The following is a 144179-nucleotide window of genomic DNA, read 5'->3' as shown; positions in this document are numbered from 1 at the left end:
CAGAAACGAAGCTTCGTCATTAGAATTGATTTCTAAACAAAGAGATGTGGATTTTGTGAGAATTGGCATCCAAAATGGCAGCACAATGCGGTCCCTCTGATTTTCTTTCACAATAGAGCTGTTACTCAAGAATTTTATGGATGTAATCTATAACTTATCGATTCTTTCAATGCATGGCTTGAATCTCGTTAGATAAGGTTCCAGTGCTTAAGTTGAGGAGCTCATTCAAGGTTAGAAAAGTCAATGTTGCGATTTCATCCCATATGCAGCAAACAAAATTACTGTGGAGATGCTGTTAACCCTTGTCTTGAATGTGGAATCCAAGAACAGCCTCACCTGGTGCTGAGTCGTCACCTGTAGCTCTACGCATATGGCGGTCAAAATATTGAGCCTTTGGTAAGCAATGAGACAGCAAAGGCTGACGTTGGTCATCTGCTGTTTGGAAATACAACCTCCTGATTTCTTAAGTCATGACATAAAAGAACCATAGAAATAAAACATGACATTAACATAAAAGGAGGCAGGGGCTGTTAGCACTGCTGCCTCAAGGCGCCGAGGACCCGGCCCGGCCCCGGGTCACTCAACGTGTAGAGTTTGCACATTCTCCACGTGTCTGCATGGGTTTCACCGCCACAACCTAAAGATGTGCAGGGTAAGTGGATTTACACGCTAAATTGTCCCTTAATTGGAAAAGTTAAAAAATAGTAATAATTTCAAAAAACTTAAAATGGGGCAGTGGTTATACACCAGCAATCAAAGCATCTCCTGCTGAGTTCCCTCTATTTCTTACCAAATCTGTTCCTAGCTAGTCAAACAATTCAAAATCTATGTTAAAAAAATATGAACTAGATACCAATCTTATTTTCATTATATTGGCAGCGGATAATGGGATATATTCAGATCAGACTCAAGGCCTTAAAGCTATTGATCAATAGTTGAGCACTTGGTAGAAGAATCACCATTTAAATGTGATTTTTTTTGCTGTGCTTCCTGTCTATTTGGTTTCATCTTGATAAACTGCTATCATATCAGATTTGTGTACAAATTGCTTAGTTCGAATGAGAAGGAGCCAGCTACAACCCAGCTGCTACAGAACAACACAGGCCTTTTCCATGAGTGAGTAACAATGCATAAAGCAATTAACTATTCAACAAAAAGGGTTCACTCAAATATTTGAATACCATGTTCTGCTGTTCATGAAAACTCTCAGTCAGATTTGGCTTGCGTACTACTTTTTTTTTCTCAAGCTGCTAAACGCTTTTTTCTTGTCAGACTTTTAGCTGTTTAGCTTCCATTATAATGCGTTGCCATAGTTACGACAAGTCGAAACCTAAAAGCAGCTCCAATCTTTCGGTATGGCCGCAATGATTAACGAACCCTGCCTCCACCTTACCGTCGTGGCATTAAGCCCTTTTCTCCTTTTGCACGTTTAACTGTGAAGTCCCTTATTCTTGAACCTGCTGTAGCATTCAGTGAAATCCAACAACAATAACCTGCATTTGTACAGCACATTTTAATGTAATAAGGTGCTGCGCAGGAGCCTTATGAAACAAAACTCAATGCCGAGCATCTCAAGGACATTTTACGGAAGATGGCCAACAGTTTCTCAAAGAGGTAGGTTGTAAAGAGGGTCTCAAGGGATGTGGGAGGTACATCCCTCCAAACCTAAGGTGGAACGTTACCACCCCTTCCACCGGCGGGATATTCCAGATCTGCTGAAGTTAATGACGTTTTGAACGGCTCGTTGTATTTTTCGGCTCAGCTCCCGGCGTGACTGGGTTGTAAAATCCTTTTGCCATACTAACCGGTTGATTCCTGAATGAAGTCGGCCATTCCTCCAAATCCAAATTAAATACGTCCCAAATGCTTCACGGCCAACAATTTAATTTTGAAGCGTGGTCACTGTTACTTGGAACTTAAGTTGCGGCTGCCGATGCCTCCACAGGAAAAAAAAATTAGAGAATTTTGATGGAAATATTAATTTAACGCAGGCATTATATTAATGTGTGGGTTGAAGATGGATCAAAGTGGCATAGCTGAATCATTTCTTTTATCAGCCTACAATTAGAACTGCCAGGAAATAGAAAATTTGTTATGACTATGACATTGTGACAGGCAATATTATTAAACCTGTTGAACCGAAATTTGGAGCTGGAGATTCAAAAGCATGTTTAGAGTGCAGACGAAACAATTGACAGCATCCATACACATTACATTGTGCCCTTCATGTTTAATTTGACTTAACCTAGTATGTTAGAATTCAAACTATTTGTGGTGTCGACCTCTCCCTTTTGGCTTTTTATAGTGGGCATATGATTGGCTTGATCCAGAATCGAATGGACAATGTCAACAACATAAATATACAAACCACATCCCAGAATTTGACCTTTGTTGGGAGCACTTCATTATTTTCAGAGTAGATGGCCGTAAGAAGGTACTTTTTTTGTTAAAAAAAAAAGACAGTTTTTAAAAAAAGTTCCCAACTATATAGTTGGGAAAATATTCGTACAAATACTGTGAGCTCGGCAGATTTGCAATAAACAACAAGCCAGTTTTGATTTTATTAATCTTCCCTTACAGCTTGTAAATGACCTCCGCACAGTGAATATCAAAAGACACAGGTGGAGATAAGGTGCTCTGCATACATACAAACTCTCCAAAATTATAAAATAAATCACTGTATACTCCCTTTAAAAAATATCAACAACCTGTAAGCATTCACCACTCACAAATAATCATTTTATCAGTTCAAAGAAATGTGTAAAGTTACTGCTTGATGTTTTCTCAAATTGTAAATGGTGTGTCTTTGGATCAACATTGCTAGTGGAGGGGCTGCTGACTGCCATTGCTGACGCCACCAGACTATCTGGATGCCAGGTATGGTCAGTTGATGTAGAGTACGTGTTTCACTGGATAACTAAAAAATATGTACATGGACTGACTACAATACGATCTCCTCTTGGGGGTGAAGTATGGCACTGCAGGGCATCTGAAAGTGAAGCTGCTGCTTTCAAAGTGCTGGCAACAAGAGGACCGGCCTCATTTCTAGGTGGAGACCAGACAAATGTTAAATGCTCTGAGTTGTACCAGACCATGACTTCAGAAGGTTCCACTTCTGTATTTTGCCTGACTCATTTACTGTACGAAAGAAATAAATGTATGCTAAACTTTTATAAAACACTGGTTAGCTGGAATAATGCATGTGTGGATGTACGTGTGTTGGATTAGGCACTGAGTTAAATTGTTTTATAAATGTAGTCATTTCTTTGTAGCCACTTGCTTAACATCTTTATATTGCACCATGATTGAGTATCGCGAGAGAATCAGCATTGGGCCTCCAATTTCATTATTGCTAGTTACTCTGCCTATTGCATGCAGGTGCAATGAAGGACAAAACCTACATTTATACGGCACTTTTCATGATGTGCAAATTACTTTACAGCCAATTAAATACTTCTGAGTTGTAGTCATTGGCATAATGGAGGCAACTCTATTAAATGGCCGAGCAGGCTTGAGAGGCTCAATGGCCTACGCCTGGTCATAATACTTATGTTTGCATGTCATTGTGAGGATGGATGAGATGAACAGGGATGGATTGCTTTTTCCATCTATAATTATTTTGCAAACAGAAAGTGAAATCATGGCTGGAGTTCTGTTGATTTTGTTGCAAATTAAAGATTACAGTTAGTGGGATTTGTGGGGTGGAATTATGGGTAATGAGTTAGAACAAAGAACAAAGAAAAGTACAGCACAGGAACAGGCCCTTTGACCCTCCAAGCCTGTGCAGATCATGCTGCCCGTCTAAACTAAAATCTTCTACACTTCCTGGGTCCGTATCCCTCTATTCTCATTATACTTATGTATTTCTCATAGTGAATCAGTAACCTGTTTGACACTGATTCTCAAGAGCCCCTTCCATTGACTTCAATCTTGTCCTTTTCTCCAGTTAGCTATTATCCCATTGTATCTAAGTTCTTTTTATGATTTTTGAAAATAATTTAAAGTACTGAATTCTTTTTTCCAATTAAGGGGCAATTTAGTATGGCTAATCCACCTAACCTGCGCATCTTTGGGTTGTAGGTGTGAGACCCACATGGACACGGGGCTGGGATTGAACCTGGGCCCTCGCCTCCATGAGGTAGCAGCTTTTATGAGTTGTTTAAGGTATTAAAATGCTGTGATGATGTTGGGTTGCATAGCAGATATTGAAAATATATTAGAGAGAGAAGCAGAAATCAACAGAATCTTCAGACCTACTGATCAAGAAAAGACAGATACAATTCAGTTTTTAGCCTCTAACCACTTAAAAATTGTGTTGCATAGAGACATCTGAGGGTTCCAACACTTCTCATTGACAGCGAAAACATTCAACTTTGTTGTTCAAGAGTCATTTGACCTTTCTACCCTGTGAGATTTATGATAAAATAGGATCCAATGAGCAGCACGATGGAGCAGTGTTTAGCATTGCTGCCTCATGGCGCCAAGGCCCCAGGTTCGATCCCAGCTCTGGGTCACTGTCTGTGTGGAGTTTGCACATTCTCCCTGCGTTTGCGTGGGTTTCACCCCTACAACCCAAAGATATGCAGGGTAGGTGGATTGGCCACACTAAATTTCCCCTTAATTGGAAAAAAAAAATGAATTGGGTACTCAAAATTTATTTTTAAAAATAGGATCCCATGATACCCAATAGTGTGAAATAATTATACTGAATAAAATCATGCATGCAGGCAGAAGAAAGTTTTCTTCTACTTTTACAGAATGAAGATCGTGTACAGTTTAGCTGGGTTGCAAGTATTGAATCGTTCCCCCTAATATGAGTTTACTGTCATCGTGCCCATCTAGTGCAATGTGCAGAACATAATTGCCAGTAACTTCCGAATATCGGTGGAAAGTCATGGCCCACCGATAGTGGAAAAGAAAACTGTGCTCTTAGCTATGCTCAGAAATCCCAGGGAACCTTCATGTTCCAACAGCAGCCTTGGGCCTCCAGCAGGACAGTTTGTGCAGACTCCAGCGTGGGCAATTCAGATGTGGCCACATTCCCTTGTGACGCAGCAGCCACGGGAACACCTAATGAGGGCAGGCATTTAAACTGCAGACTTAAATTAAAGACAGCAAGCAACAGGTCTTGCTGGGGTTTTAAAGGTATGTGGAAGGTTTTTTTTGCTCTTTCTTTGATATTTTATACTGGCATTGCTGTTGTTGGTTCTTTCAAAGTAATTTTTTATTTTATATTTTATGATTAAAGGTGATTATCATTCAGAATTGAATGTAGGTTTTGTTACTTGCTTTAAATCTATTAAACCATTTGCACGATATTATTATATAACTTTACATGTGGCATGCTTAAAAGCATTTGAATGTTTTAATTTAGATTGTGGTCATCATAAGATTTTAAAAGCGCCCCAGGGCTTTTTGCTGGAACTGTCCTTGTTACATATGATATTTTTTGATTTGTGTTTTTGCGTTTATAGAATCGTAGAATCACTGCAGTGCAGTGGAAAGCCATTCAGCCCATCAAGTCTGCACCCTACCCAGGTTCACACCCCACCCAGGTCCACACTCCCACCCTATCCCTGTAACCCCACCTAAACTTTGGACACGAAGGGGCAATTTAGCAAGGCCAATCTACCAAAACTGCACATCTTTGGACTGTGGGAGGAAACCAAAGCACCCATAGGAAACCCACGCAGATATGGGGAGAATGTGCAAACACCACACAGTTACTCAAGGTCCGAATTGAACACGAATCCCTGGTGTTGTGAGGCAGCAGGGCTAACCAGTGTGCCACCATGTTTCCCATGTTAATATGTTTCTGCCTTGTTTACTTCAATTATCTTATTCATTTATAATTATCTCATAATTAAATGTGTTTTGATGTTTCAGTAAGACATTTTAGAAGCTGTAAAGTTTAATGAAAAACATTTGTGAACAGAAATAATTTTCTAAATACCAAACTTTGAAACCAGTTAACATTTAACTTTGTCAGCTGAACAATGAGATAAAACTACCTCAACTTTTACAAATTTCTGACAAGAAAATATATTTTCTCACTTAACCATAGCAGTTAATAAAATGTATTTTTCCACAGAAGTACATTCTGTTACTTTATAAAGGAGAGGTGAGGGAAAGGGGGGCATGGGGTGGGGGGGGGTGGAGGATGAGGGGGCAAGGGGGGAGGGAGGGGGAGAGGGCAAAGGGGGGAGGGAGCGGGGAGGGGGCAAGGGGAGAATAAAGAAAAAAGTCAAGTCCAGCACAGGAACAGGCCCATCGGCCCTCCAAGCCTGCGCCGACCATGCTGCCCATCTAAACTAAAATCTCCTACACTTCCGGCGTCCGAATCCCTCTATTCCCATCCTATTCATGTATTTGTCAAGATGCCCCTTAAACTATCGTCCCTGCTTCCACCACCTCGTCCGGCAGTGGGTTCCAGGCACCCAGTACCCTTTGTGTAAAAAAACTTGCCTCATGCATCTCCTCTAAACCTTGCCCCTCGCACCTTAAACCTATGCCCCCTAGTAATTGACCTCTCGACCCTGAGAAAAAGTCTCTGACTGTCCATCCTGTCTCTGACCTTTATAATTTTGTAGACCTCTATCAGGTCGCCCCTTAACCTCCGTCGTTCCAGTGAGAACAAACCAAATTTATTCAACCGCTCCTCATAGCTAATGCCCTCCATACCAGGCAACATCCTGGTAAATCTCTTCTGCACAAAATGCATTACTTCACATTTGTCCAGTTTAAACCCCATCTGCCATCTCTCCGCCCAAGTCTCCAAACGATCTAAATCCTGCTGTATCCTCTGACAGTCCTCATCGCTATCCGCAATTCCACCAACCTTTGTGTCATCTGCAAATTTACTAATCAGACCAGTTACATTTTCCTCCAAATCATTTATATATACTATGAACAGCAAAAGTCCCAGCACTGATCCCTGTGGAACACCACTAGTCACAGCCCTCCAATCAGAAAAGCACTCTTCCATTGCGATTTTCTACTTGCCTTCTATGACCTATGATCCATCTTGCCAGCTCACCTGTGATCCCGTGTGACTTCACCTTTTGTACCAGTCTGCCGTGAGGGACCTTGTCAAAGGCCTTACTGAATATAGACAACATCCACTGCCCTACCTGCATCAATCATTTTTGTGAGCTCCTCGAAAAACTCTTATCAGGTTAGTGAGACACGACCTCCCCTTCACAAAACCATGCTGCCTCTCGCTAATACGTCCATTTGCTTGAAAATGGGAGAAGATCCTGTCTCAAAAGAATTTGCTTCAGTAATTTCCCGACCCACGGACGTAAAGCTCACTGCCCTGTAGTTCCCTGGATTATCCTTACTACCCTTCTTAAACAAAGTAACAACATTGGCTTGATGCTCGATCAATTACTCCAGAAGCGATATTGGATGACAATTGAAGGTTTTATTGAACTAGATGTTTCCCCCAGCAGCGCAGGTACAGAATGCAGCTGCTAGGGAGACACAGGCTCTTATACTCCGTCTTACTGGGCGGAACTAGCAGGCAGGCTTCACCAATGATATTGCTGTCTCAGGTACCTCCCACACCAGTAGTTTTACAGCATCAACCTGGGTACCGTAATACCCCAAATACCGACTACCACATTCACCCCCTGTTTAAAAAAAGAGTCCGGCGGGGGTGGTGGTCTCACGTCATACAGTGGTATAGGTTGAGGTTATGGTGGTACTTGGTATACATTAGTACAGTATTTTGCCTTGTTACATGTCACAATTATTTACAGTATTTATTTACATTCAAAATGAAGCAATTAGTCGATCGGGAGCCCTGGTCGTCCTCTGCGATCATCGCAGTTTCGGCGGTGATGCAGGTGCAGGCTCGGGTATCCGTGGCTCCGGGAGCATGGCTTTGACTTCTTCGGCAGCTTCATCACCCCTGGATGGGGCCGGTGGGAGGACCGATCCGCCTGTGAAGGGGGTGGTATGGGGTGCGCCAGTGGGAGGGAGGATAGGGGTGGTGGTGAGGGTGTGGGTGGGGATCCAGCGGGTGCCACGTCCCGAAGGGAGACCGTATCATGTCGGCTGTCAGGGTACGCCACATAGGCGTATTGAGGGTTAGCGTGAAGGAGGTGGACCATCTCGACTAATGGGTCCGGCTTGTGCGCCTGCACGTGTTTGCGGAGCAGGATGGGTCCAGGACCTGCCAGCCAAGTTGGGAGCGAGGTCCCGGAGGAGGACTTCCTAGGGAAGACAAGGAGACGTTCGTGAGGTGTCTGGTTGGTCGTGGTGCACAGCAGTGATCGGATGGAATGGAGAGCATCCGGAAGGACCTCCTGCCAGCGGGAGACTGGGAGCTTCCTGGACCGTAGGGCCAGTAGGACGGTCTTGCAGACCGTTTCATTCTCCCTCTCTACCTGACCGTTTCCCCGGGGGTTATAACTGGTCGTCCTGCTCGGGGCAATGTCCTTGCTGAGCAGGAATTGACGCAGCTCATCGCTCATAAAGGAGGACTCCCTATCGCTGTGTATGTAGGCGGGGTAACCGAACAGTGTAAAGATACTGTGGAGGGCTTTTATGACGGTGGCTGCGGTCATGTCGGGGCAGGGGATGGCGAATCGGAACCGGGAGTACTCGTCAATCACGTTCAGGAAGTACGTGCTGCGGTAGGTAGAGGGGAGTGGCCCTTTTAAGTCAATACTGAGGCATTCAAAGGGACGGGAAGCCTTTATCAGGTGCGCTTTCTCTGGCCTGTAGAAGTGAGGCTTACACTCCGCGCAGATTTGGCAGTTCCTGGTGGCGTTCCTGACCTCATCGGTGGAGTAGGGCAGGTTGCGGGTCTTGATGAAATGGAAGAATCAAGTGACCCCCGGGTGGTAGAGGTCCTCGTGGAGGGCCCGGAGTTGGTGCGTTGGCGCGTTGGCACATGTGCCACGGGATAGGGCATCAGGAGGCTCGTTTAGCTTCCCGGGATGATACAAGATCTCATAGTTGTAGGTGAAGAGCGCGATCCTCCACTGTAAGATCTTATCGTTCTTTATCTTGTCCCACTGTGCATTATCGAACATGAAAGCAACCGACCATTGGTCAGTGAGGAGAGTGAATCTCCTGCCAGCCAGGTAATGCCTCCAGTGCTGCACAGCTTCTACTATGGTCTGGGCCTCCTTTTCAACTGAGGAATGGCGGATTTCTGAAGCGTGGAGGGTGCGTGAGAAGAAGACCACGTGTTTGCCCATTTGATTGAGGGTGGCCGCCGGAGCTACGTCAGACACGTCGTTTTTGACTTATGAAGACAGTGAGGATCCAAAAATTTCTGTCAAGACCTTTGCAATTTCCTTTCTTGTCTCCTTTAGTATTCTGGGATAGATCCCATCAGGCCCTGGGGACTTACCTACCTTAATATTTTCAAGACGCCCAACACCTCGTCTTTTTTGATTTCAATGTGACCCAGGCTATCTACACACCCTGCTACAGACTCAACATCCACCAATTCCTTCTCTTTGGTGAATACTGATGTAAAGTATTCATTTAGTACCTCGTCCATTTCCTCTGGTTCCACACACAGATTCCCTCCCCTGTCCTTCAGTGCGCCAACCCTTTCCCTAGCTACCCTCTTGCTTTTTCTGTACTTGTAAGAAGTCTTGGGATTTTCCTTAACCCTGTTTGCCAATGACTTTTTGTGACCCCTTTTAGCCCTCCTGACTCCTTGCTTAAGTTCCTTCCTACTTTCCTTATATTCCACACAGGCTTCGTCTGTTCCAGCCTTCTGGTCCTATCAAATGCCCTCTTTTTCTTTTTGACGAAGCCTACAATATCTCTCATTTTCCAAAGTTCCCGAAATTTTCAGTATTTATCCTTCTTCCTCACCGGAACATGCTGGTCCTGAATTCCTTTCAACTGACATTTGAAAGCCTCACATATGTCAGATGTTGATTTACCCGCAAACATCCACCCCCAATCTAAGTTCTTCAGTTCCCGCATAATATTGTTATAATTAGCCTTCCCCCAATTTAGCACATTTACCCTTGGACCACCCTTATCCTTGTCCACGAGCACTTTAATACTTACTAAATTATGGTCACTATTCCCGAAATGCTCCCCTACTGAAACTGGCCGGGCTAATTCCCCAATTCCAGGTCCAGTACAGCCCCTTCCCTAGCTGGACTATCTACATATTGTTTTAAGAAGCCCTCCTGGATGCCCCTTACAAACTCTGCCCCGTCCAAGCCCCTAGCACTAAGTGAGTTCCAGTCAATATTGGGGATGTTAAAGTCTCCCCTCACAACAACCCTGTTGCTTTTACTCCTGTCCAAAATCTGTCTACCTATCTGCTCCTCTATCTCCCGCTGGTTGTTAGGTGGCCTGTCGTAAACCCCCAACATTGTGACTGCACCCTTCTTATTCCTGATCTCTAACCATATAACCTCGCTGCCCTCTGAGATGTCCTCCCGCAGTACATTTGTGATATTCTCCCAAACCAGTAGCGCAACTTTCCACCCCTTTTACATCCCCCTGTATCCTGCCTGAGGCATCTAAATCCTGGAACGTTTAGCTGCCAATCCTGTCCTTCCCTCAACCAGGTCTCTGTAATAGCAACAACTTCATAGTTCCAAGTACTAATCCAAGCTCGAAGTTCATCTGCCTTACCTGTTATACTTCTTGCATTAAAAAATATGCACTTCAGGCCACCAGTCCTCAGCAACATCTCCCTGTCTGCTCTTTCTCAGAGGCATACTGGCTCTATTCCCTAGTTCTCCCTCAATTTTTTCACCTTCTGACCTATTGCTCCGGTACCCACCCCCCGCCATACTAGTTGAAACCCTCCCGTATGACACTAGCAAACCTCGCAGCTAGGATATTTGTGTCTCTCCAGTTTAGATGCAACCTGTCCTTCTTATACAGGTCACACCTGCCCCGGAAGTGCTCCGAGTGGTCCAGATAACTGAAACCCTCCCTCTTATTCCAGCTGTTTAGCCACATGTTTTGCTGCTTTATCTTCCTATTTCTAGCCTCACTGGCATGTGGCACAGGGAGTAATCCCGAGATTACACCCTAGAAGTCCTGTCTTTTAACTTTCTGCCTACCTCCCTGAACTCCTGCTGCAGGACCTCATACCCCTTCCTGCCTATGTCATTGGTATAAATATGTACCATATGTACCGGAGGGCCAAGGGAGGGTGATTTTACAAGCTCAATGTTCGAAAGCAGCAGCTACCAGGTGATCTCGAACGCCCTTGCGTCACTTGAATCCTGGACTTGTGCACCTGAACCAGGGGTTATGCCTGTATCAGGCTCCATGTTCCTCCGGCTCATCCATTTCTGTTGGCAAGACATCTTCTGGGTGAATGGCAAAGCTGTGCAATGCACAACGCATGACAACAATCTTTCTGACTATCTCTTCTACATACTGTAACATGCCCCCTGACCGGTCGAGACATCGAAAACGTGATTACAAAGCACTAATTGTCCTCTCCACTACCTGACGTATTGCTACATGTGCACGGTTGTCTCGTTCCTGTGCTTCAGTGTTGGCCCTCCAGAATGGTGTCATAAGTCATGTTCTCAATGAATATCCCTGATCGACCAGCAACCATCCTTCAATTCCTGGTGGTATTGCCATGGACCGGTGTAACATTGAGCTTTCAAGAACAAATGAGTCATGGGTACTTCCCTGGTTGTTTGCATTTACAGGGAGGATCCTCATTTGTGCATCACACATTATCATCACATTTTAAAAATGGAACCCCTTCCTGTTGATGAATAAAACAGTGTCATTTCTTGGTGCGTTCAAAGCAATATGTGTTCCATCGACAGTTCCGTTTGCTTTGGGAAACCAGCAATTCTGTAGAATGCGATTGACTCCTCCTTCATCTTCACAGGGAATGTGTCAAAAATAATAAGCTCTGAAGCCTTACAATAAACTGCATTAATTGCCTGGAGAATACGGGTCCTTGCAGCATTCTGTGAAATGTTATATATGTCACTAATGCCACGTTGAAAGGACCCAGATGCAAAAGAAATTCAGTGCTGCCATGAGTTTCATTTCCACTGTTAAGGCAATGTTGCAGTTAGAGTTTGGCTTCAGGTCTTCCTTCAACATTTCACAAAGGGGCCCCATTGTTTCCTTGCTGAAATGCAATCTCCTTGTCCACCTCTTCTCTGACATAATTTCAAATGATAAGAGCGGCATGGTGGATCAGTGGTTAGCACTACTGCATCACAGTGCTGAGGACCCAGGTTCAATCCCGACCCCGGGTCACTGTCCGTGTGGAGTGCACATTCTCCCCGTGTCTTGGGCTCCCACACTGGTAGTCGCCGCAGAAATACATCTCCACAGGAACAGAGACAGTGACTGCCAAGGTCTCTGACATTCGGAGGGCTGCTGGAGAAGAGGCGCCTGCTAAGTTAGAGTCAGGTGGTGAGCCCGTGGAAGCAGCGAAATTCGGGCAGTCACCAGAATGCACCCTCTGCTAGAAATTTGGCACTGGGGCCCAAGATTATTCAGGAGCAAAATGTTCTGCTTAAAGATAATAAGGGAGAAAATATTACCATTAACATCTCCATATTTCAAAGAGCAGCCCAACGATAAATGCAATTATTTGGAACATTAATTACATGGTAAAAGCTGACTCTTCATTTACAAGACTGAAATAAAATGTATGGGTAGTAAAGTGTAAGTAGCGGAAGGTTGTCAAACAGTTAGCCTTTTACCTTTGGATTATTACATCTGATAAATTTAGATTAGAGCAGTGGGAGGATGTTAATGCAATCAAGAGTCATTAGTTAGGGTCGGACTCCCAGAATGATTTGTCAAGCATTTCCACCCATCCTTTTTGCAGGATATTTATTAATAGATTGTAACAGAAAAGAAATAGCTACATATTTCCTTCACAAATTGCAATGCATTTTTCATGTTAAATTCTTTGGGATTGTATCATTATTCAATATTCCGTGATAATTTCATGTGCTCCCCCCAAAAAAAGCAATGGCACCCTTGTTATTTCCTCGACATGAAACAAAAATTGAATTATGAGGGCAAACGTTTAGGTGTCAGTTTAATGGAGGTGGACATTGTGTTGGATTTAAGATTGTGTCTGCAGGCCTTGGAGGAGAGCTTTATTTAAGATGTTACCATTACAGGCTACGCTGTTTGTCTGCCCGTTTCCCCGCACAAACAGCCGACGGTGGTAATCGTTCTTTTAAAGTTCCCCTGTTCAACTACAAGGCTGCTTTGAGGAAACACTAAAAACACTAATGACACGATTCAACTAATTGGGAACAAAGACCCATAGGGAGCACATTTAGCCACGTGTCTCCCGGTGAATCGCGTGGTATAAGGGGCCTGAGCAGTGAACATGCGGCCGAGGCCACACATAGCCCCAGGTTGTTTTGTACACTGAGGAGCTCTGCTCGCCAGAACATCCAAGGCCCCCGAAGCGACCCCTGATCACCCCCGCAGACCAAAGCAATATGCGAGGGTCCCCGACCCCCCTGCATCCCCCAACACCCACGCAGGGCACCGCTAGCCTGAACGCATGTGCCCACAAAATGCCAGCATGGCACTGTGGCAGTGCCCTTGTCAGCTAACAGTACCACCTGGGCATCTTAGCAGTGCCAGGCTGGCACTTAGGTGGGACTGTCAGGGTGCCCAGTTGGCAGCAGAAGTGCCAAGGCACCACCCTGCCCAAAGGGCACGCAGCTGAGGGCCTCCAATCCTCTGGGAGACTCCCACGAGTGCCATTCTGTCTGGTCCCCGTTTGTGGAGACCAGTACAGAACGGCGTTCACCCAAAATCTTTGAGACGAAAGGGGATGAATAGCAAAGACTTGGATAGCTCGGGAATCTGAACATTAGAGTGAAATTAGCTGTCTCGCTTTACCGACAGATTTGTCAAAATGTGTTCCCACCCACAATGGAAGGGATTCACATCACAATGACTTGCGAGACTGTGTTAGATCTGGCAAGGAGTTGCGAGCCGGGTAGATCCTGTTCTGGCATGACCTTTTCTGGTCGTCTGAGCTGCTCGTTCTCAGGGACACATACTGTAACAGACATGCACACGCAGTTATTCATGCATTTACGTCTTATTTTTTTAAAATTTAGAGTACCCAATTCATTTTTTCCAATTAAGGGGCAATTTAGCGTGGCCAATCCACCTACACTGCACATCTTTGGGTTGTGGGGGCGAAACCCACACAAACACGGGGAGAATATGCAAACTCCCCACGGACAGTGACCAGAGCCTGGATCGAACCTGGGACCTCGGTGGCGTGAGGCAGCAGTGCGAACCACTGCGCCACCGTGCTGCCCTCATATACGTCTTATGCATGCACACTTGGGGATGCGCTGCCTTGGCAGTTGGTGGTGTTGTCCCTTTGTTTTTTGCTTTGTTTTTGTCCTTGGTGCACGGCGGGTGACTATGTTGTCTTCCTGCCTGTTTTGTGTTCTCCTTCAGTGGTTGCTTTGTACTTGGTTTGGTTTATAATATGCTGGACCTGATCTGGGCTGATGTGTGCCTCTCTTGAGAGGGGTGGAATATTTTCCTCTCTCTCCTCCACTGGGCTCCATGTTGGAGTGGCTTTTTCTGGTGGGCGGGGTTGGTGAGCCTTTCCGCTGATGTAGGTCGGGGGAGGGGGTGGGGGAGGGGGGAGAGCGGAGGTGAATATGTTCTGGGTGTCAAGTGATTGGTGTCCTCATTGCATTGTCTTCTGCATTTTGATACTGTGAATAAACTAAAATATTTACAGGTTGTGTTTGCTGCTTACTCCTGCTGGTGGTTGCAGGTGACTGGAGAACATAAGAACATAAAAACCAGGAGCAGGATGAGGCATCTGGCCCCTCAACCCTGCTCTGCCAGTCATATAAGATCAAGGCTGATTTTAGTGTCGTCTGCGAACTTTGACACATTACTATTGGTCCCCAACTCCAAATCATCTATATAAATTGTAAACAATTGCTGTCCTAACAATGATCACTGAGGCACAACACTACCCACTGATCGCCAACCAGAAAAAAGCCCATTTATTTCCACTCTTTGCTTTCTGTTAGGTAACTAATCCTCTAGCCATGCTAATACATTACGCGTAACGCCATGCACCTTTATCTCATGCAGCAGCCTTTTGTGTGGCACCTTGTCAAATGCCTTCTGGAAATCAGATACACCACATCCACCGGTTCCCCATTGTCCACCACATTCATAGGGCGAAATTCTCCGCCCCCCACGACGGGTGGGAGAATAGCGGGAGGGCCTTCCCGACATTTTTCCCGCCCTCCCGCTATTCTCCCCCTCCCCCCCGCCGAAGTCCCGACCCGAATCGCTGCCGCCGTTTTTTTACGGCCGGCAGCGATTCTCAGCTGTTAGATGGGCCGAAGTCCCAGCCCTTTCCGCCGTTTTTACGAACGGCAAACACACCTGGTCTTGCCGTTCGTAAAAACGGCATCACAAACTCGCTATTAATAACCATGGCACCGAAAGGATGCCATGGGCCCGCGATCGGTGGGCACCGATCGCGGGCAGCGGGCCCGATGCCCGCGCACTACTTGTCCTTCCGCCGTCCCGCAGTATCCATTCGCGGGGCGGTTGAGGGGCAACCCGGCCCGCGCATGCGCGGGTTTCGCGCAAAAACGCGATGACGCCACCAGCGCATGCGCGGGTTGGAGTCTTCCAAACTGCGCATGCGCGGCTGACGTCATATGACACGTCAGCCGGCGCTAACTCCGGCAAGCGGGCTTAACGATTTTCGTTAAGCCCGTCTTGCCGGAGCCTACGGCGTCGGGCTGCTAGCCCCGACCGGGGACCAGAATCGGTCCCCGGTCGGGAAGGGGCGCGCTGCCGTAAAACCCGGGCGGGTTTTACGGCAGCTTTACGATTTCTCCCGTTTTGGGAGAATCGCGCCCATAATGTCCTCAAAGAATTCCAGCAAATTAGTCAAACATGGCCTGCCTTTCATGAACCCGTGCTGCACCTGCCCAATGGGACAATATCTATTCAGATGTCTCGCTACTTCTTCCTTGATGATAGATTCAAGCATTTTCCCCACTACAGAAGTTAAGCTAAGAGGCCTATAGGAACCCACCTTTTATCTACCTCCTTTTTAAAAAAGTGGCATCACATTTGCTGTTTTCCAATCTGCCGGAACCGGCAAGTGTCCAGCGAATTTTGGTAAATTACCACGAGCGCATTTTCTATTTCCCCCGCCACCTCTTTTAGTACCCTGGGATGCATTACATCAGGGCCATCAATTATTGCCATGTTATTTATGTCTTCCACTGTGAAGACCGACACAAAATACCTGTTCAATGCCTCGGCCATTTCCTCATTTCTCATTATTAAAGTCCCCTTCTCATCTCGAAAGGACCAATGTTTACCTTTGCTACTCTTTTTCGTTTTATATATTTGTAGAGCTTTTACCATCTGTTTTTACATTCTGAGCTAGTTTACCCTCATAATCTATCTTACTTTTCTTTATAGCTTTTTTTTGTGGCTCTCTGTTGACCTTTAAAGATTTCCTAATCTTCTAGTTTCCCACTAATCTTTGCCACTTCGTGTGCATTTTTTTCAATTAGATACCCTCCTTTATTACTGATTATCCCTTTTCCTACAGTCCTTCCATTTCACTGGTATATACTTTTACTGAGCACTGTGAAAAATCGCCTTGAAAGTCCTCCACTGTTCCTCAATTGCCCCACCATAAAGTCTTTGCTCCCAGTCTACCTTGGGCAGTTCCTCCTTCATCACATTGGAGTCCTCTTTGTTTAAGCACAAGACACTTGGTATTGAATTTCACCTTCTCACCCTCCATCTGTATTTTACATTCAACCATACTGTGATCGTTCCTTCCGAGAGGCTGCTGTTGCTGTTTACTTCCTTTAATGTAGTCAGAAAGAAGGACAGTTATTTCTGCGATACCTGGATCCTGAAATACCAGGATCAGGGGGATATATAAGTCCAGAAGGCAATCCAGTTTGAAGCCAGAAGACGCTGAGGGACCTGGTGCGCAACATTGATCCAAATGGGCCACCTGTTGATGCCATTGAAGAAATGCTTCCACAGATTACTGATGCTTTTGTTGCTGGTGTTGCGAGTGCTGCATGTAACTGGCTCACTGCTGGCTAAACACGCTGGAAGTCAAGGATGTTCAACTTCACGCTGAGTGTCAGTGGAATATCTGGATACCAGGATTTGGTTTGGGTGAGATTGGGCCATTTGGGAGGGGCCTGCACAGCTGCAGCTCCTGGACAGAGAATGGCACTGATACGTGGAACAAGTATCGAAGCCCACCCCAGGATGGTGGGTTGGTTTGTGTGAAGTAACGGTTACCCAATGGAGGTCCTTGCTGATGACGTCAGTGTGGAGGTCGGAGACCGAGCAGAGACCCGATATAACAAGGTCCATGTTGCTACCCGTGGTGTCGTTGAGTGGTTTGGCGGACTGCTCAAAATGTGGTTCCAATGCTGGGTTGTGCACTGCAGTACATCCCAGAGGGTTTCCCTCTTTGTGGTACTCTGCTGTGTCCTCTACAACCTGGCACAGCAGTGGGGCGACATGCTGGAGGAGGAGGAGGCAGACCAGAAAGCGATGGAGGATGAGCCGGGCAGGTGCCGGAGGAGGGTCGGTGGCGGCAAAGTTCTGCTACATACCCGGAAGACAAAGGAGGCCCTCACACTCAGCAGATTCTCATAGGACAAGGCTATGTCCGTCAACTCAACCCACTCCCTCCACATTTCCCTCCTTCCTACCAATCCCCCCCAATCACTCCAATCTAGTGCTATGTCTAGGTGTGTGCCTAGGATGCACATCCGAGGTGGAGGCAGCCTGCTGCTTTCCTGGCCGTTTGGCCTTCACAGCCCTTGGTGGCCATCCTCTGGAGGCGGAGGGTCCTGGACGACTTACTAATATCACTGGCGTCGCCATGTCTCCCTGTTCTGCCTGATGACCTTGAGATGTGCGGATGTCAGGGGGCAGGATTCGGAAGAACTGCATAGTCTCTTTGGTGTACGTCCCAGGTTGGGCTCCAGAGCTTCCTTCTCCCTGATGATGGCCATTAGGCCCTGCGGAACTCCATATGATGAGAGGCAGCTGGAGTGAGCTCCAGAAACCTCTGAGTCATCTAGCTCTGCCAGTCCTGGGAGCTCCCCATTTGTCTGCACCATGGTGTTTACGACCTCAGCGATGCACCTCAATGACTAGGCCATGCTCTGGAATGCCTTGGCATTGTCCACCTGCATCTGGGACATATCCCTCAGTGACTGGGACTTTATGTTGAGGCTCACAGCCATGATTGTCACAGACTGAGCCGTGCTTTGGGCACACGGATGTCATGTTCCAGGATTTGTCCGCACTATCTCCTGCACCCAAAGTCTTTGAGACGCCTCCAATCAGCTATGCACTTGCTGGAATGTACCTGACATCCCCTCCTGGATGTCACATCTCTGACCTATCATCTGCATCAGCTCTAGGAGGACTTTGCGCAGAGGCTTGGCATCTGACTGGGACCCAGTTGAGTCCAGGGGTCCAGCAGACCTTCGACTGCTGATTCCCCTGAATATTCCTGCTTCATCCTGATGTGCATTAGCAACTGTGCGGTGATCGCCATATTGTGCCCCAGAAGCATGTCCACTAATGTGGCCCACCGAGATGTGTGTCTACGCTGGTGGAAGGTGGGGGGGGGGACAGCTGTGATGCCTCGATGGTGGTCTCCTCCAAGGTGGTCTTTTGGGTGGAGGGTGCTGGTATATAACACCACCAGTTGTTGAGTAAGTGCATGCCTCCCCTCACCAACCAGCCCCCCCCCCCCCCCCTCTCCTGCAGCCTGAGCAGACCCACATCGGTGGAAAGGTCCCCAATGCTTGTCCAGGAAAATATGTGTGTGAATATCAGTGCGTGCATATCAGTGAGAGTGTGACTGCATAAAGAATATATGTGTGAATGACAGCACGTGCATGCCTGTTTGAATATGTGTGTGTGGGAACAAGCAGCACAGACCACTAGAAAAGTTCACCCCAACACGGGGCACAGCAGAGGAAGGAGAAAGAGAAAACACCTCACCTCCTTCTCCAGCACTGGTAATTTGCTAAGGGACCAGGTCATACAAGTGAGAGGGGTCGCACCAGACAAGTACACTATGATGAGAATAAAGAAAAAGCAACACACTGGAAAACCCCCCTCTCCTGCAGTATCAGCATCTGATCTTCCATCACCACCCTTTCCGATGACCAGGCCACAGGTATTAACAGGTGACCTGCAGGTCCAGAACAGAACACACAGTCAACACACGAAACAGACCTTTAAAAATCTCCACAGGCTGCTCGAGCAAGTCCTCCTGCGTCCTCAGCCTGGTAGTGGGCCCACCGAAATCCTCACCTCGCCTCATACCATCTAAAAGGGAGCGAAAGGCAACCATCTTCTTCTTTCTTGCTTCATTTCTTACTTCCTCCCTCTCAGCTACAGCAGTCTCCAGGCATTTGAAAGTCACCAACAGGAGCAAGCAGCAAACACAGTCTGCAGCTGGGAAGTGCTCTCACAACTAACAAGGCCAATTCCTCATCAGCAATATTGCTGTGAAGCTAGAGAAACACCCACTAAACCCACCCAGAACAGTCAGGTATTTTTCAGTTGAATCGCGCCCAATGTTTCGCCTTGTTCTCCCGCCATGTGATCTGATCCTGCTGTTTTTTCTTGACAAAATCTTTTGTCTTGGGAGGCTTCAGTTAAATCGAATGCTGTGAACAGTTGATGTTTAACTATTCGCAATGCCAGAGAAACTTGAGTTCTTGAGTGTGCAGTATTCCTGTACGTGAGCAGGAATCGACTCAAATGTTGAGACAATGCACCTTGTTCTCTGGTTACCTATTGTCACTTGAATGTCACTTTAAGAAATGTTTGTCTTCTCAAGGGGCTGCAGTGATGTCATTTTGTGGGTGGAGCTGAGCTCTGTCTCTGCTTTTTATTTTCGTTTTGAGCTGGAAGCTCTTTTTGGCTCTGTGTTTTTAGTTTCTCTTTCAGTTGGAGAGCTGCATTCAAACAAAGCAGATGCATGTTTGGTCTCTCTCTCTCTCTGCATGATAAAGAATGTCTCCAGGTCACTTGATGATTTCCAAGTAATACCTGTTTCTGTAAGGAATGCAAACCTACTGTCTTTGTTAAAAAGTGTTTTGGCTTATGGATGTTGTTAGGGAAGTTACTATGGGTTACCTCTAGAGTACTGAATCTTTTTGGGGGGTTCTCAGGGTTGGTAGTCGATAGGATGTTTTCTGTGTGTTTATGAAATTTTAACAGGATTCATAGAATAAACATTGTTTTTGTTTAAAAATACTTTTAGTTCTCTGTTGCATCACACCTGTAAAGTGGGCCCTTGTGCTCCCCATAACCAAAATCTATTAAAAGTTATGGGCCAGGTGAACTCCATGCTATACTTTGGTGTTCTCTAAACCCTGGCCCATAATACATTAATGAATGTTTCATCATCTGAACAAAATGTTCTGCCAGACTGTTTGTGGTAGGATGATAAGGGACGGACCGGATGTGTTAAATTTTGTTCTCTTTCAAATAGTTTATGAAGTCTTGAGATATGAGCTGCGGTCCATTGTCATTCACCAGTTGTTCAGGGTAACCGCATTTTCTGAAATTGCCACCCAATCTCTCAATTGTTTTCTCCGATGATGTTGAGTTCATGAATGCAACTTCAGGCCATTTCGAGTAAGCATCAACTAGAATGAGAAAGGGTCTGGCATAATCAACATGTACCCATTGCCAGGCTTCTTCTGACCATTTCCAAAGGTGGAACGGGGCTAATGGCAGGAGGCTCTGTACTTTTGCACAAGACAAACACATTCCCGCCTTCTCCTCGATTTCAGCACCTAGCCCCAGCCACTAAACATTTCCCCTACTGATCACCTTCATCCTTACAATACCACAGCGGCCTTTGTATAATTGGTTAATTACACATTTTCCTAATAATGGTGGGATGATGACTCTCGTTCCCCAGAGGAGACAATCTGCCTGTAAGGATAACTCAAGCCTACAGGTGGAACTTGGCTTTAACTCAGTGTTTGTTCCGGAAGTCTTGTCTTGAAGCACCATGTCCATAATCTCTAACAGTACTGGATCACTTCTAGTATGGTTCTTCACCTGTCCTGCGCTTACAGGAGCCTTATCTACTTGTTTGAAGTAGAAAATGTCTCCACATGAAGTGCTTATTGGTGAACTATTTGGTAAAGATAGTCGGGACAATCCATCTACATTCCCATGAAAGTTTGAATGAAGATACTGGATCATGTATGTGTTTACTGACAATAGAAATGCCCACCTTTGCATTCTGCTCGCCGGTTTGATGGAATCACGGTATGAGGTCCAGAAAAGATTGGTAGTGGACGATGGTCCGTCAGTAATGTAAATGTCCTCCAACACTGGAATTGGTAGAAATGTTTCATTCCAAAAATGATTCTTTGGACTTCTTTCCCTATCTGTGCATAATTGCTTTCGTCTTTATTCAAGGTCCTCGATGCCAAGGCTATTGGCTTCTCTTTTCCTGTGGGTATTATGTGGGAATCACTTCAACAACCCCATACGGTGATGCATCAACATGCCTGTTGTAGGGGTAAATTTGTGTCAAGACTTCTGACTTGAGTAGCATCTCTTTGGTTTGCACAAATGCTCTCTCTCACACTGATCCCCCCCCCCAATTCCACTTTTTATTTTGACAGCAGATTGTGTAAAGGTTTTAGAATTGTTGGCAGATTAGGGACAAACCTTCTGTTGTAATTTAGTGAGCCTAAAAACGATGAAAGATGAAAGTTTGAGGTACCAGTGCCTCGGTAATGGTTTTAACTTTCAAAGGCGACTTATGCAGTCCCTTGATGCCAATGACATGACCCAGATACTCAACTGAAGATTGGAAAAATTTACTTTTGTCAATTTGAACTCTTAAACTACAATCACATTTCTGGAGTGTGGCATCTAAGTTGCGGAGATGTTCTTCCTCATTCTTCCCAGGAACCAAAATGTCATCCAGGTAACACTGGACTGCGTCTAATCTCCTTACGATTTGATCCATAGCCTGCTGGAACAACACTGGTGCGTATGTGATGCCAAATGGTAATATTTTGTATCAAAATAACCCTTTTTGTGTCTCAATCATCAAGAACTGCTGTTGATCCTGATCCACATTCATTTGAAGATATGCTTGACTGAGGTCGATTTTACTGAAGTGTTGGCCTCCAGTGAACAGGTCATCAATCAGGGGTAGGAATACTGCTCTGCACACTGTACAAGATTAATAATGACTTTAAAATCACTACAAATGTGTGCAAATTAATCTTTATTTCATCAGGGGTACAATAGATGTAGCCCAATTACTCACGTTAATGGGTTCAAGGTCTCCCGTTCCGACCAGCCGCTCTAATTCTGCCTCTACCGTATGTCTGTTTGTGTACAGCACTGACACTAGCCTTTAAGAATCTTGCCTGACTTTCTTCCTTATCTTCAGATTTACTGAGATACCCTTCATGCTTCCCAGCTCACCATTGAAGACAATGGCATGTTTCTTTAGGATTTTGGCTCGGCCTGATTTGGAATCTGTCATGAGATTTACCTCAGCTCAATTTAATTTGACCTTTTCCAGCCAAGATCTTCCCATTAATGCTGGATAATTTCTTTTGCAAGGACAAATCTTCCGTCTGTCCATTTAATTGGACTGTTTCATCAATACCGTCCCTGAATGGAATCGCTTCTCCAGTGTAGAATTTTGATACTATTTTCGAGTGTTGCAGAGCAATTTGTCGGAACTTTTCTTGATAAACAGTCTCTGGCACCAGTGAGATGGCTGACCCAGTGTCCAGACCCACCTTCACCAGTTGACTGTCCAGTGTAGGAGAGACCCAATATCAGTTTGTTTCACCACCAGCAGTAGATAATACATTTAATGACAGTTTATCTTTGGGTTGTGGATCAGGTTCCTTCGCACATCCTTTTTGGACCACGTGGACACTTTTTCCTTGTTTCAGTTTTTCATTTGATTTATTTGGTTCTTGCTTCCTGCAACTTTTGCCTGAAGCTGATTTCTTTTTCCAACAAGTGCATCCCTTTCCGCCACAATTTCTGCACATGATGCCTTTGCACCAACAATCTGCTGCTGAGTGCCTAGTTTTTGTACACCTATAACAAGTGCAAGTCAGTGTTTGTGTTAGAGATTCAGTCAACATCTTGTGAATTCATGTGCTTGAACTGAACTATTGAGCTTCTTTGGCTGCTAATTCCATGGATACAGCCACTTCCAAAGCTTTCTTTAAAGGTCTTGCTTTCAGTTACCAACTGCTTTTGAAAAGCTTTGCTCCTTAAACCACAGACCAGTCTCTCTCTGATGGTATCATTTAACACATCCCCAAATTCGCATTGTTCACCCAGTCTTTTCGGGGCAGCAACAAACTGTGTAAATCATTCACATCCTTCTTGGTTGCACTTATGAAACCTAAATTTTTCTGCGATGACTAAAGGTTTTGGTAAATAGTGGTCCTGCAGAATTTCCACCCTTCCTTTGTGTGTTTTTGTGTCTGGTACTAGACTCCTGCGGAGGTTAAATGTTACTCCCCCATTATGTCCAGGTCTGTTGGGACTTTTATATCTGCTGCTATCTTGTTAGCTTGAACAAAATAGTCAATTTTGTCTGCACACAAGCTCCACCACTCCGTATTCTCATCACAGTCCCATGGAGCCAAAAACTCTTGCCATTTTACTCTATGACAGGACCTGCGTGTGCACAATGTGCCAGAAATCTTTAGAACTACCTTGCTTCCTTTCTCTCCAAAAGAAGGCACAACCCAAATTCAGCCTGTGTTCCTTTGTGTTTCACAGCACCCCCAGCTCTATATTTGTTATTGCAGGGCACTGGCTACTCATGGCTACCGAGTTCGTTTTGGTCCGAGCACATGGCGGGCTTCTTCCCAAGGTTGTTTCCTTCGGATTTTTGGTTCCTCCGGTGGCTGGGAGCATTGTTTGGCCTCCCCCATCACCAGCTTTCATGTAGCAACAATTTATATAATCTATGATTTCTTTGGGTGCCTAGCAACACTGTTTGACTACCTCACCGCCGGTTTTTATGTAGTGGGTTCAAGATTGAGTCTGCAGGCCTTGAAGGTTCAACTAAAACATAGAGCTTTATTTAGAAAATGTTAACAAGCTCCGATGTTAGACTGCCTAAAATGCCATTTTATTATTAGCAGAATTCAATGATTAAATTATGGTCAACTAAAGAAATATGGTATTGACAATGTGCAACTAAATAACAACTTTCTGCATGAATGTTCAAGATAATTGTTGACATTGTTCACTGTCAAAAAAATTGCTGAAATTGAGAAATGGATTAAAAAAAGTTTATTAAACCTTCCTTCTGTTTGAAAACTCTAATTGGACTCTAAAATCGATTGAACTATATAAATTATAATCCTACATACAATATTTGTAGCATAGTTGATGACACACTTATTTATAGGACTGGTGCCATCCCAACTCAAGAATCTTGAGCACAAAAATCAAGGCTGACATCCCGGAGAACACTGTCAGAGTTCCCGTTATTTTAGAGGAGGCAAAGGCCCCATCTGTTCTCTCGAGTAGATGTTTAGGCTTCTATGAAAGTTTCAAGACGAGCAGTTCACCTGGTCAATTTCTACCTTTCAACCAATCTCCCTAAAAATCATTGCCATATTATTAATGGAACCTTGCTGTGCACAAATTGACTGCCAATTTTTCCGACATTACAACTAATGGCGGGAGTTCTGGCCCCCTGTGACATGCCTTCCAGTTGTGCAGGCTATTGGTTGGCAGAGGGATCTTCCGGTCCCTCCGATACCTATGGGATTTTGTTTTCCCCGCACCTTCTGCCACCGGGTTCTTTGTCAACTGATGAAAAACCTGAAGAAGGGCTGGCCTGATGCCTGCCTTCCTCCCTCATCACTGAAAGATTTCTTGATGTGAGGCATGATTCTCCCAAAAATATTTTTTAGTGTCATTTTGGCCAAGTTTGGCGGGGTGCTTCCCACCGACTTTTGTGTGAGATCCAGACATGGATTCACCCACATCTGGGCATTTTGTTTGGGCCTTGGGGAGTTTCTCCCTGATCTCGCCCACACTTTAAAATCAGGGAGATCAGGGTGCCATTTTCAAAGGGTGATCCGTTCTCTAAGTGAGTTTGAGGATCTCCCACATTCTCCACCCACAGGCAATGTGACCCCTGCAGATATGGATATTACGACAACTCCCCCCCCCCCTCCCCTCCCAAGTGAGCATACCTTGCTATAGGGTCACTGAGGGCCCCCCTTCATGCCACCTGACCCACCCTTTCAGGACTCCCTCCTTTCAGGACCCTCCTTCACTCCGCAAACCATTATGTAGCCCCTTCATACCGCCTTTCACCCTCCTTTTATGGACATGGCTTCCCTCAGGCCTAGACGCTTAGCAGTGCCAAACAGGCACCTGGGCACCCTAGTACTGCCAGCTTGGTACCTGAGCAGTTCCCCTGGCATACAGGCAGTGCCAACCAGGCACTCTGGCAGCACCAGGTTGCACTGTGAGCATGCCCGGGTGTCAGGGGAGTGTCAGGGTACAACCCTGCACTGCCCATGACCACCCAGGGGCTCCAATGGCCTACAGGACCCCTAGAGTGGCCATTATGCCTGGTCTCCACTTGTGGAGGCCAGAACCAATTGTCGCCAGTGACCCCCGAGCGCCAGGAGAATGCGACATTGTGTAGGCTGCGCATATTTAAATGGGACTAACGAACATCATTATCTGGATGACGCCCAGCGAGGGTGTGATTCTCTTCACCACAGGCGCAGGTGACTTGCACGAGGGTTTGTGCCCAGTGTGAAGCCCGGTTTGGGCCTCTCCCGCAATACTTCTGGTGCCGCTACAGTTCGCCGCTGGCCGCAATGCGGGCGGCAGTGGAAAAACCGCGTCCGTGGTCTTTCAACATCCTAACTTATATAAAGGCCATATTGCCTGTCGACCCTCTAGAAATGAAGCAATGAGACCAACACCTGTCTTGCTGCCAAATGCATTTGATTTGAAATCTGTTTTATGTCCTCACATCAATTTCTCACCTGCATTTTATGCTTTTGATCTTATCCCAGCAGTTTTAGTTATTCGTTTTAAAAGATTTCTGTTTAAAATGAAGAAAATCGCCCCAGGCCCACGCATTCGTCCTCCACATCATCAGTCGACCACATCCAGGCACCACACACCTCATCATCGACTTGACAAATGGAATGACCCTGCTGGACTCCTGACATGAAAATCCCAACTCCTACTGGTTTCTTGACTCCCATGAACATCCTCTCACAGGTAATTGAGAAGGTAGATAATGGCGTGTAAGTAATTAGGTTCCCAGCATACTGTGACTTTGCTGCCGCCGCTGCCACTTTCTCCCTAAATGGTTAAACCGACAAGTATATAAAAAAAAAAGCACAGAGCAATTTACTCCTTTGGCGGGGCAGAGTCTTGCCTCTTGATGTGGGAGTTGGCCTTTCACTTAAAAGGCAGGAGACCCAGTTGGACTGATATGAACACCTGTTGCAAATCCCCAGACAGTTTCTCCAGTGATGGAAAACCTGGCACAGCCACTGAGCCAGTAATTTAATACAACCCCAAACTAAATTGGTCAACCGTGATTCTGTGATTATAAAACTTGCTGGGCTGGATTCGTCTGATCCTGTGGGGCTGAAGTACAAAATGTGCCTGTGGATTGCAGAGCAGTCCTGTCAACCTGTTTAAAAGGGACACACACACACACACACAGACACATCCACCTGATACCACACATGCTTGATGCTCGTTAATGAGAACACGGACACCAATTGATTATGAATGTATTTAACTCAGTACTGGTGAGGTTTGATTAATGAAACGGGCTAATAAATGGGACAATTCCATTTGCATGCGGGGGCATTCCAATTAATCACTTTCAACTGGCTTGTTCGATCATTTAGCTCCAAGACCGGAATGATCTCCCTTCTTCTCCTCCCACACCTCAGCCCCCTCCCCCTCCACACCCCACACGTCTGGCTTTCCACTCATCAGCCGGGCTGCTGTTGGACCGATGAAACTCAATCACAGGTGTACTGAGAGCATATGGGCAACTGGCTGGGAAATGTCGGATCTGTGTTCCCGGCGATAATGACAGGCCTGAGATCTGCGGATAAATGAGGCACTAAAAAAGTAGCAAGCCATTCAGAGCTAGAAATTCAATTGCAGTGAGTCAGTTTATGCTCATTTGTTATGGGCCAGGGTTTAGAGAACCCCAAAGTTTATCATGGAGTTCACCTGACCCGCAACTTTTAATAGATTGTGGTATGGGGAGCACACGGCCCACTCTATAGGTGTGGTACAGCAGAAATGGAAAAGTAGTTTTTTAAAAAGCAAAACAATGTTTATTCTATGAACTCAAGTTAACCATTTTAAAACATACAGTGAACATCTTAGCAACCATTAATTCAAATACAAACCCCAAAGAATACAACACTAAGTAATCCTTAAGCTCTCCTTTTAACATCCATACGACTTAAAAACACCTTTCAAGAGAGGCACATTAGGTTTACATTCACGACTGAGAACATTTATAATTCTGAATTCACCAATTGATCAAGAGATAGTCTTTTGATGGCAGAGAGAACAGCAGTACACCTGCTTGGTCTGGCTTCAGCTCCAACACTGAAAACGAACCTAAAACACACCCTGCAGCCTGCACAAAATGAAAGTAAAAAGCTGACAGACAGCCCAGCTCCACCCACTCTCTGACATCACTGCAGTAGTAAGTACCTATTTCTTAAAAGTACTCTCGCTACAGATATTTCTATACACACCCATTTATAAACACCCATTTCTTAAAGGCACTCTCACATGACATCATCCATAAAGTCGGTACTGGTGAGCACGTGCTAAGTCGTGCTGGAGATGTGCTGCACGCTTATTGCCTGCCTGTGGTTGTTCAAGGTACCTGCTTGAAACTAGTATTAGACCCATTGCTTAAGGAAATCAGAAGCTGATTGACTGTTTCAGTCTCCTTTCTGACATTCATCGGTGACTGGCTGGAGCATTGGCCCTGACGCACCTTAGTAAGTCCAGATGACAGATGGAAGATGCAACTTAATTGAAGGTTTATTTTTTTTCTCTGTCAAGCTTTTAAAGGACTAATGTCTTGTCACTTATTTTGCACATTCTGATCAATTAATGAATAGCAGGGGAATTCACCCCTGACTAATATTTATCCCTCAGCCAAAATCATTGCAAGGAGATTATTTGGTCATTTCTGATTCTTGTTTAATGGACCTTTGAGCAAATTGATCACCACACGTACCTCCTTTTCAACACTGATACACTTCAATTGCACTTCATTGGGATGTCCCAAGGTCATGAAAGGTACTGTGGAAAATGTCAATTCCTTTTTTCTTAAGGGGTTCACATTTTGAACTTTTTTCTCTGATTATGGTGCTTTGCTGTGAAAATTCAGAGGACACACAATACAGGATACGTTCACTTATCTAAATGCAAACCCCAGCGTAATACTGAATTCATGAACCAGCAGTGAGAACACATGCTGTAATCGGATTTCAAGTATTTGTTCATTATTTGTTATCAGTTTCTTTCAACCCAAGCAGTCAAATAGGGACCAAAGCACATCTAAACTGCCAGAGAATACGCAAGTTCAATTGGTAAATGCATCACTTAACAATTGAATCCAAAACTACTGAAACACACATTTTACCCGGTGTTTAAAAACAAATATTGCCTTTGAGGTGGGCTGTGACATTAAGGGCGCGAATCTCCAGCCTTATTGCACTCTCGCTTGAGCGAGACAAGGCCGGTAAATAACGGGAGAGACGGAAAGCAAGAACCACGCCAGGCGCCAAACCGTTTGCGATGCAACCATCCTGCTCCCGTAGGCAAAATTGGGATTTGCCGAAGCATGAAGAGAAACCATCAAGCCCAATTTCCACACAATTAATGGAAGCCACCCCGTAGCCAATGGCTTCCCATGATTCAGTGGCCTCCCCAGCAAGTGGTCGCGCTGGCTCCGATTAGTACTCCTTTTGATTAGTACTCCTTTTGATTAGTACTCCTTTTGTATGTGTGCGGGTACGCCAGGCCAACCCCTGTATCGAGTGGTCCTGTAACAGGGGCAACCTAGCCCCTGCCTGTCTGCCCCACTGACCACCCATAACTCCCACTGACTGCAGAGGCATCTGGTCTTGTGGCTGGAGGCTATTGCTAATAAGGAATTGGCAATCATGGTTAAGTGAGTACTTCACACATCCCAAGTGGATTCCCATGGGTGGGCGTTGCATGTGGGGCTCATTGCCGAGCAGCCCACTCACGCCTTGATGCATTGACACTGTGCTTGAACACTGCGGGAGGTGGGCAGCACCACAGATGCAGCAGCCAACCTCCAAACATCCAAGGCTGGGCCCCAGCCTCAGGCACATGTCCGCGGCTGGGTGTGCGTGGGCAAGGTGTGTCGTGTGGGGGGAGGGGAGGGGTGGATGTCTGGGAGTATGGGGCATGGGATTGGTGGTCAGCCCACATCACAGAACCAAGAGCCAGAGGCATCATACTGGGTTTGTTGCGCGTATATTAATGTTCCTTGTCCAAGTGTTCAACAGTGCCCCATTATCCCGATGATGCTGCACCACTATCCCCACCCTCCATCCCTCCACCCCAACCACCCCAAACATACACTGTCCCAACACACATTTCGCTTTTTATCCCCCCCCACACCCCACCCCAGTGATCCTTGATGTGCTTTGCCTTCCTTGCTCTACAGCGACGTCGAGCTCTGTCTCCAGGCTACACATCTGAGGTGGAGGCAGCCAGCTCCACCTGGCCATTGTTTACCTCAACCCATGGCCTTCAATTCCCCTGGTGAGGGTACTTTGGGGGCTCTGGGGTCGAAGGACCCTATCGCACTTGTCAGCAGCACATGCCACCCCGCCACCAACTGTGCCACCCTGTTCCGTGGGCTGGCTGCGAGATGTGGCCTAATCAGAGGGGTGGAACCCTGGGTAGCTGGTGGGCCACCGTCACCAGTTCCTAGGATGGGTCCGGATTGCCACCCAGAGTCCCTCCTCTCGGTCTGTGCCTGTAGGGCCCTGGGGTTTACCTTGGGATGACGGGTCAGCTGGTTCGAGCCCCGTCTGCCCCAGCGTCATCTGGAGTGTCTCTGACATCTCCCTGTGGATGCCTGTACACTCCCTAACTTCTCCTTCAGCTCCGGGTAAACCTGTTCAAGAAGCTCAGCATCTGGCTGGGATCCAGCTGGGTCCTGAAATCCAGCCGACCCCCGACTGCTGTCTGGTCTGGGCATTACTGCCTCCACCTGATGTGCATCAGTGACTGTGTGGTGCTCACCGGATTATGGGCCAGAAGCCTGTCCATTAACATTTCCCACCGAGGTGTGTGTATCTGTGCTGGTGGAGGGAGGATGACAGCTGTGACGCATCAACTGTGGCATCTTCGGAGCTCTCCTCTGAGATGGCCCCATGGGAGGCAGGGGAGATGGCCACCCTGGATGGGCCAGCGCCTTTGGCTGGAGGACCTGCCAGTGGTCAGTGGGAGGGATGGGCCAGTCTGTATGGCATTAACAACTCATATGTGACAGTCCATCCGGGTGATTCCTTCAGGGGTGGGAAGGTTCTGGGGGAATGGGGAGTGATGTCAGCTCACCTATGCTGTCCGGTGTAGGTCGTCAACCTTCTTGCGGCACTGGAGGCTGGTCATTTGGTCACGCTTCCCGAGCTGACGGCTGCTGCCACTTTGTCCCATGCTGCACTCGCTGCCCTGTGACTCACCCTCCCATGAAAATTACATCCCTCTTGACCTCCAACGCATGTGGGAGCTTCCCCAGGTCTGCGTCTCCAAATCTTGGGGCTGGTCTTCTTGGCACCATGGCTGTGAGCTGGGTGGGATTGGTTGTACAAGTGCTGTTTAAGTGCTGCTTGGCCTTGTTAACGTAGGGGTCGTGGGGAATCAACTGGCGAGTCTTCATTATGGCGTGAAGCCTGTAAGGCCTCATTCAGTGGATCAATTAATGTTGAATGGCATTGCTGGCGTCGCTCGGCCAAACGCTGGGAAGCTTGCGGCAATTCCCGCTCGCTACCACACTTAGAAATCTTCCCAGAATCATGCCCTGAATATCCCACACTTACATTACAAAATACTATGTCGCCGGAGAGATTTTATCGTACTTTGGAGAAACTAACTAGGAGCAGCAGCTCTCTCAGGAAGGAAGATCACGGGCGGGGTTCTGTGATCCTGAGGCTATGTGTTGATGCCGTTGGAAACGCCGTCACGTTTCACGACGGTGTCAACACGGCCTCAGGATCAGCAATTCTGGCCCCTACAGGGGGCCAGCACGGCACTGGAGTGGTCACACCCCTCCAGCTGCTGATCCTGCTGTGAACTGGGCGGCGCGGGACCCGCGCATCCGCCGTTGCACCGGCGCCAACGCGCGCATGCGCTGTGGCTCCCTTCAACGCGCTGGCCCCGACACAACATGGCGCAGGGCTACAGGGGCCGGTGCGGAAGAAAGGAGGCCCCCAGCCAGAGAGGCTGGCCCGCCGATCGGTGGGCCTCGATCACGGGCCAGGCCACATCGGAGCCCCCTCCCCCGGGGTCGAATCCCCCTCTCCCCAACAGGCTGACCCCCGACCCTTCCACGCCGAGTTCCCGAAGGCTGAGAGGAGGCATGGACGGCGCCGGCGGGACTCAGCTTTTTTACGACGGCCCATCCCGGGCCGAGAATCGGTGGGGGGGGGGGGGGGGGGCACATAGAGCGGCCCCCGACCGACGCCGCGCCAACCACGCCAGCGCCTATGGTGCCGATTCTCCGCTCTGCAGAGAATTGCGTGCCAGCATCGGCGTGGCGTGGCGTGTTCCGCGCCGGTCACGGGGATTCTCCGGCCCATCCCCGGGCTGGCAGTGTCCTGCCCCACACTTCACAAACCAGGTCAAACTCTTCGAGAATTCTGCCACGTGTTCTGGCTGGGAAAAACATAGTGAATACGGAGGACAAAAAATACCGCCACAAAAACAATCGCTGGATTCAACACAGGAGTCTATTAGAGAAGATTAAGCAGCATGGAATTCGGGTACGGTTAGCGAATTGGATGACGAACTGTTCAGAAGGGAGGGATTAGACAGCAGGGGTTAACTGCAGTCTTTCGGGTTGGTTGCAAATATGTGGTGTAGTGTTGCTCTGTGACCTCTTCTACTTACTGAATATCTTTCAACAATTTGGATATTGGGCTAGAGAGAATGGTGCCCAAGTTTGCAGATATTACTAAAATAGCAGATAAAGTTAATAATTGCAAAGGGATATTGATAAGATGAAAAGGAAAATGTTGGAAAATCTCAGGAAGTCTGGCAGCATCTGTAGGGAGAGAAAAGAGCTAACGTTTCGAGTCCTAGAGTACGCCGCTTTTCAGGGGCAGAGCATCGCGAAAGCGGCAGCGTCCTCAATTCTGTCATCATCGGGGATTCTCCGCCCCGAAGTCAAACACGATTTTGGCGTCGGGGATCAGAGAATCCAGGCGAGGGTCTCTGTGACGGCACCAATGCACCTGTGCGCAGAGGTCTGCGAGATCCCAGTCAGGTCCCCACTCGGTGCCTGTAAGGACCTGTGCCGAAAACGTTCAGGACGATCATCACCTTGACGGCTGCTGAAAGACAAACTGGACCAACAACCTCCTGACTCAGAATGCACTTGACCAATAGTTTAGCTTCCAAAATGTGCACACCTGAATGCATCAGCCAGTTGGTCAATGATAAAATCTGCTTTGAGATGTAATCACAAAGATAACATGAATGAAAATCGCTTACTGTCACAAGTAGGCTTCAAATGAAGTTACTGTGAAAAGCCCCTAGTCGCCACATTCCGGCGCCTGTTCGGGGTGGCTGGTATGGCAAGGAAGCTGGCTGCCCAGCAAGAAATGCCAGAGTCGATTTACCAACTCTTGAAATGCACCAGCCATTTTTTTTTGTCAATCCACTATCTTATCAATATGACTGGGCCAAGCTCTAGAACACTGCAGCTATGTCCAGGTGGCTGTGATAGATTGCTGACTGTGACAGGGTCACCCTGTCATGTGCCTCGACCACCACCCACACACAGTGTCCCAGGCTTTGGACATCCTTACTCCTGGCCGATACCTTCGCCCCCCCTAAGGCCACCACCGCGCACGTCGCCCGTGCTGTATTGCCCTGAGTTGCACGTATGGTTGGATCTGCCTCCTGCAGATGGTTGGACATCTCCAACTGCATCTATAGGTGCTGGATGGTTGCTGACAGCCCCTCATGTTGTCCCCAGCTCTGTGTCTTGCATCTCCAGCACCGATGCGACTGTCCATCCCAGAAGCCCGAGACCCGTCTGGGCGGCAGCTGGTCCCTGAGGTCGGGCCTCTCTCCAACCATCCTACCTCCACCTGATGTACCACAGCAAGTGTGTGGTGCGCACCAGATAGTGTCCCAGAAGTCTCATCACTATAATACCCATCTGAGGCGAGTGTCTCTGGGATGGTGGAGGGTGTTGGGGGCAGCTGTGACAGAAAGTCAGTGCCATCCCCTGACTGGTGCTCCGGGGTTCACAGGTTGGTGTTTGGGGGCTGGTTTTGCTGTCTGGTCCCGCCTCCTTGGTCAATGTGCCTGGGGTTGCGGCTGGGGTAGGGGGGGTAACAGAAGGGCTCGCCATGTTACCAGGTGATCCTGCAACATATGAGACATGACCCATGGTTGGATCAAGGTTGTGGGTGGTGGAGGGGCCTTGTAGAAGTGGTGGGGTGCTGGGGTGGAGTGGGCAGTGAATGGTGTGGGGGTTGTGCAGTGGTGTGGGGATAGTGCCACAAATGCCACAGGGGCTGAGTTGGTTTCCTGATGCCGCCCTCCACCTCGGAGACTGCCTGCTCTCCAGGGCCGCTGACCAGGTCCAAACCGTGTAGCTCTGAGGGACTGTAGGTCCTGCGTGCCTCCTCCATATGCTCTCTCCTCCTGCGGTTGTGCGCCACCTTCTCCTGTGAGGCACTCAGATGCGGCCAGCACAGGGGGGCGAGCAGCTAATGCCTGTGTGAGCAGGGCACTCAGCCATGGCGGGTGGTATGGATGTTGGCATGTGGTGCAGGATGAGGTGCGAGCAGACTGCTGCTGTGTGGGGTTTGGTCACTCTCTGGGTGTGGAGGGGCAGGTACAGAGTTGATGCCAGTGGCACGATGCTGGCTACTCACCCTGGCCGTCCTGAGTAGGTCGGGCAGTTGTTTACGACGCTGTTGGCCAGACCTGGTGGTAGGACCCATGGCGTTCACAGCCTTGCCACCTGCACCCAGGCCCAGGATACAGCGGCTGGTGGCAGCCTCTTTCCCACTGGGGGAATAAGAATACCTCCACGGTATCCAGCAGGGTCTTGAGCTACGCATCTGCGAAATGGAGCTCTCCTCTTCGGGCTGTGATCTTCTTGACCTGAATGAGTGTGTGTTGGGAGTAGAGTGCTAAAATGTGGTGCAACTTGTCAGTCTCTTGAGTGCCAATCCCGACCCCAGCAAATTGGACGCCATTTTTGCATTGGAATTGCCCGAGTTCCACGTGGTGCCGGTGCTGGCTCATTAACAGATCCTGAATTGCTCCTGGACTGGAGCTTTTCAGAGTCGCAGAAAATCTCTGCTTCAATCCCGGTGTCAGCACTTAGTCTGTGAAATGGAGAATCCAACCCCAGGCTTTTCAAAATAACCATGAAATATAGAAACGGAGAACACTTATGGAGAAAAAAATAGACGTGTGAGGAAAAAGCAATTTGCAGCCTTCTGGACTGAACACGCAGTTTAACAATTTCACACCATGAACTCCCTCTCCCATTTTGATTCTGTTTTGTTTGCCATGTTACGGTTGAAAATTGTTTGTCTTGTTTATTCTTTTGGACAGAGCTGTCCATTATTCTGCCACTCACACTCACTCTGGTGAATTGCTTTGTTTCTTCACCATAATCATTAGCACTCTCTCTGCCTTTTGTTGCATGACAACTTTGCCATTTAATCTCTCCAGCCCTCTCCCCCTGCCCTATTTCAATGCCACAAACTCCCACCACCTTCCTTCAGTTTGGAAGAAGAGTAAAATTCAATTCAAAACATTAATTCTGGTTCCCCCCTTGACCGATGCTGTCAGACCTGCTGAGCATTTTTAGGGCTTCCTGTCTATATTTCAGTTTTCCAGCATTCGCAGTTTTTTGCTTTTAATTTAGTGTAATTGTCAAGTTTTCTTTAATCCTCCACTTAAATGCAGTAATCAGGATAAATTGGAGAGATTGCGACTGTTCTTCTTGGAGAGTCGAGAAGCTAAGAGGAGATTTGATAGAGATGTTCAAAATCGTGAGAGGTCTTGACAGACCAGATAGGGAGAAAGAGTTGCCGCTCGGAAAAGGATCAAGAATGAGACGGCACAGGTTTAAAGTGATTTGCAACAGAAGCAAATGTGAGGGGAGAGAAAACGTTTTCACACAGCGTGTGGATTGGGTCTGGAATGCACTGCCTGGGAGTGTGGTGGAGGCAGGTTCAATCGTGGTATTCAAGAGGGCATTCGATGATAATTTGAATTGAAACAATGTGCGGGGGTACGGGTGAAAGGCAGGGGAATGGCATTAAGCCATGATGCCCGTTTGGAGAGCCAGCGCAGACACAATATGCAAAATGGTCTGCTTTTGTACTGTAACAATTCTGGCATTCTATGAAAATAAGTGAAAGATGTTGCTTCGCTTGGTTTCAGATATAATGCACCAAAATGTTATCTTTTTAAAAATTTATTTTGCAGGATGTGGGCGTCACTGGTTAGGCCAGCATTTATTGCCCATCTCTCAGCCTCACATACAGAGAGTATTCATGGGCCAGTTAGCCTGGATTTCCAATAATCTGGCACTTTTTTCAGTGGACTCTGCAGGGGACCTGCAGCATCTGTGAACAAGGCAAAGCATCAGCTCAACTGTTCAACAAATCAGAAGGAACTATCCTCTGAGAAAAGGGGAGGAGTTTCACAGCTCCCCCCTTTCACAGCACAGCCCCCCCATGATGTTCTCACAGCCCCCAACTGCCACTCCCCACACCCCACCACCACACCTCAGCTCCACCCTCCCCCCCTTCCCCCCCACCGCAACCGACCATCACCGATGCACAGAGCATCGGGTACCCACCCAAGGGCAATGCCCACAGTAGCCCATACAGGGGCCATCAGATGGGGGCTGCGGAGCATACCGCTGGCATGGGCAGTGCCAGCCGACTGTACTCCTGACAGCAGGGAGCATGGAGGAGGAGGGAAGGGAACATATGAGAGTCTGCAGTACCAACCCGGACCACCATGTAGAATGTTGGACCTGGTTGGGCATGGGGGGTATGCACCATGCTAACATGTCAACTTTTCACACCCTGCAGACAATGGATATTGGAATTTAACCAGCAATGGTGGCCCTCCTCCGAGTGGCCACGGTCTTGGCATTGCACTGAGTCTGTACAAGCTGGAGTTGCACAAGGAGGAGGAAGCAACAACAGTGGAGTGTGCAGCAGTGGAGCGTGCAGCAATGGAGCGTGCAGCAGCGGAGAGTGCAGCAGTGGAGCGTGCAGCAGTGGAGCGTGCAGCAGTGGAGCGTGCAGCAGTGGAGCGTGCAGCAGCGGAGCGTGCAGCAGCGGAGCGTGCAGCAGCGGAGCGTGCAGCAGCGGAGCGTGCAGCAGTGGAGCGTGCAGCAGTGGAGCGTGCAGCAGTGGAGCGTGGAGCGTGCAGCAGAGGAGCGTGCAGCAGTGGAGCGTGCAGCAGCGGAGCGTGCCCCAGAGGAACAGGAGACAGCCGCTGAGGGTGGAGAGCTGACCGCCCAAAAGGCTGAAAGAGAGAAGGCGGAAGTGGGAAGAAGGTGCCGCATAAGGCCCCGTGTGTACCGTCAGTGGATGTTGTTCAAGGAGGTGCTGGACCGGGCATGCCGTTGAAGACTCCAGCTGAGCAGGGGGACAGTGCGACATATCTGCTAGATCATGGCACACCTGGCACCGTGAAGGAACATCTCTCCCAGTTGTCGTCATGGAGGCCCTATATGCCCAGTCGGCACAATACATCCATTTCAAGATGAACCGAGCCCATCAGGATGCCCAGGAAACGGCATTCGTCGCTATCTCCGACATGCCCGGGGTCCAGGTGGTGACGCCAGGATGCATGTCGCCCTAAGAGCACCTGCAGGTGACAGGCTGCTTCTCATAAACCGAACAGAGTTCCACGCAATGAACGTGCAGCGGGTTTGTGACCACAGATACATATCATGCACATCTGGTCCCGATCCTCGGGCAGTGTGGACAACACCTTCATCCTGGCACACTCGACGATTCCCAGCCTTTTCAAGGTGCCTTCCGGCTGGGTGGTTGGCTCCTGGGCGACAGGGGTCATCCGCTGTGGTCATGGCTGATGATGCCTATCCGGAGGCCAGGGACCGACACAGAGACCCGCTACAACAATGCCCGTGGGGCGTAACTGAGCGGTGCTTCGGAATCCTGAAGATGTGGTTCAGGTGCCTGGACAGCTTTGGAGGGGCCTTCCAGTATGACAATAGGTGTGTCGCTCGCACCATGGGAGCCGGCCTCAGGCAGCAGAGGGGCGACGTGATGGAGGAGGAGGATGAACATCAGTCCTCGTCTGACGGGGGTGGGGTGGGGGGTAGGACGGGGGAAGTGAGGGAGGGCGAGGATGGGCAGGTAATGGGGCCCGGGCAGACATGGGAGGCCACATGGCATGTGTGCCAGGGCCGACGCGTACGGGACGCTCTGATCCATGTTCACAGACTAGTCGGATGGACTAGCCAGGGGCATGGTCACCGCATCCCCCCCACCCCCACAACCCCACCCTCCCTCACCCCCTGCCATCCTTGCTGCCTGCAACCCCCTCTGTGATAAATACCAGCTGCACTATGGGCTGTGGGCTCTGATTTGGCAGTAACAGCAGATCTGGCCCATGGGATGGAGGATGATGACAACCTGCTCTGCAATGAGTGTGGTGCTCCGCATTGTTTGACAACGTCTGATTCCTGTTCACAGTAGCACTTTCCACCATCCACCTGGGTGAACTCTGCATGCGAGCTGGCCATTCCATCACACAGTCCCATTGAATCCCTGCGGTGGCGAAGTGGGGATGATGAGGGGGTTGGGGGGGGAACGGAATGGGGCGGTGAGCACTGGCTGAACTGCGGTTCTGAACCAAGCCCAGACACAACTTCCGTCGCCCCCCCCCCACACCCTCGCTCCCCGCCACACCCCCTCGCTCCCCGCCAACTCGGCGGTCAGCCAGGACCAGCTCGCACCCTTCTGAATGAGAACTGAGGCAGGTTGTAACATTGTGCCTGGGTGTTTCATGTGAAAACATATATACAGATGCGAAGGCAGCACGGTGGTGCAGTGGTTAGCACTGCTGCCTCACAGCGCCGAGGTCCCAGGTTCAATCCCCGTTCTGTGTCACTGTCTGTGTGGAGTTTTCACACATTCTCCCCGTGTTTGCGTGGGTTTCGCCCCCACAACCCAAAGATGTGCAGGAGAGATGGATTGGCCAGGCTAAATTGTCCCTTAATTGGAAAAAAATAATTGGGTACTCTAAATTTAATTAAAAAAAATATTCAGATACATGTCGTAGGTGCGGGGATGGTGTGGGGGTGAGGGTGGTGAGGATGGTGGTGTGGTGGTGAGGGTGACACACGTATCACGGGGAACTCAGCGGGGTCTCACTTCCTTGCCCGAGGCCAATTTCCACCCCAGCAGTGCCCTATCCTCGAGCCCACTGACCATGTCCAGGGTCTGCTGCTCTGCTGTGGTGAGGGCGCAGTTACAGACAACCCTCTCCAGTCTTCTCCTGCTCCTGGGGGTTATGGGAGGCCTTCTCCTATTAGACAGCCCAACTTATGGAGCCCAGGGGGTGGCTTCAGTGGCCAGGGAACCCAGCCATGACGACCAATATTGATGTCAACATGTGGTACAGGGTGGTGATTCGGCTGCTATCTGGGTGTGGGGGGTGGGGCTGTGGGTGTGTGGGATGGGGGTTGGACACAGTGCTGCCTACTCACCCTGGCCACCCTGAGGAGGTTGTGCAATTTCTTCCGGCATTGCTGGCCGGTCAGGATGGTGTTGCTCTTGCGCTTAGGGCCTCTGCGACCTGAACCCTGGCACGGCGAAAGGCAGCGGCTGGCAGCCTCTTTTCTGGGTCAGGGTACAGTGTTTTGGAGAATGTCACCACGAGTAATTGGGGTCATTGAACAGAGGTAGGACTTTACTTGTAATCCTCTCCTAACTTGTTAAATCAGTTAGCAGACAACTATCTTCCTAATCTTTAGGATTTAGGCGGTAGACAGCCAACAGGCAGTCACTTATCTAGTTGCTATTGAAGCAATATGTATTGAGTGATTGAACCCATGCCTGACGCCCACTCCCAATGGAACATTTTGACTTCTGCATGGCTTTGCCCATGATTTGCACAAAATCTATTCCTTTTATCATCAAAAAATCAAATTGCCACACTTCGCTTATCATTTCAAGTACAAATCCAAATCCTGTACATCAACAACACAGTGGGCTGCTGCTGACACAATTAAAAGTAATGCATAAAATGCCAGGTCGTTTCGGTTTGCTTGAACAAAGGCAATAGCATGATTTGGAGAATAGAGTTATTGGGCGGGATTTTCTGATCGTATTGGAACAGGGCAGGTGTCCAAATGAAAATGGTGCAGGCGGTCAATGTGCTGGTCAGCTGCCCCCGTTCCCAACAATGGTGACACTCATGAAGGTGGGAGAAGAGCGAAAGTTACCCGTATCAATCATTGTTGATTAGGAGCTCATGTTCACTTCTATGGAGGTGCTCTGGCTTGACTGAGAGTGAAGATAAGGTTTGAGGTGGCACTGAAGAGGTTGACCCAAGTCAGAGAGGTCCCACCCAATTCACTTAATTTAAAGAGCATGTCATCATCTTACCTTGCCCTGGTTCCCTCTGCCCTCCAAAATCATAACTCTGCAAAATTTTAAAACGTCAATGGGTAAACGGCAACCACAGCAACGGCTGCTGTGGTGAGTCATGATGTGGCCCAGATTTCCACTGACCTGACTTCATTTCCAGAGTGCCCAGCCATCAATTGGTCAGCAAGGTCTTTCCCAGGCCAATTGACAGGTTACCTCCCCAAGAATTACAAAAAGTTTCAGCTCACCATCAGGAGCGGGTTTTGTGACACAGAAATGTACCCACCACCCACTTTGCACCTCCTCTGAGAAAATCTGGCCTCTTGTGTCTACATTACTGCCTTTTAATTTGTAGGCACCATGTAAATCAGGTCTGTCTCTATTTGCCACAAGATTTACCAGTTAACGTATGTCAAGGTACAAGGGATGGCCAGACAGAAGGAAGTGAGCTATGACTTGACTGACTAATGAGCTAAGCACTATACTTGGTGAAATTGTCATTCACGTGCAGATTTGTGGATATCAAATGACAGGAGAGAATTAAGAGTGCAATCTGGGAAATTCTGGAGGAATAACACACAAACGCAACATGTAAAATTGCACAACACTAATAAAGATCAATGGTCTCTCACTCACAAGATTGGAGCCACAGATAAACTTGTAGTTCACCTACATATATTTATTGAGCAGAAGGATATTGCAAACGTTGCCAATCTCATCATCTTAACCTAAGTGCAGCCCATTGTTCTTCTGGAACTAACAGTTCTAATATAATTCAATACCATCTGTACTTGGGTTAAGCAATAACGTACTGACACAGCCATAGCAAGTGAGCATTTGACAGTCTAGTGATAAAAGTGAATGGAACCCATTCCCCGTTCAACCCAGTTATGTTTGTGACTGTCTCTTTAATCCCAGTAAAATGGAGGAATGAAGTGAGTCAATGTGACCTGCTCCGAATTCTGCCCGACAATAAGTCTGGATGGCTTGGTTACCATGGGGACAGGCTCACTTACTGGGAAGAAGGTGCAAGATGTTCACACCTGAAATCAAAGGCAAGAGAAACTGTGCTAACTGCAGATTGACTTTCAGTCCCCAAGTTTCAGGGCAGAAAAGGCGAGAGAGAAAGAGAGAGGTTTCACGGAGATAAGTGAAAGGCTGTAGCTGGTGTGTTGTCAGCAGGGAGGAGAAGGTTGCAAATGTTGTGAACTACCAAAAGAAATAGTGAAAGAAAGGCCGGCCTATGAGACAAGGTGCAGCCCATGGCAATCTAAAGACTCTGGAAGATTTGACCTGGCAAAGCCAGGAGGAGGAATTGCCAATATGGATTTTCCAGTTACTGGTTGGTTTAGAAAGTCTTTAAAAATGAAGGGAAAAATCTCTTGATGGTCAACCGATATTATGGCTTGGTGAAACACAAGGAACATGAACCCACTGGACGCTCAGTGTGATAGTCAATGTTTCCTAAGAACCCTGTGTAGAATGTGTTGTAACGGAAATGTACACAATGTGGAGTTATCAATCAAGTTAAAACATTAATACTGGTCAGCTTTTCAGTAGTTTAGTGTATTAGTTGCTTACCAGGTAATATTTAATCAATGTTGCTTTTATTTGCTTATTACAGTAAAGGTTTTAAAACTTGAAAACTTGTCATGCAGTTTGTTTAATTTGGCACTTGGAATTCAAATCTCTGGCTTGAGGGATCATAAAATGGGCCAATAATTTCTGATCTCTGGGACACTGCGTCCAGGGGATACCCCAAAGTACACTGGAGGCCTCTCCAGAGGTCCCCACATAAGGATTGCATGACAATTGCAAAAGAAGTCGGGAGGTTTAATCCAATGGGCAAATGTCCTGCAATGGGAACCCACCACACTACGACCTAAATCGCAGTCTTTCCGTGGTTCCGACTGTCTCACAGGAATAGTTACCAGAGATGATTCCTTTGCTGGGATTATACTACAGGCCTCCCAATCAGAGGGCGATAGAGGAGCAGATATGTGGGCAAATCACGGAGAGGTGTGAGCAGAATAGGGTTATGGCAGTAGGAGATTTTAACTAATTAGACAGGAATTTTAAAAATGTATTCATGAGAGCTTTATGTGCCAGTATGTAGATAGTCCGCCCACGGGGCAGTGCAAGACCTAATCCTCAGAAATGAAGATGGGCAGGTGGTTGAAGTATCTGTGAGTGAGCATTTTGAAAGAACTAGTGAGCTTGGGTGCGATTCACCTGAAAGGTTTCTATATCCGGGTTTGGGTGCGATTAGCGGAGTGCTGCTCACGGTGGCAGTGCTGAGAAACATCTGGCTATTCAATGGCACTTTGGCATTTTGTTTGGTCTTCGCAAGTTTCTCTCCGCCAACGGCACACTCAGAGGGATTTCCTGTTGGGCATCTCAAAGGCTCCTCGTAAGTCAAGGTGCCATTTTGTCTGGCTGACCGATCTCCCCCACCTTTTAAGGCCCCCGTCCCAATATTCAACCTTCACTCCCCTCCTCACCCTTGGGGAGGGTGCTGGGAACCCCCTTCACCCTCCCCTATCTGGTAAGGGCCCCGGGCCTGATGCCTGGCATTGTCAACCTGGCACCTGGGCTCCCTGGCACTGCCAGCCTTGCACCTTGTCAGTTCCCCATCTAGTCTGGCAGTGCCTACCTGCCACCAGGGATATGCCAGGGTGGCATTCATAGTGACATTGCCAGGGGCCAGGCTGGCAGTACCAAGGCACACATGTGCCTGGGGAAGTGTCAGGATGCAAAATTGCCCTGTCCCCAACCAATGCTCCGGGGTGCCGTACCGCCTAGTCCATGTCTATTAATCGGGGCCCTGACGAGGTCTCCCAGGCACGGCCATTGAGACCCGAGCGCCGGGTGAATCGGGCGAATGTATATTAAAATGATTCATTCAGTTCATTTAAATATGCTGATCTGGGTTATGCACAGTTACGGTGAGATCCAGTTTGCAACATCTCTTGAGATAACATTGGATCTCGCGAGACATTTCAAGCATTGCAAATCATGCGAGAGGCCTCTCGTGAAATTCAACGGCCTCGCCCCAGCATCAAGTTAGGCACAATGAGGCTACTGAATCATGCCCCATAATTTTGTAAGCTTCAAAGTCATCGTTGGAAGCGATAAGGATAGTCCAGAAATTAAAGTGTTTGAATTGGGTGAAGGCCGATTTCAATATCACTAAACAGAATCTGGCAAATATAGACTGGGAGAACCTACTTGCAGGTAAACCTTGCAGGACCAGCACCTTGTAGAGGAGGGGGAGGCAGGGCCCATTGATCTTTCAGGAGCAGGGCTACAGATGATGGAGCCTTGGAGGAGACAACACTGGCCATGGATATTCCGCTATAGAACCTCCTATCTCCTAAAAGAGGTCCAGTGCTGGAGAAGATTGCATCTATCATAGGTGATGGTGGACCACCTGTTCCAGGTAATACAAGAGTTAGCATCACATGGATTGGAAGGTCATCCATTGCCTGTGGTCTTGAAAGTTACTGCTTCTCTGAATGTGTATGGTAAATTCACTCATCTGTCACCCCGTTCAATGGATGAGGGGGGTGGGGCAGCATCTTATTCCCCTGTGAGGTGAAAACACAGATTCATTGAATGCACTCAACTGCCCTCACTCCTGACCCATTTGGTACCCACACAGGATGTTGCTGATGACGCCAGTACAGAGGCCACAAAAAAACACTGAAACTCGCTACAATGAGGTTCATGCGTCAAGCAGGTGATTGAACTGCTTAAGATGCAGTGTACCAAGGCACACAATTTTGCATCCAGATGGGTGGCGGGGAGCCCACCAATACAGCCCCCCGCCCCCCCCACCCCACCGAGGCTGTCCTGCATCATTGTGATCTGCTGCACTCTGCACAACCTGGCACTGCAACGGGGCCAGCAGCTGGACGAGGAAGAAATGAAGGAGCACCACATCTCCTTCCATGGATGGGGTTTGGTGGAGGAGAACTGGGTGGGGGGGGGGGGAACCAGGCGAACCAGCAGTGGCATGGCTTTACTGTGTCGCAGTGTGGGAGGTGGGAGAGACATAGCATTGCCATTCCCACACTGCACAGGGATGAACCGCAGAGTTTGCGCAGGTATTTGCAGAGCATGGTGTCATGGAGGATCTGAATGGGTGAACAAAATAATTTTTCAAACAAATGTGCTCTTACAATGGTGACTTATCTCTACCACGAGGTGCCTATCATTTATTACTCTTCCTCAACAGTCCCGCTTAGTCTTAGTGTATCCACAGGATCCACAGCTAAGGTTGAGGGTGCCTTCTGACTTCCATGTCCTGTTGCCACGAGATTATCTTGGCAGGCATCTCCTGGGGGCCTAGACCTTCAGGGTCTGGAACTACCTTCGGGCTGCACTAGTGTTGCAGTGCTGCTCTCCTCGGTGTGCAGGGTTGGAGGTACGTCACTCACAGGGAGGGGGTGTCATATGGACTGGACACGCCCAGTGTCTCCTGGGTGGAAGGCCCCTGGCAGTGCTCCTGCTGATCCTTTTCCCTTCAGGTACCCAGGGGCCTCTGGCCTCCCCCATGGGATAGAGGGGCAGCTGGAGTGAGATCCAGAATCCTCGCTTCCTCTGGCACTGACACTCATGGATTCCCACTGGTGCATGCACCATATTTCTGAAGGTCTGCAATGAATCTCATGCCCTCAGCCATGGAGATCATGACCTGAACCATGGAGCGGACATCGCTCCCCATGGAGTGCACATCCTGCGCAAAGCTCTCCACTGCGAAAGCCATCTTGACAGTTTTGGCCTTGTGCTGCAGGAGTGACACATCTTCTCCTTGTACAGAAGGCGATCGGACTACTTATGTCAGCCTTGCAGTCTAAGGAGGGAAGCTGACAAACCATCCTGATCCTCACGGCTCTGTCTGTGCAGCTCCAGCAGCTCTGGCATGACTGGACTCAGTGGCACGTCATCAGCCTGGGGATCAGCAGAGTCCTGATCTCCAGTATCCCTCTGAGTGCCATATCCCTGGGACGTTCCTTCCTGCGCTTGCTGTGGATCTTCACCAGTGAGTGACCCAGAAGCCTAACTACTAGCTAATCCCACCGAGGTGTTAATATCTGCACTGGTGGAGGGTGCTGGTGACAGTTGTGATGCCACCTCAATGCTTGTCTCCAAGATGTCTATCTTGGAGCAACTTGGATCTGTGGCTTCCAAAGGACGCAAGTATGGCCATAGTTGGTTGACAGATTGGCCCGCAAGGGAAGCAAGATGATATTACTGCATCACAGGGGCAGACTGATGGAAGAAAGTTACCTCAGGTGAGTCTTGTGCCATGGCTACCTGTGTTGAAGGTTCTCACTTTTGTCTCTTTCCCCCACCTTGCCCTCTGCACAGGTGCGGTCTTGCTCCTCATTGCCGGCTCAAAGATTTTCTCCACAAAGGGTGTGAGGGTTCTCAGCTCAGGCATGGCTCTGGCAGGCTGTGACCGCTCACTCTGCTTGTGGTCAAGTTTGTCCTGCAATGAGACAGATGGGGAGAGTGTAGACGGTAATCCTGCCCAGTCAGGAGGTGATGAGTTGGAGTTGGAGGTGCGTGGGAGCGGGTTGTGAGGAGTAGATTAGCTAATCATGGGCAGTAGAGGGTGCTATGATAAGTGTTCGCAATCTGTGAGGTGCCTGGGTAGGTGATCACCATGGGTAAGTGATGGAAGTGTTAAACGGTGCAATGGGAGGCATTAAGAAACAGAGTTACCCTGACTGCACAAAGAAGGTCATTCATCTTCTTTCAACACTTATTGGGCGAGGGACCACCAACTATTGCGGGTACAGCCTCCCAGGTGTGTTGGCGACCTTACTTGCAGAACATCTGTCCGATCGCTGGTACAGGATGTCATGCCTCTGCTCGGCACCATCCAGAGGTTTACTGTGGTCTCCCTCCATGAATCATGGTGCTGTCTTCCTGGCCACCATCCTGACTATTGGACATGGAACAAGTGCTGGTACGGTGTTTAAAAGGAGCGCCCCACTGATTACAGTGATTAAGTTTTCCCCAGGAGAGCAAATCAGAGGCAAGCAACCATTAGTGTGGAGTGAATCATGTGGAAAAAAGTATTTGTTAAGCAGGTTGAATATACGGTGAGTTTTCCCAGTGTCTCTGCTGGTGGGATTCACCCAGGTTTTGTTGAAAAATTGTGGAAAGATCCTCGCACATTGTTTATTTTTGCCCCTGCTGGTTGCCTGTCTCTTCTTCCCTGGGGTATGGCTTTGGCTGAAGCTTGCTCAGAAAGGAGATGGATTGCAGAGTAATTGCTGAATGAGAAAAGCCAAGATCACATTGAGATACATAGATCACAGTTAGACAGGCTACACAGTTAATCTGATGGAGGAGCAGCTGGTTTCTGCTCCAGATAGTTAACATAAGAATTTCCAGATGAGAGAAGATCAAGGTCCATATACTTTACCTTCTACGATTTGTTAGTTGCCTGATAAAATAGTAATGGAGTTATTGACTAATTGTAGGAATTAATTTTTATTAATTAGCTCACAACAAAATGAGACAGGGGGCAGAATCGCTTGTTTTGATGTCTAAATTTAGTAGCGGGCATGACATTTACTGCAGGGGATGCAGGGTAATTGACTGTGCACAGTCCTGCACTGGTCAGCTCAATGCATATGCGTCTGCGAGGAGCTTGGTGATAGTGGTCACCCTTCACTGGTTTATGTGTCTGTAAAGATATTGCTGGGGTAAAGGAATAGAAGGAATTTTATTGGCCTTCTTGGATTTGTATTGAGATCTTTCCAATCTTTTTGCCTGGTGTAATATAAGGCGGGATTTTCTGACCTTGCCTGACTGCTGCCGGGATTATCTTGTCCCGCTGAAAGTCAATGGACCTTTAGCTGGGCTGTTTAGCACAGGGCTAAATCGCTGGCTTTGAAAGCAGACCAAGCCAGCCAGCAGCACGGCTCAATTCCCGTAACAGCCTCCCCAAACAGGTGCCGGAATGTGGCGACTAGGGGCTTTTCACAGTAACTTCATTTGAAGCCTACTTGTGACAATAAACGATTTTCATTGTATCCTTCCAGAACGGGGCTGGAAAATCACGGCCATAGTTCAATTTTCTTGTTTTAGTAAGTATTTTATTCTTTGTATTAAAAGTTAATCGGCAGACTCCTGTGAATTTGTTCAGTCACTTTCCTCTGTGCTTTCTAAAAAAAGTTAGGGTCTATCAATCCATGCTTCACTCTGGGATTTGACTTGTCCAGAATTAACAGTAGCTGGGGTCGTACTACTTAACAAAAGTACGTATATAGTTTGAATCAAAAGCATTTGTTGAAATGGCAATTAGCTGAACAACTTCGATGTGAATAGCAAATAAAAAACGTGGTGCTTGACAGACAGGAATAAAGAAAATGGACGCCGAGGCAGGAAGGGGAGTTTGAAAGGGGTGACTGAATGCTTAAACGATGAGCTAGATTTTGAAGAGATTTTAAAGGAAGACAGAGATGGAATAAAGGATTGGGTGACAGGCATGCAAAGCAGTCAGCATGAACTGAAGTGATGGACAGGAAGGCAGGTTATGTACAACAGAGCTTTGGACAAGAAGTTATGGAGAATAGGAGGCCAGTGAGGAAAGCATTGGACTTGTCAAATCTGGAGATGATGAAGCCGTATATATAGGTTTGAGTGGGGAAGTGGCTTATGTAAGGGCGGTGGATTCAAACTGCCTTTGTGATGGAGACCATATGGCTTCTGACGTTTAGGTCAGGTCAAGCAGGATGACAATATTGTGAACAACCTGCTTGAACTAGAGGCAGTGGCTGGAGAGAATGTCATAAACTATGAAGGGAAGCAGAATTTGAAGCCAAAACTCAAGAGTTGAGTTAGAGGAGATTATAACTCAGGAATCACAGGAAGGCTCTGATAAACAGACTTTGGAAGGATCAAGAGAGGTTTTTGGATAAGATGCTCTGGGTATCATTAACAAGTAATTGGTAGTTGACTCGATTTCTGCAGATGTTCATACTCAGGGGTAACTTGCAGATGAGTAACAGTAGGGGATAGGTCCCTGGGGGACTCCAGAGTCGGCAATGCAGAGCAAGGAAGAGAAACCAATGCGAGAGAAACACTGGATACATTCCATAGAACCACAGAACCTCAACAGTGCAGAAGGAGGCCATTCAGCCCATCGAGTCTGCACCGACCCTCCGAAAGTGCGCCCCACCTAGACCGACTCCCCTGCCCTATCCCCGGAACACCACCTGACCTTTGGACACTAAGGGACAATTTAGCATGGCCAATCCACATAACCCGCACATCTTTGGACTGTGGCAGGAAACCGGAGCACCCGGAGGAAACCCATGCAGACACGGGGAGAATGTGCAAACTCCACACAGTCAACCAAGGTCATAATCGAACCCGGATCCCTGGTGCTGTGAGACAGCAATGCTAACCACTATGCCACAGTGCTGCCCTAACCTATCAGTTATATCAGAATGGAATCACGAGAGGTCAATCCCACAGAGCTGAATGACAAAGGGAAGATACTGAAGGAGCAAATGAAGTTTTATGAAGATGAGAAAGCAGAATGTACTACAGTGACACTATGTTATTATTTACGCGGATAGGAGTCATCAGTTACCATGAGGTGAAAACATAAGAACATCAGAAATAGGAGCAGGAATAGACCATTCAGCCCTTTGAGTTTGCTCGGCCATTCAGTACCGTCTTCTTCCAGCTCCACCTTCCTACACTATCCCTGTTGATCTCTCTTGCGTATCGTGTCCTCCGGGAACCAAGAATCAGCGCATTTGATTTCTTCTAAGGGCTGTTCTGTTGCTCTGCAGAAAAATGACATATTTGGCTGTCATATGGGGGACAAATGTGTGTTTGATTGAGCTGTTACAAAGGAATTCACCACAAGGCCTTCAGAGCACTGAACGTGATCTCCATCATCAGCCCTCCACTGTGTATGTGATGATTTAACTTCCAATTCCTTCGGGACAGAGTATTTTTCAACCAAAAGCAGCAAATACTCGACTGGGTTTCCAGTAGTAAATTGTGCAACACATGCTTTCTTGGATGGTGCAGAACAAAGGTGCATGAGAAACGTATTTTTAAAATTGCGATTGCGACAGTAACATAGACTGTAATGTTAAACGTCCAAAGACGTTATGCACCAATGTAAGCAATATTTTACATCGGGTGTCAAAATAAAATTGTTCCCACAAAGATCCTCAACGTGAGGGGTCTGGACAGAGCAGATCGGGAAAATCTATTCCTACTGGCAGTACAGAGCCAGGGTCCTGGGTTCAATTCTGGTCTTGGGTGACTGTCCGTGTGGAGTTCACACTTTCTCCCCATATCCGCAAGAGTTTCCTCCAGGTGCTCTGTTTACCTTACACAGTTTAAAGATATGCAGGTTAGGTGGATTGACCATGTTAACATTGTCCATTAGTATCCAGGGATATGCAGGTTACATGGGATATGGGGCTATGTAATGTGCATACTATGGGGAGAAGACAGGAAATGGCACAAGGTTCATTACTCATTCGGAGAACCGGTGCAGAAACAAAGGGCTGAATGGCTTCCTTCTTTGCTGTAACAGTTCTGTGATTCGGCAATCCATGGAAATGCTCATCAAAGTGATCACGGTACAAGGGGCAGGGGCTGGGGGAGCTGACATGAGACAGCCTGTTTAACACTCTACCTCATTTTAATTTTTACAAGTTAGACCCCTACGTGAAGCTGGTGAGAATGGCAAGGTCGCCAAGGCGTGGGAAATCATTTCAGTTCTGTGACACAAATCCAAGGAAAATCAATGATGTGGGCTGGGAGTTGGGATTGGGGGAAATGTCCGAGGCAATTGGGGTCCCGCGAAGGTAAAAATAAGCCTAAATGTGGGGTGGTGAGGGGGACAAAGATCCCTTGTGGGATCTGGAGGAACACTCATGCCCCTCTTGTTCCACAAGGACATTTTAAAAATCAATTAAAACATCACTAGTTCGCACAGGTTGTGGCTGTGGATGCACTTTTCTCTGATAGAGAGGACATTTTTGGAGTAATTTGTGAGTAAGCTGGAGATTCAATACATGGTGCTCACAAAGCAGTCTGAATATCAACACATCTTCAAAAAAGAACATATATATGTAGTGTTGTGGGCCAGGATTTAGAGAACCCCAAAGTGTATCATAAAGTTCACCTGACCCTCAACTTTTACTAGAGTGTGGTATGGGGAGCACACGGCCCGCTCTACAGGTCTGGTACAGCAGAAATCGAAAAGTTTTTTTTAAAGCTAAACAACGTTTATTCTATGAACCCAAGTTAACCTTTTTAAAACCTACAGTGAACATCTTAGCAACCATTGACTCAAATACAACCTCCAAAGAATACAACACTAAGTAACACTTAAGCTTTCCTTTTAACATCCATAAGGAATAAAAAAAAACCTTTTAACAGAAGCACATCAGGTTTAAATTCACTACTGAGAACAGTTATCACTCTGAATTCACCAAATGATCAGGAGATAGTCTTTACATGGCAGAGAGAACAACATTACACCTTCTCTGTCTGACTGCAGCTCCAACACTGAAACCAGAAAAACACAGACACACCCAAACTTTTCTCAGTGAAACCAAAAAGCAGAGCTAGAGCGCAGCTCCACCCACACTCTGACATCACTGCAGTAACATGAGCAGACTACCATGTCTTAAAGTGACATTTTCACCTCCCCCCAAGGAAAAAAAAACATCAACTTCAAGATGGTTTCATTTTTCACCTTTTCACTATCCTTTAAGAAATGTACACAATAAATATACTTATTCATTTAAAAAAAAACAGCATATGCAAACAAGTATAATAACATAGTCCATTTTATTTGTTCTTCTTCCTCCAACAGGAATCCTTCTCGATTGACAGTCTCTTTGAATAAGAAGGTCTCTGCACGATCCATCCATTTCTCTGGGCCCCGGCATGTCTCTTTAAAGTTATGGGCAGCACGGTAGCATTGTGGATAGCACAATCGCTTCACAGCTCCAGGGTCCCAGGTTCGATTCCGGCTTGGGTCACTGTCTGTGCGGGCTCTGCACATCTTCCCCGTGTGTGAGTGGGTTTCCTCCGGGTGCTCCAGTTTCCTCCCACAGTCCAAAGATGTGCGGTTTAGGTGGATTGGCCATGATCAATTGTCGTTAGTGTCCAAAATTGCCCTTAGTGTTGGGTGGGGTTACTGAGTTATGGGGCTAGGGTGGAGGTGTTGACCTTGGGTAGGGGGTAGGGTGCTCTTTCCAAGAGCCGGTGCAGACTCGATGGGCCAAATGGCCTCCTTCTGCACTGTAAATTCTATCTATGTAAAAAAGTCAGATACTTTAGTTCAATCTGAACACAGACTCCCCTGTAATTTTCCAACACAGGAGCATTGGTTATCACAGCTTTCAAGAGGTCAAATGCCTGTTGAAACTCCACTATCCACTGACATTTTCGATGTTCCTTCAGTACGTCCATCAGTGGAGCAACTACGCTCCAAATATTTTGCACAAATGTTCGATCAAATCCACTCAAGCCAAGAAATCGCATTATTACCCTTTGTGTTGAGGGTATTGGAAACTCCCCAATAACTTTTGTTTTCACATCCCGTGGGACCATTTGACCCTGTCCAATTGTATGGCCAAGGAAAGTGACTTGGGCTTTTCCAAATTCACTTTTGGCTAAGTTTATCACCAAACCCGCCTCCTGAAGTCAACCGAATAAATCCATCAGATGTTTTAAATGTTCTTTCCATGTCTGGCTGAAAATTACCAGATCGTCGACCGCACAATTGGGTAATCCTGAAACAACTTTGTTAGTTAACCGTTGAAATGCGGCTGGGGCGTTTTACATGCCAAATGGCATAACTTTGAATTGGTATATACCATCTGGAGTCACAAAAGCTGAAATCTCCTTCGCCCTTTCGAATAAAGGTACCGGCCAGTAACCTTTAAGTAAATCCAGTTTGAAAATAAAAACTGATTGTCCCACTTTCTCAATGCAATCCTCCAAACATGAGATAGGATAAGAGTCCATTCATGTATCTTCATTAACCTTTCTATAGTCCACACACAACCATTGGGTACCGTCTGGTTTAGGTACCATCACTATGGGTGAGCTCCATTGGCTGCAACCCACTTCAATTAGGCCATTTTAAAGCATACTCTCAATCTCTTTGTTAACCTGTGGCAATTTTAAAGGGTTAAGGGATATGGATGCTGTTTGATTGGAACAGCATTTCCCACATCTACATCATGTGTAGCTATTTTAGTACTTCCCAATTTATCTCTACAAACTTGCCCATGTGATATCAATAACTCTTTCAGGTCAGCCCATTTTTCCTCTGGAATGTAACTCAACAATTTATCCCACTTTTTAAGAACATCCTCATTTTCCAATTTAATTTGAGGTATGTCAAATTTACAGTCATCTGGATTTGGTTTGTCACTTTGAGTTAGAATCATTAAAACCTCCTCCTTTTTCTCTCCTTCCCTTTCAAAGTACCTTTTAAGCATATTCACATGACACACTTGGTGAGTCTTCCTTCTATCTGGCGTGTTTACCACATAATTCACCTCACTTAATTTCCTTTCAATCTGACAAGGTCCACAAAACCTTGCTTTTAAAGGTTCACCTACCACTGGTAACAATACTAAAACTTTAGCTCCTCTGGCAAAACTATGAACTTTGGATTTCTTGTTCGCTACCCGTTTCATCACATGTTGTGCAACTTTTAAATGCTGTCCAGCCAATTCATCTGCTCTATTTAATTGTTCCCTAAAATTTGACACGTAATCCAATAGTGTAATTTCCGATTTCTCACTCACCAATTTTTCCTTAATCAATTTAAGTGGTCCTCTTACCTCATGACCAAAAATTAGTTGAAAAGGACTGAATTTGGTTGACGCATTAGGTGCATCCCTAATTGCAAACAGTACGAATGGAATTCCTTTATCCCAATCCTCTGGATAATCATGACAATAAGCCCTCAACGTAACTTTAATGTCACCTTTCTAATGCTCCCTGCGATTCTGGATGGTATGCAGTTGATTTAAATTGTTTTATTCCTAAGCTATCCATAACTTCTTTGAATAAACTTGAGGTAAAATTCGATCCTTGATCCGATTGTATTTCTGTGAGTAGTCCATATCCAGTAAAGAATTTAAGTAACTCCTCCACAATCTTTTTAGCTGTAATATTACGTACTGCAAGGGCCTCTGGAAACGTAGTAGACACATCCATTATAGTCAAAAGATATTGATTCCCACTTTTTGTTTTAGGAAGCGGTCCTACACAATCAATTAGAGGCCTTGTAAAAGGTTCCTCAAATGCTGGAATGTGGATTAAGGGTGCTGGTTTTATCACTGCTTGAGGTTTCCCTATCACTTGACATGTGTGACATGATCAACAAAATTTAACTACATCTTTATGTAGTCTAGGCCAATAAGAATGTTTTTGTATTTTATCTTGAGTTTTCCTTACTCCCAAATGACCTCCAACTGGTACCTCATATGCTACTCGCAACACCTCCTTTCTATACCCTACCGGCAATACTACTTGATGAACTTCTGCCCACTTTTTAATCTGCCTACATATGTAAAGGTCTCCATTTTCTCATCAAGACAACATTTTTACGGTAATAGCACTCTGGTATACACTCAGATTCCTCTTCCGTGTATGCTTTCTTATACATCCGTTTTATTTCTACATCTTTCTGTAACTCTGCCAATTTTCCTGAACTAAAAATATCTGCCTCATCTGTGGGCAGCACGGTAGCATGGTGGTTAGCATAAATGCTTCACAGCTCTGTTCCCCAGGATAGTTATTTTAAAAGTTGTTCAGCCTTCTAGCTTTTGCCTCCTACATCCCCTGTAAACCCCACCCCATGTTCCCTCAAACCGCTCAGACCACATGTGACCTACATGCTCCCCAGGGTCTGTCCATGCCCCTTTGCCATTAATTGGCCACATAAGGGCCTCATTAGACTCAAGAGCAAGCAAGCTACTCGACACCTCCGGTAAAATTTTAGAAGGGTTGGGGGACTGGAGGACAGCAGCAGGAACTCTGTTGGATTATCCCTGTCCCCAAATATTTAAGCCCACAGGAGTGAGGGTGTAAAATTGAGGCAATTGTTCATGATTTCCCTGAAGCATTGAGTGCCATGGGCCATCCAGAAGCTGGCTCTGATTCCATGAAAATTTCAGGGGTTAATGAGATGCCTAGCTCCTGTATGCCATTTCTAAATCACCCCTACTGGAAGCAGATTCAATGATAACTTTCAAAAGAGAATTGTTAAATACTTTCAAGGCAAAAAATCTGTAGGTCTATTTGGGGAAATGGAACAAATCGGCCAACAATCGGTTAAATGGCCTCTTCTGTGTTGTATGGTTCTATAATTTGCATATTGGGCTTGATCCAGTCCCCCGGCCACGTGTTATCTAGCGGCTCGCTGTTTGCTGGTGGCAGGATTCACTATTCCCGCCGTTTGTCAATGGGAAGCCACCCCACACCACCTGGAAACCCGTGGGGGTAGGGGTGAGTTTGTCGGTGGGAAATGTGAATCACAATGGCTGGAGAATCCCGGCCATCCTCTCCAAAATTTAGATTGCAAAAGGATGTTTGTGCTGGCCTCTTGTTGAACCAATGAGGTGCCTTTTCAGGCAAATATTCGCATCATCAATGAAAGTTGCAAAGGTCATCCATTTCAGACAAAGTAATTTCTATCAGACACTGGTCCAGGGTAATTCTCAATAGGACCTAAAACAACAGCAGCTTGCATTTATATAGTCTTCATAATGTGGAAAACATCTCAAGGTGCTTCACAGCAGTGCAATTAGATATAAAATCCACACATCAGTGATAGAAATGTGCAGAAACATTTGAGAAAATTGGTTATCTCGGTTGAAAACGTTGCCCATTACATGTAGGCAGAAATGTGCATTCATCAAAAGCTGGAGAATGTTTTTTCTCTGCTACTTAAAACAGTGGAACTCCAAACCAATAATGTAACATTGCAAGATTTCCTGCTGATCATTGAAATTTCGACATCTATATTCCATTGGGGGTTCGCGATTACATAAACATGCAAGTTGTTTGAAAATCCTGACTTTTAAAGATAATAATAATATGGAAGAATCCAACATAGACAACAAAAAAAAGCCAAGCCCCAGATTTGTTAAAGTTATTGGGTGATTGTAATGTTTATTATTTGAAGCTAGTGGTCTGAAATAATTGCCTCTTTCTCTTGGGTCTAATAAAGCAAATTGGCTTCTTAATTGGTCTTGTTAAGGTTGGAGACCAACATCTTTTTTTAGTGGTTTTTTTAAACACAAAAGCGGAACTACCTGCTGAGTCATCAGCGAGGAATCAAAGGTTAATCTCCTTGCTACTAAATGGAGCAGATAATCAGCCATCAGAGTCTAGTTTCTCCACAATAAATAAGTTCTGACAAGCTGAGGGGCAGCACTAAGCATCAGTCAGCCCTGCTCACACCATCTGTCCAGAGTAGTGTGGATTCATTTGTTCTGTTTAAAAAGAAAACACCCGCAATGCCAGGGTGGACATTTTGAGAATGTGATTGGGAGGCATGGCTCATTTTGGAGTAATGCTTCAGTAAAGGTGATGTCTAGTATCTGCTGCATTTTAGAATGCATACCACATTCCTGCTATTGCTGGTCAATTGGCAGTTTAAGTGCTCACTTCATGCAACAGTGGGCAATGACTGGCATATAAATGGTGGCTAATGTTCAGATCTGTCGACTCTACATTTCTGACAAGGGTTGCTAGCTCTGAGTTCGAAGCTAACGTTACTCTTGCATGAGGGAACCACAGCTTCAGTGTGGCTGAATCAGTGAATACCATTGGACTGTTTTAGCACTGAAGGCAGCATTCACAACTAGCAGGAATAAATATCCTTATAAACGGTGGGGGGTGGGGGGGGAGGGGTGGGGGGGGGGGGGGGGTGGGGGGGTGGGGGGGGGTGGGGAGGGAGCAATCATAATTGAAACTTTACAAAAAGAATTTGTAAGGGACTACAGAGCTAAAAATGTTGCTCATCACTAATTAATGGATAAGAAAAAAATGAATGTAGCAATGAGAGATAGAAACTTGGGCCAATTAGTTTACTTTGATTAGCTTAATTTTCGGCTACAGTTAATTTGAATCTTTCTCTTAAAATTTGCATATTTAACATTGCTTCATTGCTTAATCTCCCAAGGCATTTCACAGAAGTGTTATCCAACAACACTGGACTCCAAATCACCTTGTGATATTTTAGGACGGGGACCAGGAGCTTGACCAAGATGCATGTTTTAAGGCGAATCTTCAAAGACGGGGAGAGAGAGAGTGGTAAGGAGAGTTTAAGAGGGGATTCCAGAGGTCAGGCCTTGGCATGGCCAAAAGTGGATGGGCAAATGAAATTGGGAGTGGGGAAGAGGCCATAATTTGGAGAATGAAAAGTTCGTAAAAAGTTGTAAGGCTGGAGGAGGTCACACAAATAGGAGGTGCAAATCTATGATGTACTTTTTATAGAATGATGCATATATTAAAATTGAGGCCTTGCCGGGTCGACCTCGATATCAAGCCCGTATCTCTTCACAAATATTGATAGCGGGGGATTCAGCAAAGCCAATGCTATTGAATGTAAAGTGATTGTTGGATTCTCTCTTGTTTGAGATGTGTAGTCATCTGGATGGCCACTTACAAAGGATCCCAGGAAATATGGCCACTTGCAAAGGACCATGGGAAATATGGTCAACTCAGGCCTCAGACGCTCAGAGCTTATGTATACTGGCAACTCAGATAACTAGGCGCTATCAAAACCCCCAGCTACTTTGCATTCTAATGGCCCATTTCCCCCGAACAAAAGACCTGTACTCAAGTAACAGATACAGAAACAGACTCATCGGCGCCACTCCCTTTGCTCGGGGAGCCCAAAAAGCCAAGGTCAATGACCGCTCAGGACACGCCCCGCCATCAAAGCACCCGCCCCTTTATTGGCCAAAATCGAAGGCAGTAATCGAAGCCTGCCGAATTATTGGGTCCAAAGCTAAGGACCGTCCAAAAGAGCGCAAAACCCCAGAAGGATAAAGAGAGACACTGCCATGTGTTCAGTCTCTCTTAGCCCCGGCGCTCGGACTCTCTTGGCCCCGACCTATGCCTAAAACTAAGTGTCGCATCTCGACCAGAAGACAAGTTCAAGACCAACGATTTAGGGGCCTCATGGTAGCATGGTGGTTAGCATCAATGCTTCACAGCTCCAGTGGTCCCAGGTTCGATTCCCGGCTGGGTCACTGTCTGTGTGGAGTCTGCACGTCCTCCCCCTGTGTGCGTGGGTTTCCTCCGGGTGCTCCGGTTTCCTCCCACAGTCCAAAGATGTGCGGGTTAGGTGGATTGGCCATGCTAAATTGCCCGTAGTGTCCTAATAAAAGTAAGGTTAAGGGGGGGTTTGTTGGGTTACGGGTATAGGGTGGATACATGGGTTTGAGTAGGGTGATCATGGCTCGGCGCAACATTGAGGGCCGAAGGGCCTGTTCTGTGCTGTACTGTTCTATGTTCTATGTTCTATGATTGCTACCAGACCGATGAGCCTAGCAGAAACAAAGGCACTTCTCCAGACCCAGCCACGCAAGATACAAACAAAGGCCTTGCATAAAGCCGGGTGCCTGACGTTAAGTACAGGTTGTTGTAGTGTTAGGTGTAATTTAGCCTGTAGTGTTTTATGTTGCATATCAAAGTAATTCTTGTGTGTAAATAAACTACCATTGAACTTGAACTAACTAACTGGTTGTTTGGTCTTTGATCGATATCTGGTAAAACCTTGTGGTGGTATCATTTGGTACCTGGCAACTCTGAAAAGCAATATCATCATTAATAACTGGCATATCAGTATCCAGTTAAAAAGAGCAACAGATGGTTATTGCCGGCTACTTGGGTGGTGAAAATGTTACTTGCCACTTACCATCCCAAGCCTGAAGTTTTTCCGCGCCTTTCTGCAAATAGGTACAGACTGCTTCAGTGTCTGAGGAGTTGAGAATGGTTCTGAACATTGTCCGACCTTATAATGGAGGGACGTTTATTGATGAAGCAGCTGAAGATAGCTGAGCCGAGGATACTACCCAGAGGAACTCTTGCGTATTCTCCTCAGCCAATGTCTCCTCTTAATTCCTCTTTCTGTCTGAATGGTTCACCCATTATAGATTTTTAAAATTAATTCAAGGGAAGTGGGAGTTGCTTTCTAGGACAGCATTATTGCCTTTGAGAAGTGCCTTCTAGTGTCTTGGTTTATGACACAGCAACACTAACTCAATTTGGAATCTGTGCACATGAAGAAATGAGGGATCAACAGACCTGGATTTTACTATATTGTCCAAATCCCTGTCAAAGTAAAGTGTTGTTCAAGTATAGAATTGACAGCTGACCACAGTTGAATTGTGATGAAAGAGGACCTTTAGCAGAGGACGAGGAAAAAGTAGAACAATTTGCATTTGTATAGCCTCTTTCATGACCTCAGTATGTCCCAAAGTGCTTTAATGTCAATAAAGTACATTTTCCAGGATGTAGTCACTGTTTTGCTTTATAACACTCCCATGAAGTGCTTTGGGGTACTCTTACATATATAGATGCGTGTTTGTCATTATGTCATGTACCATACTGGCTGAGGTTAGTCATGAAGGCCCTGCCTTCTCAACTTTGCCCTACGCATGAGGTTCGGTGGTCCTCAGGTTAAATTACCACCAGTCAGCTCTCCCCTCAAAGGGTCGAATGGCCTCCTGCACTGTAAATTCTATGATCTATGGGTATTTCAAAGCTACTCAAAGGTAAAGATAGATGGAGGGATCTCTAATTAGGGGACCTCTTGTGGGGGTTTCTTTAATTAGGGGGTCTCTGGTAGGCGTGTGGGAGGGGGGGTCTGGTGGGGGATGTTTGTATGAGTGACTCTGGGAGGCTTTAAGGCAGGAGATGGTTGTGTAAGTCCCTCTAATTAGGGGATCTCTTGGGAATCCCTTGTAATACTCGCCATGCAGAAATTTGCATGGCTAAGGATTGTGACTCGCTTCCGCATTTGCGCTCCCAGCTGGGGGTTGGTAGTAATATGGGGTTGAAGTTACAAGCAGATCAGCCATGATGTTATTGAATGGCAGATCAGGCTTAAGGGGCCGGGTGGCCTACTCCTGCTCCTAGTTCGCATGTTTGTAATCCAAAGGGTCATATGGTCTTCATGTGTGCTGTAACCTTCAATGGTTCTGTGAACCTCATTCAATTGCAAATTTGCATATTCTACATCAAGGCTTGAATTATAGTCATTATAGTCACCGCTACCCAATAGAACTACTACCATTAATATTTAATCTTTGCTTCCTATTAATTGTCCAAGTAATACCTTTTGCAGCTTCATATTGAATGCTGCAAGTTTTACATTTAGCCTGGCTTCTGTGAAGGATTTTATTAAATACCTTCTCAAAGTCCAGATTATCATCATTCAGAAACTCTTGTTATATCTTCATCGAATTCCACTGCATTTTTAAGCTTCATTTGCCTTTCATAAACCTATGGCTTTGATTTATTGCCTTGCTCATGCTACATGCTGAATCGCTTCCTCGATAATAAACTCCAACATTTCTCCTACCACAGATGTCAAGCCAGCAGTGAAATAATTTTTAGGACTAATTCCAATTCTTTGGCAAGAAAACTAAAACATGAATCACATTATTGGGCAGCACGGTAGCACAGTGGGTAGCACTGTTGCTTCACAGCGCCAGGGTCCCGGGTTCGATTCCGGCTTGGGTCACTGCCTGTGCGGAGTCTGCATGTTCTTCTAGTGTCTGCGTGGGTTTCCTCCGGGTGCTTCAGTTTCCTCCCACAAGTCCCGAAAGACGTGCTGTGAGGTAAATTGGACATTCTGAATTCTCCCTCTGTGTGCTCGCACAGGCACTCCCGGAATGTGGTGACTAGAGGCGTTTCACAGTAACTTCATTGCAGTGTAAATGTAAGCCTACTTGTTAAGATTAAGATTCTAAAAATAAAAAAACATTAGCTTTCACTGAATACTACTGTAGCTTCCCATCCACCACATTAGCATTCCTTTACCTTTATAAACATTTCACTGCGGTTTGTATTTGGTGAACATTTGTGGCCTCAGTTCCTTAAAAAACATTTTATTAGAGGCTGTTTTCTTTTTAGAGAGAGAAGGGTGAACTTTGATTTATGCACCATCTTTCACATCCTCAGTGACGTCATGCCAGCGAGACTCGATTGCGCAATCGGGGAAACGTTACTGTGGGACTACCTGCTAACGAGATGATCATGTATTGAAATGAGGTCCCCGACCATCTTGGGCAAGAAGCTTGTTACATCACTGGCGAGGGAGGGGTAAACATGAAATTGCGGTCTTGCTGATGAGAATTCCATTTTTTGTCTCACGATATTTTTTTCCCCCGTCGCAGTTTGAGCTCGCTGCAGCTGCAGGCACAATGACTTGCCCTACATTATTAACAAACTTAAGAACCACGCTGACCTTAAATGTGAGGGGATCCCAAAACTCAGAAGGAACCCTGGTTCGTAGTGATTTGTGTCTGCATGTGATTAATGCGAGGAATGATGTACAACCCAGTGAGGAACAGTCCTGTCGTTGTGTGCACAATTCATAAATTATTTATGGGGCGGCACGGTGGCGCAGTGGTTAGCACTTCTGCCTATGGCGTTGAGGAGCCGGGTTCGATCCCAGCCCTGGGTCACTATCCATGTGGAGTTTGCACATTCTCCCTGTGTCTGTGTGGGTTTCACCCCCACCACCCAAAGATGTGTAGTTTAGGTGGATTGGCCACGCTAAATTGCCCCTTAATTGGAAGAAATAATTGGGTACTCTAAATTTTTTTTAAAATAAAGAATATTTATTAACTTAAATGAAGGACCAAACCACACAAGGACTATAATAGACAATGACATTTGTGTATACTGATGACCATATGCACATAATTTTACACGAAACTATCCATTAGTCCCCAAATGCCTAAGTTACCTCAACTCTGAGACACCCCTTTTCCCAAACAACATCCAATATTGAGTAACTCAATGAGCTAAATCTGGAAGGTAATTCCCATAAAAGGTTAATGTGGCCATGTCTAGGAAATAGTCTTCACTTTTAGCGAGGCAGAAAATGTCGGTTTCTTTCAGGAGACTAAATCTGCAACTACTGCAGTTCTGGGGTGGGATTCTCCATTGCCCGACGCCAGAAACATGACCAGTGATTGGGCAGAGAATCAATTTCGAAACCAGAACCAGGGCCGGCGACGGTTTGATGCCGGTTTGCGATTCTCTGCCCCCTCCAAACTTGTGTCACCGTGACGAGCGCCGTGTGCAGTCGCAAGGCCGTTGGCACCTCATCGGCAGGCCCACGCACGATGCTCCGCCCCAGATGGGCCGTGTTCCCGATGGCGGCGGACATGTGTGGTCTCAGCCGGCATGCCAGCTGTGAACTGTGTCCAGCACCCCCACACCTGGCTGGGATCCACTCCGCAGGCCGGGGCGGGGGAGGGGGAGGGGGAGGGGGGGGGGAGTGTCTGCTAGGGCTGGGGGATTGGTGGGTGGTGGCCATGGGGTGGCAAAGGGGTGGGCTGTGGGTCACAGTTGGCGGGTTAGATTAAGCGCACGGCCGACACCATGTTGTACGGCACGACTGCTGCAGGTCGTCAGCCATTTTCCGGCCATTTTTGGCACGATCCGCGGGCGTTTCATGCGGCGCCGGTGCTAGCCCCTCACCGGTACCAGAATCGGTGAGGGGTTTGTGCCGATCTGCCCATCGTGGAACTCCTGCGGATTCTCCTTTCGATCTGCCACTTAGCCACAGAATCAGAGATTCCTGCACCTGGTGCCTCTCTCCCTCTGTTAGTTCATGTTCTACAGGTATACTGCTTCTATCCCTTTGATGTTATTCACCCCATGGTGTCGGCTTTTGGCAGGTACATGTCAATTACCTCACTTTGATGTTACTCCCTCTACAGTCTAGTCACATATGCAGATACCTGGTTTTCACTGATAGGCAAATTCACATCACATCATTTCTCCAGTTGTTTGCCTTTAGTCAACGCCCTGGGCATTTAATGGAAAGGAAACAGAGTCCCATTTTGGGCGTATATAGCAGAGTATTTCCTATTGCTTGTCAGCACTTGCAACGCTGAGAATAACTCCGCTACTAAACAAGATTCTGCTTAGCCTCTGGAACCCTCCCAATGCCCCAGTGTACCAATTAGGGGGTTCCCGAGCAACCGCACCCCACCTCATAAGGACAGGGCACCCCCAGGCCTGAAGCAGGCATGGGCAAGATGCCTCCTGGGTAGTATGGCACTGTCAGCCTGGCACCCTGGCGGTGTCCCTGCCAGCCTGGCAGTACCAACTGGACATCTTGGCAGTGCCAAAGTGCCCAGATGGCATTGGGAGTGTCAGGGTACCACCCAGCCACCCGGGGGGCCCCTGATCTCCTGGGAGACGCCCCCCCACTCCCACAGAAGCTGGTCCACATTAGCGTAGACCAGTGCTGAACAGCACCTTGCTGGGGTCTCCGAGGCAGGGCCATTAGGCCCCTCCCCTTGGGTAACTCCGGCATAGATATATTCAAGTGAAACTGGCTACGCATTTGAATATGCAAATCTGGATCCGCCCAATGTGGGCGCAATCGCGAAGCCTCGTGAGATCTAACGAGATCTCGTGAGACGTAACGAGCATCGTAAATCTAGTAAGAGGCCGATAAATCACGATTCTCAATTTTCCCCAATTCCTAACACAAGCTGAAATAATTCCGATAAAACTACTGGCACTTTATCGCAACAACAACAACTTCTCGTTGTACAACATCTTTAACTAATTAAAACCTCCCAACGCAATTCACCAGGAGTGTTATCAAACAAAATTTGGCACTAAGGAGCCTTTGGCCAGATGATCAAAAGCTTGGTAATAGAGGCAGCTTGGAAGGAGCGAATGAAAGGAGAAGAATGAGATCGAGAGGCTTAGGGATGAATCCTAGAACTTCGGGTTTTTGCAGCTGAAGGCATGCTCAGTGGGCTTCTGGTAATGTGGGAACCCACCCAACCTGCCCCTCTGGGAACCCTTAGACCCCGGCGGTATGATCAATGGGATGGGCATGGCCATACTCAATTGCCAGACCACCAGGTTTTGGCACTCCTCAGTGCACTCCTTAGAAACACAGCCGCACAGAACAGCAAGCAGGGGATTAGCAAAGCTCACCCCAAACAAAGGACACATGCACGGTGACCATTGGAACCCTCCCTGGCACCTTGCCCTTCTCAGAGTAGAACCCTGACCACTGACATCATCAACTAGCTCACCCCTAAGGAGCATTCGCTGTCTCCACTCCCTGCCTGTCCACCGCTCCCCTGATTGCATCCATCCCGTCCCTGGCCAGGAAACCTGACCAGCTCCTTATCACAATCTGTGTGTTAAACTCAGGCTCCATATCATACTGCAGCTAATCTACCATCACACGTGCACATCCCTCACTCAACCCCATCTGTCGGAGATGCCCACACACCAGCCTATTAGCATGGAAGCGACTGGCAGCACAAGTTGGCCGACTTCATCACACAACCAGTTGCCACCCTGCTGGAGACTCACAATAGACAGTCCTCTCCCACCTGGGTGAAAGGAGACAAGGGCCACAGAGCCTAAGGCTAACGTGGATTGTGGTACCTCTGGTGACAGGGAGGATAGAGGATCTCCACATCACAGGTCGAGTGCCGGTTACTGATGGCGGCAGGCGTGGAGTGCGGACAACGTCATATTGAAGGGGCCAGGTGCGGGAGAGGGTGGAATGTTGAAGGTAGTGCAGCACTACACCTCAAGGTGACCATATAACCTGGTGGTATTAGATTGTCAAGGGAATCCACAACTTGTTGACATCTCTGTCTCTCCCCATTGCCCCTACAGATACATGGATTTTGCACTATCTACCTGGTCCCTGCTGGCGTTGAAGATGCATGTAGGCTAGAGCACCAGGCGAGCCCAGGGAGGACCCTGCACAAGAGGAACCTGCCCCCAGAAGAGCAGGGTCCAGCCGGTGAGGTTAAAGTGCCAGCTCTCCAACAGGCCGAGGAAGAGGTGCAAAGGAAGCACCACAACAGGCCACGTTTATACTGTTGGCGTCTGTCCTTCGAGGAGTTGGTGGACCACGTGTGCCGACGCCGACTTCAGCTCACCAGAGAGACCATGCGCCACCTGCGCCAAATCATGGTCCACCTGGCATTGTGGGATTATGGAGGACACCCGCTCCCAAAGGTCATCAAGTTGACAGTCATTCTTAACCTTTATGCCCCAGGCTTACTCTAATGGGCTCAAATGGGACCTGTCTGGGACCTCACAGACATCAATGCATAGATACATCTGTACTGTTAAGGTGCCCTACGCACCCAGGCATAGGACCATATAATCTTCAGTCTGGGCCAGGTCCACCAGGATGCCCGGGCAGCAGAATTTGCTGCCATCGCTATCATGTCCCAGGACCAGGGGCGATTGATCGATTGATGGCACGTATGTTATCCTCCTGCACCGATTCGACAGGGGGTGCCATTGATTAATAGGAAGGGATTCTACTCTCTGCATGTGCATTTGGTATGCGACCACCAGCTGCACAACATGCATGTCTGTGCCCAATATCCAGGTAATGTCACGACACATACATCATGGCGCATTCATCATTTGCCAGCACCTTTGAGGCGCTCCCTCGAGTCAGGGGTTGGCTATTAGACGATGAAGGTTACCCGCAAATGTCCTGGCCAATGACAACTGTTCGGAGACCCCAGTGGAGACTGAAGTGGAGAACAGTTATAATGATGCTCATGCAACAACCACAATGCATGGATTGCTCTGATGGGGTCCCTAATGTAGCCCCCAGAGGATCGCAAGCATTGTGGTGGCCCGCTAAACCCTGCATAACATTGTGTTGCTGAGAGGTGACATGCTGGAGGTGAAGGGAGAACACTAGGCCTCAATAAGGGGCAGCACGGTAGCATTGTGGATAGTACAATCGCTTCACAGCTCCAGGGTCCCAGGTTCGATTCCGGCTTGGGTCACCGTCTGTGCGGAGTCTGCACATCCTCCCCGTGTGTGCATGGGTTTCCTCCGGGTGCTCCGGTTTCCTCCCACAGTCCAAAGATGTGCAGGTTAGGTGGATTGGCCATGATAAATTGCCCTTAGTGTCCAAAATTGCCCTTAGTGTTGGGTGGGGTTACTGGGTTATGGGAATGGGGTGGAAGTGTTGACCTTGAGTAGGGTGCTCTTTCCAAGAGCCGGTGCAGACTCGATGGGCTGAATGGCCTCCTTCTGCACTGTAAATTCTATGAAACTGGTGAGAATGGTGTCCAGGAGGATCCATGTGTGGAGCCTGAACTGGCAGGCCAGGCCCCCAAATGTGTGATCTAGGGCCATGACATAAGGGACAACATCATCATTTTTCGATTTACCAACAAGGAGGCCTGACCACAGGCAGCTCCACCACCTGGTCCCATTTTAATTCCCTTGCCCCATCCCATACAGAATCACACATTCCCCGAACCTCTCCCCGCTTCCCTCTCCCTCAGTCCTTCCATCCCTTCCCTTTCCCTCAGTCCTTCCATCCCTTCCTTCTCCCTCAGTCCTTCCATCCCTTCCCTTTCCCTCAGTCCTTCCATCCCTTCCCTTTCCCTCAGTCCTTTCATCCCTTCCTTCTCCCTCAGTCCTTCCATCCCTTCCTTCTCCCTCAGTCCTTCCATCCCTTCCCTCTCCCTCAGTCCTTCCATACCTTTCCCTCAGTCCCTCCACCCCTTCCCTTTCCCTCCGATCTTCCACCCCTTCCCTCTCCCTCAATTCTTCCACTGCTTCCCTGTCCCTCAGTCCTTCCCTCCACCTTCCACCTAGCTTTCCACTCCTTCCCACTACCACAGCTCCCCCGCCCTCCCTCCGAGGGCCCTACCAGCATCACCATAGGGTGTTGGCCCTGGGAAGGCAGTATCAGTGGGCCTTGTCCGTGGGACGGGGGATTACGATGACTCGCTGTGAGATGAGCTCTGGTGCTCCTCATCGTTTGACAAAGTCTGACTCCTGCCTTAGGATCACATCCTGATGTCTGACCGGGTGATCCTTGCATGTGTGCTGTGAAATCCTTTTCACGGGCCCAGACATTTTGGAGGGGGTTGGGGGTGCAGAGTTGCGGGAAATAAGGAACTATTCGGGCCCACTCACTGGGGATGCTGTCATACAAGGCAGGGCTCACACTGCCACGAGGAGAGATTAGATAGGTTTGGGTTATTTTATTTGGAACAAAGAAGGATGAGGGGCGATTTAATTGAGGAGTACAAAATTATGAAGGTAAGAGATAGAGTGGACAGGATAAAATTGTTTCCCTTGGTAGAAAATTCTAGAACTAGGGGACAAAGATTCAAGATAAGAGGCAGAAGGTGCAGAGGGGATAAGAGGAAGAACTTGTTTATGCAGAGGGTAGTGGGTGTCTGGAATTCTCTGCCCAAGTTGGTGGTGGAGGTAAAGACCCTAAACTCTTTAAAAAGGTCCCTGGATATTCACCTTAAGTGCTCAAAGCTACAGGGCTATGGACTGGGTGCAGGAAGGTGAGATTAGAAAGGGCACCGGTGTGTCCTCGGATTGGCACGGACAAGATGTGCTGAATTGCCTCTTCTGTGCTGTAACTTTCCTATGATTCTATGCTGCCAGCAGGCCCTGCTACTTCCTAGTGAAGGTGTCACCATGTGGATGTTTATGTGTGATGGGCACCATGCCCTGTCCCAATCTCCACACAAACCCCCCAGCCCTCCCCCTTTCCACACAGCATACTTACAACATCCAGACCCAGTCCATCCTTCACACCCATCAGATAGAGATTAGAGGCAGGTTGGACTGGAGGCGCAAAAGTGTTTAATGGTGACTATATACAATGGTGTTCCCTAACCCCTAACTATTGTCCATCAATAGTGACAATTTTCGTGTCATCTATCTTCCTTATCTTATGTGGCCTACCCCTCCTTCTAGGTGTTACCACAGACAGCACATTGGAAATGGAGGCGGCCTGCAGTGTGTCTCATCCTCTGCCCTGTGATGCCCTTAGCAGCTATCTTCTGGAGGGCTTGGGCCTCGATGCCCGGCCAACTTTTGGGTGTCAAAGGTGATGAAGTGTCAGTCACCCTGTTCTGCCCGCAATGAGATGTGCCAGGTGGGGGGATTCAGAATGGCTGAGGTGTTCCCTGTGGATGCACCGGCATGGGCCCCAATACCTTCTCCTCCCTCTCAGGGCTCGCTGGCCCGAGGACTACTCCATGGGATGGGGGTAAAGCTGGAGTGAGCTCCGGAGGCACCAACATCACCTGGCATTGCCAGTACTGGAATCCCACCCTGGTCTGAGCCATGGTCTCGATGCCCTCAGCCATGGCATGCTAAGAATGGGACATGTCCCTCTGTAAGTGAGATATGTCCCTCACTGCCTCAATTATGTCCTTCTGTGCTGGTAAAGGTTAACAGCACCCGGCCAATGCTCTCCATGCTCTCAGCAGTTACCCTTTGTGAATGGGCCAAGCTCTGGAGCGCCGCAACAATGTCCAGGTGCGTCCGGGACATGTCTGCCTGTGACTGGGTTCTCCTATCGTGTGGCTCAGCCATTGACAGCACAGTGCGCCCCAAGCCTTGGAGGTCCTGACATATGGCCCTGACATCTTGCTATCTGCTTCCTCAGGAGATCCTACCTCCACCTGATGTGCAATAGCATGTGTGTGGTACTCACCAGAGGGTGACTGAGGGGCCTGATCGCTAACATTACCCTCTGCGATGGTGGATGGTACTGGTGAAAGCAATGTCAAAACGTTGCTGTCTTCCCCAGAGTGGTGCTCTGGGGCGTGCTGAGGAACTGGCTGAGGTGCAGTAACCCCGGATGCCCCAGCATCATCTGATGATGATCCTGCAAGAGAAAATACATTGTCTTGTTATGCTCTAAGTGTGGCATAAGCGGTTTCCTTGTGGTGCACTTGACAAAGAAAGGTTTAGACGTGGAGATAACTTCAACACATTTATTAAACTATTTACACTTCTATTACTCGGGTTCGCCACTACTGTTAATCCTTCTATAGCTACTCAGACTGACTAACCAATCGGCTACAATCCACGTGGTGGGAGTGATATTGAATCAACCCTGGGTCTGTACTCACTGACTGTCTCCACTGGAAAGAGGCAGATCATGTGTGTGGTGTCCTTTATATATGGGTTGGTGAAAAGCCCTCCTGTGGTCGTGTCACCTCTGTGTGTATCGTGAATGCCCTTTGGTCGTGTCCTATCTAACTGTTCTATTGGATGAGTGTTTGTGTGTCATGTCTCTGGTGCTCCCTCTAGTGTCTAGCTATTCTACATGTATTTACATTAATCCCTTGTGTATTTACAGTGATGCACATCACCACAGACATCAGGTGAGATGTTGGGAAGGACTGGTCTGTGGGAGAAGGGGTGTGGATGCGAATGCCTGAGATTCCCCCTCCCGTCTTCAGGCACTTGTGGCTATTATGGGCCGTTTTACCCTTGAGGACACAGAAAGGACATAGTCAGACACTGGGAGGTGAGCTATCTGGGTGGTCTGTAGCTGATTTAATGTGTGCGCAAGACTCCAAGCCGAAGAGGACAGTACGTGTGTTAGGGTTTGAAGAGGCTGGGTTGTAAGGGAAATGCAGGCAGGTGGGGTGCTGTTGGCCTCTCATGGATTGGGGGCAGATGTGAAGAGTGAGGGATGGGAGCGATGCCAGGGGGACAGAGGTGCTGACTCACCCGAGCTGCCCTAAGGAGGTCATTCATCTTCTTTCTCCATTGCGTGCCTGTCCTCCTGGTAATGATGTCAGCACTGACAGCCCCTGCCACGTCTTCATCAGTTGAGTAGGGTGGACATGAGTCTCTGCCCCACACTGGGGAGTAGGTAACCCTCCCCTCCTCAGTGGCATCCAGCATACGATCTATCATGGACTCGGGAATCGGGAGGGGGGGGGGGGGGGGGGGGGGGGGGGGGGCGGGGGAGGAGGAGGAAGGCTTCTTGGCTGGAATGACAATCGGCAAAGCAGTTATAGCTTGTAAAACTCCTTAACGTGAATCCTGGTCCCAGTGAATCAGACTCCGGTGGGGCCAGGAATCACTACGCTGCATATGGGTAGTGTGCTGGTCCATTTGCATGACTTGAATTTTAACTTCACGCCGCTCCCAGTGAGAGCGCAAATTCCCCGTGATTCACTTCCAGCGGGAGAACGTAGACTCCCAAAAGGAGAATCCTGCTCAGGGTCTCAGCAGCAGACGAGCTAAGGCTGAGATGAGTTGGGTAATGTTGCTGAGAAGGAAATAGGAGGTCTTAATAGTGGCAAGAATTAGGTGGCTGGAAATTCACCTCAGGGTCAAGTGTCTCACTAAGTTGCAAAAGGTTTGTTTCAACCCCAGACAATTGTTGGTGGTGACTGAAAAGAATTTGTAGCAAGAACAGAAAGCAACTTATCCCGTACTGGAAATTGGACAAGCAGTCTGCCCATGTAGATGTTCTGAGGCATGGAGGAAGCTCGTGGTGAGGTTTGGTTGTATGTCACTGGTGTACGTGTAGAAACTGACACTGCAGCCTATATATTACAGAGGAGCAGATGGTTCTCCCCCTACCCCTTTGGAAGGAAAGCTGGTGGGAAGCCAACTCGCTGCATGCCATCCGCTCCGTAGCCATAATGCGCTGGCAGAGCTTTAGATTGCCTGACAGTGAAAATTCTGCCGCTCACTGGGGAGGAGGTCTCACCCTCAGGAGTTGAAGCCAACATCTCTCGCCGTCCCAGCAGCATCAAGAGTGAATTAGTGAGCGACATCCCACGCCAACCACATGATGGTATGGCCAGCATATTATCAGGGTCAATCAGCTTGTCAAAAAGGGTCACCGTGACTATTTATTTAAATATATTGGGTGCTCACCCACCTCCACTGTTATCGGGGTGAGCTCAGGGGTGTCGGGAAGATGGCAGGGTTGGCACCCACCCTATTGTTTGTGCCCCCTACACACCCAGAAAATAATACACCTGGTGGGGGCACGTGAAATCCAGCCCTGTATTTTTGGAAAAGGTGCTACTAAGAGGCAGCATATAGATGAGAAAGAGAAGGGGGCAGAGACACGATCCTTGGGGGATCTTCTTAATTAGCTACAAAGCATTTTACACTCTTCTTTCTGATTTATTTTCTTAAATTACCAGAGAGTGTTTATTTTATGTTTGCTATAGACCTCCTTATTTAATTGTTTATTGCCTTGCTCTTCTGATTTAATAGATGATTCACAAATGGACTCCATAATATACCTCTAATCATTGCAATCCTTTTTTCTCTGCTTCCCCATCCCTCAGGTATTACTCACACTTCTTCAGTGCCTTCTCTCCGTGGATCTTTATTCCACTCATTTTAACCATCTTTTAAAAAAATTAATTGCTGGCAAGGCCAGTGTTTGTTGCCCATCCCTAGTTGCCCTCAAGAGCAGTTTTGAGCCAACCTCATTGTAGGAGCCATACGTGGGCCAGACCAGTTACGGATGGCAGATTTCCATCCTTAAAGAGCATTAGTGAACAAATGTTTTTTTTTATGGCAAGCGCTGAAAGTTTCACAGTCACTTTTACCGTGAGCAGCTTTAAATTCTAGATTTTTACAAAAATTCAATTTAAATTCCATGAGTCGCCCTGGTGAGATTTGAACCGATTGGCAACCATAAAGCGCTGTCAGAGTACTAAATTGTCTGACAGTGGCCTAGACCTCTGGATTACTTGTCCAGTACGTTACCACAGTGCCACTGCTCCCCCTTTATAGTAGCAGCCTCGGTGTTAGATACTATACATATAGACATGATAATAAATTGTAATTATGATAAATACAATATCATAAACTCTGGCCATCAGGGGCTCTCCAACTTCCAATGTTTCATTGGATTACAAAAGAGAAGACGTAATTGTGGTGGTCTTTGTGAAGAGTTTCCAGGATTAAAGTCATAATGATCATAAAGACACATAAAGCTCTTTTGAAGAACTAAACTAATTTTATTAACACTGGCAGGGTTGTGTGATGTCCAAAGATGTGCAGGTTAGGTGGATTGGCCATGATAAATTGCCCTTAGTGTCCAAAATTGCGCTTAGTGTTGGGTGGGGTTACTGGGTTATGGGGATAGGGTGGAGGTGTTGACCTTGGGTAGGGTGCTCTTTCCAAGAGCCGGTGCAGACTCGATGAGCCGAATGGCCTCCTTCTGCACTGTAAATTCTATGTAACTATGTATATCGTGGTCGCTGTTCTCCTGAAGACTGGGTAGTTTACTGCAAACAATAGTCTGTTTGAGGTTGCGCGGTTGTTTGAAGGCACGTAGTGGGGGTGTGGGGATGATCTTGGCAAGATGACGTGTTGAAGGTTGCGAAGAAGATGTCGTAGTTTCTCCGCTGCGGGGAAGTACTAGACGACGAAGGGAACTCTGTCGGTTGTGTAACGTGTTTGTCTTCTGAGGAGGTCGGTGCAGATTTTTGCTTTGGATTGTAGGAACTGTCGATCAATGAGTTGAGTGCCATATCCCGTTCGTACGAGGGCATCTTTCAGTGTCTGTAGATGTCTGTTACGTTCCTCCTCGTCTAAGCAGACCCTGTGTATACGGAGGGCTTGTCCATAGTGGCTAGCTTCTTTAATGTGTTTAGGGTGGAAGCTGGAGAAGTGAGCATCATGAGGTTATCCGTGGACTTGCGGTGCAGGGAAGTGCTGAGGTGACCGTCCTTGATGGAGACGAGTGTGTCCAACAATGCAACCAATTGTGGAGAGTAGTCCATGGTGAGTCTGATGGTGGGGTGGAACTTATTGATGTCAGCGTGTAGTCATTTCATTGATTCTACGCCGTGGGTCCAAAGGAAACAAATGTCATCGATGTATCTGGTGTATAACGTCAGTTGAAGGTCCTGTGCGGTGAGGAGGTCTTGCGGTTTTGAGGTGCGAATTTGGTCCCCATGGCTGTTCTGTGTGTTTGGATGAAGAACTTGTTGTTGAAGGTGAAGACGTTGTGATCTAGGTTGATCTAGGTTGAAGCAGATGAGTTGTAGAATTGCGTCTGGAGATTGGCAGTTGTCGGTGTTGAGTACTGAGGCTGTTGCAGCAATTCCGTCATCATGGGGGATGCTGGTGCAGAATGCTGAGACGTCTATTGTGACGAGGAATGTTCCTGGTTCAACTGGTCCATGAGAGCTGAGTTTCTGTGAGAAGTCTGTCTTATTGTGAAAGAAGCTGGGCAATCCTTGTACAATGGGTTTCAAGATGTCCTCGATGTAGCCAGAGAGGGTCTTGCACAGGCTTCCATTGTCTGATACGATAGGACGGTCTGGTGTGTTGGCCTTATGTATTTTTGGGAGACAGTTGAGATCTCCAATATCAGGAGTACATGGGATGAGAACACATAGGGTGCTCTGAAGGTCAGGATCCAAGGTCTTGATCAGTCTGTTGGGTTTGCAGGTGTGTTCTTTGGTCGGATCTGCGGGTAACTGTCTGCAGTGTTCCTGGTTGTTGAGTTGTCGGTACACTTCTTTGCAGTAATCCATTCTGTTCAGTTTGACGGTGGCCCCTCCTTTGCCTGCTGGTTTGATGCCAATGTTGCGGGTAGTCTTGAAAGTATGGCCTCAACCGGGACCTTGAATTCATGTCGCTCCCTGGGCCGGCACCAACCTTGTCACTTCTGTCTCGAGCGAGGCGATCCAATCACTCTGGTTGGTGGCCACTATTACCAGTTCCTGGACTGTCGCTTCTTGGATCTACAATTGATGCTCGGTCCTCTCCAGTGCCTTATTGAAGGGGGCCAGTGTAATCACTGTGGCTTATCGTAATCACGACGGTTATCATGAGGGCCTCCTTGATGGTGTCCCTAAGTTTCAGGAGCTCTTGCGTTAGGAGCTCAATCTATTGTCCTATTGGTGGATGAGCCGGTGTTTGTGTTGGCGCGCCCTCTTGATCCGCCATATCCTGCTCTGCTTCACTCCTTGTGTCTGCGGTCTAGGCTTTCCTCTCCTGACTCTTGCTACTTTTGCTGTCTTTTTGGCTTTTCTGCTGGCTTGAAGACATTTCCTCAGCTGGTGGTTTATTTTGGGGTGGGCTGGGGTGAGGGGGGTGGACTTTTGATGGCTTTGAAGCCGATTTCTGAGTTAAAAGGTCCAACGTTACAATTTCTTAGAGCGAGCCCCTTTCATGCGACTGCTTAGCACATCACCACCACCCGATGTCGAAACTGAAATACTTAATCTCAATCTGAAATCAGAGGTTGGGTTCTCATTCCTAGCCAGCCGTGGGTGCACGGGGCTGTCTGGGAAATGGCCTCACGTGTATAATTGTTGTCTTTTATGTACTTCAGTCTGGGAACCAGCCCTGCATGCCTGTGCACGGGAGAAGAAGTAGAATGGAACAAAAAGGTCAGATGATGGGATAATGGAGCACCATTGTGTTGAATGTGTGTCCCAGGCAGCAGGACATGGGAGGGGGACAGGCAGAGATCCCAGAAGAAAGTCCGAGAGAGGGACACAGACAGGGATCAGAAAGAGGTCTCTGAAATCGTTAAAAGAAAGGATCTGAGAAAATAGTCTCCAATTTAAAGAGAAAGCGGCAAGAAGCAGACTTCAAGTGAAGCGGGCTTGAGAGAAACTGAAGATCCGAGGAGGCAGGTAAATGTTGGTGACTCTTTGCTGTGGGATGTTTGAAGCTATGGTGTTCTGCTTTGCCTAGCCAAAGATCTGAAATTGTGCTTGGAAGATGACGCTTGAGTGTATTCAGAGATCCAGGGGAAAGGAATCTCTACGAGGCGAGCCATTGCTGCAGTCAGTACAATATCTAGAGAGCATTCCAACATGAATTCTTCAAATGTGGAGATTGGAAACCCTCGTGAGAAAGACAAAGTTTCAGTGAAACTGGTTGTCTCACAGCGTGACAAATGTCGGGATGGGTTGTTGAGAAGTCCATGGCATCAACTTTGGTTACAACAGTCATGTACTCTGGAGTGTGGTGTGTCTGACCATAATTTGTATGTTAATGGGCAACACGGTAGCATGGTGGTTAGCATAAATGCTTCACAGCTCCAGGGTCCCAGGTTCGATTCCCGGCTGGGTCACTATCTGTGTGGAGTCTGCACGTCCTCCCCGTGTGTGCGTGGGCTTCCTCCGGGTGCTCCGGTTTCCTCCCACAGTCCAAAGATGTGCGGGTTAGGTGGATTGGCCATGCTAAATTGCCCGTAGTGTCCTAAAAAGTAAGGTTAAGGGGGGGGTTGTTGGGTTACAGGTATAGGGTGGATACGTAGGTTTGAGTAGGGTGATCATGGCTCGTCACAACATCGAGGGCCGAAGGGTCTGTTCTGTGCTGTACTGTTCTATGTTCTATGTTCTATGTTCTAATTCACATGCACCCCATACTTACCTTGAATATTAGAGTGTAAAATAGATCTTGAACATTTTTCTATCTCTCTGAACTTGTATACATCTGTAAAGATATTGCTGGATATAATTTTCTTGTGTTTGTAGTGTGATCTTTCCTACCTTTCTGTCAGATGTAATATAGTTCACTTTTCATGTTTAATAAATATTTTATTATTTGTGTTAAAAGTTCATTCAGCAGACTCCTATGAATTTGTTCAGTAACTTTCCTCCGCAATTTATAAAATAAAAGATAGATCTATTTAGCCAGGTTTCACTCTGAGATCTGACGTTTCCTGTCCAAACAGCAGCTGGGATCATAACAATATATTGGCCTTGTAGGTGGTACAGCAGATTCAAGAGCTTAAGTTATGAGCACAGGTTGCACAAACTTGACCTTGAATCACTTGAGTATAGAAAATAGAGAAATTAGCAGAATAATAGGCTTAAATGTTAAAAGTACCTGATAGAAAAGGTAGAGTGAAACTATTAGCTCTGGTTGTGGAAATGAATGAGGGGATAAAATCTTAATGTTAGAGCACAGGCATTTAAGAGGAAAATCAGACTGAGTGTTTTCCCTGAAAGTGGCAGCAGAAACCAGGAATACCCTTGCGTGATGGGCTGGCAATGTTCGGAAATTTAGAGCTTTCAAGATCGAGATGGATAGTTTTTATTGGGTACGGTTACTATGGAGCGGAGGTAAGTAAATGCAGTTGAGGTACAGATCAACCATGATCTGATTGAATACCAGAGCAGGTTCAAGGGGCTGAATGGCCCAATCCTGTTTCAACATTTTCACCACATTTGACCTGCCTCTCAGAAAACCAAAACCTGCTGGAGATTAAAATCGACCCTCTGGGCTAGTTTTACTGACATTTGCCCCTCGAGCATGGCCAGGAACAAGGGGAGAAGGCCCATTTTACTGTCTCTGCTACCGCCAGATTTTTTTCCCCGCAGAGACCAGATGATCTCAAATAAATGAGACGTCTATTTTTCTGCTGGGTGTGCACCTTTTATCAGGAATGCCTGAAGCAGTCGATCGGTTTGCACCAGGCCCTCTGTGGAGCAGAGGGTGGGTGGGGCTTCCAGGTGAAACCTGTGACGGTGGAAGCTCGGCAGAGGTATTAATGGTCTTCTACCTGCCCTCTCGAGCTTGGGGACTTTTAACTGGTGTCCTTTAGGAGTCAGGGCTGTTCCCCCAGGACATGCCAATGGCCGGGGAGGAAATAATGAAATTCCAAAGCTGTGACCTTTGAGTCTACTGTGTCTGTCCAAGACCTGGTCAGAAGGAGCCAGGAAGCTTTCCCCATTGTTTCCTGGAACCGCAACACCTGGAGTTCAGACAGAGCAGTGAATGACACTTCTCACATCCAACATGCAGATTCTTTGTGAGCCAGGGATAGAGACAGCTTGTTGTACTAAGGAAAGCACTTGCTTCCAAGACAGGAAGAGTTGTGATCAAAAACCTACTTATTACCGAGCCAAGGCTGCAAGATGTTGAGTCAGATGCTGTAAAAGAAGGAAGGAATCATAATCTGAAACTTTTATGTCCACCTCAAAGGACTTTGGTTTGATATCCCATTTGAAAAACACCACTGTGCCAAGCTCGATAATATCCTTACCCAACAAAAATGATCCTTCTGTCTTCACAGCTCTAATTTTCCTCACCTTCCCAGCCCTTCAAGGGAGGGAATATTCAGGTTTCTATTACCGTTTTGGGGGAAAACATTCATTCGGATCTTCCTCTCACCTTGCGCTGGATTGAAGCTTCAACCACAACTTTCTTACTCAAGAGGTGAGCAGCGAGAGTGCCCCAGAGTAAAGAGGCGTACATTGTAGAGGTGGAATCAATTGTCAGAATGACATATTTTCTTGGGAAAACCAAAGAGAAGTTCCCCCCCCTGAAAAACTGAGAAGCGTCATGATGCAAAATATCCAACCCTCATTTATTGGAGCAGCTTTTCTTGAGAAATGATATATTTTGGTGGGATGAATAAGAAGGGTCAATATGAAGTAAATGGTGTATGAAGTAAGTGGATGTTTATGCACAAATCTATGAAGTTGGCAGGACATGTTAAAAAAAACACGTTGGATTCTTGACATTACTGTTCAAGGTATAGTGTATAAGGCAATTATGATAGCCTGCACAAAACATTGGTTCGGCCTCAGTGAGGTGCTCCAAATCATGAATTTGTTTTGTCATGAGCTTGTTTGGGTCAGTAGCCAGGAGACATAGATTTAAGGTGATTGGCAAAAGAACCAGAGGCAACATGGGGGAACATTGTTTCAACACAGAGAGTTGCTGTGATCTGGAATGCACTGCCTGACAGAGTGGTGGGAGCAGATCCTCTTTTTCAAAGAGAATTGGATAAATATCAGAAAAGGAAAAAGAAACTAGACGGTTATGGGAAGAGAAGAGGGAGTGAGATTAATTGGATTGTGCTGCCAATGATCCAGCATCGGCTGAATGGACTCCTGTCTGTGCTATATCATTCTATGATTCAAAGTGTATTGGTGCACAGCTGGCGATTAGAGAGATGTGGTGCTTGTTAGCAGAAGAAACTAGACAGCAGAAGGAGATAGATACATGTGTCTCACGAGATGCTTAATTGCCCGTGGTCAAAGGTCGGACTGAACGTTTTTGATTTTGGTAGTAATGACCATCTTCTCTCTGATTGCTATTCAGATTGCTGGGAAATTGGTAAGGTAGGAAAGACTTTAATAGGATAACTCAAATGTCAATTTGCGTGACATGGGCTACCAGATATCTGTTTTTGAGATAATGATCCAGTTTTACATCGGAACAGGAATAGGTCATTCAACCCCCTGAGCCTCTTGAACCTTTCAGTGAGCTTGTAGTTGATCTGTACCTCATTCCAATTTGCCTGACTTTATTCCACATACGTTGATGACCAAACAAAATGTTATCAATCTTGCTCTAGAAAATTTCAAAAGGCTTGGTCTTCTGAGGGAAGCGAACTCCAGATTTTCATTACTCTTTGTTGAAAAAGTGCCCCCATGATTTCATTCCTAATTAGACTTTGTGTAATATTAAGACTATGTCCTTTTGACTTTGATTCTTCCACCATTAAAAATAGTTTCTCTGCAGCTATCCTATTTTCATGATCTCTTTATTTGATTTCATTGTAACATAGAAGCGTCCTGGTTATTGCAGTTGAAATCTGTGATTCATGCCTGGCAAAGGCAGCCCATTTAGTGAAGCTGAACCTTTGATGGAAAATGATTAAGGAAAGGCAATATAAAGTGGAAAACATAGTGTTTTCAACATGAGGTTGAATTGCTATTCCGAGGCAACTAACAGCTCACTTAGATATGGGTTTTTAGATTAACTATTGAAAAATGACCTGTCTACGCACATGGCAGTGGTGGGCTACAGTTCACTCATGGAATCTGAGTTGCTGTGGAAACATGCACTTTTATATGAATATTGTAGTCTGGAGCCATAGTGACCATAGTGGTTCCAACTTCCTTTCCATCAAATGGCTAACCAGGAATCTCTCCCATTGGCCCTGCCTGCCATTGACGTGTTGGAAGGATTTGCAATTTGATGCTCAATCTGTTGGGCTGGATGATGAACACTTTTTCCAAGTCCTGGGTTGGGACTCAAACCAGAACTTTTGGTTCAGAGGCAGGAAAAGGCTACCCATTGCACCACAAAACCTCTCCTCAGTGCTATCTGTACCCGTCATCATTTTCAGGCCTGAATGCTGTCTCAAACTGAGTTTTGTTAATATAAAAGAGGTGGAACAAGGAAGAAGCAAGATTTTTTTAGTTGGCACTAATTTTTCAAGACAACATGACAAATAGACCATAGAGAGTCGTAAATGCAACTCAGTCCATCACGCGAGCCCACGTCCTAACCATTGACTCTGTCAACACCTCCTGCAGTCTTGGGAAAGCGGGCAGCATAATCAAAGACCCCTCCCACCCTGGCTATTCTCACATCCAGCCTCTTCCATCAGGCAGAAGATACAAAGGTTTGAGAACACACATGAATAGATTGAAAAACAGCTTCTTCCCCACTATTACCAGAGTCCTGAATTAACCTCTTGGGGACTGAGCTGATCTTATGGACTGAACTAATTTTTCTACACATCTTCTCTAGAGTTGTGGTACTATATAATGTATATACCCACTGTCTATGTTTATGTATTTTCATTCTGTATCCTCATGTATTTATTGTATGTTCCATGTTTTCATCTGCGATAAACCAGGACTGTACGCTGATCAATACTTTTCACTGTACCTCGGTACACGTGACAAGAAATCTAAATCTAATCTAATCTAAATCAATCATGGTATTTGGAATTTTGTCTCTCTTATAATTATATTTTTCCACTTTCTTGTGGGATGCATGGAGAAGAGCAGGAGGGTTGAGATGCTCAATCGCCGTCTGCCCATTCCTTACCAGAGTAACAGGTGACCAGAAGTTAAAATATAGTGGGGACCTTGGCTATCTATTGCGAGCCTGAATCAATTTTCATATGGGCCTTTGAGCGGATGGTTAACTGGCACCCAAAACAGGCAGAAGGCTGGGGCAGCACGGTAGCATTGTGGATAGCACAATTGCTTTATAGCTCCAGGGTCCCAGGTTCGATTCCAGCTTGGGTCACTGTCTGTGCGGAGTCTGCACATCCTCCCCGTGTGTGCGTGGGTTTCCTCCGGGTGCTTCAGTTTCCTCCCACAGTCCAAAGATATGCAGGTTAGGTGGATTGGCCATGCTAAATTCCCCTTAGTGTCCAAAATTGCCCTCAGTGCTGGGTGGGGTTACTGGGTTATGGGGATAGGGTGGAGGTGTTGACCTTGAGTAGGGTGCTCTTTCCAAGAGCCGGTGCAGACTCGATGGGCCGAATGGCCTCCTTCTGCATTGTAAATTCTATGATAATCTAGTTTTGCCAATGTGCATCTGTAATGAACTCCAATTGGCTTTATTGGTTGGCCAATTGGAGTATGAGCTCCCTCAATGATGGCTCATTGAGGGGGCCCATATAATCACTGTGTAGGCTTTGTGAGCAGTCTTAAGTTGACTGGACGGCTAGCAGCACTGTTTGTAGCTGCTCCTGTAATGTCGTTATTGTAAATAAATATTGGTGTGGTGACGGAACTCCTGCCTCCCGTGGATTACTACAGTGGCGACGGGGATGGGATACTGTAGTAATCCACGGGAGGCAGGAGTTCCATCACCACACCAATATTTATTTACAATAACGATACTACAGGAGCAGCTACAAACAGTGCTGCTAGCAGTCCAGTCAACTTAAGACTGCTCACAAAGCCTACACAGGTGATTATATGGGCCCCCTCAATGAGCTATCATTGAGGGAGCTCATACTCCAATTGGCCAACCAATAAAGCCAATTGGAGTTCATTACAGCATCCTATGTTTGTTTTAGCACCCCAATTGCTGATTTAAAATGGGGAAATAGGCAAAGTATGTACATGCTGGTTCCTGTTTTTCCTACAGATATCCTAAAAGGGATGACAGGAGGCTAGTCAGAAAAGACAATCCTTCGCTTTGTTCAAAATTATTTTGCTCCTCCAGATCTTCCGAAAAAAATCTGCTGTGTTACTTGTTCATGAAAACACTGTCACCCCTCCTCCCCCGCCCACACCCACCCTCCCCCAGCCTCCACCACAGTAAACCCCACGTCCTGCCTGAGTGCAGAGGACAGACCCATTTGGCGAACATTGTAAATGAGGCCCAAATTAGAACATTTTGGGGCAGCCAGAAATATTTTCTAGTCCCCTTTAACATTTGGTAAACTACCTAGTAATATTATTCACTGCATTGCGATGTTGTTGACCCTTCAAAATGAATAGTCGCTTGGTAGTACAGAACTTTAGTACTGCTGAAAAAAGAGACGTGCTGTTGAAGCATTTTGTCTTGCACTTGAATTGAAACAGAAGTGAATCGAGACATTCTATCAATGATCCTTCCTCCTTTGTGACACATGTGATTGAGCTGCACCAATCTGACTGTTCTTGCAATCTTCTAATGATTCAGTCTTTCTCCATTTTGTCTAGCTTGTCCTTCAATTTCTCTTGTAAGTGGATGTTGCACTTACATGGTGGACCAATGGATGGAACTGCATTCTCCTGCATGTGTAGTGTTGTGTCTCCCTTGAAACCGCCAATTTTGTTGAAACATTTGAGATATTTTCAAGTTCCATCATGCACTGAGGTGATGGAAGTAGAGTCTGAGGTTGATATGCCTTCTAATGGCTAGCTGACTCCATGGGTTCTTACTAGTGTGAGTTCACAACATTCCAGTTAACCTGCAATCATTGGGGCTTTAATGTCCATGATGTAGAACCTCTGTGCACACCATCGCCATTTTCTGGTTTGCCAATCACCTCATGTATGTGTTTGCAACAGCATACAGATGGTCACTCATGTTGCTTGAAGGGACCTGTTGTGTAAAGTCTGTTTGTATCAGTGCACAGCTCTTTATAGTGCACTGAAACTGGCCGCTCTGCCATATACTTTGCAGAATTGGTGAAAAGCTGCGCATCTCCTTGATGTCTGCAAACATCCGCACCTTCCACATGTCGGGGGCGATTCTCCGATATGACGGCCAAGTGTTCGCGCCGTCGTGAACGTTGTCGCGATTCACGATGGCGCGAACAGGGCCCGGGCATGACCTAGCGCTGGAGCGGTTCACGCCACTACAGTCTCCGTACGTGGCACCAAATGGGCGCATGCCAACCCGCGCATGCGCACTTGGGCCAGCTCAATCCTGCGCATGCGCAGTTGGGCCATGTCGTCCTACGCATGTACAGGGAACTTCTTACACACGCCGGCCCTGACCCAACATGGGGTCGGTGTTCAGGGTCCAGCCGCGGCGGAAAGTAGGCCCGGGAGTGGAGAGGCCAGGCCCGCCAATCAGTGGGCCCCGATCGCAGGTCAGATCCCTTCGGAGGCCCCCCCCACTGGTGAAGAGCCCCCCCCCCCCAAGGTGAAGATGCACCCCCCCCCCCCCCCGAGCTTTCCTGCAGAGTTCCCACCACCAGCGACCGGGCTGCATCAAGAATTGGGGTTGGACTTTGGACTTGTAAACGTTGTTCACCTGTGAGGATTGCTTCGGACCACTGTCGATCTTGGAGTGGTTCTTTGATTCTTTATGTTTTGGGCCTGTCTACCAAATCTTCCTGGAATGCTACCATGGTAGTGGATGTGATCACCAATGTAATAATTCTGTCGCCCAGCTCTGCTTTTGAAAAATCCCAATTCAAACAGGGGAATTGTGTGGACAATCTGATCTTATCCCTTTGACCTTCCTTCTTCTGTGGTATCTGAAATGAGTGTTTCTGTAGCTGCTTTTGTGTGCTTTTCCAAAGTGCAGCCCACGCAGAAGAATTGCATGGGAATGTACCATGAAGTAATAGCTAGTTATTCAATTTATTGCTCCGTAACTCCCGAAGCCATTTGTAATAATCACAATATTCTCTGGCCCAGTTTTTATGTCCTTGTTTTTATTTGTCTCTCCTTTATTGTTCTGGCTCATGCCCTGGTCACTTGCCTTTCCCAACTGAACAAGGGCAGTGCAAGTCCTCTTGATGCACTGCGCCACTAACAGAACAGTAAGGTTATCCATTCTGCAAGCTCATCATGATGGACCCATTTGTTTACCAGCTCTTTATTGACTGCTAGCTTGGTACTTTGTCTCTAAGAGGCAAGATATGTGACATCAATTGTTGTTAAGGGATTTGGTAAACATATTTTGGATTCATTAAGACATGAGAACAGTTGTACAAAGGGATAAAGCCTGAAGATATCAGAGTTGTGTGTGTTCTCTGCTCAAAGCAAAAGTGAAAATACGATTGGATCACATGATTGATTTCCCTTCTAGTGATATCTGCTGATATCCCTTAAAGTCACATTGCAACAGCCTACAACAGCCAGCTACTGAAGGCTCAATGAAAATAGCAAAAGTGAAGAAGGTGAGCTTCTATCAGAATTGGCTTGTTTATTAATGCGGGCGTGTTCACTGGCTCGCTTTACCCTCGCGCACTGGCCTTCATGAATATCGCTAATGTCGGGAATGGAGGGGCATGTATACAGGCCTTCGATGCAATTTCTCTTTGGTCATTCTGATCTGACCTGACCAGTGAAAATCCAGTTTTGAGAGTCTGTAAAGGATGATAACACTGTCCAATGCTTCAGGCAGGATTTTGGTGACTTATAAACAGTGCAAACTCTATTGCTCCTACATTCATCACCACGCTATAATATTCTGTGGAATGTATTTTTTTGTGACACAGCACAGATAAACACTGATCTACCAATGAGCTGTTCCTGCTGCTTCATTTCCCTGGCATAATTACCACTCCCTTTGTGTCAATTCCTTCTTTGATTGAATACGTTTGTTCACATCCCTTTGTTAATCACCCTTCTTAATTCCCTTTTCTACCAAAACCCTCTGTTGAACTCCCTTATTCTGCTGCTTCTATTCTTTGATATCACTCCCTAATCCTCTCATTCTCACTTTACAGGCAAATGATAAATAAAGTACAGGCAGGAATGCCATCTGCATAAATGTATTTGTTCTACTTTACCTTTGCTTGGTCAACTGAAACAAGTGAAAAGCAAACAAACTGAACTGAAAATTATCCTCAAAGACTGCAGAGTTGGAAATCAGAAAAGTGCAATGTGATGCTTCATTTTAGGTAATTAAATGGTAACTAGCGTTACATGTGTTTCCTCTTTTGTTTACCTGCCTAGAAATTTAGGGCTTGATTCTGCAAGCACCACTGTACTCCTGGATGGCACTTAATATATTTGTGCTTAGTATTTTCAGCCTGAACTTCCCGTTTAGCACGAGCACAAAGCCCAGGAATGGATGTAGAATCCACTCCTGGGCGAGATCATGTTTTCATCGCAATTTACGCTGGGTGGCCAGTTAAGGCCTCAAAAAAAAAACAAATAGCAAAGGAAACTGAAAACATTAAACTAAAATGTGATTAAAGGGGGTCGAGAAGACACCCCTGTCGCTGTGGTGCCCAGTGGGCATGGTAGGGAAACACATTTGGAGGTGAACTAGCTTAAAAACCAACGCAATCAAAAGGAAATGACGTAAAAAGTCAGTAATAATCATTGTTGGTGGGTGCGGCTTCAATGCTGAATGTGCAGGCAGACTTCAATATTCCACACATCTGTGGTGGCATCGGGATTCATGCCCGACGTAATCTTGGGCACAATTTCATGCATCTGGGTTGTGCCCTGCAGAGTGCTGTTAAATTCTGATGTTTGTGTGCCATTCTTCAATGGTGCTATTAACCTGGGGTTAAATAAAATACACCGAGGAATTAAGTATGAATGCATTAAATATTAAAGGGGAAAAACATTGGTCAGAAAAGTGTCATGTGTGTTGCATCGTGTCCTTCAAGAATTAATTCACTTAAACGTGTCATACCTCATGGGTTAAAATGGGCAAATACCTGGTTGACCAATTGTGAATGAAGCAAAAATAAATCAAATCAGCTGGTGAGTATTTCAGAGGGAAAGGAAATGGCAGGAATGTTGACTGTAACTAAAATGTTTAAAAGGTGCTAATCCCAAACTGGCACGTCACAATCACTTAATAGCTCAAAAGATTGAGTGAATTTGCTTTGAGCCACTTGTAACAAAAGTAATAGAAGATGCAACCCATCATTTCTGATTTCATATTATCATGTTCCCTTAGTTTAGATTAGTTTTAAAATGCCATACACAAAATGAGTCTATTTTATTTTTTGTTCATGGGATTTGAGTGTCACTGACATGGTGGGGTTTTTCTTTTGCAAAAATATATTTTATTCAGAAAATCACTGAGAGGAATAGAATAGAATATTTCAAATTGTCATAACAGGAAAGTGCAATGATATTCACAATTTCTACAGAAATCAAGATGCACTCTGAAATGTTTCAACGCAGTGATGAGAAAATTACAAACATTACAATATTTTCCTTACAAGGAGTACAATAATGTTCAAATTATATACTTTGGTCCTGTCGCACTTTGAGTGCTGGCAATATGTTGCCCATCTCTAATTGCCCCCGAGGAGGTGATAATGAGACTTTTCTTGAACTGTTGCAGTCCATGTGGTGAAATCACACCCACAGTGCTGTTAGGGTGGGAGTGCTGGAATTCTGAGCCAGCAACAGTGAAGGAGCAGTAATATAGTTCCAAGTCGGCATGGTGTGTGACATGGAGGGCATACATAAAAGTTGACACACTGGCTTAACAGATGAGGCGTCCACAAAAATTGTGCTGTAGGAAGAATCTTTCAGTGACAAGTAGTTGGATTATGGTTAGAGTGTCATTATCCTTGGTTTAACTACTAGTGCCCACACCACTGAGGGCAGTCATGAGGGCCTGCTAAGGTGGATGGGGGCGATCCACCTTGAAACAAGTGGAGGCGAGACAGTTCCCACAGTCTTCGAGGGCCATCATTCATTCCATAACCAACAGGACTAAAATCAGGTTGCCTGACCATTCACTCGATTTGCTCTTTATGGAATGTTGACGATCCTTGCTAACAGGCCAGTGATTACACTTGAAAAATGAATGAATTATCAGTGATACCCTGAGGTGGATTGAAATAAATTAAACTTCTTTATTTGTCTTAAGGCTAAATGTTTAGCTAAATGTTTAAGGCTAAATAATTGTTTAATCAAGCCACTAAGGCTGCTGTTTTTTAAAATTAATTTCTGGGATGTGGGCAGACCTTGTGACCTACTGTGGCCAATCTCTGTGACCCACAGACCTTTGTGACACCCACCATCCTACATACCAGTTTTGCTTACCTTTAATGTGACAGGTGAGACTCCTTGGTCCTTACGATCTCACTTGTTTTGTCATTCAATGTTACATTTCTGCTAAGGACTTCAGCTGATGATTTAAGTTCTTGCTGCATTTTTAAAAAAGGTCAAGAGGTTTGTCCTTGAACTCGCCATGCTTAATCTTCAACACCTTTGAAATTTTGAGGATTTTCTATTCTCATTTGCAATACTTCCTTGCATATAACACACATGGGCTTTATATCCTGATTTGCATTGGCACAATTAACAAAGCCATACCTCAAGAAATCATCTCCATACTGCTTTATTACGAATTTCAGCTTTTTATTTGTTGAAAACAATCCATTTTCAGTTCTCCACAGTCCTGTTGCCTTGCTTGCTCGCAGCTAGAAAATGGAGGAATCTCTCCTCTGTGCTTTCACGGGTATACAGGGCGAGCAGAATCAGTGTATATGCTGGGTGCACCACCTGCTCTCTGCTACCGCTTCTTGCCCGAAGACTGCATTGTTCCATTCAAAAGCTGGCCGCTGCTGGCATTCTCAATTTAAAAGCCAGTCACAGCCATTGGTGCTTCTCCTGCAATTGGGAATGCCACAACCGATCACTCCACAATCTTCCCGCCACCGACCCGTGACCCACTCGTGGGTCACGACCCACAGTTTGAAAATCCCTGTTCTGGTTGATAGTGGTTGTGGGTTTGAAAGGTGCTGCCTAAGGAACCTTGGTGAGTTCCTGCAGTGCATCTTGTAGATGGTGCATATGGCTGCCAATGTTTAACATTGATAGAAGGGGTACCAATCAAGTGGGCTGTTTTGTCCTTGATGATGTCAAGCTTTTTTTCCAATTAAGGGCAATTTAGCATGGCCAATCCACCCAGCCTGCACATCTTTGGGTTGTGGGGGTGAGACCCACACAGACATTGAGAGAATGATGTCAAGCCACTTGAGTGTTGTTGGAGCTGCGCTCATCCAGGCAAGTGGAGAGTATTCCATTACACTCCTGACTTGGGGCTTGTAGATGGCGGACAGGCTTTAGGGGAGTCAGGAGGTGAGTCACTTGGTGCAGGAGCCTTTTAACTGCCCTGGTTGCCACAGTATTTCTATGGTTTATCCAGTTTAATGTCTGGTCACTGGTAAACCCCAAGGTGCTGATAGTAGGGGATTCAATTATAGCAATGCCATTGAATGTCAAGGCGTGATGGTTAAATCCTTTCTTGTTGGAGATGGTCATTGCCTGGCATTTGTGTGGTTGCGAATATTACTTGCATTTGTCATCCCAAGCCTGGACCTTGTCCAGGTCTTGATACATTTCGACATGGACTGCTTCAGTATTTGAGGAGTCGCGCATGATGCTGAATATTGTGCGGTCAACAGTGAACATCCTCACGTCTGACCTTATGATGGAAGGAAAGTCATTAATGAGGCAGCCGAAGATGGTTGGGCCGAGGACACTACCAAAATGTCCTGGAGCTCACATAATTGACCTCCAATCACCATAACTATTTTCCTTTGTGCCAGGTTTGAGTCCAACCAGTGTAGGGTTTTCCCCCTGATTCCCATTGACTCCAGTTCAGTGGGCACCTTGATGCCAGACACAGTCAAATGCTGCCTTGATGTCAAGGGTTTTCACTCACCTCAGCTCTGGCATTCAGCTCTTTTGTCCATATTTGAACCAAGCATGTAATGAGGTCACAAATTGTGTGACCCTGGCAGAAGCCAGACTGAGCGTCCATGAGCAGGTTAATTCTGAGTAAGTGCTGATTGATGGTGCAGTTGATGATCCCTTCCATCACTTTATAGATGATTGAGAGTAGACTGATGGGCTGGTAATTGGCTGAGTTGGATTTGTCCTCTTTCTTGTGTACTGGACAATTTTTCACGTTATTGGGTGATGCCAGTGTTTTAGCTACACTAGAATATTATCCGGGCCCATTGGCTTTGCAGTATCCAGTGCCTTCAACCATTTCTTGATATCACGTGGAATGAATTGAATTGGCTGAAGGCTGACATCTGTGATGTTGGGGACCAACAGTGCAGGCCGTGATGGATCATCCACTTTGCACTTCTGGCTGTAGATCATTGTGAATGCTCCAGTTTTGCCTTTTGCACATATGTTCTGGGCTCCCACGAATTAGAGGGTGGAGATATTTGTGGAGCCTCCTCCTCCCCCTCCTCCTCCAATGAGCTGTTTAATTGTCCACCACCATTCACAGCTGGATGTGGCAGGACTGCAGAGCTCAAGTCTGATCCATTGGTTGTGATATTGCTTAGCTCTGTCTATTACTTGCTGCTTCTGCTGTTTGACACGGAGTCATGTTTTTTAGCTTCACCAAGTTGACACCTCGGGCGGGATTCTCCCATCCCGCGGCAGAGCCCCCGCACTGTCGTAAACGCCGTCGCGTTTTATGATGGCGTCAGGGGCCCGATCCGACGCTGTACTCTGGCCCGCAAAAGGGGCCAGCAGGGGCACGTCGCGAAGCGTGGGATGCGGGGCGCCATACCACCGTCATTTGCGCGATGATGCGGCGCCGCATCGCTTAAAATGTACGCAAGCGCCGCAAACTCACGAGACCGGCAAGATGGACGCCCCCGGCCGTGCTGCCCCGAGGTTCCGTGGCCACGACCTAGAGACGCTGCTGGATGCGGTTGAAGATAGGAGGGCGATCCTGTGCTGTCGAGGTGGCCACCGGCACCTTGCCAGCACAATGCAGAGGATTTGGCGTGAGGTTGGCGTTGCGGTAAGCGCAGTTGGGGCAAACCCCATGGACGGCCGAGCAGTGCCGCAAGGAGGTGCACGACCTGACGAGGGCAGCCAGGTTGAGTACACTGGGACGTGCCCCTGGCACCACCCAACACCTACCAGCCACATATTTGATCAAACCCCCCCCCCCAGGAGTGTTGCCAAACCCCCCACTTGACCCTCATGGGCTGCACACGCCTGAGAGCCGCCATGGCTGGACGCCCAGTGCTCCCATGCCATCATCTAGGCGACATCTGCATGGGACGCTGTGTACCGAATAACTCTGATGCTTTGCTGACACCCCCCCACCCCCAGGAGAAGACCGCCCACAACCACAGGGAGCGTATGAGAACTGGAGGGGGTCACCTGTACTGCACCCTCTCACAGTCTACCAGCAGAGGGCACTGGACCTCGTTGGCGGAGGCGGAGACAGGGAGGTTGCCTTTTGCCAGATCAGAGGCGCACCAGCAAATGAGAGTCCCCTGCCTGCCTACACCCCCCTCCCCCCAGCACACATCCTCACCCCAACCCCCCCCCCCCAGCACACACCCTCGCCCCATTCCCCCCCACCCCAGCACACCCCCTCACCCCAGTCCGTGTGTGTAACGATACATGCTGCATTGTGTGTTGCAGGACCTGCAGCCAATCGTTCCAGACGGTCTGGCGCTGCTCGGACCCCACAAGTCCAGATGCCCTCAGGGATGGACACCACGGTGGGGAGGGCAGACAGCAACAAAGGCCTTCCTCCATCACTAAGAGGCAGCATTGGAGGCACAGAGGACGGACGCCCAGGACAGCGACAGCCTCGAAATGGGGACGATGGACACTGACAGCCCAGGACAGTGATGCACAGAGGACGTCAAGCCAGGACATTGACACACAATGACGGACAGATCTGAGTGCCCCTCAGATGGGGGCGGAAGAAAGAACACCAGCCCAGGGCTCGATGCAGGAACCACCGGACTCTGGGCCTGATGATGACCCAGACTTGGCATCGCTGCACTCACCCGCCCTCCCCCCCCCCACCAGAAGAGGAGCACCAAGAGTCCAGAGAGACCATTTCAATAGAAATCTTGAAGACTTTGACTCCAGAAAAGGAGCACAAAGTGATCACAGATGATTCAAATGAACCTGAAATGACTCCAAAAGAGGAGCACCAAGAAATCAATGAGAATTCAAGTGAACCAAGTAAGCAAAGAAGAAGAATCAAATCCACCACAAATGACTGATGCCACCAACATCAATGCAACATCAGATCATTCTCACAATTCTCAAGAAAATATGCTCAATGTAGCAGATACCACAAAGGATATTGACACCAATAACTGTGACAATGACTCAAATCATCCACATGGCACACTCATTGAGCGCAACAAGAACAACAAAAACTGCAAGAAGCACAGCAGAAACAAGAACAACAGCAACAACAAAAACAACATATAGCACAACAAGAATGACAAAAGCAACAAGAAGCATCCCAGAAACAACAAGCACGACAAGAAAAAGAACAAGAATAAAAGCAAAACAACAAAAACAGAATCAACAAGCGCGACAAAAAGAACAACAAGAACAACAACAACAACGCCAATGAAAACAACCAAGACAGAAATGACAAAAACAACAAGAACGACAACAAAAACAGCAAAGACAGAAATGGCAGAAACAACAACAATGAAACAACGACCTGTACAACATGGTACAACTCTGCACGTGAAGGAGAATGCCACTGCACACTGCGAAACAATGACAAGACCACAAATATGTCGTGGCATGATAAAGAATCTCATGAATTCACAACTTCTCCAGAACGAAGAAGCAAAACAGCTTTCATGAACGATGACATATAGAATCAATATCACAAACACAGGAATAAGTCGAGGTCAGACAGCGGTGCGACACAGAATCGCTACCCGCAATCAAATGGAACAGGGGAAAAAGGTGTCCACATCATTAAACGACTCATCAGCAAAGCAGCCAAGTCATGGTTCCGACATCAACCTAGCTCTGTTACCATACCGAGCAACCCCATTGAGCTCAGGACTGTCGCCAGCGCAAATGCTCTTCGGCACAGATATCCGGACAACCCTACCGGCAAAGCAATTCCGAGACCCCGGCAATGCACCGGGTCTCGATGACGTGCGGGCATTATGCTCGAAACAAAAACTGTACTACGATCAACATGCGATCCCACTCAAGCCACTGACAATAGGTGACGCCATCAGAATCAGGGACCCAGAAGGCAGATGGTCTGAGTCAGCCACGGTGATCAGGCAGGAGGCACCGTGGTCCTGCATTGTCATATCGTCTGCGGGAGTACCTTTTCACCGTAACCGCCGGGATCTATTAGAGATTCGACCTACAACACCAGTATTTCCCACACTGGACTTGACCGACTCCATTTGTCCACAGGACGTTCCTCGCCACACAACGCCAGACAGTACTCTTGATGACATCAAACCATCATCTCTACCACCACCGTCAAGACACTCCAGCAGAAGCCGTAAGGCACCCGACCTAGATTTGTAACGACACTTCAAAACACGCGCAAGACGAATATGGACATTTCTCACCATGGACTCACAACAGTTAATTGTTTCTGTATTACTTTTATCATTTTCACAGTGTGCGGATTTGCATATTCTCACCACTTGTTATGTACAGTTTTCTTGAGGCCAGTCTAGAAAACATGTCCAATAAAAGGGGGGGATGTAGTGATCTGTACATCTGTACATACATCTGCACAAACACCAGGGACTCAGACAGGTGTAACAGCCACAGCATCACTAGAGGGCAGCATCAGAGACGGGTCCAGCCCAAGGGAGGATCCGCCTCTTTCAGAAGCACAGGGCTAGTGAGCAGCAGCAGACAGAGACAGCTCAGCATGGACAGTTTACCTGAGCTTCACTGGTCATACCTTTTGACTGTATTATATCTAGTTAAGCTCTGGAAACAGAACAAACCCATTGAATAAAATATTTGTGTTAACTGAAAGTCTACAATCTTTATTCAGACTTAGAGAATAACGTAACGGTTTCAGCCATGGGTCAGGTAATGCAAGGCGTGGGGCTTCATGTGCATGCATCATCCGTGGCCCAGGACAGGGCCGCCCACTCACAGGCAGCCATGTGCCTGAGCGAACTGGACATCTCAGCCACTCAACGCAGTCTGACTGAGTCTCAGCAGGCCATCGCTGAGGGCATCGGCGGCATCGTTCAGGCAGTGGCTCAGTCTCCGCTAGCACCCCCATCCCATAGAGAGGCCCGTTGGCCACCGGGCACCCCGAGGGAGGAAGGGGTTCCGGGGCGCGTCCCGGTGGCTCCTGCAAGGGAGGTCCAGGAACACTGCGGATCCTCGGACTCCGTCCATCCCGTCCCTGGCGCATTTGGTGGGCAGTGGGCAGAACAGGGTGACACCAAGCCATCCTGCCCGCCCATGGAGCAGCCTGGCCTGTCCAAGCTGGGCCGCCCCAGGAAATGCACACCAACAGGGAGCCAAGTCACAGGGCCGGAGTCTCAGCAGCTGCAGTGCCGTCTGGGGAAACATCTAGGCATAGTGGTAGGGTCCGTAAGGTTAAGAAATCTGACACCGAGTAAGTTGGCATGGGTGCAAGGCACAGTATAGTTATAGGGGCTAGGGCACTTGTATGTCACCGTTACAATTAAACCCACTGTTACACCAATGCAAGATGCCTCTGTCCTATGTCCGGTGGTCGTGAATGGAACTGATTGGCACTGTGTTCAAAGGTCAGTGGAACGGTGAGCCCAAGTGGGTGCAAAGATTCCCGCCGTACTTGGCACCTCGCCACCAGCTGCCAAACATGTCCATGGGAGTGTCTGTTATGCGTACAGGAACCACCCACGTGGAGAGTGCAGCTGTGGCCATGAGTTAAACATTGGCTAATGATTTGGAGCTCACAGCTCATCGCAGAGCGGGTTGTCACCATCCTTCATGGTATTCAGCACACCTGCTTCCACAGGCCATTGTGTGAGACCAGCCCGTTGTGCCGCAGTTGGAGTGTGCAGTGCATGTGGTGGTGTGGAAGGTAAGATAGTCGGGTGGTGTGGGAGGTGAGGATGCTGGGTGGTGAGGTGGGTCGGTACGGTGGTGCCATTGTCCAGGCTCAGAGAGCCCCAACCACCCTATTTGGTGAAACGTGCGGCTATTAACACCTCGCGTGCGCGCTGGCCAAGTCGGTGGTGTTGTGCAGCATCCCATCCATAACCCGGCCTCATGTCACATCTGTTGCTTCCCTCGTCCCCATCCTTCTCATCTGGAGAGGCTTCCCCTCCCGCAGCCTCCCCTTCTGCCCCCCCCCCCCCCCCCCCACTCCTCCTCCTCCAGCACATCGCCCCTCTGCTGGGCAATATTGTGGAAGACGCAGCAGACAACGACGATGTGCCGACCCTCTCCAACCGGTACTGGAGGGCCCCTCCAGAGCGGTCCAGGCACCTGAAGTGCATCTTCAGCAGCCCAAAGCACCTATCGATCACCTCCCCCCCCCCCCCACCGCCCCGGTTGCTGCATGGGCCTTATTGTAGCTGATCTCCGCGTCGGTCTGTGGCCTCCGTATAGGCGTCAGCAGCCATGACTGTAACGGGTAACCCTTGTTGCCCATCAACCAGCCCCTCAGCCGGGGGGGTGCCCCTCGAACATGGCGGGGATGAACAATTGTGCTATGATGAACACATCATGTACACTGCCCAGGTACTGTACGCAGATCTGCATTATCTTCATGCGGTGGTCACAGATCATCTGAATGTTCATGGAGTAGGACCCCGTTCTGTTCATGAAGAAGTCCCTGTCCTACTCAGGAGGCCACATGGTGATGTGCACCCGATCGATCAACCCCTGAACCATGGGTATCCCTGCAAATCCCGCTGCTCGGGCATTCTGGTGGGCGAAGTCCACTGGGAATTTAATGTAGCGGTCTGCGATGTTGTACAGGGCATCAGTCACTGCACGGATGCACCTGCGCACCGATGGCTGGGAGATGCCGGAGAGGTCCCCACTCGGCGACGGGAACAATCCTGTCTCATAGAAGTTAAGGGCCACAGTTACCCTGACGGCCACCGAGAGAGCATGTTCTCCCCCAGTGCCACCCGGTGCCAGGCGTACCATCACGTGGCAGATATGTGCTACCGTTTCCCGACTCATCCTGTGTCTCCTCCTGCATGCCCAGTCCAGCGGGTCCTCGAAGGGCATGCGGTGCCAGTAAACACGCCTCATGGGCCCCCCCTGCCGCCTTGGCCCCACCACCACCTCCCTCCTTTGCTCCTCCTCCACGTCGGTGTCATCATTCTGAGCATGACCCTCCTTGATCTGGTCGACGTCCGCCTCGGCTTCCTCCTGCGCCGATGCAGCCTCAGCGGGTCCCACCTGGCTTGCTGCAGCCTGTCCCTATACTGCAGCCCGTCTCTCTGCTGCAGCTGACGCAGCCGCTCTGATCCACATGCGCTGACGCTCCAACAGGGCCACATGCAGGGCAGCAGCTCCCGCCACGGGGGCCAACATCGCTGGCTGGTGCCCAAACATTGTGATCTGCAGGGGGTGGGAGTATACAACATGGCCAAGGATGGCGCATGGTCCCCTCTACAGCCAGGTGCTCAGGGGTACATGACTGCCCCAGCTTGCTGAATGCGCCACAGCCATGCATGCACCCAGACCCCTGGCCACACCCTCCGTCCTCCGCCCACTACTGCCCGTCCCTCGGGGTAGCGTAATCGTTGGATGGCTATGCCCTCACTGGGGAGTTGCAGGGTGCAGACCCGCCCATTACCGTGATGTATGCCGGCTGATAGGAGGTCTGCCCCTGGGGGTGGCCACACCCATGGGCAAGGCCAGGGGCCGTGCGGGCAGACAGCGCCTGGGATGGTGTCCATTAGCCTGGCTGCCGTTCTGGCGACAGTGGCTCTGGCAAAGCCCTGCACTGGCATGGCGGCAGGCAAGTCATCCACACACCCCCCCGCTCCCCCCTCCCAAACATGGAGGACCCGCGCCGCCAACATAGAGGCCCGCCTCCTCTCCCGATTTTTATTTGCAGGTGTGAACGCCGTTGGGACTTCGGCTCATCTGGGCCGCAGAATCAACGGGACACCGGAGAGTCGCGGCGCTGTTTACGATTAGGCCATTCACGCCGGGTGGCAGAATGGCGGGACGGCACCAGACCGGCACCGCGTGAAAAATTGACTTGATCAACGATTCTCCGACCTGGTGCGAGGTCGGAGAATCCCGCCCCTCATTTTTAGGTCTGCCTGATATTGCTCCCAGCATGTTCTCCTGCACTTTTCATTGAACCACAGGTGATCCTGAGGCTTGTTGGTAATGGTGGAGTGTGGGACATGCTGGCCCTTGAAGTTACAGATTGTGGTTGTGTACAATTCTGCTGCTGCTGATGGCCCACACCACCTTATGGATGCCTAGTTTTGAGCTGCTAGATCTGTTTGAACTTTATCCCATTTAGCATGGTGGTAGTGCCAGACAACACAATGGAGGGTATCGTCAATGTGAAATCAGGACTTTGTCTCCACAAGGACTGTACGGTGGTCACTCCTACCAATACTGTCACAGACAGATGCATCTGCGGCAGGCAGATTGGTGGGCATAAGGTTAAAGATGCTTTTGCCTCTTTTCCCTCCCGCCTGTTGCAGACCCAGTCTAGCAGTTATCTCCTTTAGGACTCGACCAGCTCAGTCAGCATTGGTGCTACCAAGCCATTCGTGGTGATGAACATTGATGTCCTCTCATCATTCTGTGCCTTTGCCACCCTCAGTGCTTCCTCTGAGTGGTGTTCAACATGGAAGAGTACTGATTTATCAGCTGAGGGGAATGGTACGTGGTAATCAGCAGGAGATTTCCTTGTCATGAGACTTCATGGAGTCCAGAGTTGATGTTCAGGACTCCCAAGCAAATTCCCTCCCAGTGTATACCATTGTGCTGCCACCTCTGCTGGGTCTGTCCTGCCAGTGGCACAGGACATGGTCTCAGGGACATTATCTGTAAGGTCAGGTTCTTAACCAGATGGGGTTTTACAACAATGATTTTATTTTTAAATTCCGGATATTTTATTGAGTTTTTAAATTCCGCTATCTGCTGTGGTGGGATTCAAACTCAGGTCCGCAAAGCATTATCCTGGGTCTCTGGATCACTAGTAGACTACAATACCACTATGCCACCACCTCCCCATTTTAATGGAAATGTCATTGGTTTACATCAACGGCGTGAATAATTACTATTTGCATCAAACACAGCATATTGACAGTGGCTATCTTCAAAGTGCTGTGAGTATACAAATCCTGCACAATTCACATATTGACAATTTCTATCTCACCCTAAGGCAGGAGGAGAGATGTGACTCTGGGTATACGCCAAAGTGTAATCTGCAAAGATGTATTAAGCTTATTGCGAAAACAAAGCGAGGCAACTGTATTTCCTGGAACATTGTTTTCTTCTCCCCAAGTTCTATTAGAAAGTTTGCAATGGTTTTTCTCTTTACATTTTGTGAACAAACTCAGGTATTCTATATTTTTACCAGTTTCACATCTCACTCCAATACTGCTGTTTCTATAAATGTTTCTCCTATTCTTTCACCATGGTCCAATGGCCTAGGACCAGGTGCATTCTCATAGATAGGGTTGTCCTGTCTGGTTAAACTCTGGAAAGTTTAATATCACTTTTATCTTGCCCTCTTCAGGACAAATACAAGAATTTTAAATTTCTAACAATCACAACAATTTTTACTACTAGATATAAGCATGCCGATTGGTTGGCAAGTTGACTCTGGCCAAGGCATTGCCATGGAGAAAGCAATAGAGCTCCCCAAGCTCCCGGGTGATTCTAAAAAGGTGCAAGACTCATATACATATTCCATTTATTTGCAGTTGGGATGAATTACGAATCAGTCTTCTACTCTGCAGTTTCTTTCACAGCCTGCGTTGATGAGTCCTGCTACAGGTTCACATATAAACCAGTGAGGGATTCCATATAGCTCTGTAATTTAGTGCTCTTAACATCTGCTATATTTCCGAGGCTCTTTGCTTTACTTTTGCACTTGTGAATGCGCTGGTGTAGATATTGTGACTGAGCAGGGGGTGTCTGACCCCCGGGGGTGGGGGCCTCTCTGGCTGGCGGCATCCTTTCTTCCACACTGCCCCCTGTAGTCCTGCGCCATGTTGCATTGGGGCCGCCGCATTGAAGGAAGCCACTGCGCATGCGCGTGTTGGCGCCGGTGCCACTGCGTCATTTTAGGACAGATGTGGAAGCTTTGGAAAAGGTGGAAAGGAGATTTACCAGGATGTTGCCTGAAATGGAGAGTAGGTCTTACGAGGAAAGGTTGAGGGTGCTAGGCCTTTTCTCATTAGAACAGAGAAGGATGAGGGGAGACTTGATAAAGGTTTATAAAATGATCAGGGGAATAGATAGAGTATACAGTCAGAGACTTTTTCCCTGGGTAGAACAAATCATTACAAGGGGACATATATTTAAGGTGAATGTTGGAAGATATAGGGAGGATGTCAGAGGTAGGTTCTTTACCCAGAGAGTAGTGGGGGCATGGAATGCACTGCCTGTGGAAGTAGTTGAGTCGGAAACATTAGGGGCCTTCAAGCGGCTATTGGATAGGTACATGGATTACGGTAGAATGATGGGGTGTAGATTAATTTGTTCTTAATCAAGGACAAAAGTTCGGCACAACATCGTGGGCTGAAGGACCTGTTCTGTGCTGTATTTTCCATGTTCTAAACTTCACCCGTAGAATCTACAGCACAGAAAAAGACTATCCCACCCACCTGGTCCATGCCAGCATTTACATTCCTTTCAAGAGTCCTCCCACTTCTCTTTTTAGCAGCCACAGAGGAGTCCAAATGAGAGGCATAAAGAAAACTGGTTTATTACAAAGTAAACTATTTGCAATGTCAGGTGGATGTACCTTTAAGAAATGGATGTTTATCAAATTGCTGCAGTGATGTCAGTGTGTCGGTGGAGCTGGGCTGTCTGTCAGTCTTTTACTTTCGTTTTGAGCTGTAAAGCTGCATTGTGGCTCTGTTTTTGGTTTCATTTTCAGAGTTGGAGAGCTGTATTCAACGCAAGCGGGTGTGCAATGATCTCTCTATCTACAAGCTAAATAATGTCTTCAGCTCACTTGATGGTTTCAAAATAATACCTGTTTCTGTCGAGAATTTAATCCTGCTGTCTTTGTAAAAAGGGTTTAACTTATGGATGTTGCTAGGAAATGGTTACTTACAGATTATTGTATCTGTGGGGTTACGTGTGTTGGTAGTTGATAAGGTATTTACTGTGTATTTATAAAATGTTAACTGGTTTCATAGAATAAACATTGTTTTGGTTTTAAAAATACTTAATGTCTCTTTTGCATAATACCTGGAGAGTGGACCCTTGTGGTCCCCATAACCAAAATCGATTAAAAGTCGTGGGTCAGGTGAACTCCATGATATACATTGGAGTTTTCTAAACCGTGGGCCATAACACACAGTACACATGCTGGGCCCTCATCTGGGCCGACTTTGATGCCAGAGCCCATTTACTCCGCTGATGGGCCCCCGCTCCTCAGCAGGGACGCTCAAATACAACGAGGATGGTGGGGAGGCTAATTGCTCCATCCCCGTAGGTAGTGTGTGGGTTATAACACCTTTAAACAACCCTTATGCAGATACCTGACTTCCTCTTAGTACAGCTTGCTTTCCATCTCTCCCAATTGTTATTACCAGTCCCATTGCAGTCAATGTAAACAAAGTACTCCCTCATCACTACTGTATACTGGTGTCACATGCTCAGGTCCCTGAAGTGGGTCTTGAACCCACAACCTGGCCTCAAAGTGAAAAAATGCTATCTGATGAGCCACAGTTTTCCTTGATCCATGGTTCTTTCCTATCTGTTCCTAATTTCTAATTCCTAATTAGAGGCAGCACGCTAGCACAGTGGGTAGCACTGTTGCTTCACAGAAACAGGGTCCCAGGTTTGATTCCCGGCTTGGGTCAGTGTCTGTGTGGAGTCTGCACTTTCTCCCCATGTCTGCATGGGTTTCCTCCGGGTGCTCCGGTTTCCTCCCACAAGTCCCGAAAGACATGCTGTTAGTTGAATTGGACATTCTGAATTCTCCCTCTGTGTACCCGAACAGGCGCCGGAGTGTGGAGACTAGGGGCTTTTCACAATAACTTCAATGCAGTGTTAATGTAAGCCTACGTATGACAATAAAGATTATTAGGGCTGGTTTAACTCCGTGGGCAAGACAGCTGGTTTGTGATGCAAGGCCAGCAGCGCGGGTTCAATTCCCATACCAGCTATATGGCGATGAGGGGCTTTTCAGAGTAATGTCATACTTGTGACAATAAAAAGGTTATTATTATTATTATTCTTATTATTAATAATTCTCTATATTCAAGTGGTATATTTCTCGCTGGGGAGAGAGTCGGCACCTTATCAAGCAAAGGGAAACTCTACCTTATTTGTAGTCCTCAGCGGATCAGTTTAAATATTTTAAGAATGGGAATGGAATTCCACATTTATCAAATGTCAAAGTGACTCAACTAAAATCTTTTTTAAAAATTATTATCGTTCGAGCTTCTCAACTTCTCTTCAGCTCCAGGAAGAAATATTTAAAGTTCCAATTTTAATATTGCCTGATAACGAATTTAGGTAAAATTTAAATGAAGTAATTATTTTAAATGTAAAATAAAGTAAAATTCAAGGATTTGTGAGGTTCCTAACAGGGTAGTGGACTTTGGACTGCTTACACTATCCACCTGACACGCTCCCAGGGAGCCCGAAGCTATTTTGAGGATGCTCTGCTTCTGTAATCAAGTGCTCTTTAGACTGCGGGGAGGTTTTGCAACAGCATTGCAAAGTTTTTTTCCCCTCAGGTTGGTGCGGATAGGAAGAGAGGGAAAGCATAGGTGTGTAGCGGGATCCCCCTTTGTAACTCCACCCAACGGGCTTATATTGGGCTTGACACCCCTTTGTCCAAGCCCCACCACTGCCCGGGTGATCCTCTCTCTCTTACCGGTGGACTCACAGCCACCTTGCGCCTACTCCACTTGAGCAGTGCCCTCGGGAGAGAGAAGAAAGGAAAGTCTTTGCCCACCTTTATCTGGCAGTCTTTCCTGAGTGGGCGGTTTCGAGGCGCCCAGGGTACTCCTCGGTCCTAGACACCGGAATTATGGTAAAGGATATTTACTATTGTGACTTGGTCAGAGATCGTTGGTGAGGAATTGAAAACTCAAAACGGACTCCAATTGAAAGCCAAATATAGGTATTTATTAAACGTTCAAGGTCAATATCACCAAATGCTAGAAAACACCACAAAATGCCTTATGATTTACAAAACTATGACTATGGAAGGAATACTAAACGGGCACCACGTAAAAGCTTACTTTACACAATTTTAGCAGTGTCTTAAAACTATGATAGATGCGTGCAACCCCCTTTCCCCAAAAGCCTCATCCACTGTAGTAATCTTGGGAACTTCGCGAACTTCCAGAGGATACTCACAATCCAAGTTCAAACTTAAACTGCTCAGTGGGTCTCAGGCTGCGTGCTGGAACAAATGAAAGGCAGGCACCAGGAGCACAATGATGATGAGCAGCAGCGAGGGGAGAAGAGTGACAAAAAGGAAGACAGAGCTGGCCGGTCTGACCATCCTTTTTATACACCAAGTAAAGGCTACGGCCTTATCTGCTACTGTGATCTTCAGTCCCCATAGAAGCATAGCGAGCTTAACCTCGTTATCTTCGGTATCAGGTGGGCTACGGCCTTATCTGATACTGTGATCTTCAGCCCCCATTGAAGCATACGCGGGCTTAACCTCGTTATCTTCGGTATCAGGTGGGCTTAATTGCACTCTATTGTCCCTCCGGAGGTTGCTGAATGCTATCCCATTAAGGAAATGGGTTCTATCTTCCCTCTGGGCCAGGGCCATCAGCGCCTGTATTGAAACTAACCCAGGTGCATTGTTCTTCTGCCGGTCTAGTCTGGTGATGTCACAAACTCCTTTATCTTGCAGATAAACTAATCACCGGCCTGTCTGGGTTTCTGCTGCTTGTGGATTTCGAGAGTTGCCTCTCTAAACACACACACAGGGCTGAGGCTGCTGGGAAGTTTAGTCAAGGTCCTGCAGCCCCAAACATGGCTGTTTTTTACTGCTTTAAAATTCTTTAAAGTCCTTTTCCCAGCTCATAAAAGGCTTGAATCTTGCCCGGAAAACCTACAGGTGGACTGGTTTCCACTTCCGGTCTGCTATCATGCATTCCCCATCTGGTGGAACAGGGTTTCTTTATGGAACAGGTGTGCAAAATAAATTAAACAAAAAAAACCCTCTCAGAGAGAGGATAAAATCCCTTCCATTGATATCATGAACAGGGGAGTGGACACATGATCCGGTGATTGCATTCATAATCACTGGCGCATCATGAGAATAAAGAGATTTACACAGGCTTTCTGCCCCTGTCCAACCTCTAGAAAGCTTGTATCTCCTTTTAATCCATTTAGTTTTATCAGCTAATTGGGTATGTTTCTCTACCTTTAGATGTACACTTAGCATTGAGTGCAGGTTACTTTCTGTCGTCATCTGAAAGATCCTTAAGAAGCATTAGGTAAAGAAAACATTTTTTTATTCTCCTGTAATTTCTCCCCTATCACTATAATATCAGGGGATAGTGACATAGAATCAGTTATTAATTGGAATCTATAGGGTAAATAATCTGCAATTAGCATGCAAAGTAGAACTAACTGAGGGCATCTCGGAGAAATTTAGAATTTGGTCAATAGCAGCAGTTAGCACTGTTGCTTCACAGCACCAGGGACCTAGTTTGATTCGCGGCTGGGTCACTGTGCAGAGTCTGCACGTTCGCCCCGCGTCTGTGTGGGTTTCCTCCGGGTTCTCCGGTTTCCTCCCACAAGTCGCAAAAGAAGTGCTTGTTTTGTGAATTGGTCATTCTGAATTCTCCCTCAGTGTACCCGAACAGGCGCCGTAGTGTGGGAGATATTCACAGTAACTTCATTGCAGTATTAACGTAAGCTTATTTCTGACACTAATAAAGATTATTATTATTAGTAGTACAGAATACACAAGATTGACAATTCTACAGATATCAGACCTGGGGCGGCATTCTCCCCTACCCAGTGTGACGGAGGGTCCCGGAGTAGGGGAGTGGCGCCAACCACTCAGGGGTCGCGCCTCCCCAAAGGCGGGGAATTCTCCCCACCTTTGGGGGCCAGCCCCGCGCCGGAGCGGTTGCCACCAGAAGACCGGTGCAAAAAACTGGCGCCCCCGGCAGCGGGGCTGGCCGAAAGGCTTTCGCCGGTCCGCGCATGCGCCGGCAGTGATGTCAGCGGCCGCTGACGTCACTGCCGGCGCATGCGCGATGTGGGCTTCTCTTCCGCTTCCGCCATGGCGGAGGCCGTGGCGGACGCGGAAGAAACTAGTGCAGCCAGGGCACTGGCCCGGACTCTGAGGGGGGGCCCCGATCACGGGCCAGGCCACCGTGGGGTCACCCCCCGGGGTTCGATCGCCCACCACCCCCCAGGACCCCGGGGGCCTGCTCGTGCCACTGAGCCCGCCGTTCCAGAGGTGGTTTAAACCTCGGCGGCGGGAGAGGCCTCCCAGCGGCGGGACTTTGGCCCATTCGGGCCGGAGAATCGCCGCAGGGGCGTCTCCGATCGGAGTGGCGAGATTCCTGCCCCCGCCACTTCCCGGGTGGTGGAGAATCTCTGCCACGGCGGGGGCGGGATTTTAGGCGCCCCCAGGCGATTCTCCGACCCTGCTGGTGGTCGGAGAATTTCGCCCCAGGTTACCGTTTAAAATGAAGTCAATTTGCAACATGCAGCAGAACCAACATTGTCTCTTTTACACAAACAAAACTTCCCTTCTTATGCTTTAAGATGGTTCTTACCTCAGGCATTGCTTTGATTTTATGTTTATTTATTGACACTGTATTCCTGTTATATAATTTGTCAATTTAGGTCACAGTGTGCCATTGTTAACTAACTCTTGGAAGTTGTGTGTTCAAATTCCACCACCCCTTTCTAAATTGAATTTAATGAATCTCGCAATTTGTGGAGTTCACCAATGTTCCAGATTATGTAATTGGCACTTAATGTCCTCTAAAGTGGCTCAATTGCTCCGTATAGGCGATACAGGCTTTGTGTTGCCCTTTGACAATGCCAAAAAAAAGGCCTACTTTTGTGGAGCAGCCAACCTCTGATTTCTTGCTCAAACCTCACTTAGTCTTTCTGTTGTTGCCATGTCTCCTGCCTGCTTTACCCCTTGTAAACTGACTGTTTAATCAACATTATCAGCCAAACTAGACATTGTTTTGGCATCAAGATGCAAGGATATGCCTGAAGGAAATGAAGGAAGCGGAATGTGCGCACAATAACAGCTGCTCTAATCTGTTTCACAAAACACTGGTTCCACTCTGGCTCACCTGTTATGAGTTTCACGCATTCCTTACTCAAATAAAGCCTGTTTTAAAAAAAAACAATTCAAGCCCCCAGCAATTGTTGCTTTATGATCATGAGGGAATTAAACATGGCAGCGAATTATGGTGAGATATGCACTCGCTCAGACTATTTACGGCAGAGTGCAGTTGAGCAAATAGTTCCACTTTATTGCACTGCTTTAGCCAGTTACAGATTGGTTTTAAAGGTTAAGAAGCCAAGAGAGCCAAGTGGTAAGTGTGTATAATTCACAATAAACTAGGTGACAAGTGTCAAATAAGGTGGCAAATTACATAGCAAGGAGTGAACATCAATTTGTGGCGGAAGGGTTACGCTCCATCACTCCACTGGTCCAGAACTCTTGTACTGTTCAATGCTGCACTGCCTTGTACAGCTGAAATGGTGCTTGCATCAACCAAGAGCAATTGAAAGAATAAAGAAGTGCTTGCATTTATGTAGTAACTTTCATGACCACGAGACTGTTTCAACATATTTAAGTGCTTACTCGTGAATTGTAACTGAATTCACAACAATTAATTTCTGGAGGAAAAACTGCCACAAACGGCAATGCGATAATGACAGGATCATCCATCTATCATGCATGGTTGCTTTGAGGCATGAATCTTGACCAGAATACTGGGGAGAACCTCACTACTTCAGGTACTGCCACCGGACCTTGTAGTTCCACTTGAGAGAACAGGTGGGGCCATAACATCTTACCTGAAAGGTGACACCCCTGCAGTGGAGCATTTACTCAATACTGCATGAGAGCATTGTTTCAGTGAGTGGTGAGAGCAGGATCAGTCCATCAGAAAAAGGAAAGAGGACACTAAGATTACCATAAAATGATAGAATAAGACAGAACAGAATGAAAACCAATTGGTCTATTGCACCTGTGCCAGCTCTTAGCAGAAAGTAATTCAATTAGTTCCACTCCGCTGCCCTTTTCCAATAGATTGGCAATATTGTCCCATTCAAATATTTACCAATTCCTTTTTGAAAAATTATATTGAATTTGTATTCACTACACTTTCTGGCAGTGCATTCCAGATCATATCATTACATTGGAAATGAGTGCAGTTTGGAACTGTTTGGAGAGTGAAGGAGTTTGGTGAGGAGGGGAAGGAGGTGATCTTTTCCTTTTGCTTTTTTAAACTTTTTCACCCTGTCGGAATTGGTTCTTACTCTATTGCAGGGAAAGGAGTTAGCTGCTTGGTGAGTATCTGGTAAGTGATTAAGGTCTACTCTATTTCGAGGGTGGGATTCTGCGTGGGGGCGGAGAATTGCCCAAAATAGGCTCCCGGTGAATCACCGGCAGTGGCGCGTGCATAATCGATGCAGCGCCGGTCGGGGGCCGTTGAAAGCGGCCCCCACGGCGATTCTCCGCGCTCGACGGGCCGACTGCCCGCTGAGTTCCGCCGAGTCCTGCTGGGGTGGTTCACAAGTGGTCCCAACCGGCGCGACCTTGGCATTCCGGCTACGGGGGCCATCCTGGTGAGGGCCGGGGGTATCCGTCTTTGGGGGCGGGGGGGGGGGTTTCCATGGTGGCCAGGCCCGCGATTGGTGGCTACCAATTGGCGGGCGCGCTCATTCGGGGGTGGGGCTATGTTCCTTCGCACCGGGCACCTGTAGGGCCCCGCCATGTTGTGCGGGGGCCGGTGTGAAGACGGAGAATCATCCAGAACTTTCTAGGAAAAAGTCCGGAGTGATTCCCGTCCGTTTTCCGGTGGACGTGTGGACTTAGTCCCCAGAAGGGAGAATCCCGCCCCTAAGGTTTAAAACTAGGAACCACTGGCAAGTTAAATAAATTATATAACAACAGGAAAATAAATAATTTTTTAAAAATCTTTATTATTGTCCCAAGTATGCTAACATTAACACTGCAATTAAGTTACTGTGAAAATAATTGAACACTATAAACAAGTCGTCTATTAAAACAAATTGAGGCTGGAAGGACAGATATATCATGGTTGCAGCATGTGGGAGCTTCTGGATTCCAGTTAGATCCAGGGCAAATGCGTCTGCGGTAAGTGTTTGTGTCTAGAGGCGTTGGGCTGAGGACCCGGTTTCGATCCTGGCCCTGGGTCACTGTCCATGTGGAGTTTGCACATTCTCCCCATGTCGACCTGGTCCCCCCCCCCCCCCCCCCCCCACTCCCCCCCCTCCCCCCCCCCCCCCCAACCCAAAGATGTGCAGGATAGGTAGATTGACCACACTAAATTGCCCTTTAATTGAAAAAAAAAAGAATTGGATATTCTTAAATTTTGTTACAAAAACATGAGTAATTGGTATCGGGGTACCTCATCATCTACTGCATGTACTAGCATTTCTTAAAGATGACTCTTTATGCTACAGGTGCCTCTGTGCCATTTGTGAGTGGAAACCTCACTCCAGAGACTTGAGCACAAACTTTAGGTCTGCACTCCCAATGCAGACCTGAAGGGGCACTGCACTGTTGGAGGTGCCATCTGTCATGTGAGAAGTCAAAACAAGAGATTGGCCTGAATTCTTCGGATGGCAGGGACTCGATCCCCATCACCAAAAGAGTCAGTGGAGACCGCAGCCCCACCAACTCTGACAGGCCTGCTGCCACTTTACATTCAATTGAGTGTCGATTGGCAGCTGGCGGGATCTCCATCCTCACTTGGAAAGAAGTCCCGTCTTGGAGAGCTGCCGCCCAGTCAGTTGTTAATCAAATGCCTTCTGGAAATCTAAATACTGTACATCCGCCAGTTCCCCTTCATCTATTACTTCTTCAAAGAATTCCAATAAGTTGTTATACATGGGATTTTAAGCCCCCGTTTTGGTGGGTGGGCATGGCGGCAGGAATGGAAAATCAAGCGGGAGTCCAAAACGGCTTTCACTCTGGCAAGATTTTCCAGCTTAATTGTCCTCAATGACATAATGGAGTTCCCAACATGAAATATCATTACCAAACATTTAAATATCATTGGCAGACTTCCCCATTGTATTAGCCCCCCCATGGTGGGTTCCCTGACAGGTAAATACTTCCCCTCACTGATGTGTCATAGTGTCCGCAGTTCAGCCTCCTGCGCAATGACATTGCCGAGGCACTGCGGAGCATGTCCCTGTCTCCGTGGGCATTGCCAAGACACTGCGGAGCATGTCCCTGTCTCAATGGGAATTGCCGAGACACTGCGGAGTATGTCCCTGTCTCAGTGGGAATTGCCAAGACACTGCGGAGCATGTCCCTGTCTCTGTGGGCATTGCCAAGGCACTGCGGAGCATGTCCCTGTCTCCGTGGGCATTGCTGAGGCACTGCGGACATGTCCCTGTCTCAGTGGGCATTGCCGAGACACTGCGGAGCATGTCCCTGTCTCAGTGGGAATTGCCAAGACACTGCGGAGTATGTCCCTGTCTCAGTGGGAATTGCTGAGACACTGCGGAGTATGTCCCTGTCTCAGTGGGAATTGCTGAGACACTGCGGAGTATGTCCCTGTCTCCGTGGGCATTGCCAAGGCACTGCGGAGCATGTCCCTGTCTCAATGGGAATTGCCGAGACACTGCGGAGCATGTCCCTGTCTCCGTGGGCATTGCCGAGGCACTGCGGAGCATGTCCCTGTCTCCGTGGGCATTGCCAAGGCACTGCGGAGCATGTCCCTGTCTCCGTGGGCATTGCTGAGGCACTGCGGAGTATGTCCCTGTCCCCGTGGGCATTACCAAGGCACTGCGGAGCATGTCCCTGTCTCCGTGGGCATTGCTGAGGCACTGCGGAGTATGTCCCTGTCCCCGTGGGCATTACCAAGGCACTGCGGAGCATGTCCCTGTCTCAGTGGGCATTGCCAAGACACTGCGGAGCATGTCCCTGTCTCTGTGGGCATTGCCAAGACACTGCGGAGCATGTCCCTGTCTCCGTGGGCATTGCCAAGGCACTGCGGAGCATGTCCCTGTCTCTGTGGGCATTGCTGAGGCACTGCGGAGCATGTCCCTGTCTCTGTGGGCATTGCCAAGACACTGCGGAGCATGTCCCTGTCTCCGTGGGCATTGCCAAGACACTGCGGAGCATGTCCCTGTCTCTGTGGGCATTGCCAAGACACTGCGGAGCATGTCCCTGTCTCTGTGGGCATTGCTGAGGCACTGCGGAGCATGTCCCTGTCTCTGTGGGCATTGCCAAGACACTGCGGAGCATGTCCCTGTCTCCGTGGGCATTGCCGAGACACTGCGGAGTATGTCCCTGTCTCAGTGGGCATTACCAAGGCACTGCGGAGTATGACCCTGGCTCCGTGGGCATTGCCAAGACACTGCGAAGCATGTCCCTGTCTCAGTGGGCATTGCTGAGGCTCTGCGGAGCATGTCCCTGTCCCCGTGGGCATTACCAAGGCACTGCGGAGTGTCTCCCTGCCTCCATGGGCATTGCTGAGGCACTGCGGAGCATGTCCCTGCCTCCATGGGCATTGCTGAGGCACTGCGGAGCATGTCCCTGTCTCAGTGGGAATTGCTGAGGCACTGCGGAGCATGTCCCTGTCTCAGTGGGAATTGCTGAGGCACTGCGGAGCATGTCCCTGGCTCAGTGGGCATTGCCGAGGCACTGCGGAGCATGTCCCTGTCTCAGTGGGCATTACCAAGGCACTGCGGAGCATGTCCCTGTCTCAGTGGGCATTGCTGAGGCACTGCGGACATGTCCCTGTCTCAGTGGGAATTGCCGAGGCACTGCGGAGTATGTCCCTGTCTCAGTGGGCATTACCAAGGCACTGCGGAGCATGTCACTGTCTCAGTGGGCATTACCAAGGCACTGTGGAGCATGTCCCTGTCTCAGTGGGCATTGCTGAGGCACTGCGGAGCATGTCCCTGTCTCAGTGGGCATTACCAAGGCACTGCGGAGCATGTCCCTGTCTCAGTGGGAATTGCTAAGGCACTGCGGAGCATGTCCCTGTCTCAGTGGGCATTACCAAGGCACTGCGGAGTATGTCCCTGTCTCCGTGGGCATTGCCAAGACACTGCGGAGCATGTCACTGTCTCAGTGGGAATTGCTAAGGCACTGCGGAGCATGTCCCTGTCTCAGTGGGCATTACCAAGGCACTGCGGAGTATGTCCCTGTCTCCGTGGGCATTGCCAAGACACTGCGGAGCATGTCCCTGTCCCCGTGGGCATTGCCCAGGCACTGCAGAGCATGTCACTGTCTCAGTGGGCATTGCCGAGACACTGCGGAGTATGTCCCTGTCTCAGTGGGAATTGCTGAGGCACTGCGGAGCATGTCCCTGTCTCAGTGGGCATTACCAAGGCACTGCGGAGTATGTCCCTGTCTCCGTGGGCATTGCCAAGGCACTGCGGAGTATGTCCTTGTCTCAGTGGGCATTGCCGCGGCACTGCGGAGCATGTCCCTGTCCCCGTGGGCATTACCAAGGCACTGCGGAGCATGTCCCTGTCCCCGTGGGCATTGCCGAGGCACTGCGGAGCATGTCCCTGTCTCAGTGGGCATTGCCGAGGCACTGCGGAGCATGTCCCTGTCTCAGTGGGCATTACCAAGGCACTGCGGAGCATGTCCCTGTCCCCGTGGGCATTGCCGAGGCACTGCGGAGTATGTCCTTGTCGCTGAGAACAGTGTCCCAGTCTCAGGTGGGCATTTCTGAGGTATTCCATGGCATGTCCCAGTCACCAAGGAACATGTCCCAGATGCAGGTGGACAATGGTGAGGCACTGCAGACTGTGGCACAGTCACAGAGGGGCATCACAAAGGGCAACAATACCATGGTGCAAACAATGGGCAGTCGCCAGGGTTGGCAGAGCCAGATGATTTAGGGGCATCTGTAGCTCAATCCTGCTGCCCCTCTATCCCAAGGTGATCCCTGTGGTAGTCACCACTGTTGTATATATCACATATGAGGCGTAATACGGTAAGGCTCTTGTACTACAGATAAGGGGGTAGATCCCTGCCTGCTGGCTCCGCCCAATAGGCAGAGTATAAATGTGTGGGCTCAACGAGCTGCAGCCATTTCAGCAACAGCTGCGGGAGGCTACACATTTCTGCTTAATAAAGCCTCGATCACACTCTACTCTCGTCTCGTCGTAATTGATAGTGCATCAATCCCCAAGGCCCCGCAGGCACCAACTGGGAGGAGAGAATACTGCAGGCTAACCCGGAACCTCCCTAAAGGGAATTGACAGCGGTCACCAGCTACCCCATGTCTCACTGATAACGGCCAATCCTGGGGTCAGCGTGCAGAACAGGGTGGCACAGCAAGGCCACAGAGCACGGTAAGCAGCAGGCACGGAGGCCGCGAAGATTGAGGATCACAGGGGGGGCACCGGGGGTGAGGTGGGCAGCACCAATGGTAATTAGGGACAGTTAGGGTCGCAACTGTACACCATTAAAACATGCTACACCCGAGACATGTGAAGCGAAACCTCTGCCATGTTATTCTGCAGGACAGGACAGCCAGCACTCCTCCCCATTTGCCCCGCATCACCCATTTTACAACGCAGTGCGCCCCGGCCAGCAGTGGGATTTTTCGATTCCGCAGCTAACCAATGGGTACAACTGGGGCCACCCCATAATGTCGGGAAACCCGTGGGCGTGGATGCTCTGTCGTCAGACTGGAGGATCCCACCAATGGAGAATTCCGCTGCTGGCCTCCGCATTGGTCTCCAGCCTCGGTACTGCCGTCATTAGCGAGGACCACAGCGGGTACCCCTTCTTCCCCCAGCGCCAACCAGTCATACTGGGGTGTCCCTTGAAGATGCTGGGCATCTTCGCCTGCCCTAGGATGTAGCTGCCGTACGCACACACTCGTTCATGATCTCTAGGTGGTGGTCGCACACATGTCGAACCATCAGGGAGTGGAAACCCTTCTGGCGATCTAACCGGCTCGCTTGGATTCGCTTCTGGAGTGGCACGTTATATCTCCAATCACATTTGTGAAAGTGAAATCATTAAAAGTGCCCACAGAATGTGAAGGGCGCTCTCAGACCACCCGGTCCGCGCAAGGCAATATGTGCGCCATCTATTACCCCCTGGACCTGGGACATCCCGGCGATGACGGAGAATCCTGCTGTCCAGGCATCTTGTTGGGCTTGGTCCAAGCCCAACAGGAAGCCCTGTTTGCCCGGACATCCAACCAGCCAGTTATGCTGGGCGTCCCCACCCTGCACATGCACACCCGGCCACAGCAGAGGCCCCTCGGCATCGGACCCCATTGGGAACAGCACTGGGACCGGGCTCAGGTGACCTCCTTCCCTGATCCATACACCCACTGTCTGTTCGTGGGGGGTAGCCCCAGTGCTACAGCCCAGTTCTTGGATGTTCGATTCTTGGCTGCTGCCCCTGTGGTGTTGAAGCCTCCAGAGTTCAGGCAATGTGTCCAGGCCTCCCGGTCTGATTGAGATTCTAGGCAGTAACACCCACCTGCGACATGGCACATCTACCCAGGGGAATCCATTTGGGAGCTGTGAAGTGCACACATTACTAACAATGCTGATTCCCTATTAGCGGTAGCCTTCAGCTGTGCAGCTAGTGGTGGTCATGGTCGGTGCAGTTAAGGTGACCTGGGCCATATTACCACTGATGGGACTCTGTCCTGGGGGTGTTCTGTCGGACGGACAGGCAGAAACTGCAGTTGAACCTGGTATGGGTATACATGATCCGCCCTTGGCATGTCAGATTGTTGGACACTGAGCCCTTCGCCCCCTCCTAGCCCAGAGATGATCACCCACTGATGGCAGCCAAACCTCCGACCAGGCCCTTACCCTCTGTGGGCTCCCCCACCCGCCCCGAGCACTGGGTCAGCAGCCCTGGTGCTTCCAGGCTAATTGCCCGATTTCCAAGATGGCTACTCACCTCCTCGTTCCCCACAGCAGCTGTTGCGTCAGCTTCACATTTTTAAATGGGTGTACTAAACGGCGCTCACGTGACCGATCACCAGGGAGCTGGTTAGATCACTGGGGGCAGTTAGATAGGGGGTCCTTCCCCTTAATGGGCTGAAAATTGGCCTTAATTGGTGATTATTGGTTTCTCGCCACATTGTGGTGGGATCTGGATCTTGCCAAAAGGAGCAGGCCGGTTAGATCGGAAACCGCCTGGTGCCATTCCCGATTTCAGGCTCTCCAATAATCTAACCGGCTCGCTCGGCTTCGCTTCCGGCACGGTGCGGCCGTTAGATTACGTCACATATCTCCAATCACATTTGTGAAAGTGAAATCACTAAAAATGCCCACAGAATATATATAGTTTCTCCTGCACTAAAATGAAGACATTACCACCTGCCTCTTTCCTGTTATATTTAAAGATGACAAAATGGTTTTAATTAGTGTGAGTTGACTGTAGGTTAAATCATCCTCTTTCATATTGCTATTTCGCTGGTGATGCTGCCTGAATCTAACAGATGCTTTTATGTGAGCTATTTACACTATTTCTCTTCACTACCCCGCTGCTCCCCAATAGAAGTTTAAAAGGCAGGTTAATAATCGGCGCCTTGGGTGAATTATTAATCCACAAGAAGAGTTTGTAGCTGTCTCACGCCACTGACATACCTGATCAAAGATGATCAGAGGAATTTGGCACAGATTAAAATTTCAAAATGAGTTCTTCGGATGAATTTAAAAGACACCATTAACACTGGGTAACATCAATGCAGTGTTATGTAAGTAATTTGTTTGTTCTGACCTTTAAGAATTGGTGTTGGGTTCCTTTGTGAATCCATTGTGTCACCTTGCATTAGGAAAAGAACACTCCATGTGATGGTGGAATCCAGATTTCTGGATGGGAATCTGGCAAAAGTGTAGTTTCCCTTTAGTTTAAAAACTCACCAGGCTTATACACTGTGAAATTTAGGTTAAACCGTTGTCTCTGTTTTAACAATTTAATTAACTCCTAGATAATTCCATTGCAATCCACCTTTTACTTTTAAATCCTGATTTTTGGAGATTTGTTTAAAAAAATGCGCAGCTGGGATGCTTTATCTCGACTCTCCCTGAAGGACTCTTAACTAGGAGATGAGGATGAGTTGATAATAGTGATTTAGCAATTACCTGCATTTAACCATTGCCGCTAAACCTGACAGAATCAATACGACTTAAGACAGAAAATAGTCCATAGGCTGATTATGGCGTTTCTTCACAGTTCACATAGCAACGAGCTCCTGCAACCTCTGGAGAGGTTCTGCTGGGGAATTGTAGGAAACTTGAGAGTCAGTTGGCAGTCAGACAGCCAGTAGCAGCAGGCAAGCAAGGGAAGTACAAGCCCCATCTTTACGGCTTGTATGTTTTCCATTGATGTTTCACATCAATTCTGTGTTTTCTCTCTGCAGTCCGATAGCTCATGAGAATTTGTGTCAAGGCAGTGTTAATTTACAGTTGAAAGTGTGAGAGACAACTCAATCTCATTTCTCAATAAAAGCAAATTACTGCGGATGCTGGAATCTGAAACCAACTTCATTTGAAGCCTACTTGTGACAATAAGCGATTTTCATTTCATTCATTTCTTTTCAAATGCTGGAAAATCTCAGCAGGTCTGGCAGCATCCGTAGGGAGAGAAAAAGGGTCATCTGGACTCAAAACGTTAGCTCTTTTCTCGCCCGACAGATGCTGCTACACTGCTGAGATTTTCCAGCATTTTCTCAATGTTATTTCTGTGTTTTTGCTCTGTACATTATGTTTATTCCTGTAGGAACCCCGCCAAATTCAAAGAAAGATTGTTGTCCAGTCCATTTGATATCAACATACCATAATAATTATAATCTCGGACGGGATCTTCCCCTACCCGGCGGGGCTGGGGGTCCCGGCGTAGCGGAGTGGTGTCAACCACTCCGGCGTCGGTCCTCCCAAAGGTGCGGAATTCTCCGCACCTTTCGGGGCCAAGCCCTCACATTGAGGGGCTAGGACCGCGCCGGAGTGGTTGGCGCCACGCCGACTGGCGCCAAAACCGGTGCCAATGGCCTTTGATGCCCGCCGGCTGGTGTCGGGGCTGGCCGAAAGGCCTTCGCCGGTTCGGTCATGCGCCAGTGTGTCAGCTGCCGCTGGCGTCACCACCGGCGCATGCACGGTAGGGTGGTTCTCTTCCGCCTCCGCCATGGTGGAGGCCGTGGCGACGGTAGAAGAAAAAGAGTGGCCCCACGGCACTGGCCTGCCCGCTGATCGGTGGGCCCCGATCGCGGGCCTGGCCACCGTGGGGGCACCCCCGGGGTCCAATCGCCCCGCACACCCCCCACCCAGGACTCCGGGGACCCGCTCGTGCCGCCAATCCCGCTGCCACCAGAGGTGGTGGAAACCACAGCGGCGAGAGAGGCCTCTCAGCGGTGGGACTTCAGCCTATCGCGGGCTGGAGTTCGCTGCAGGGGGCTCGCCAATCGCAGCGGCGCGATTCCCGCCCCCGCCAATTCCCAGGTGGCGGAGAATTCCGGCCACGGCGGGGGTGGGATTTTCGCCGGTCCCGGGCGATTCTCCGACCCTGTGGGGGTCGGAGAATTTTGGCCCTTTATTGTCACAAGTAGGCGTACATTAACACTGCAATGACGTTATTGTGAAAAGCCCCTAGTCGCCACAATCCAGTGCCTATTCATGTACACAGAGGGAGAATTCAGGTACCAGATCAAAACTTTGCAAAAAAACATGAGGTTGTACACTTAAACATGCAATCAGCCAAATGTAATTAGTTTTAACAGTTCACTTCCATGGACCACCACTAAATAGTCTCTCTGAAAGTTTTACTAACACAATTTCATAGCAATTCTCCTAATTCTGGCCTCTTTAGCATCCCTGATTTTCATTTTTCCATCATTGGTGGCCATACATCCAGAGGCCTTGGTCCTAAACTCTGTAAATCCCGACTTAAACATCTGGTTTTCTACTGGAAGGCAGAACCTGTTACCCTTGTCAGTTTACTCTACAGTTCGGGCATGAGATTCATGAGAAATAGTGAGACAATACTCAAAGTTCAATTTAAATATTCATGTCTTCACAGTATATAATACACCCATTATCAATACAACGGCTGTAGTCATTACAAGAAATCATATATGCAAGCAGCCAGCAAGTGCCGACCACCCTGCTGATTAAGCCGGAGAGCAACTGATCAAGGTAAACACAATGTTTCATTGACAAGATCACTCTATCCTATCAAAATCCACCTTAAGTCACAGTTGTCGAATTTTTACTCAAGCTATGGTATTAGAGATTCCTTAACAATGTCCATGTACTTAAACCAAAAAGAGTGAAGACAAGATAGAAGTTGCTGATTCCACAAGTTTCTAGGACTTCTTCAGCATTGCCAACATATGGAACATTCTTTCTCTTCTTCTATTTCTGAAATGATGTTGAATTATGTCCCGAAGAATCATACATAGAACATAGAACAGTACAGCACAGAACAGGCCCTTCGGCCCTCAATGTTGTGCCGAGCCATGATCACCCTACTCAAACCCACGTATCCACCCTATACCCGTAACCCAACAACCCCCCCCTTAACCTTACTTTTATTAGGACACTACGGGCAATTTAGCATGGCCAATCCACCTAACCCGCACATCTTTGGACTGTGGGAGGAAACCAGAGCACCCGGAGGAAACCCACGCACACAGGGGGAGGACGTGTGACCCAGCCGGGAATCGAACCTGGGACCCTGGAGCTGTGAAGCATTTATGCTAACCACCATGCTACCCTGCTGCCCCAAATCATATCCCAGAAGCCGTGGTAACGCCAACAATGAAAATGATTAAATAACTTCTATCCCTGCTTTTCATTATTTCTGAATCCCGTACTTGGGAATAATCCAAATTCACTTCTTCCATTGGCTTAGGGTGCAGGTCATCAGATGTCACCCGACCTCTGTAACGACAGCCTTATAGACAAAAGACAAATGCCCATCCTTTTTCCACTGGCCCTCCAGAACTTACCTTCCATTGTGAACCAATCTCCTTTAGATACGGAAAAGTTGTAAAATCACATCTCTTCAGCACATTTGAACCCAAATCCCACAGATCCTAAAACCATTAAGAACAAATGTTAATAACATTTCCTACCATAATATCAAAACCGAAAGAAACATTTCCCTCGGATGCAGATTTTCTACCTTCGTATGGTTAATCAATTAAATCATTGCACAGGTTTTGTTTAAAGAAGTGTCATCCTAAGTTGAAGATACTTTATAGTCATTTCTTCAAACACATAGGTGCGATTTAACGGGAAAAGTTTCAAACACTGTGTCAGGTGTGACTTCCCCGATGCTTCTCGACAGCTGAGCAGGACCTTGGCAGCACGGTAGCACAAGTGGATAGCACTGTGGCTTCACAGCGCCAGGGTCCCAGGTTCGATTCCCTGCTGGGTCAATGTCTGTGTGGAGTTTGCACATTCTCCCCATGTCTGCGTGGATTTCCTCTGGGTGCTCTGGTTTCTTCCCACAGTCCAAAGACGTGCAGGTTAGGTGGATTGGCTATGATAAATTGCCCTTAATGACCAAAAAAGGTTAGGAGGGGTTATTGGGTTGAGAGTGAGGGCTTAAAATGGGTCGGTGCAGACTTGACGGCCTAATGGCCTCCTTCTGTACTGTATGTTCTATGTTCAATGTTCTAATGGCACTCAGTGACAGAAATTATGCCCCACGAACTTCACAGTAGAAATGCCTATCCCACCAGCTGATTCATCTGGACCGCACCCAGCAGCTTTCCGCTAACAAGGGAGAGCTGCTCATAAACGCTTCCTCCGAACACACTCTGGTCAGCACCCAGCCACGCCACCACATAGACCTGCTCCGCGCTTCAGGGATGCCAAACTGGTCAGACTGTTGAACATGTGTAGGTGAGACGGGACACTTTGTTCCCCCGAGGGGTCGGAGAACTTGCCACAGAACCGCCAGTGCCCCCTGCGAGGCAGTGGTAGCAGTCTTCGGACAGTGTGACCAGATGGGCCTTGGTCCAGTTCAGGAAGAAGACCAACGGCACCCACTGGGATGCAAGGTCACTGGTCCACAGGCATTGGTCCTGCCTGCCATCACACTGACCTCCACCCCCTCCCCTCCAAAAAGGCAGAGGCTGGCACCTTGCACTTCCTCCCCCCAGCATATTATCGTGCCTGTGCCCCAGCACACCCTGATACCCACCAGCACAACCCCTCCAAGCCCAGGAGTATGCCAACACATGCCACCTGCCATAGACCCCCCCCCCCCCACAATGCATCAAGTGTGCAACTCCCAATGCCCTCCCTTTGTCCCCGCAGGAGAGGTTAGCCCATAATGGGCAGAAAGGGCTCAGAAGGGTGGTGAGGTTCCAGAAACAGAGTCCTCCCCTACTATGAGGAATGGGCCTTGGCGAGCGTGGGGTAGGCTGAGGATTTAGCACTGACAGTTGCACCTTCCTCTTCACCCAGATGACCTGTCTCAAGTGAGTTGTTCATGATGGACAAATGATCCTTCCCTCTCATTGACCACATGTCCATTCTCTCACAGGATTACCATTTGATGGGGCCAGGCCATCTGGTGTTCACCCCCAAACCCCCTGGCCTGCCACCCAAGAGAGCACCTTGGAGGAGAACTTCAAGGATGCCACCATTTAGGTGCCACAGCCATCATTCCCACCCGCCTCCAGTGCAGAGGCACACTCCTCCGTGGGTGACAGTAGTGGACAGGATTCTGGGGCACAGTCTGTTGGCCATCACATAAATGGTGATGCACATCAGTTGGAGTCAGGAATATCCAAGAGAGCCAGCAGTTGGAGCTCTGCTGGATCCCAGGACGCAGCTGAGTCCCAGACAGATGCCGAGTCTCTGGTAGCTCCAGTGCCCTGGGCTGCTTGCCCCAAAATGGAAATGGCTACTCACCTCCTCTGATTCCTTCAGCAGCCATTGCGTTAGGTTCCCTAAATAGGAGTGCTAAACGGTGCCTATGTGACATCTTGCTGAGGAGCCAGTTAGTTCCCGGGACACCATTAGGTTGGCCTTCCAGCGCATTAATGAGATGGTGTTAATTGGTATCAATTGGTGTCTCGCCACGTCTAGGCAGGGTCTGGAACCCGCCAACATGCTGATTAGATTGCGAACCGATTGGCGCCTGATGTGCATCCCGATTTTGGCCTATCCCGTGATTTAACAGGCACAAATAGATCCACATCGGTCACAATTTGGCCATTGAATCACGTCCAAGGCTGCTGAAAACAGACTTTCAGGTAACTTAAAGTCATAAAACCGTCAAGTGCAGTTTTTCACAAACAACAGCTGCCATCCTGTAAAGTATTCCAGCTGACTTGACTCCCCATTGCCTCGCTGACAGCAATTGAAACTGAGCAATTTAATTTAAAAAGTGGTTAAAGAATAAAAATCCATCGATGTTCCAAACCAGCAGTGAACCCTAAAAATCTGTCGTATTACCAAAATCTTATGCCTCCTTCAGTAATTTTCCTCAATTGGATGTTGCAAAATCTTTATCAAAACAGGAGCTTAATTTCCTGGTCACACAACCACTTTAAAACCACAGGACTTTAAAACCAACTAAGCTGACATCTTCTAAATTGTTCCTTGGAGAACAAAAGAGTTTATTTGATGATGCACGTGGACATGTGCCTTCCAGTTTCTCTGCATTTCAGAAGGAGCGAACTCTGACATGTCTTTCAATGGCAGTGTGTGTGTCACTCACTTGCAGTTTTCAAAACAACTAAATTAGCTAAACATTTCTGGCTGCCTGCTATTTGTGTATGTGAAGCTGAACCAGAGTTCCAACTTGGCATCAAAGCAGAATATCGCTTTGAAGAAATGCTGTTTAGCAGTTCCAACCCAAGTGTAATGACTTTTTCCTTTTTTGCTAAACATTCCACAGACGTAAAGTTTTATCAGTGACTCTGTCAATGCTCCGCCACCCCACACGCCCCACAGGGTTGAATTGTTTCTGCAAATCTCAACTACAAGTTTTCATTAAAAATATGATTAAGGCTCTCAGAAATATTTCAGTTTCTTCAACTACATTTCATTCCTTCTTTAAGATACTCATTTCAGCCTAACTCTTTGATTCACCTTTTATTCACCTGCTCCAACATTTCCTTGTGCGCCTATGCATCAAATATTGTTTGATAGCACTATGGCATTCCTTGACTTTCCAAAGTTTGAATTACAACAAATTTATTTTTGATGTTTAGAAATTAACATCCTAGTTTGATTTTCCTTGTCGATTTCAACCTTACGGCGCCACACATGTCAGTCGTGACCTCACAGTGTCATGTCACTGATGCTCATACATGTGCATCTGTGTTCAGTTGCTGTTCGATGCACTTTTGCAAACACTTTCTTTAAATTTAGGGTTTCCTTGCCTATAATTACATAATAATGGCAGAAAAGCATTAATCTGCTGCAAGAGATGTTTCTTCTCCTATGAAACATAGAGCAATTACTATGGAAACAAAATTGGAAATAATTAAGAGGTCTGAAAAAGACAAGAAGCACACTGGAAATTAGCAGAGCTTTGGATATTCCCGGAATGACTACCGTGACAAGCTAAAAATCCAGGAACATGTTAAGGGTTCGGCTCCTACATAATTAACACAGGATCCGCGCATGCGCAGTTGTGCCGGAAGCAATAAGGACATGCGCAGTTGTGCCGGCAGCAATGAGGACATGCGCAGTTGCGCCGGCACCAATGAGGACATGCGCAGTTCCGCCGGCACCAACGAGGACATGCGCAGTTGCGCGCCGCCAACGAGGACATGCGCAGTTGCGCGCCGCCAACGAGGACATGCGCAGTTGTGCCGGCGCAAATGAGGACATGCGCAGTTGTGCCGGCGCAAATGAGGACATGCACAGTTGTGCCGGCGCAAATGAGGACATGCACAGTTGTGCCGGCGCCAACGAGGACATGCGCAGTTGTCCCAGCGCCAACGAGGACATGCGCAGTGGCCTCCTTCAACGTGCCGGCCCCGATGCAACATGGCACAGGGCTACAGGGGCTGGCGCGTAGGATAGGAGGCCACCACCATAGAGGCCGGCCCGCCGCTCGGAGGGTCCCGATCGCGGGCCAGGCCATATCGGAGGCCCACCCCCCCGGGGTCGCCCCCCCCACCCCCCCAGGCCGCCACCTGACCCTAACATGCGAGGTCCCGGCGGCCCAGAGCAGGTTCGAACAGCATCGGCGGGACTCGACTCTCTTCCTACGGCTGCTCGGCCCATCTGGGCCAGAGTATCGGCAGGCTGGCCGCATAGAGTGGCCCGTGACCCACGCTGCGCCAACCACCCCTGTGCCAATAGCGTGATTCTCCACACTGCAGAGAATCGTGTGCCGGCACGAAAACTGATGCGATTGGCCGGAGAATCCTGCTCCAGGGCTTTTAAGGGATATTCCAGGGTAGTTCTCCCAGTGATATGGAAATCTAATCGTAAGGCATGGGTCAATAGGAACGTCTTTGAAGATTGGTTTAACGAACATTTTGTGCCAGGTATAAGGTATTACTACTCAACAATGCTCCTCCTGGTCATTCAAACATTTATTGAAATTTTAATGATTTTCTTTTTACAAAGCTTACAAACAATAACACATAATAACAGGAATAATCCCCATCTCCCACAACAACATAAACTAACCCCCCACCCTATCTCACCCCTTCTAACTATTGAAATATTTTATTTGTTTTGCATTTTATATCACATGTTTTTAGTTCAAATATGGAGTTACCTGCGAGTATTATTTTACAAAGGCAATCAGGGTGTAGTTCTGGTTTATATAAAAGAGAAAATTAAAAAGTCAACCAAAGTACGTACAGGCGAGGCTCACTGTACATATTTACAGTTACCTGCCTTGTCTTCCTTCAGTGGCTATGTGCTTTATTTGGCTATCTTCCTCTGCTGTCCTGCCTGTTATTGGCCCTGACGTGCTTCTCCATTTGTTGCTACTCCCTCTAGTCCTCCTTTTGCCCTTGGATCTATCGCCCTGCAGCTGTGCCCCTTGATTTTCGCAGTCTTCTTGTGGGTTTTACCCCCCTTCTCCCAGCCCCCTTCCCCTTCCTTTGCTGTCTGTGGCTCGTCCGTGTCCCCCCCCCTCCCCCACTCTATTGGCTGCTGGCTACAAACAGGTCCTGGAACAAGTCGGTGAATGGCTTCCACATCTTGGGGAAACCCTATTCCGAGCCCCGGATGGCAAATTAGATTTTCTCCAGTTGGAGATAGCCAGTCTGCAGCTTTGGGTGGTGCTGCTAATCACCTGCTGATCTTCGGTGGGCGATTAGGGAGGCAAAGGCAATGGCGCCGTCCCCTCCCCATGAAGAGTATTCAATCACCCTTGATGACATGCATCCTGACATCAAAGTAGTATATCTGCCCTACGCCACCTCACTGCTGCAATACATGGACCAGGGATAATTGAGTCATTTAAAGCAGGTGCACATTTGTCAAGGTGCGCCAACACTCAAGGAATTCTGGAAGGGTTTCAGCCTTTACCATACAGTTAAGTACATAGATGAGGCCTGGAATGAAGTCACATGATCACATTTGTATGGCATCTGGAGAAAATTGCATTGTGTTTCTGCATGACCTCCAAGGTTTTGCAGATATTGTTGAAGAGGTGACCAGAAATGTTGTCCAAATAGGTGAAGAACTCAACTTTGACATTGCCCCAAAGGATGTTGATGAGTTTTTGGCTTCACATTCTGAAAACAATTAATTAATAAGGGCCTAATTGAACTGGAACAGCAACGAGTGGCAGAGGAAGAAGAAGATGCAGCCACTGTTGGGAGAATTTCCTCCTCGGAACATCTTAGCAGCACACATTGTGGCTGAGGCATTTCAACATCTAGAAGCTGGCATGTCCCTGTTGAGGAACATGACTCCAATATTGAGCACAGTGCTTCAGTGAATACAGGCATCTACGACCTATACAGCTGTGACAGAGAAATGTACAATGAGAAGAGAGAGGAGAACATGGGCGAAATTCTCCGGCCCCCAGCAGGGTCGGAGAATCGCCCGGGGGCGCCTAGAATCCCGCCCCCGTCATTGCAGAGATTCTCCGCCACCCGGGAAGTGGCGGGGGCAGGAATCTCGCCCCGCCGATCGGAGAGGCCCCTGCGGCGATTCTCCGGCCCGGATGGGCTGAGGTCCTGCCGCTGGGAGGCCTCTCCCGCTGCCGAGGTTTAAACCACCTCTGGAACGGCTGGCTCAGCGGCGCGAGCAGGCCCCCGGGGTCCTGGGGGGGCGGGGGCGATCGGACCCCGGGGGGTGCCCCCACGGTGGCCTGGCCCGCGATCGGGGCCCCCCGATCAGGGGCCGGGCCAGTGCCCTGGGTGCACTATGTTCCTCCGCGACCGCCACGGCCTCCACCATGGCGGAGGCGGAAGGGAACACCACATCGCGCATGCGCCGGCAGTGACGTCAGCGGCAGCTGGCCGCTGACGTCACTGCCGGCGCATGCGCCGAACGGCGAAAGCCTTTCGGCCAGCCCCGCTGCCGGTGGCACCGGGTGTTTGCGCCAGTCTTCTGTGCTAACCGCTCCGGCACGGGGCTGGCCCCCAAAGGTGGGGAGAATTCCCCACCTTTGGGGAGGCGCGACCCTTGAGTGGTTGGCGCCACTCCCCTACTCCGGCACCCTCCGTCACGCCGGGTAGGGGAGAATGCCGCCCCATATGTCCAAACTTCCTTTGACATTTTCTTTAAGAAAGCAAAGAAGAAGCCAAAAAATCTTGAAGCCAAGAATCCTAAGAAGACTCCAGCCAACGCCCCTTCAAAGTATTCTACCAAGGTCCAGGGAAGTCACCTCGAAAAAGTCCTTCCCCTGAAAACGTCATCCAACAGACCCACCCATGGGCCCAGGAATGATGCATGTAAATTATTGTAAGGCTTAAAATATTGTTAGTGCTTTCTGGATAATTTGTAGGTAATGTACATTGGACAGTACTCTACAGTACTATATACATACATTTCTCTCTTTTTGATGCCAAGAAACATGTTAATGTTGATATATTACTCATCCATAATTGATTGAATACAACATTTTGGATTATTTTGTTGAGAATAGGGTATTGGACCTTGGTTCAGGAACCAATCCCACATTTATAATATTGTTCCTTCGAGTTACCGATGTTTCAACTTAAGATGCGGCTATCAGGAATCAATGATGTCATTAGTCCGAGGATTGCCTGTACTGCGATGCAAGTTGTTTTACTATATTAAAGGTAGGATATAAATGCAACTTATTATTGCTGAAAGGGATACATAATTGAGAGTACAGAACTGTATACAGCAAGGCATATGAAGGTAATATGTGAGTAAGTGATAAAGGGATGAGTTATTAAACCACATGTGTCTCTTTCATTGCTCCATTTTGGATGTGCAACTTTCATCTTTTGAGAGACTCATACTATTGAACACTGCTTTGGCCACCTGCTGGGAAAAGGCAGTCATGTACATTCCACTTTAACATTTCCTGTTCTTACAGCTATGTTCCCACAATCATAACGGGTAGGAATTCAAAGACTTTGAAGAACGAAAGGCAGAACATCTTTTTAGCTCGATGCAAGTGACCTGTTGGAGGCAAATACCACTTGTGTTGCTCCTCCTTGTAATAATGTGCAAGTCAACCCTCCTGGTTTGAACTTTAACAGCAGTTAACATTCCATGCTGCATTCGCCATGGCAATGCCTCCACCAATCAGAGTCTGCTTTCCAACCCATCAGTGCTTTCTTCTCAGTATAAATTATTACTGCTGCAGTAAAAATTATTGCTCTCCTGTTACTGTTGGCCATTTCCTATGAGCTATCCTGATGAGTACAAGGCCAAAAGCTTTGGTAGCATGTTCATTTTTCAGGAATACTCACAAGTTCTGAACTCCAAATGAAACAGTATTCAAGCATAGCAATTCTCCTTGCAACTTTTTGTGTTTATTAATTCACTGGATACGTGCATTGTTGGCATGTGCATTGTTGGAACTTTAGATTCCCATTCTGTCCTTGTCCTTCTGGGCTGTAGAGCTCGAGGATTTGGAAAATCAATTCAAGTTGATCAGTCAGATTTTCTGTCTGCTCCTTTTTGCTAGTAGTGGCCATACTGCTCTTGAGAAAGTGGTGGTGAGTTGCCTTCTTGAACCGCTGCAGTCCATGCGTTGTAGGTAGACCCACAGTGCTGCTCGAGAGAGTTCCAGCTTTTTGACCCAGCAACAGTGAAGGAACACGCTATATTTCCAAGTCTGGGTGGTGAGTGACTTGGAGGGGAACATCCAGGTGGTGGAGTTCCCATGTGTCTGCTGCCCTCGTCCTTCTAGATGACAGAAGTCGTGGGGTTGGACAGTGCTCTCTCTATTAGCTGAGTAAATTCACTGTAACAGGAGGTATAGGAGATCATTGTCAACCTCACTACCTGGGTGATAATCTGGCGCAGCCAATCATTGTTAATGCACCTGATTTTCTACTAATTTTGATTTGAATGAAAGTAAGAGTGCGGGTGATCCACTGTGTCAAACAATGAGGGTGACTTTTGTCCAGCATTGGACTTGCATCTTGCCAATAACAAAGTAAAATTCTACTTTACAATTAATAAACATGTGCGGTCACTCGGAGACATTTGACACTCCTCCAATGATATTTTTCAATTATTCTTTAATGGTATATGATTGAATTATGAGCAAACATAAGCAAAACCTCCCTTTCTGAAAAGTAAAGAGCTATTAAATAGGGTGCGTTATTAAAATAATCCATTTGGCTTGCCGACACATTGAATTGGTCACAAAGGAGGCTTGCAACTCTATACTGTACTTCCACTGAAATAAAATGAGCATCAGGTGACATGTGCAACTCATTCTGCCGAGTGCAAGATGTCATTTCCCTGCCCTCTCCTGCCCCCATTGCCTTCAGGGACTCTTCTCATGGACGTGTCACATAGGCAGATGGTGCCGACACCTGCAGCGTGATGAACTCCTGTCATAGCATCAGCATCTCTCATTGCATAAAGCACGCAGGACAGATGAATAAAGGAGATTTGAATATGACCCCAAGAAACCATTTAAAAAACCATGGCAATGGCTCTCGGGTCAGATAAGCAGCACGAGTCTAAATGTTGCGACTAATAATAGGTGAGTGCCTTACGATGCGAGTCTGGGACCAAGGACAGATCCTCTGTGCTCAGCGCCCCAAGCTATCAGCGCTATACGAGTTGCGCGTTGGTATATACAATGAGACTTTACCAGACCTGAAGGTTTGAATGAAACCCATAAATCATTAAAAAGGCAAAAGTCTGAGGGGAACATTTTTCACCTAAGCTGACCATCAGGGAAGTGATGGGAATAGGGTACAATGCTGGTTTTCCACCTCGATATTGGAAAGTATTATCAGGTGGGATTTAAAACATGCATTCAAACCGATTCCATCAGTTTCACAGCGGGCAAGTTAGGTTCAATAGTGGGTCTTGAACTGGTGCACATGGAGGTCAGAGGCAGACTTGGTGGCAGTGCAGAGTGGACCAGCTGCCAAATCTAAGAGTGGAACATATTTGGAGGAAGGCTGAGAGCAAGATGATTGGCTAGGTTGTTCTGCATTTAACAAGTCTCCTGATAGGTGCGAGCCGAGTACAGTCTTGTTCAAGAAAGGGTTTTTGTTATAACCCTCATGGTGATCACTGCATCAGGACCGTCAGATCCCCCGTGACCACCACCGAATACGAGCCCCCGACCCCCCCCCCCCCACCCCTGATAATGAGGGGACGTTTCTTCCCCTTAACCGGGCTGGGGAGGGAGAACCTTTGGGGAGTGGAGATCTTGTATATCATAAAGTAATCTAATCTTTGGTTTCTACCTGCTTGGTGATTGCGTCCTACTTAAAAAAATTATATATTGCAGTAGTACATACTGTGCAGTGTGAAACAGACGTATGTGTCTCACTGATATCTCCAACAAAACCTTTTACATGCAGAACTTTCCTACTATGGGCATGCATTATAATTTAGATAAGGGGTTCCATGATTACTAACCCATTGGAAAAGGGGTGCTTCACACAAAATGTTTGAGAGTCACAGGGTGAAATTAACTCGCCGAGTGTTGGTCAAATGATTAAATGATTTCATATAATTAGAACCATCAAAACCTAAATGTCCACAACACGTTGAAACCTGTCCCATATTTGCAAGGCAGAAAGTCAGAAGTGTGATGGAATATTCTCCGCTTGTCTGGTGTGTGGCTCCAACAGCATCTAGGACATAAAGTGCACTTGATGGGACCCCATTCACCATCTTGAACGTTCACTCTCTCTGTCACCTGCTCACCATAAGCTGGAGTGTGTACCATCTACGAGATGCCCTACACCATCTCACCAAGGCTCCTTCGATGGCACCTTCCAAATTCGAGTTCCCTGCCACCTAGAAGGTCAGGCACAGCTGACGCATGGGAGCGCTAACACCTACAAGTTCCCCTCCATGTCACACACCATCTTGACTTGAAATTATATTGCTGTTCATTCACTGTTGTGGGTTGAAATCGCTTCCTACCAGTACTGTGGGTGTCCCTACATCTCATGGCCTGCAACAGTTCAAGAAAGAAGGATCACCACCTTAAAGGCAATTAGGGATGGGCAATAAATGGTGGCTACACATTTTTGTTCCAATATCCGTCTATGTGTTTGAAGTGCATTTATGTGAAACTGAGATAAAATATAACTGCTATTCTTAGGATCAATTCAGTGAAACACATGGTGGAGACACAGGACGCGACTTGGTGTCAAGACAAGAAACTCCCGAGCAGCCATTAAGTTAATTTAAATATGAATTCACTAGATTCTCTCGACGCCCGGGACCTAATGGCCATGCCTGCGAGACCTCATCAGGATGCCGTTTAGTACTGATTTCTACAAACGTGGATCAGTCATCTTGGAACTTGGGGAGTCTGCCAGACATTAGAGACTCTGGGTGGTTGGGGACAGGACAGGGTGACACACTGGCACTCCTCTGGCGTCTAGGCACCTTGACACTGCCAGCCTAGCCCCCTGGCAGTGCCACCTGGGCACCCTGGCAATTGAACCCTGGAACTGCCAGTGTGCCCAGCTGCCAGGTTGGCACTGGCAGGGATTGGGCCCAAGGGGGCCTTACCAGATGGATGGGGTATTCTTGGGGGCCTCCCTGAAGCTGGGGTGTGTGTGTTGAAAAACAGGAGGGGGATGGACGGAATGATCAGGGCAGCCAGACAAAATGGTGCCCCGCTCTGCAAGAATCCTTTCCTGGTGGTCTTGCCAGCCGGCAATGACTTGGTGCAGCCTTGGCGGAGAGAAACTCCCCGAGTCAAAAATCCAATGGCCATTGAATACCGGGGTGTTTATCAGTGCTGCAGCCACCGAGAAGCACCCCGCTAAATGCACCCAAAACTAGACATAGGTTTTTTTTCCGGTTAAATCGCAGCCACGATCTACAAAATCCGAACTGGGGTGGAACGTTTTATATAATAATAATCTTTATTGTCACAAGAAGGCTTACATTAACACTGCAATGCAGTGACTGTGAAAAGCCCCTAGTCGCCACACTCTGGTACCTGTTCGGGTACACAGAGGGAGAATTCAGAATGTCCAAATTACCTAACAGCACGTCTTTCAGGACATGTCGGAGGAAACCCACCTAGGCACAGGGAGAAAGTGCAGACTCCACACAGACAGTGACCCAAGCCACAATCGGTCATGGGACCCTGGAGCTGTGCAGCAACAGTGCTAACCACTGTGCTACCATGCTGCCCACCTGGTGGCAGATGCCAAATCAAAATGTATCAAAAGTTCTGATGATGAAGATCATCTGACAAGAAGTGCCTGAATGGAACAAATTGCTCTATCACTATGAGATGTATTTTCACAAACTTGACGTTAGCGGTCCAAGGTTCAACATAGAGCTTTTTCAACGTCTTTGTTGGAGTTTTTTATGCAAGCTGAATGGGGCTGGATTTTTCTTCTTCTGATGAAATAGTAAAAGTGAGCACAAAGTAGTGTCATTTTTTTGCACTGTCTGTGCTATGGCTATGACATTATTGGACAAGGGGCAAAATTCTCCCAACGGGAGACAAAGTGCCAACGCCGGAGTGAAAACCGGAGTGTTTCACTCCGGCATCGGAGGCTGCTCCTCGCCCCCTATTCTCCCACCCCCAGTGGGCTAGGAGCTGCGCCACATCAGTTTCACGCGCCGGGCCTTGGCGCCGCATCAAAGCGGCGTCGTGTAAATGACGAGGGGCTGGTTTAGCTCACTGGGCTAAATCGCTGGCTTTTAAAGCAGACCAAGCAGGCCAGCAGCACGGTTCGATTCCCGTACCAGCCTCCCCGAACAGGCGCCGGAATGTGGCGACTAGGGGCTTTTCACAGTGACTTAATTGAAGCTTACTCGTGACAATAAGCGATTTTCATTTCATTTCATTTCATTTCAAATGACGTCACCGCAGGTTGGCCGGCGCCAACCCGTGCATGCGCGGTTGCCGTCCTCCCCGCGGGCGCCCCGCAAGACATGTCGGAGTGACCTTGCAGGGCAGCGGAGGAAAAAGAGAGCGTCTTTTAGAGACACCGGCCCGCAGATCGGTGGGCACGATCGTGTGCCAGACCCGCACTGAGCACCCCCCTGGTGCTCGATCCTCCCTCCCCCCCACAGGCTGCACACGTAGCGTTCGCGCGCTGTTCACGCCGGCAGCGACCAGGTGTGGTTGGCGCCGGCGTGAACCGGTCGCATTGGGCAGGCCGCTCGGCTCATCCGGGCCGGATAATCGCCGCTCGACCATTAGAAACGGCGAGCGGCGATCTTCCGAGCGGCCTGTCATAAAACGCGGCACAACGTTTTGGGGGGGGTGGGAGAATCGCGTGCGGGTGCCAGGGCGGCGTAGCGGGAATCGCCCTGCATTCCCGCGATTCTCCCACCCGGCGTGGGGGTCGGAGAATCGCACCCAAGCTTTCTCAACAGATGGGTTCAGTTATAAAGATTGCACATTGAAAATACAAATTGCACCCCTGCACAAAACAGTGGGAGCTGAAGTTAATTTCTACCAGCATTATGTAACCATTGTTCACTGTGCATCATTTCATGGGTACCACGTTTGCAGGAAGGCTGGCTTAAGAACACACAGTTTGTTCCTGCACAGATTGATTCCCAGTAGATTTTGTTCTGTTTGCTTAACAAGAATGATTGGAAAAAAAGGGATGTTTATCTTGCCATCAAGGTCCCAGAGGCTTACATTGTGTCAACTGACTCCACTACTACCACGTCAGCTAGTGAAGGCAGCCAGGGTGCAGGTTCCAAGTATGTTACCTTAACCTTTTCTGGAATGGTACCCCCGAGTCTGAGGAGGGTCAGCACATTACGGCTCCGGAGTCACGTGTGACTCATTAACAACTCATGCAGCTCCCGACCTTGACCATTGAGAAATGGCATTATCAATTTTCAGCAAATAGTTATCTTATTTAGAAAAGAATACCGAGTATCTAAAAAAATCTCCTTGGCAACGGATTTTTAAAAAATGAACTTGGAAAATGTTTAATCACAAAAATCTGGTATTCAGTTGGAACCTTGTTTGGATCAAAAGCCCTGACAAGCCAAGCAAAATAACATACATGCGCCATCACATTCGAGGCAATTGTATCATCCTCTATTTGATCAGGCAAGTTGCTGGCAGACGTAGACCTCTGTAACAATATGGATATTGTATGGGAGATGAAGGGTGATGAAGATGGTGATCAAGAGCAGTCACGTACATCACATAACACGCTAGATTCTGGGAGAAGGTGTTTATGTGTGAGAGAGAATTGTTGTGTATTTGTGAGTTCTGTAGGTAGAGTTATAGCATAGGTTATATTAGCAACCTTTGTACTTAGGAAGACGTTCAAATCTAGATCTAAGTAGCGTTAAAAAATTGCTTGTTAAAACATAGCTTGATGTTTTTTGCTGAACACTACACATCAAAGCCATCCTTACCAAGAGAACAGAGAACATCACACAGTACCAGGAACCTGGATATCAATAAAGGACGAATTGTGGCCCTTTGTTTAGCTACAAAAAAATCAATTTATTATAAGAATCCGAAATTTGCAGCATTCATCAGCCATGGCGTGGAATGTTAAAGGCGACAGAAGTTTTGTGAAAATCTGATTAGTGTTAATTTGAAAAAACAATCGGCATAATTCAAAGGAATGAAATGGCTACCTCGAGGGACAGAACAGTGAAAATGGCCTCAGAAATCACCAGTCAGCAGGTGAATGACATGGATTCAGCTCCATACTTGTCTATTGCTCTATTGGCATATGAGTAACAGCATAGCGACTCTTGACTCATAGCATTTTTCCTAAACTTTCACCATTAGAATCCATAGAATCTCTACAGTGCAGAAGGAGCCCATTCAGCTCACCGAATCCACACCGAGCTTTCAAAAGACCAACCTACCCCGGCACAATCCCCACCCTACCTCGCAACCCCACCCAATATTAGGGACAAATTACATGGCCAATCCACCTAGCCTGCACTTCTTTGGGCTGTGGGAGGAAACTGGAGAACCCGGAGGAAATCTACGCAGACACGGGGAGAATGTGCAAACTCCTCACAGCCAGTAACCTGACGTCGGATCACTGGCACTGTGAGGCAGTAGTGCTAACCACTGTGCCACCATGCCACCCAATTTCTGTTCTAGTTAAGGTTCTTGACCCATATACTAGTCCATGCATCAACTGTTTCTGAAGTGACACTGGGATACCTGTTCCCAGATGTCTGCCTATTTTCAAATTGGTTTGAAGATGGTTCATCACAGCTGCTCAATGACCAATCATCTCCTAACTTTGCAATTCTATGTTCTTCGTTCTTGAGATATGGACAACATTGGTACTTACTACTTGAGATTTCTGTGGGCACTAAGGGTCAACAGCATCAAACGTCCTTGGAGCTAATCCCACTGTACCATCATAACTTTCCTTAAAGTGTGACAGAAACCCTGTTTGAGAGTTACACGTCATGCCTTACTACTTGTTTGGATTAGATTGAGGAGACGGCAGACCTAGTAAATAGGGGAGGAACAGTAGAAAGCATAATATGCTATACTGCATAACAGGCATTACATTTACTATTCCAAACCCCTGGGATAAATAGGAATTTACTAAAATGGACATGCAAATGGTTGTCTGGCAAGCAATAACATTCAGTAATGTGCGGGCAAGTATCTGATCAGCAGCCAGATACCAGTAGCGTCCCACAAGATTCAATATTGGTCTGTTGCTGCTCATAATGTTTACAGATTATTTAGTGAAAGGAATTGTGTCCAAAGTCCACAAATCTGAAAATGACACCAAATTTGGAACAACGGCAAGCAATGAATTTCAATGTGCAGAGAATCGAAAGGAGTTTGATTAACCTGGTTAATCATAAAATGCGGGAAAATGTAAGGTTATGATATTTGGCGGAGGAAAGATTGAAGTGGATTATGAGTTAAATGGTAATGAACTTCACATATTGGAACAGGAGAGAGAAGGAAAGAGCTTGTCGGGTGCTAGTGGACAGATTATGCAGAGAGCACAATGTTTCCAGGCTTTACCAAAAGCAAATGGCGACTCAGATCAGGGAGTGTATCATATGAATTCAGGGAGGTAATTTAAAACTGTATTTGACCCTGGTAAATTATCAGCTGTAGAGCTCCATGGATATTCTGCATTCTGTTATAAGAGGGGCTGCAGCATAGGGCTACATGCTGATCTAAGAACTTAAGGAAACAGTGTATGAACTTGTCAGGCCATTGCAGGGATTAGTTAAGAGTAAACCACATAGTGTTGGTCTGGAGTCATTCAGAAGCCAGATCAGGTAAGGATAGCAGATTCCAGTAAACCAAATGGGTTTTTATGGCAATTGATAATAGTTTCATAGTCACCGTTATTATACTAGCTTCAGGGAAGATAGTGGTATAGTTGTAATGCCCTTGCACTAGTAATCCAGCTATCAAGGCTGCTGCTTTAGAAACCTGGGGCGGGATTCTCCGGCGCCGGGGTTTTGGCAGGGGCGGGAATCGCGCAGCGCCAGTCAGCGGCCGCTGGCAGCAATTCTCCGACCCACAATGGGCTGAGTGGCCGCCCGTTTTCGGCTGGTCCCGCCGGCGTAAATCAAACCAGGTCCGTACCGGCGTGACCAGGCAGCCTGCAGCGTCCTTGAGGGGGGCACGGGGGGATCTGGCCCCGGGGGGTGCCCCCACATCGCGATCGGGGCCCACTGATCCGCAGGCAGGCCTGTGCCATGGGAGCACTCTTTCCCTCTGCGCCGGCTGCTGTCAACCTCCGCCATGGCCGGCGTGGAGAAGAACCCCCCCTGCGCATGCGCTGGGCTGACGCCAGCACATGCTGGCACTCCCACGCATGCGTCAACTCGCACCGGCTGGCGGCGGCCTTTCGGCACCGGTTGGCACGGCGCCAACCCCACCGGCGCCGGCCTAGCCTCTGAAGGTCCGGAGGATTCCGCACCTTCCGGGCGGACCTACGCCAGAGTGGTTCACGCAACTCCTCGGCGCCAGTACGGCCCGCCCCGCCGGGTAGGGGAGAATCCCGTCCCTGGGGTTCGAATCCCACCGGGACAGATGGTGCAATTTGGATAACAAATCTGGGGCAGGATTGTCTGGTCCGCCAACTGCGCTTTCCTGTGTGGCGCACCCTTGCTGGCAGCAGGATTCTCCATTCCTGCCACCTGCCAATGGGATTTCCCATTGTGGCCACCCCACGCCGCCGGGAAACCCATGGGCGGTGATGCACTGCCGGTGCAATGGAGAACGCTGCCGGCGGAGAATACAGCCACTGGAATTTAACGTCTAATGGTGACCATGAAACCATTGTTGACTGTCATAAAACCCACGTGGCTCACTAATGTCCCTTAGGGAAGGCAATCTACCTTACCTGGTGTGGCCTACATGTGACTCCAGGTTCACAACAATGCGGTTGGCTCTTAACTGCCCTCTGAAATGGCCAAACAAGCCATTCAGTTCAAGGGCAATGTCCTCCAGCACTTGTACAAGTGAAGCATGTGGATGGGACCACCACCTCCTCCTCATTGCCTCCAAGTCAAACACCATCCTCACTTAGAACCATACCGCTGTTCCTTCATTGTTTCCAGCTCATAATCTACACACAAGATCCTCAAACTCCTTCCTCAACACCACATAGACTGTGGCGGTTCAAGAGGGCAGTTCATCAGTGTTATATTACTCTTTGGTAACATATCGTTACTATTTGCTTTATATATCCAGAATGGTCTGGAGTAAATGATTAACTAATTTATACGACATGTGCTAACTATGCTGTGATCTATCTCTCTAACACTCTGCTGTCTCGTCACTCCTGGTTCGATGAGACTCGAGGGGCGCGATTCTCCGCTCCCCACACTGGGTGGAAGAATCGCGGGAGGGCCGGGCAACTCACGACACGCCGCCCTGGCACCCCCCGTGATTCTCCCATCGCCCGCTCGGATGAATCGCCGCTCGCCACTTTTCACGGCGACTGGCGATTCACCGGCCCGGATGGGCCGAGCGGCCTGATGTTCCCGACTGGTTCACGACGGCGGCAACCACACCTGGTCGCTGCCGTCATGAACATGGTGCCAAAGTTTTGTTTGTGGCTTGTGGGGGGCGGAGAGGGGAGTGAGCACCACGGCCGTGCTCGGGAGGGGACTGGCCCGCGATTGGTGTCCACCGATCGTCGGGCCGGCGTCTCCAAGAGTCGCAGTCTTTCCCCTCCGCCGCCCCACAAGATCAAGCCGCCACGTTTTGTGGGGCAGCGGAGGGGAAGACAGCAACCGTGCATGCGCGGGTTGGAGCCGGCAGCTGTCGTGACGTCAGCCACACATGAGCGGGTTGGAGCCGGCCAACCTGCGCATGCGCGGCTGACGTCACTTAGGCGCTGCTGTCGCGTCATTCTCGGCGAGCCGCCTTGACGCAAGCGTCAAGGCCCGGCGGCCGAGATTTACGGAGCGCCACTTCTAGCCCCCTGTAGGGTGGGGGGGGGGGGGGGGTGAATAGGGTGCGAGGAACGGGCTCCGAGGCCGTCATGAAACTCGGCCGAGTTCACGACGGCCTTCCCGATGCCGCGCGGGAGCGGAGAATTCCGCCCAAGATCTTTTGAGTTCTCATATTTATAGTGGAATCTAGTGTTGCCCTCTAGTAGTTGTGTTACACTAAGATGTAATCATTAACCCTTTACATGTCTTTATATATACATATCACTACAATCAGCACCTTCTGAACTGAAGTTTCCAGCATTGTACCCTGTTGAAGAGCAGTGATTCTCTGACAGCAAATTGCAGATTTCCGCCCTTCACTGCACATGTGTCGGTGCCAGAAGCTGCTATCAATTTTATCTTGTATTAACAACAAGTGTTGACAACCTTACCACTATTGCTACAGTTAGCTCCAGGCCATTCTGTTCTAATGATGTTAGTTGAGGAATAAATATTGACCAAGATGCCGAGGAGAACGTCACTCCACTTTTTTGAAATGGTGCTTGGGATTTTAATGTTGAGCTGAGAGGCCAGCTGAGGCCTTGGTTTGTTATTTCACCCATAGACTGATGCCTCTTCCAGTGCAACTTTTGCTCAGGAGACCCAACCATGTGGCCAATCCACAGCTGATTTTCATGGACATTCTTCTATGATATGGTGCATAGTTTGTTCTCTCCCACAGGCACGTGGGGACTGGCACTAATGCCCCATCTGTGGAGATTGGCCAAGCAGGGGCCATAGCCAGTCCTGAACCTGTTAAGGGTGGACAGCTCTTTCTTTGGAAGGCTAAAACTAGGCAGCTGTTGGGTTGGGTACTTGTTTATCATGTCCAATGATTCCTATTAATTTGTCCAGTTGAACTTTGCGTTGAAGTCCTGTGTGGGAGGGTTTTTCCAATTCGGCTTTCTTGATAGGAGTTGTACCTTGGGTGGACTGAATCAGCGTGGAGTGGCAGGTAGTCGGTGGAGGTCAGCACTGTGAACTTTTTCTATCACTTTGTTGGGTTATTGCAAGTTGGCGGATATGTGGAGGAGCGGTATTTGATTGGAAAGGAAGCTATGGGAATGGTGTTGAGCACAATGTTCCAATAATGATACTCATGGCAGCAATCAGCTGGGTGTCAAAACTGTAAGTATGTGATGGTCTTGACCAAACAGTGGTGCAGTATTCTGCTACTGTGTATGAGAGTGAAAGTGCTGAGGTTAGGAGGGTGGTGGTGCAAGGTTGAGCTGGCTAGTTCGGCAATCAAGTGCATGTAAAATGTGATGGATGGTTAGCCCTCTACCTTTCCCCACCCCTACCTTGACCCCGTAACATGATAGGTGGTCGGACGGCAATATCGGCAGTCAGCTTGCCATTTAAATGTAAATTATTAATGGACAATGAGCTTGTTAACAAGCAAATTGACCCGAATATTATGCTGCCAAACCCTAATATGGTTGTCATTATTCTGACCTGGTCCTTCTATCTTAGACTGTAGACTCTACTGCTTGTTACAAGATACACTGTAGTCATACTCTGGGATATACTTAAAACTTTTTGATTAGAACTTCTAAACGGATTACAGAGTAGGTATGTTGCTCCTAGGTATGGGGTGGGATTCTGCTTTCCGGGGAGTAAGTCCCCACGCCGGCGCCAACCACTCCGGCATCAACAACCCCCAAAAGTGCGGAATTCTCCGCACTTCCGGGGGCTAGGTGGATGCTGGAGGACTGCGTGAGTTCGAGCATGTGCTGAATGCCCGGCATGATCTCGCGCATGCGCAGAACGGCCGGCATATTCTGGCACATGCGCAGGGGGTTGTCTTCCCCACTCCGGCCATGGCGGAACCCTACAGGTGGCAGCGCGGAAGGAAGGAGTGCCCCTACGACACAGGCCTGCCCGCAGATTGGTGGGCTCTGATCACGTGCCAGGCCATCGTGGGTCCCGCCCCCCCCCGGAGTCGGATTTCCCCCCCCGCCCCAGCCGACGTACCTGCCAGGTCCCGCCATGTGGGACTATGCCTAATCTACACCGGCGGGACTGGCCTAAAATGGACGGCTGCTCGACCTATCAGGGCTCGGAGAATTGCCGGGCGGGGGGGGGGGGGGGGGGGGGGGGCGCTGCCAACGGCCCCCGACCGACGTGGCATGAACCCCGCCCCCGCCCGAAAACCGGTGCCGGGGAATACGGCAGCTGGCATCGGGGCGGTGGAGCGTGATTCACGCCGCTCCCCGGGGATTCTCCGACCCGGCGGGGGGGGGTTGGAGAATCCCACTGATAGTGTTTCAACCTCTCCCTCTCGAGTCTACCACATGACTGACTTTTGTCAGTGACACATCATCAACTATGTCATATGTTGACATACCTCTTCTGTTAATCCTTTATACCACGGGCATGGGGGGGAGAGGCTGATTTTAAGCAAACTGCTTAGAAAGGAGGAAGGATGAGGGGCAGGTCCTTCTGGCAAGCGGGGGAAGCCCCCCCAAAGTTGTTACACCCCTTTTGTTCTTGTCCACCTGGCCTCCAAAACATGACCTCCCAGTCTCTTCCCTAGGATGCCCAGTCCCTCCCTGTCCAATACCTGACACCTCACTCAGGGATCCGGGTGCTTTTCATCCTAAGGCTTACTCGCAATCCCGACAGTGGCCGCTACTGAGCTCTGCCACTGCTGGAACTGCTAGAGCTGCCAACCAATCAAATTGGCAGTCAGCTCTTCAGGGTGGGACCTCCTACTGCTCAGGGGCAGAAGTCCAACTCTCACTTTGTTCATGCTGACAGCTGTATTTCTTTGCTCCAGAGGGCGACCTTGCTGAGTATCAGTTGGAGTGAGACTAACTTTCTATTTTGGGGGTGGGGGGAAGATACGTGGGGCAATAGGCCCTTTCTAAAATATTCAGTCATAGAACATAGATAGAACATAGAACGATACAGCGCAGTACAGGCCCTTCGGCCCTCGATGTTGCACCGACATGGAAAAAAAAACTAAAGGCCATCTAACCTACACTATGCCCTTATCATCCATATGCTTATCCAATAAATTTTTAAATGCCCTCAATGTCGGCGAGTTCACTACTGTTGCAGGTAGGGCATTCCACGGCCTCACCACTCTTTGCGTAAAAAACCCACCTCTGACCTCTGTCCTATATCTATTACCCCTCAATTTAAGGCTATGTCCCCTCGTGCTAGCCACCTCCATCCGCGGGAGAAGGCTCTCGCTGTCCACCCTATCTAACCCTCTGATCATTTTGTATACCTCTATTAAGTCACCTCTTAACCTTCTTCTCTCTAACGAAAACAACCTCAAGTCCATCAGCCTCTCCTCATAAGATTTTCCCTCCATACCAGGCAACATCCTGGTAAATCTCCTCTGCACCCGTTCCAAAGCTTCCACGTCCTTCCTATAATGAGGCGACCAGAACTGTACGCAATACTCCAAATGCGGCCGTACCAGAGTTTGGTACAGCTGCATCATGACCTCATGGCTCCGGAACTCAATCCCTCTACCAATAAAGGCCAACACACCATAGGCCTTCTTCACAACCCTATCAACCTGGGTGGCAACTTTCAGGGATCTATGTACATGGACACCGAGATCCCTCTGCTCATCCACACTACCAAGAATTTTACCATTAGCCAAATATTCCGCATTCCTGTTATTCTTTCCAAAGTGAATCACCTCACACTTCTCCACATTAAACTCCATTTGCCACCTCTCAGCCCAGCTCTGCAGCTTATCTATGTCCCTCTGTAACCTGCAACATCCTTCCGCACTGTCTACAACTCCACCGACTTTAGTGTCGTCTGCAAATTTACTCACCCATCCTTCTGCGCCCTCCTCTAGGTCATTTATAAAAATGACAAACAGCAACGGCCCCAGAACAGATCCTTGTGGTACGCCACTCGTAACTGAACTCCATTCTGAACATTTCCCATCAACTACCACTCTCTGTCTTCTTTCAACTAGCCAATTTCTGATCCACATCTCTAAATCACCCTCAATCCCCAGCCTCCGTATTTTCTGCAATAGCCGACCGTGGGGAACCTTATCAAACGCTTTACTGAAATCCATATACACCACATCAACTGCTCTACCCTCGTCTACCTGTTCAGTCACCTTCTCAAAGAACTCGATAAGGTTTGTGAGGCATGACCTACCCTTCACAAAACCATGCTGACTATCCCTAATCATATTATTCCTATCTAGATGATTATAAATCGTATCTTTTATAATCCTCTCCAAGACTTTACCCACCACAGACGTTAGGCTCACCGGCCTATAGTTACCGGGGTTATCTCTACTCCCCTTCTTGAACAAAGGGACCACATTTGCTATCCTCCAGTCCTCTGGCACTATTCCTGTAGCTAATGATGACCTAAAAATCAAAGCCAAAGGCTCAGCAATCTCTTCCCTGGCTTCCCAGAGAATCCTAGGATAAATCCCATCCGGCCCCGGGGACTTATCTATTTTCACCTTGTCCAGAATTGCCAACACTTCTTCCCTACGCACCTCAATGCCATCTATTCTAATAGCCTGGGTCTCAGCATTCTCCTCCACAATATTATCTTTTTCTTGAGTGAATACTGACGAAAAGTATTCATTTAGTATCTCGCTTATCTCCTCAGCCTCCACACACAACTTCCCACCACTGTCCTTGACTGGCCCTACTCTTACCCTAGTCATTCTTTTATTCCTGACATACCTATAGAAAGCTTTTGGGTTTTCCTTGATCCTACCTGCCAAAGACTTCTCATGTCCCCTCCTTGCTCGTCTCAGCTCTCTCTTTAGATCCTTCCTCGCTTCCTTGTAACTATCAAGCGCCCCAACTGAAACTTCACGCCTCATCTTCACATAGGCCTCCTTCTTCCTCTTAACAAGAGATTCCACTTCTTTGGTAAACCACGGTTCCCTCGCTCGACCCCTTCCTCCCTGCCTGACTGGTACGTACTTATCAAGAACATGCAATAGCTGTTCCTTGAACAAGCTCCACATATCCAGTGTGCCCAACCCTTGCAGCCTACTTCTCCAACCAACACATCCTAAGTCATGTCTAATGGCATCATAATTGCCCTTCCCCCAGCTATAACTCTTGCTCTGCGGGGTATACTTATCCCTTTCCATCACTAACGTAAAGGTCACCGAATTGTGGTCACTGTCTCCAAAGTGTTCACCTACCTCCAGATCTAACACCTGGCCTGGTTCATTACCCAAAACCAAATCCAAAGTGGCCTCACCTCTTGTTGGCCTGTCAACATATTGTGTCAGAAAACCCTCCTGCACACATTGTACAAAGAACGACCCATCCAATGTACTCGAACTATATCTTTTCCAGTCTATATTAGGAAAGTTAAAGTCTCCCATAACAACTACCCTGTTACTTTCGCTCTTTTCCAGAATCATCTTCGCCATCCTTTCCTCTACATCTCTAGAACTATTAGGTGGCCTATAGAAAACTCCCAACAGGGTGACCTCTCCTTTCCTGTTTCTAACCTCAGCCCATACTACCTCGGAAGAAGAGTCCCCATCTTGCATTCTTTCTACCACCGTAATACTGTCCTTGACTAGCAGCGCCACACCTCCCCCTCTTTTGCCCCCTTCTCTGACCTTACTAAAGCACCTAAACCCCGGAACCTGCAACAACCATTCCTGTCCCTGCTCTATCCATGTCTCTGAAATGGCCACAACATCGAAGTCCCAGGTACCAACCCATGCTGCCAGTTCCCCTACCTTATTTCGTATACTCCTGGCATTGAAATAGACACACTTCAAACCACAGACCTGAACACTGCCGCCTTCCTGCGAAGTCAAAACTGTGCTCCTGACCTCTCTACTCTCAATCTCTCGCACCCCAAAACTACAATCCAGGTTCCCATGCCCCTGCTGAATTAGTTTAAACCCCCCCAAAGAGTACTAACAAATCTCCCCCCCAGGATATTGGTGCCCCTCAGGTTCAGATGTAGACCATCCTGTCTATAGAGGTCCCACCTTCCCCAGAAAGAGCCCCAGTTATCCAGAAATCTGAATCCCTCCCGCCTGCACCATCCCTGTAGCCACGTGTTTAATTGCTCTCTCTCCCTATTCCTCATCTCACTATCACGTGGCACGGGCAACAACCCAGAGATAACAACTCTGTTTGTTCTCGCTCTGAGCTTCCATCCTAGCTCCCTAAAGGCCTGCCTGACATCCTTGTCCCCTTTCCTACCTATGTCGTTAGTGCCAATGTGGACTACGACTTGGGGCTGCTCCCCCTCCCCCTTAAGGACCCGGAAAACACGATCCGAGACATCACGTACCCTTGCACCTGGGAGGCAACATACCAAACGTGAGTCTCTCTCGCTCCCACAAAATCTCCTATCTGTGCCCCTGACTATTGAGTCCCCAATTACTAATGTTCTACTCCTTTCCCCCCTTCCCTTCTGAGCAACAGGGACAGACTCTGTGCCAGAGGCCCGTACCCCATGGCTTACCCCTGGTAAGTCGTCCCCCCCACAAGTATCCAAAACGGTATACTTGTTACTCAGGGGAACGACCGCAGGGGGTCCCTGCACTGACTGCTTCTTCCCAGTCCCTCTTACAGTTACCCATCTATCTCCAGTCTTTGGTGTAACTACTTCCCTGAAGCTCCTATCTATGACCCCCTCTGCCTCCCGAATGATCCGAAGTTCATCCAGCTCAAGCTCCAGGTCCCTAACACGGTTTTTGAGGAGCTGGAGTTGGGTGCACTTCCCACAGATGAAATCAGCAGGGACACTGACGGCGTCCCTCACCTCAAACATTCTGCAGGAGGAGCATTGTACTGCCTTCCCTGACATCCCCTCTAGATTAAAAAAAAACAAGAAAAAGAAACAGAAAGGAAGAGCTTACCTGATATTACCTCAAACCCTGATCCCGCTGAAAGGTAAGCAAATTTAAAGGCACTTACTCACCTTCACGACAGGCCCCTGCTCCCGCTTCCCAACCACCGTGGGGTGGGGGGGTTGGTTAGAGGAGGAGGTAGGGTGGGAAACACTCACAAAGTGTTTCGGGTTTAACTGTCACTTGCCAACAGCCCCTCCACAAACCACCTTCAACTTAGGCTGACCGCACTGCACGTATGCAAATTTCCCCAGAACAGCTGATCAGTAGCTCTGCTCTGCTGCCCTCTGCTGGTTGCTTGCCTTTACTCAAACTCCTTGGGTCTTCTTCGCAGGTTCACCTTCAACTTAGGCTGACCGCACTGCACGTATGCAAATTTCCCCAGAACAGCTGATCAGTAGCTCTGCTCTGCTGCCCTCTGCTGGTTGCTTGCCTTTACTCAAACTCCTTGGGTCTTCTTCGCAGGTTCACCTTCAACTTAGGCTGACCGCACTGCACGTATGCAAATTTCCCCAGAACAGCTGATCAGTAGCTCTGCTCTGCTGCCCTCTCCATGAAGTAATTTTCATAAACCTGTTATTTGGACTTTTATTGCCTTATTTGCTGTTTTCGGAATGAGTAAGATTTTTATGCAAGTGTCTGTCCATTGAATAATTTCCATTTTACTCACCAAGTCACCTAAAGAATATATAGGATCTCAAACTTGAATTTTCACCTTTGCGGTTACCAGAAATCCTTTCTGGCACAGGCCATGTCTTCTCTTTCAGGAAAAGGACAGATCCGCCATAACTATTTAGTAACCTTGCTGTTCCTTTGCTCCCAGATCCCTTCTGTCATTTGAAAATAAATGGATATTTCTTAAACTCCTTGTTTGTGGGTAGATATTGAAAAACCATTAGAGTCATAGAACATAGAACATAGAACAGTACAGCACAGAACAGGCCCTTCGGCCCTCGATGTTGTGCCGAGCAATGATCACCCTACTCAAACCCACGTATCCACCCTATACCCGTAACCCAACAACCCCCCCTAACCTTACTTTTTGGACACTACGGGCAATTTAGCATGGCCAATCCACCTAACCCGCACATCTTTGGACTGTGGGAGGAAAGCGGAGCACCCGGAGGAAACCCACGCACACACGGGGAGGACGTGCAGACTCCGCACAGACAGTGACCCAGCCGGGAACCGAACCTGGGACCCTGGAGCTGTGAAGCATTTATGCTAACCACCATGCTACCGTGCTGCCCATAAAAGTCATTATAGATGCGGCCAGCAAGATCACTTTCTTTCAAAGAGACTGTTTTTTTTTGCTGTTCTTTATTTGTAGTTTGTATATAAAGGATTAAAACGACATTAGTAATTAGGTATAGTTGTTGAAGATATCCTGAAACATTGATTTCAAATTATTGAGTATACATGGGCAGAATTAGCTCCGTTAGCTGGAAGGTATGGTTCCTGCTGAGATGAACTTGGGACCTACGTCCACGCCCTGCCCTGAAATAAAATCATGGCATAACCCATGGTTCAACCACCCTCAAATAATCAAGGATACTATATGGAGAAGAAGAATCGAAGAAAGAATTAATTTAGATTAATAGAGCACCCAGTGATGTCTTCAGATGTGCTGTTGTGTTTCATTTTAGTACCTTTCCTTGAAGTGCAGTTACTACTTTTGTATGAGCAAAAAGAGCTGCCAATTAGTGCACAGGGAGATCCCACAAGTCACAAATGGGATGAATTACTTTTGACAACATTGGCTGAGGGAGGAACATTGTCGGGACAACGCCTTGCTTTTCTTCTGATAGCAAGAATGACGTTTTACAATAAGTGTAATAAAGAAAATCCTCATCCAAACACGCAGACTGACAGTGAAACACCCCCTGAGTACGGCACCTCAGTATCAGTCCTGGACTGAGGCTTCAACCCACAAATGCACAATGATGAACGATAATAAATAATGATGCAAAGTACAAAGAATACGTAGAAAATGGCTAATTGTGAACAATTAAAGGCTTGTAACTGAATGGATAGCTGACACAGTCAAAGACACATGTTACAGTCCTGTTGGTATAGTACCAATTTATCGTAACTTGCAGCCTCGATCTTAACACATACTTGTCAGATTTATGCCCTTCATACCTTGAAGTACCTTGTGTAATATTCAGCTGATCTGTTGCAATTTCTTTAGTGTCAGACAGCAATGCTTTCTCAGTCCAGGGTGTTGATTGACAGCGGCCTGGCCTGCTGTGTGCTATCTGTAAAAATAAAATTAATGTCAATGGCAAAAAAAAAATTACCTCAGGCTGTTCTTTGAAGTTCCTTTGTTTTAGTGTCATGGGAAAGCAAAGCAGTGTAGTATTTCTCTTCAGATCAGATGCTGTTATCAAAAAGTCCCAAGAAAATGCTTGCTCAATGTTACACCAGCTTACCCTGTTTGATCTTCTTCATTTGCCATGCTGCCCTTATGTTCCCTTTGCTCAGTGAGAAGAGTGAGATGCTTGCAGTTGTGCCCTGGCTAACATTTAACCCCCTGGTCATGATCACATTTTAGGAGTTTGTTGTCCAGAAATTGGGTGCTGTATTTCCTACAGTACAGCAGCACCTACACTTCTAAAAGTGCTTAATTCAATGCAACACACAATGGGATGACCCCAGGTCATGATAGGCAATATGTAATCTGTTCCTTCAATGTCGCTTGGTCAAAATCCTGGAACTCCCTCCCGAACAGCTTTGTTGATTGACCTACACCCATGGACTGCTGCAATTCAAGAAGGCGACTCACCTCCAACTTCTTAAGGGAAATTAGGAATGGGTAATGAATGCTGGCCGAGCCAGCAAAATACAATTATGTAAAATTATATTTTTACATAATTTTAAATATGTAAATTCAAATCTTTTGTTTTCTGTCTGTCAAAATAGTCAGTTTTAGTCTCTATTTTTTGACAGGCAACATGCTTGATCAAGACAGGAACAAAATGATGCAGGCTTTGGTGAATTAGTTCGCCGGTAATATTTCTCACAGTGGGTCCTGAAGTCTCAAATGAGAGTTGATTCTGTGGACCTAAATCTGGGCCATTCGAAGAGGATCGGTTTCTCCTTTGTTCTGTGAGGGTCACCAGAATTTTATGATGAATTAAGTAAAAACTTGATTTTTTTTTTATTCCTATATGGGGGAAAGGCGTCACTGGCTGGGCCAGCATGTGTTGCCCTTCCCTACTTGACCTTTGAACTGAATATTTCAGAGGGTAATTAAGAGCCAACCACATTGCAGTGCGCCTGGAACCACATGTAGGACAGACCAGGTAAGACCTCAGATTTCACTATTTAGGACACTATTTAAATGTTAAAACCAGTTGGGGTTTATAACTTTTAATTCCAGTTTTTAATTTGCTATAGTGGGATTTGAACCCAGATCCCTGAAGCATTACACCGAGTCACTGGATTCCTAGTCCAGCAACAATAGCCACTGCCTCGCCAAGTTGGTGTTGGTGTTTTGGTTGCTGAGTAATCCATTTGTTACAGAGAAAACAATACGGGACAGACTTTTCGGAGCCAGTTACAAGGCTTGAAATCTAATTAAGGCGTGACTAAGATGTCAAATCACAAATGTGACATGTAAAGATTTGCAAATATAACTTGAACCTCAAAATCAAGTCAGTCAGTGTTTTAGGTTGTGAGCAGTAATGACTTGCATTCATATTTCATTTGTCCTTACCTCAAGTTAATGGACTATTTTGGAAGCATAATTAATCTTCTACGGTGGAAAATTACAATTTTATGTCCAGCAAGCTCCCACGATTAGCAGTGATCCGATCATCTTTTTTAGGTGCTGATTGAGGGATGAACGCTGCCCAAGTTTCTTAGAGAAATTCTCTGAATTGCAGGAGAGGGCAGATGGGCCCTCAGTTCAATTTTTCATCTGAAAGATAACACCTCAGAGTCTGCAACCCTCTCTCAGTATTGGCCTGGGAGTGACAGCTGAGATCCTGTGTTCAGGTCTCTGTAATGGGGCTTGACTCCATAACCTTCTGACTCAGAGGCAAGAGCTACCAACTGAGCCAAGGCTAACACCAAATACATGATCCCTTCATATGACTGCTGAATGTAAAAAAACGGAAAAGACATACCAAATGGATTTTGAAGGCTATGAGAGAGAAAATACCTTTCATACAACAAAAAAAAGAGCCTTTTTCGACAGGTTCCTATTCAACACTATAAGTACAATAACTGATAGGCACTGGAGTTGTACAATTTTTTTCAATGACCAGTAATTTCTACCCCTCCTTTACACAGTGCTTTTACATCACTGACTTCAGGATCAATTAATTAGTCTCACACATAGCCTATTTCCTGTAATTAATGTAAACACAATGATCAGGAGTGAGTATATATTCTAACACAGAGGGTGTGCTGCCGAGCTGGAATACTGTCTTTCAGGTGACACCTTAAACTGCGGCTCATGTGTTCAGATGGACTTGAGGGATCTCACTGCACAATATCAGGGCAGCACGGAGGCATGGTGGTTAGCATAAATGCTTCACAGCTCCAGGGTCCCAGGTTCGGTTCCCGGCTGGGTCACTGTCTGTGCGGAGTCTGCACGTCCTCCCCGTGTGTGCGTGGGTTTCCTCCGGGTGCTCCGGTTTCCTCCCACAGTCCAAAGATGTGTGGGTTAGGTGGATTGGCCATGCTAAATTGCCCGTAGTGTCCTAAAAAGTAGGGTTGGGGGGGGGGTTGTTGGGTTACGGGCATAGGGTGGATACGTGGGTTTGAGTAGGGTGATCATTGCTCGGCACAACATCGAGGGCCGAAGGGCCTGTTCTGTGCTGTACTGTTCTATGTTCTATGTAATATGCAGAACAGAACAGTTCTGGTGCAATTCTGGTCACCACATTATCGGAAAGACGTGGACGTTTTGGAGAGAGTGCAAAGAAGATTCACCGGGATGTTGTCTGATTTAGAGTGTGTTGGCTACGAGGAGAGGTTGAATAAACTAGGGTTCTTTTCACTGGAAAGACGGAGGATGAGGGGATACCTGATAGAGGGCTACAAGATTATGGGAGGCACAGACGGGGTGGCTCGTCAGAGGCTTTT

This window comes from Scyliorhinus canicula, chromosome 20 (assembly GCF_902713615.1).
Source record: "Scyliorhinus canicula chromosome 20, sScyCan1.1, whole genome shotgun sequence".
In the NCBI taxonomy this organism is placed as follows: Eukaryota; Metazoa; Chordata; class Chondrichthyes; order Carcharhiniformes; family Scyliorhinidae; genus Scyliorhinus; species Scyliorhinus canicula.
This window is presented reverse-complemented; position numbering follows the sequence as displayed.